Raw genomic sequence first — 102,087 nt, 5'->3', positions numbered from 1 at the left:
GCTAGCCCAGGGCCAGGGGATAAAGGAGGACTCCACCCCTTGTTGGGAGAAGCAGCAATGCACATTAAAAGTCATGGAAGTCAGGGAATTCATGGCCATAAAACCTTCCACTAGGCTCTAGATCAGGCCCTGGGGACCCAGCAGCCCCCTCTGAAGGCTCACTCTAGTGACTCCACAAACAAAAGGTCAGTAAATACCATGAAAAACACCAACCAGGGAAGGCAAGGCGGAAGGGGAGGGCCGCCAAAAGACACTGGAAGGGAGGCCCTAGCATCTGCACACGCCTATGAGAGAATTTCCCATGATGTCCAAGAATGACCTCTGTCCTTGAGTGACCCTCAGTAGCAAGGCTGCCCACGGGGAGACAGGTGGTGTGAGAGGAAGGGGTCTGGGGTCAGCACTCTGGCTGCTGGGACAGCAACTCTGTTTTGGGGTTGAGTGGAAGTGGCCCTGGGGCCAGGACCTCTGTTTCTTACTCGCTGCAGACGGCGCACACGAGTCTTTTGGGTCAGTTTCTTCCCCTGTCAAGTGCACCAAAACCGCCTCTCCTGCCCACTGCAGGGCGAGGAAGCACAGGTGCAGGAAACAGACCAGAAACTGCAGAGGGGCAAGTCCTTCCGGGCAGCGCGGCCCACGGGCCGGACACTCCTGCGCTGGCTGCCCGGGCGGGCGGCACCGTGGCGACAGGAGAGCTGCGTGGCCGGTGCATGTCCCGTGAAGCGCCCCTCGGCTCGGCCCCTCCGCACCGACCCACTCCGCCGCTCCTCCCGGGCTTCCCTCCGCCCCATCGTCCCTTCCCGCGTCCTCACCTCCTCCACTCGTCACTCTTCCCCTCCGCGCCCCTCTCTGGCTCTCGCCTTCCTCGTCCCCTTCCTCTCCCCTCCCGTCCTCCGCCACTCCTCTTCCTCCCCTTCCTCCCCGTCCGACCTCCTCCAGGCTCCCCCGCCCTCAGCCCCGCCTCTGCCCCATCACTCGGATCTTCTCCCCGCTCCTCCCTTCCTCATCTCCACTCCGCTCCCTCCCTCATCTCCACTCCGTCTCCGGTCCCGCTCCTCGGTCGGCCCGCACCTCGCCTCGGCCCTCCCACCTGCCTTCTCCGGGCCCCCAGGTCCCGCTTCCCTTCACCCACGTGCTCGCCCCGCCTCCCTGGCCCCGCCCCGCGTAGGCCCCGCCCCCTCGGGTCACGGGGTCGACGGACGCGCAGCGGCCGCAGCGGCCCCGCCAGTCACGTGATCACGTGACGCGCTCCAACATGGCGACGCCGTGGGGCCGCGGCGTCGCTTCCTGACGGGGCGGCGCGCACGGACGCGGCCGGTGCCGGCCAGGACGCCGGGCCAGCAACCTCGCTGGTCTGCTCGCTCGCGCCGCCCGCCCGCGGGGCTGCCAGCCCCCTTCGGGCCGGGGCCATGCAGGAGAGCCAGACCAAGAGCATGTTCGTGTCCCGGGCCCTGGAGAAGATCCTAGCCGACAAGGAGGTGAAGCGGCCCCAGCACTCCCAGCTGCGCAGGGCCTGCCAGGTGGCGCTCGGTGGGTGAGCCGCCCCGGCCCGGCCCCGCGCCGGCCGTTACCAGCCCGGCCTCCCGGCCTCCGCTTCCCCCACCCCCACCCCAAATCCCACCCTCCCGGCCTCCTCCCCTGGTGCCCCCCGGGGGAACGGATGCCCGGGCAGCGCGGGACTGGCCCAAGGTCACCTAGCAAGTTGGTGACAGCTAGGGCTGGTTCTTCAGCCTCCATGCTCAGGGCTTTTGCCACGACTCTTGGCGTTCTGTTTCCTGGTTCCTGCCCTCACCACCTCCAAGTCCTCAGAAGCAGTTGTCCTTGCCCTAAGTTTTTCCTTTACCTGGGCTCTGCTGTTTGGGATTCCCCCACGAGAGCAGAACAGGTGGGAAGAGCGTCCCAGTTGGGAAGCCCCTGAGACTTGCTTTGGAAGTGCCCAGTTGGAGAATGTTTTCCCCTTATTTGGGATTCCGCTTACCTCTTTCCCTCAGGAAGGTGTGTGGATGGTGATGTGTCACAGTAGTGTGCAAGACATCTGCTTATTCTGGGCAGTCTCCTAAAACATAGGGTCTACAGAGCAAAGACACTTGTCCAAAATTCACTGTTGTATTCCTTGCACCTGCAACAGTGTCTGACACACAGTAGGTGCTCAATAAATATTTGCTGGTTGAATGGACCTGCAGACTATGGAAAGGGAAAAAGAAATCTAATTTATAATTAGTTAAAAGATCTATAGTTGACACTAGCATTGGTCTCCCTTTTATTTATCAAATGCCCACTGTGTGCCAGGCACTGTGGCAGGCACTTAGGATTCAATGGGGAACAAGACAAAGTCCTTGCTCTTGTGGAGTTATACTCTTAACAGAACAGTCAAAATAAGTTAATAAGATAAATGAGACATTCTTAAATACTAATAAGTACTACAGTGAAAGTAAAAGAGCAAGAAGTGTTTTAAAAGGGTCTGAGGATTGCTTTAGATAGGATGGTCATGAAAGTAATTTTTTTCAGAAGACATGACATTTGAGCTGAATATTGAAAGGCAAGAAGAATCCACTATGTGAAGTGAAAATTTCAGGAGAAAGAGTTCTGGGTGCAGAGGATCAATACTTTTGATCAGAGCTGCCTTCAAATGAATTCACCACCCTAATGCCTTTGGTTTAGAATCTGTAAAGAGGCTTGTTTTTCCTAACAAATTGAGTAAATGGAAAGGTTGATTTTCTGTCAGAGTCTGAGATTGCCATCATGTTTCTTCTTTCATTTGGTGCAAGGTAAAGAACACAGTTCTCTAGGGCCTGGAGATTGGCTTGTGAACTTTGCAACAACTCTGGGAAGAAGGTCCCTAGCTTTCATCAGAAGGATCTAAGACTCCCTCAAGGATCAAAACCGATTGATGTGGAGGTCATTGTTGCTTAGATAATCCGAATAGAGTTGCTGGTCTCATGAAATTCATGATCAGTGGAAGGAATTTACTAAGACTTTTAAAGCTTTTCTGTTTCCAGCTGGGCACAGTGGCACATGTCTGTGATCCCAGCAGCTCGGGAGACTGAGGCAAAAGGAACTCAGTTTTGAGGCCAGCCTGAGCAAGACCCTGTCTCCAATAAAAAGGGCTGGGGATATAGCTCAGTGGTAAAGTGTCCCTGACCTCAATCCCAGTACTTGGGGTGGTGGTGGGGCTTTACTGTTCCAATAACTAAGGCTAACTGTTGGATATTATTTTATCAGGTATCAAGAATGTAGGATGAGCATGACAGAGCATGTGTTTCTTAGGTGGAGGTCTGGTATTTATGATTCCACAATGAATTTGCGTGGACTCTATCCTTTCAACATCACTTTAAGAGTGATGTGAACATTTCAAAATAGTTACTTGGCAGAAAAAATTTCATTTCTCCTTTAGATATCTTCTTAACATAAAATTTCCACAAAATTGTATGCCACATTTCGGAACCTACTTACAAAATTGTCTTGCAGACCTTAAAGGGCCATAACATTGAGAGTTTATTAGATATTTTTGGATCGTAGTTTTTTTGTTCAGAAATTTAGATTTTCTTCACAAAAATGGTAGATGCATGTTTTAAGTACTAAATTATAGGAAATGGCCTAGATGGAAGTAATCTGGCTACAGGTTATAGGACTAGCAAATTGGAGTGGAGGCTTGTCCTTAACCGCTAATGATCACAAGCCAGCACTCTACTGGGGAAGAGGAACGTCACAGGGAATCTGTACATAGTGTTGATTTAAGGTGGTCATTTAACAGAGTAATCACATGTCACTGCTGTTGACAGAAATGACTGCCGTAGGGACTGGGGATGTGGCTCAGTGTAGAGTGCTTGCCTGGCATGCAGTGTGAGGCTGTGGGTTTAATTCCCAGCATTGGAAAAAAAAGAGGAAGGGGAGAGAGAAAAAAAAATGACTGCCTTAGAAACAATGGAAAATATCAGAGTACCTGGTGATATTTCACTTGATTTCTTTTCCTTTATATATATATATGTGTGTGTGTGTGGGGGGGTATAATGTATATAAATTTTAAAAACATCGATGAACCTTCATTTATTTATATGCGGTACTGAGAATTGAACCCAGTGCCTCACACTTGTAGGCAAGTGCTCTACCACTGAGCCACAGCCCCAGTCCTCACTTGATTTCTTGAGGCCCAGTCTTGTGTCCAGTAGTCCCATTTAAGAGAAGAAATTTGGAAAAATAGCTAAAGTAAGCCAATTTGTAAAACATGTTGTGATGTGGTCAGTATTTTGGACTTATTTGTATATTGTCTTAATTTTGATTAGAGGAACTGAAGGTGACCACTTGGGGTTGAAAGGCTCGGATGATAGAGAGTATTTCACAGGAAACGTTTTTTCTGTTAGATTTCACAGAAAACTGTTCCTCAGAATCAGGGAGGGGATCAGGGCGGCAGGGGCCAGATCCTGGGATGTTAGAGGATAGGAGCTTGGCCTCTGGGACTCAGGTTAATCCCCTGCCTTCCACTTGCGTGTTTAGGATCCTGGGCAGGTTGCCTAATCTCAGACCTTCCTCACAGGGTTACTGTAAAGATTAAGTTCATTAATATACAAAGAACTTGGTGTGAATTAGACACTTAGTAGAGGCTGCTACGATGATTATTTTAAGCTGTGACAAAACACAGAAAGTACAAGTGCTCTGACTTGGTGTTCTTAACTTCAGTTGTTCTTTTGGAATGACCCATTCCTGTGTTTGGTTTGTAGATGTGGTAAATAAGAAGGTAATTACATGACCAAAGGGCCATGTTTCCTGTAGTGTGAACTTGTTGAGCTCAGTGGGCACAGGAGCTGTTCCTTGTAAAAGCACTGATAATCAGGATGAAACAGGTCTGCAGCAATCTCAGGGATTCATCTGGTCTAAATACCAAGTGTACAGATAGGTACTGTCCAGGTAGGGGACATGGCTTTCTACCTTTATCAGAAGAGATCAGGAGAACCTGGGAAAGTGTTCATCGCCCCCTGGGCATTGATGTGCCTCACCTTGATATATCTTAATGGTCTTCAAACTTTGAGCCTTCTTTTGGGGATGATAATTACATTCTTAAAATCTCCCTTTTATAAATGTCTTATTTAAGACCCCTTTTTTTCCCCCTGTGATGTCTCTTTAAATTATATGTCTGCTCTTAATATGGAATTTGGAAGCTTGACCAAAAAAAATCTTAAGTGTTTTTAAATTCAATATAGAAAAATTTGTCCACTGTTTAACTGAATTGGGCCAGGAGCGGTGGCACATGCCTGTAATCCTAGCACATTGGGAGGCTGAGACAGGAGGAATGCTAGTTCCAGGCCAGCCTCAGCAACTAAGTGAGACCTTGTCTTCAAAGCAGGGCCAGGAGTGGTGGTGGTGCCTGTCTGTAATCCCAGTAGGTCCGCGGAGGCTGAGGCAGGAGGATCGTGAGTTCAAAGCCAGCCTCAGCAATAGTGAGGTGCTAAGGAACTGCATGAGACCCAGATGAATCACTGAGATTCCTGCAGACCTGTTTCATCCTGATTATCACTGCTTTTACAAAAAAGAGCTGGGGATGGAGCTCAGGAGTTGAATGCCTCTGAATTCAGTCTGTAGCACCCACCCCCGTTGCCCCCCAAAAAAATTAAAAGCAGGGTCAGGAGGGTGGGGGTTGGGACTGCAGCTCCTTGATGTAGCACCACTGGGTTCAATCCCCATTACTGCAGGAAAATAAAATTTAGTTGAATCATGCTAACAATCCACTTTTCGTGTGTGTGTGGTTAGAGATATAGTAGATATAGAGTCTTGTTACGTAATTAACGTGCCTGAAGTGTTAAGGGCACGAGTAGTACAGATGTGTATATTTCATATGTTCATGTGGAATCAGGTGACTTTCTAATGGCAGTTGTGTATCTGTGACCTAGTTCCAGGCACAGTGCCACTTGCTTTAGTTAAGTTCTTCTTATCATTATCCCCATCGAGTCCCTGAGAAGTGAAGTGAGTGGGCTGGGGTGACAGCGGAGTCCCTGACCCTCCCCTTCCTAGCTCTCAGGTAGGAAACGCTCAGTGAGCCTTCGACAGCAGCCATTAGGCTGCCGTGTGGCTTCAGCTAGAGACCATGTTTTCTGAAGCTGGATTTTGAGATATATTTGAAAGCCTCTTCTCAAAAAGATCACAGCTTTTTGCTGCATATGTCCTCGGTTTACTTTAATTTGGGAACTGAGAAGAAAGAAATGAGGCTGCAGAACTGGCTTCACAGAGCTGCATTCCACTTGAGTTTTCTGATTTTGGCAGGTCAGCAGCGGCAGGCAGCTTCCTCTCCTTCACTGGGATTCTGTCTGTCTGGGGTGCGTCCCACAGCGGGAACCCAGGCTCCGGTGTAACTTGCCCACATTGCGTGGCCAGGTGGGGAGCCTGCCTGAGGTCCCGTCTGAGGCCTGCTGCTCTGTTGACATTCGGGGTTTAGAGATGGGGTCCCGTTGGCTTCCCTTGAGCTGTCTTGGTGGCCTTGCGATTTCAAGGGCAGCCTGGCGCAGGCTGAGGCTGGAGCGGGAGGTGAGGAAATGGTGAGCGCAGGCAGCTCTTTCCAGGTTCATCTGTGTTGTGATAGGAAGGGACACATTTGTTTAAAGGTAAAAAAGACTTTAGCTTGTGGCGCTGGGGCTCCGTAGCCTGTGTGAGGTACTGCGTCCGATCCTTAGCACCACATAAAATCAGTGAAGGCTGCAGTCCACCTAAGCCACACACACACACACACACACACACACACACTGGCTAGCTGTCACTGAGAAGAGCTGGTTATGGAGCGTGTCATGCACCTGCGTTGTGTAGTGAGGTGCTTCCAAATTCAGCATGGAGGGCTGGGGCTGAGGCTCAGCGTAGAGCGCTTGCCTAGCACATGCGAGGCCCTGGGTTCGATCCTCAGCACCACATAAAAATAAATAAATAAATAAAATAAAGGTGTTGTGTCCATCTACAACTAAAAAATAAATAATAAAAAAAATTTCAGCGTCTAGGGCTGGGTGTAGGGCATCAGGTGCCTGCACCCCCAGGCCCTGCGTTCCGTCCCAGAACCACACACGTCATTTACACATCCACTCTATGTGACAGATCGCTTTCTTCTCCATATATTACTTTTGTTGTTGTTCTATTTTGTTGTTCAAAATAACTAATTCCTATTTCTGGAGCACGCACATACGCGCATGCGCGCGCGCACACACACACACACACACACACACACACACACATCCCTCTTAAAATGAGGAAGAACCTTAAGTGTAAAATTTAAAAATTATAAAAAATGTCTGTAAATTGACATAAAAAAATAAGGTTTTAAATTTAAATACTGTTCATAATAAAGCGTTTAATTTTAGCGAGTTCTGGTGTTTTGATGAGACATTTGTCTACAAGTGCTGACCTCATAAAAGTTTTGAGAAGTAACAGGGCTGATGACCCTGGTGTGAAAAGCTTTGTGATGATTCTTTGGGAGATGTCATCTGTCTAGAAGCAGCACCTAAAAAATGGCTCGTCGTTGATATTGAAAAGTATGTATTGATGGGTTGCTGGGGAATTTATTGGGAATCGAGTTTGGAGCCTCACCCTTGGTGGGTCTGTAACTGGGCTGCGAACTTAGCCTCTCTGAGCCTCAGTTCCTTGAGACCGTAAAGCGGGGCTGTCTGTGTCACGGGATCGTCACGAACGGGTACAGAGAAGGACTGGCAGACCTGCACCTCAGTGGCCCTGAGTTACATTTAGAGGCCTTGGTGACTTTCCTTACAGGGGAAGGTGTGGAGGGCGCGGCCTCTCTGCCTCCGTGTAGGAGTTGGCTTATGGCTTTTTGGGGCCCTCGTGCAGCTGGGGGTTGGATGAAGGAATGGAGAGCCGTGCCTGCACCTGTCAGTCTCGGGGGAGACTCTGAAGCAGAGCTGGGGAGAACAGCAAGCCCTTCTGTGTGGAAGAGAGTGAGCTTGTGAAAACGTGCACTCGATCACAAGGACACGGAGCCTTCTGTGTGAATAGCTCAGAGCTGTGTGTGTTCTCACCCTGTCCGGCTCGCGGGCTGCCAGGAAATTCCTTACTTTTTCAGTGAAGTTACCTTGGAAAATAGGTTTATGTTTGCTGATTCATTCCTGTAATCTTCCTGAAAGAGGCTTGCTTTGGTTTACTGTCTTGGTTGTAAATAAGCTTTTTAGCTTGATATTTTAATAGGTTTACAGTTTTGTGGGGGGAGCAGCCTTCTTTTGCTGGGACATGAGTTTCCCCTCAGTCCTGGGAGCGGTTGGCTGCTGCTGCTTGTTGATACGTAGTCCTTGTCCCTGACTGCACAGGCCCACACTCACCCTGAAGGTTGGAGTGTCACTCCTGGTGCCGTGTAGCGGGGCACAGAACCGACAGCCCTGTTCTGATGGAGTTGCCATCTGCTGGGGGAGTCGGGTGTTGTTGAAGTGCCCGTAGCTCTGCGTCACCTCTGCACTTGACAGGTCCTGGGAGAGAAACCTGGTCCTGCAAGGGCCTTGGAAAGGAGGTTGTGAGATGACTGATGAGGAAGACGGGAATAGGTTGGAGGAGAGGTATTTCAGCCCAGGGAACATCCTGAGCAGGAGCCCTGTGGCAGGAGGACTAAAAGAGGCCACCGTGTGGTCAGAGGGACATGGGGGAGCACCAGGAGGTCCCCGGGGAGAGGTACGCTGAGCCCTTCCATGCAGAGCCCTTGAGGTCATCGTGGGGAGTTTGAATTTTGGGGTCAGAAGCAGCGGGTGGTGCTGACGGGTTTGAAACGGGGAAGGTGACAGGGTGGCTGGGTTTGTGTTTTGAAAAGATCACTTAGGCCGCCGTGTCTGGAGCTGAATCTCAGAGGCAGCCACTGGTGGTCTCTCATGGTACCAACAGAAAGAGCAAGCTGAGCGGGTTCGCAGTCGGGTTGGGGGAAAGCTGGGGAACCTAGTGACGGACTGCGGGAGAGCCGACAGGAGCGTCAGGCCGCCCACTGTGGGACGCGTGTTCTGGAGGTGGGGGAGGCGAGAGAGCCATATGGGCCTGGCCAGGTGAGGAGGCCATCTGGGTTGGAGTTTGGAGCTGCCTGTGAGGGTCCAGGTGGGCGTGTGGGGCCAGAAGTCGCCAGATCCCTGAGCCTGATGTGCACGGAGGCCTGGGCTGGGATGGAGGAGGGCTGGTGGCGGTAGAGGGCCCCAGGCCCTGGCTGGCGGAGGCGGCTGAGCACAGAGCAGAGAGCAGAGTGCGGAGGAGTGTGGAGGCGCACAGAGCCAGCGAGGTCCCACACTGCAGGCTCAAGTCACACGTGTAGGTCACTGGTGGCTGTCGCTCAAGCTATTTGGTGGCGTGAGGCAGGTGAAAGGCAGACCCTGGTGGGCTGGGGTGCGCATGGGAGGTGAGGAGGGGGTGCAGGCAGCCTCATCCCACTCAGCAGCCCATGGGGGAGAGGTGAGGCTCAGGGGTCTCTGTTTTGTCTGTCTTGTTTTGAAAGGTAGAAGACACTTGGACTGGTTTAAATGTCACTTGAAAGGAGCCCGTTGAGGGAGAGAGGTTAAATAATGCAGGAAAGAGGAAGGATTGACTTGTGTCTTTAACAGGTATGAGTGGGACTTGGGACCCGGCAGAGGTGGGGGCTTGTGGATTCGGGCTGAAGGCAGATGGAGGTTAGCTGGCACGCAGTAGGGCACGGTGATAAGTGCTCTGGAGAAAGATGAGAAACTAGCAGTGAAATGAAAAGAGAGGTGTCCAGGAGACAGAGCGCCGGGAGGGGGGGGTGGCGGTTTGCAGAGGTCAGGAAGGCCTCTGAAGGGTGACACCGAGCCGAACTGAAGGGGGTCAGGCCTGGGGATCTTGGGGAGGGAGGGTGCCCCAGTGAACCTTGAGGCCAGAGGAAGGGGAGCCAGGGCCGGCCGGGGCTGCTGACAGGGCTGGACTCGGTGGTGAGAGGGGAGTGTGGGGTGTCGGCAGGCAGTGATACATTCTCATTTCCCTTTGGGGGAATCCCTCCGGCTGCTGTGGGGTGGCCTGAGGCAGGGAAGAGGGGGACAGCGAGACACTTGAGGCTGTTGTCATGGTCCAGGTGGGTGGGCCGTGGTGGTGGCCTAATGGTGAGCGCTGTCAGATTGTGCGTAGTCCAGAGAGCAGGGAGTTCCAAGATGGGGGACTGTGGAGGTGGAGGGTGGACGCAGCTCTCGGAGCAGGGGAGAGCAGAGGGTGCTCCAGAGTAGGCGACTTCTAGGTCTGTGAACAGGAAGTTGAGGGAGTCCCCTGGAGGCAGCCTCTGACTTCTGAGGGACACAGGAGGCCGTGCCATGGACTGTGAGGAAGGAGCCGCGGAGGTGACAGGAGGGGGGGCTGTGAGGAGGGAAACATCCCTAGTTGGTACCCACAGTTGGCAGTGACAGCCACAGGAGTGGCCAGGCTGCTTGCCACCTCTGCTCGGGTGGAGACAGGTCACAGGAGGGTAGCAGTACATTCAGAGTTGGGATTTTGCCAGAAGTCAAGACCAAAGGTCAGAGAGGCCCGGCTATTGATCCTGTCATCCTGACAGCAGTCCTGCCGATGGCCGCCCTGGCAAGCGCAGGGAGAGGAGAGGCGTGCTGGCCGGGGCGAGGTTTCACACCAAAGAAACGCCCGGCTGTGAGCATGTGAGAGGGTCTGTGTGAAGGAAGGGAGGTTAGAGGACAGGAGGGAGCGGGAGACCAGCTCAGCTGCACATGGGGACCGGACTCAGGCTGTGGCCGGCCCCATAGGCTGGCTTGGGGTGGAGGAGGGAGAGTCGAAGGACCCCTCCGCTCTGCAGAGCAGGGAGAGGTGTGGCTGTCAGATGTTTGAAGGGACACTCTGTGGTGTTGGGGGCACTGGCCCTTCCGGATGGTTGGGCAGGGTCGAGTGGGAGGATGGTGATGTCTTGGTTGGGAGTGGAAGGGACAGAGTGAGCTGTTGAGGAGTGTGTGTGGGGTTCCTGCAGGTGATGGTGACGCTCGGGATGGTTTCTTGAGAAGCCTGTGGCTTTCCAGCTGCAGCCGTCCGGCCCCACCCAGCCGGCTCCCTCTCCTCCCTGCAGCCTGCTCCTTTATTGCTGCTGACTGCCGGGGTGGCAGCTGGGAGAGCAGCTCCTGCTAAGATGTGCAGCCGTGAAGTGCGGCAGGTGGCCCGCCAGCTGCTCCTCTCCCCTCCTGCAGGGTGGGGCTCTGCCTGCTGGCCTGGGGTGCCTGGCCGCTGGTGCCTTAACCTCTCTGTGCTCACTTTCCTCATCTGTGCCATGGTGGGGGTGTGACTGAGGATGGGCTAAGCCCTGGGCCAGTCACAAGTGATGGCGGTTCCTCTCGTTTTCCTTCTTCCCTCAGCTGGCTCCGTGATGGCCTAGAGGTTTTGCCCTCGCTGACTCCTGTCTGGAGGCCACCGGTGGGTGGCAGCCCGGCCCTGCTCGTTGTTCTGACAAGGCTTCTCTCGGGCTGTGTGCAGATCCTCCTATGGTCTCTGCACCACGTGGGCTGCTGTTTGCCATTCCATCGTCTTTAGAGTAGGAAGTTGAGGTTCAGCAAAGTTTAACTGTCCTGTTCAGCCAGGAGGCGTCCCCGCCAGGCCTGGAGCCCAGCTGTCCTGCTGCGCCTGTCCCCGCTTCCCCCCTTACCAGGCCGCACACCCCCCCCCTCGGGCTCGTCTCCTCCCTCCTTTTAGCGGGAAAGCATCGTGTTACCAGCCTGCTAGTGGGGCCGTATGACACCAGTGCTACTCTTTGATCGTTCCCAGCCTGTCAACATGGTTCCCGCATTGGCTTCAGACTGGCGCTTCTCTGCCTGCACAGCTCACCCTGGGCCAGCCCTCGTTCCTGCTGGCTGGGCGATTAGCAGGTGCTCCTTGATGGCTTCCTGCTCCTGTCCTGGCCCTCTCCTCTCCACACAGCAGCAGCCAGAGTGAGCTGTTCAGGGTAGGTGGGGTCAGCGCTCCCTCGAGGCCCTCTGGGGCTCCTCCCTTGCTTTATACAAAGGTGCTGGAACACCCAGACCTCTGCTGTGTCCGTGGAGAGGATTTTAGAGATTTTTTTTCTTCAAATAATTTAAAAGTGCAACAATTCAAATTCTTTGTGAATAGTTAAGGTAAAGTAAGAAAACAACAGAAAATCTGCAGCTGTGGTTTCCTGACTCCCTGGTAGCTCCTGGGAGAGGGCTGTTCTCAGCAGTCGCCCTGTCCTGCCACTCTGCTAGTTGTCCTTGCTCATTCCCACTCAGAAGCCAGGTGAAGCTGGGATGTAGCCCCTGGGTGGGGGGGCCCTTCCCTAGCATGTGGGAGACCAGCGATTCCATCCCCAGCACAGCAACTGTTTAAAAAAGAAAACGGCTACCCAGGGTACACCTTTGCGTGGTCATCCACAGCAGGCCAGAAAGGAGGATCAGGAGATTCCAAACCGAGGTGTCTGCAACTGGCCACCTTCCCTGCCGGCAGCTCTCATGGAGAGTGAAGAGCACTGGCACTTTGAGCTGCAGGTAGTTGTGGTGCTCATGGTTTGCACAAGTGGTAGCAAAGCCACAGACTTATATGGCTCTGCATTGTGGTTTACAAGTTAATTCTGTGTGCTTTTTCGGGAGTCAGAGACACAAGAGGTTCTGAACAAAGAATCTGAGTCTGGTTTTCTAGGCTCAAGTCCCAGCTCCACCTGGTAACCCCTCGGTCCTGTGTCTGTTTGGCCTTGGACTCTGGTCCTCTTGCTCCTTGGTTGCTCTTTGCCTGAGTGACATCTGGCTTGGTTGAACTTGATGCTTTGTCTTCAAAAGCCACTGTTATCCCCTGCAGTGCCTTTTGTGTATCTGTGAAGCACCTCTGCCAGGCTCTTCCCTGTCCCTTAAAACAAAGGTGATAAACTAGTAGGCTCAGGGCCAGGGCAGCCTGCAGACTGCTCTTGCTTGAGCCATAATATTTTTTAAAATAGGTGAAGTTGTTTTTAATTGCAAGTTAAGTTTTCACCTAAAATCTGTATTTTAACCATTGGAAGAATCAGAATGATGGGCCCCTCCTGACTGAGGGTCTCTGGGGGTGCCAGTACCAGTCTGCTGGGGCTGAGGAGCGGCTGCACCCCAGCCCTGTTGGTCCAGGGACCCGCTTGCTGCAGTTCTCCTTGGTGTCTCCTTCCTGGCCCTCATAGTCCTTTGAGCGAGTGACCTCTGCATGTGGTTTTCTTTTTTTTTTTTTTTTATATTTATTTTTCAGTTTTTGGCAGACACAACATCTTTGTTTGTATGTGGTGCTGAGGATCAAACCCGGGCTGCACGCATGCCATGTGAGCACGCTACCGCTTGAGCCACATCCCCAGCCCTGCATGTGGTTTTCTTACTCTTGGAGCCTTACTCAGGTAGCCATCCTGTGATGGCGTCATCGGGGTGGGTCGGCAGCAGTGGTCTTCCCAACAGAGGTGGTCTTAGAGCCCAAGAAAAGGAAGCTTGTCACCTCCAGAACTGTGTCCTGAGGCTGTTAGGGTAACTGACGACCATATCCAGACCACAGGCTCTCAGGAGTCTGTGCAAGAGGCCGAGTGCCAGCCTTGGGTGTCCCTTCTCCCCTCACCTGTGTGCAGGCACGTGGAGCCAGTGGCACCACACGTGGAGACAGTCGACTGAGTGGACACCGGGGCGTTGCTCCAGAGGCACCGAGCCTTACTCTCCTGGAAACGAGACGGTCTCATCTGTGTTCCTCAATCATGACATTTTATTTCCTTAACTTTGTGTAGTTCTTGTAACCTCCATGATAAAGATTTTTAAGATTTATTTTAACTCATTAGAATAATATGGTTTAGCACAACACTGAACTGCACGTTTTAAAATGGTTAAAACGGTACATTTTAGGTTATGTATATTTTACCACAATTGTTTTTAAAAGTGTATATGCTTATCATAGAAAATGTGAAAAAAGAAGGAAAAACCACCATCTACTACTTAGGTGACTTTCAGTGTTTTGTTATTTTTTTTTCTTGGGTCTGTTGCTATAGTACATGATACTGTGTCAGCTGTCACTAATGTATGTTATGTTGAGTGGGGAAGTTGGTTGGCAGGGACTACAGAGCCAAAATACCTGGATTCAAATTATGGTTCCCCCCTTCTTAAATTTTTATTTTTTATTTTTTTAGTTGTAGATGGACACAGTATCTTTATTTATTTTTATGTGGTGCTGGGGGTCAAAGCCAGTGCCTCACACATGCCAGGCAAGTGCTCTACCACTGAGCTACATCCCCAGTCCTCCCTGCCTTTTTTTGAGACAGGGTCTTGCTAATTTGCCCAGGCTGGCCTTGAACTTGCAGTTCTCCTTCCTCAGCCTGCAAGTTGCTGGGTTACAGGTGTATGCCACCGCACTGGCTTCCAGATCTTAATGTAACAGAGGGCAAGTTACCCACTTGTCTTCTGCCTTGTTTTCCTCATCGAAACCATTGGTTCTCATCAGAGGGAATTTTGCTCAGGGGACACTTGGCATGCTGGAGGCGTGTTTGGCATTGAAGACTGCAGGGAGGTGGGAGTTACTGGCATCCAGTGGGTGGAGGCCAGGGAAGCTGCTCAGCAACCTGCCATGCACAGGACGCCTTGTAGTAAAGAACTAGATGTCCCCAAAGGTCAGCAACGCCTAGGCTGAGAAACCCGCCATAGTAAGGTGGAGCCTCACAGGCTTGTTGTGAGCGTTAAGTGAGTTCAGCAAGTAGAGCAGGAAGCCCGGCGCCGACTGCCTGCCACGGGAGCCTTTGCTGTTCTCCTGTCCTCACGTCAGAACTTGAGTGTGTAAAGCCTCCTAGACGGGCTGGGGATGTGGCTCAAGCGGTAGCGCGCTCGCCTGGCATGCGTGTGGCCCGGGTTCGATCCTCAGCACCACATACCAACAAAGATGTTGTGTCCGCCGAAAACTAAAAAAAAAATAAATAAATATTAAAAAAAGCCTCCTAGACATCCTCTTTTTTTTTAAATTTATTTCTTAGTTGTACACAATACCTTTATTTTGTTTATTTATTTTTATGTGGTGCTGAGGATCAAACCCAGGGCCTCGCACGTGCTAGGCGAGTGCTCTACCTCTGAGCCCCAGCCCCTAGACATCCTTCTTAATGGTTCTAAATACCACGTGGTGAAGCTGTCTTCTCCGTAAACGCTGCATGGCCCTAACGTGCTTTTCCTTCTTCCCCACCAGATGAAATCAAAGCAGAAATAGAGAAGCAGAGGTAAGCAGCGCACTTCTCCTGGCTGGACCTGCAGCACCGGGGGTGGTAGCAGTGTGGCCATCCATTTCTAATCACAGGGACAGCGTGCTGCTAGCAGGGTCCTGGGCACCCGGCAGAGCTTTGTGCGTCTGAACCAGCACTAGGTCAACAGGTGACACCTGAGTACTTGGGTATGTGGAGGAAAGGTCAAGATAATGCCATCAGACCTTGTCCTGAGAGAAGAGCAGAGCCATTGTCTCTTGTTTGGTTGGCTTAAGCATAAGGACAGCTGGCCCTGTAAGTGGCCGCTCCTGATCTTCATGGTAATGAAGCCAGTTAGTCACATTTTAGAAATGTAGGTTTGGCGTAGCTGCCGCCAGGCTTCAGTCTGGGTGCCCTGGATGCAGCTCGCTGTCAGAGATCTCTCTGTCTGCATGTGGCACTGGATTTTTTTTCCCTAAAGTCGCACGTGTTCAGCATTTAATTGGCTGGCCCCAAGATACAGCTAGCCGGACTTTTTAATTAAAAGGAAGCAAGTGGAGTGGGAAGTCCGAGTGAGGCGCAGGGACAGTGGGCTGCCCGTTCTCACCTCTCCGCCCCGCTCTCTCCCTAGGCTTGGCACCGCAGCACCGCCGAAGGCGAGCTTCATCGAAGCCGACAAGTACTTCCTGCCCTTCGAGCTGGCTTGCCAGTCCAAGTCCCCCCGGGTGGTCAGCACGTCCCTTGACTGCTTGCAGGTACCACGTTTCAACTTGATGGTCTAAAGGGTCCCCTCCACCCACAGGTGTTCCTTACCTGGAGCTGTGCGAGTGACGGCCCTGGTACTGGGGAGGCCTTGGGGGGGGAAGGGGGAGAGGAGCAGTGCAGCTTATTCTCTGAGTCGCAGGAAGGAGGGGAGGAGTGCGTGCGTGGAATGCCTGGCACAGGGAACCTATTCTTTATTTGTATTTTTATTTTAGTTGTAGATGGACACAATACTTTTATCTACCTATTTATTTTTATGTGGTGCTGAGGATTGAACCCAGTGCCTCACACATGCGAGGCAAGCTCTCTGCCACTGAGCCACACCCCAGCCCAGGAAACCTCTTCTTGATGACGTTTGTTCATAATATTGGGTAGAAACAGTTCGTAATATTGGTAGAAATAAGCGAATGCTGAACCTTTCCTCCTATGTCAGCTTCCTGCCATTCTTGAGGGAGTTGGTTAGTATATGACTTTGTTGTTGGTGTGTTTCTGTTCATATGCACCTCATTTAAAATGCGTGGTTGATTCCTTGGTGTCTCATTCACTGCCAGCAGCACTGCAGCACACACTTGAACAAAGCTTATCTAACTCTGATTTCTGTGCCAGGCACATCACTGCCTTCTTGCTCTTAAACCTGAGAAGGCTCTCCAGCACACACTCAGGGACCATCTTAAAGAGCAGAGAGGACAGGAGTGTGAAAGATGTGGCACCATGTACCCAGAGATTGGGAGAACTGAAACAAGAAGGCCAGGTGTCGCCCTCTTCACGCAGCTGGAAGGCGAGCACCCAGCCAGTCCAGGTCTCCCTGCGCTGCGCATGACCACGGAGACACAAGTACTGACTTGGGGCTTCCAAATGTAGGGAGTAGGTGCATCTGAGATACAGAATCTGTGAATAGTGAGCACTGGCTGTATGTAGAGCTGCAGGGAACCTCATTACCCGCCACCCGTTACTGACGAAGAAGCAGGAGTAATGAAGTCAGAGCGACATGTCCAGGGAGGTGCAGGAGGTGAAAGACAGAAGCAGAACTGTGGCTCATTTCTTTTCCTTGGTCCACATTCTTGTATTTTTTGAAGACTTAGTCCTGAAGTTTCTGATTACCTTAAAGAATATTTATTCTGGACCTCAGTGGGCAACACACAACAATGAAAACCATTTTATTGAAGTCTTTCAAATATACTAAAGGGATTCACAGTTTACCAGTATTTTCTAGAACAAAAAGGGTGACTAGATTTTACATGACGATCACTTAGCGAGCTGCGTTACGTGGCACGTGCAGCTTCATGCAGAGCTGGAGAAGGAGCACCTTCACTGATTGGTTATGTCTGCTGGGGCAGGACTGCAAAGTGGCAGTGGGCATGCCACAGTCTTGGCACCCCTCGTCTAATATTTACTCTATTAATCTCCTTTCTTTGATATATATATTTGAGAATTGACAACAGTTTTTTCACAGAAGCAGCTTTTCCAAATGAAAAAACATTTTTCTCATTCAAGATAATTCTGTACAGATTGTCCTATGTGGAACATTTAATGAGCCAAGGATTCTTAAATGGCAGGCCAAGTCCTGCTTCTATCCTAAAATAGTTGATGCCGTGAATGTTTCTGAGGAAATGTAGCATAGCTTTAATTTTAGTTGTTTCCCTGTGATAAGGTCTGGTTCGGGCTGGTGCTGACGGTCAGCAGCACCGAGGGCTGAGGTGATGGTTACAGCACATTGAGCTCCTGTCCTGCGCCAGGCCCTAAGCGCGTCAAACTCTTTACTATTGTAATCTCCACAACAGCCCTCTGAGGTGTCCTCATTTTAGAATCAAGGGAACCAAGGCTTAGAGAACAAAGTTACCAACTCAGTCCAAGTTCCCATAGCCAGGGAGTGATGAGATTAGGTGGGTATCTAGGACTTTCTAACCCCACAGAACCCCCATGTATGGTGTTTGGGGTTTTTGGGGGGTGGGGGGACAGTGCTGGGGATTGAACCTAGAGGTACTCTACCATTGAGCTATGGCCCCAGCCCTTTTTTTAATGTTTTGAGACAAAGTCCAAGTTTGAGGCTAGCCTCTAATTTGTGATCCTCCTATTTCAGCCTCCCAAGTTGCTGGGATTACAGCACCTGGCCACATTTGTGTTCTGAACCAGGGGTTGTTAACTGCATTCCATAAGCCAAATCTGGTCTGCTGCCTGCTTTTGTAAATAAGATTTTATTGAAACACAGCTATCTTAGTTTGGGTACTGTAACATAATACCATAGACTGAGTGACTTAAACATCAGACATTTAATTTTCAGAGTTGTAGAGGCTGAGTGGTCCAAGATCAAGGTCTTAACTGATTTTGGTTCTTGTTGAGGACTCTCAGTGTTTCCTCGTGTTCTAGAGAGCGTGCATGCATGCTAGCTCTCTGGTCTCTTCTTAGGGAACACTGATCCCATCAAGAGGACCTTACCCTAGTGACTTATCTAGTTATCTCCCAAAGGCCTCACACCATCCCCTTGGGATTAGGACTTCATCCTGTGGGATGGGGATGGGGCCTACGTTCAGTCCATAGCAGCAGCTGTGTTCCTTCATTCATGCGTTACCTGTTGTTGCTCTCCACTACTGGAGCCCAGGTGAATGGTTGAAGGGACCTCGTGACCCACAGTCCAACAGTTAGCATGTGGTCTTTTTGTGCACCGGCAGGAGTATATGGTACTGGCAGCGGAACGCAGGGCTTTGCCCATGCTAGGCAAGTGCTGTACCACTGGGCTACCCCCCCAGCCCTAGAATATAGTCCTTTACAGAAAAAGACTGCTGACCCTTGCTATTAACTATCACCCTTTGGTTCTGGCCTTTGTAATAACAGGAATGGTTTGGTTTTGGAGCTTGGTGTGTATGTGTGTGTGGTGATTTCAAATGGACATGCTGATGTCCTGCCTGCCTTCAGCCGCTGCTGGTCTTGAGGCTGATGGTGTATGGTTCTCTATGTGAAATGCAGTTCTCTGGAATTTAATGGGCATACTGGGATTTCTTTGGTATATAAGATGCAAAATGTGTCATCCTTTTATGGTACTAGAAGGTGACCAGGTGCACTCTGGACTCTGAATGAAAAGTGCACTTCCCCTTGGCAGCTGTCTTGCTCAGCCTGTTGGACTGGAATTTCCCAGCGACGGGAAGAAACCTCTGTCTTAGAAATGGAAGGCTGGCGTCGAGGGCTGAAGACTGGTTTTGGCAGAGTTGACATCAGTTGCAGACACATCCGTGCTGTGTCTGGTCATTTGTTTAGTGTGGACAAGTGCTGAGGGCAGGTGCTTTGGGACCTGGTTTGCTGTGCGAATGGGTAGTCACGTGCTCTTTCCCACTGGGAGAGGCCTGGGGACTTCCCCCACCGCTGGCTTCTGTCAAGCCCTAAGAAGTGCCTGTCCCTGTCCTTCAGCACCTGGTCTGCTACACATTCCCCATGACCAGGGCTGGGTAAGGAGGGTAGTCCTGCCTAAGCTGACATTTTTCTGGTTATATGTGTCTTCAATTTAAAATTATGTACGTATATTATTACTGTTTATACGTTATTAAACATTCAAAAACAGAACTTTTAAAAGGACAAGATAAATATCAGTTACAAATAGAATAATTTTTTTTCCTACACCAGTGATGGTTGTAGGGGACCGTTGGTTTGAGCTGTCCTATTCATTCCCCAAAGGTTATCTTTTAGCTCTTATTGCTAGAATACTTTGGATTTTTAAATGCCCACTTAAAATGAATTCTTAGTTATATTGGTTGAATGTAACATCAATCTCTAAAAGTTTTTAGAACTTTACAGATAAGGCTGAAGTTCCTCGGGCCACCAGCCTTAAAACCAGTTGCTTATGTAGATGTGTGATTTTCTTTCATCTTTTTTCCTTTTTCTGTAAATACTGTCACCTTTACAAATTTCGCTACAGCTTGCTTTTTACATTCCGCAGTGTTCCCTCCATGCCAGCACCTGCCTCTGTGAACCCCTTACACATGAGCCTCAGTGGCCCCACTGTTCCAAACTGACACTTGCTGATACCCATTGTATCAGCAAAAACGCAAAGACTAAGGCAAGAACATCGACCGTATGTCTGCAAATCACCCAGAGCCCTGCAAGTCCCAGTCAGTTCAGGATTTGGTGTGAGCCTCCCCGTCGTGCCCTGCCAAGAATATAAACTATGAGAAACGGAGTCACGTCTGTATTACTTGCCAGTGCCTGGGACAGTGTCTGGCACAGAAAAGGATTAGATAGCAGAGCCAGAAAGACTCCCAGAATGCAGGCTCTCTGCTTTCTTGTGGTCCTGTCTCACTGTACAGGCAAGGGGTAAAATCATACTGAAAACCCTTTTCAGGTTGGAAGGTATTGCCCTTTGAGGAATCTGAGCGGGGCGAACCTGTCTAGTCCTTTTTTGTACTTTAATTAAGTATCCAGTACTACATCTCCATTTTTGCTTTGCAGCATCTGTATTTGGTTATAGGGAACTACTTTTTTTGCGGGGGGGGGGGGGGGGAGGGGGTAGGGAGGTTGTACCAGGATTGAACTCAGGGGCACTCAACCACTGAGCCACATCCCCAGCCTTATTTTGCATTTTATTTAGAGACAGGGTCTCACTGAGTTGCTTAGCACATCGCTTTTGCTGAAGCTGGCTTTGAACTCGCGATCCTCCTGCCTTAGCCTCCTGAGTAGCTGGGATTACAGGTGTGCGCCACTGCACCTGGCAGGAATCTACTTTTCTTTTCTATTTTTGGTGTTTAGGATGGAACCCAGGGCCTGGTGCTTCCTAAGCTTGCAGACTACCATGAGCCACATACATCCTCAGCCCCTGGGAACCTGCTGTTCAACATTCACTTCTCAGGAGTCTGTACATCATCCTTATATCACAGTGCTCACAACAAACTTGTTAGGAGGAAGAGCAGGCAGCTCAGAGACAGAATTCACGGACTCAGTTGGTAGAGTGCTCGCTTCTGCCTGCACAAGGCCCTGGCTTCAGTCCCCAGCACCAAAACAAAACAAAAGAAAACAAAAGAGACAGTACTCGACTCCCAAGCAGCCAGCCCTGCGTCTTAAGAAGCCTGCAGGTGAGCAGTGAGGTGGGGGCGACGGCTCTGCACCCCCAGGTAGGCCCAGGGTTGTTCCTGAGCGGCAGAGTGTGCAGACTGCTCCTTGATCACACAGTACAGCGCTGCTGTGTTTCGACTCGACCACTCTGAGTTTGGGTTTCTGCTTATTGAATGGCGGTGCTTTGTAGTTGGTGGTAGGAAAGAGCCATTGAGAAGTGACATCAGGCCTCTGCAGGGTGGCCCATTTTCCTCCCGTGGCAGTGGTGGCCCTATAGATGGCCTCAGTAGCTTGGGTCTACTTTGTGCAGGCAGAGGCAGGAGTGTGGCCAGCGACAGCCTGGAAGGATAAAGAACAGAGCAGGGGCTGGGGATGTGGCTCAAGCTGTAGCGCGCTCGCCTGGCATGTGTGCGGCCCGGGTTTGATCCTCAGCACCACATACAAACAAAGATGTTGTGTCCGCTGAAAAACTAAGAAATACATTTAAAAAATTCTCCCTCTCTCTCTCTCTTAAAAAAAAAAAAAAAAAACAGAGCAGCATTTTTAGGACCTCGCTGGAAGCATCGAGCACTTGAGAAGTCCCCTGTCCTTATTTGGCCAGCCATCAGAATGACCTTCGTAGCTGGAAGATCCTGGGCTCTGCCCCAGAATTTCTAGTTGGTTAGGTCTGGCTGGGGTCCAGGAGTCTGTTTTTAATGAGCTCCCTCAGTGGTCCTGAATTTCACCTGGGCTTGTAAATCGTCCTGACCTCTGGGGTTCCCTCAGCCCTCAGGTTCCCCAGGCGGAAATCCAGGCTGTGGGTCAGGTGGTCCCTCCAGCCATGTGAGTGACACATCTTGTTGATAATGTAGGTACAGAATATTGCCACTGTTCTTACTTTAATTTTTGGAATAGAGACTATACTGACATGATTCAATAGTCCCAGGAAATGAAAAGAAGTACCTTAGTCTTATCCCGGCCTCAGCTACTAGTTCTTTCTTTAAGCAAAACATGTCATCCTTAGTTTCTCAGAAATCTTAACATTTAAATTAAAAAATACATAATATGTTTAACAGCTTTATTGAGATACAATTAGCATAGGATTAACCCATTTAAGGTGTACAAGTCAGTGACTTTTAGTGTATCTACAGAGGTGTGCAGTCATCACCACAGTGTAACAGACTTTTTTTTCAAACATTTTTTTCAGGTGTAGTTGGACACAATCAATGCCTTTATTTTATTTACTTGTTTTTATGTGGTGCTGAGGATCGAACCCAGTACCTTACATGTGTGAGGTGGGTGCTCTACCAATAAGCCCCAGCCCTAGACTTTTTTTTTTTAAACCTCAAAAACCTCAGACTTACTAGCATTACTCCCACGTCCCTCTGGCCACCATCTGACCTGAGCTCTAGGTCGCTCTAATCCACTGCCTTTGGTAAGTGTGCTTTTTAATCCCTCAGTATTTTGCACAGATGATTGTGTGCCGAGGAGTATTCTGGCCTTGCTGCTGGCATTGAACAGTGTGTCACTGTCCCTGGATCTGCTGTCCAGACGGGGATGAAGGCCGCATGGCAGTGGTCTTGCCTGCCTGCTCGGACAGAGGCGTCTGTAGGAACCAGCAGGACGGGCAGTGCTCACTGCCTTTCTTTTGCTGTCGAGGGCAGCCTCAGCCCTGGCCAGGCAGAACTGTCTAATCTCTGTTCTTTCTGTGTTTAGAAACTCATCGCCTACGGGCACATCACTGGCAATGCCCCTGACAGTGGAGCCCCCGGGAAGCGGCTGATCGACAGGATTGTGGAAACCATTTGCAATTGTTTTCAGGGCCCTCAGACAGATGAAGGGGTTCAGTTACAAATAATTAAGGTATTTCCTATTACCCTACCTGGATTTTCAATTAGAGAGTTAGTCCCCTTTGGGAATTTGGGTTTCTAATTTACCATGTGTTAGTTGTCTCAGGTGGTGCTGAGCTGGAACAGAAAAATTTAAGCATAACTTAGATCTTTTGTCAAGTGTCAGCATTTCTTAGCATGGACTGAGACAAGGAGAGTAGAACCAGGTGTGTTTCCAAAGTAAACGTTCTGCTGATATAATTGTAAATTGCTTGTGAATTAAATGGGTTTGAAATCCTCTAGTCTTTCCCCATGAAATTCTGAGTTCCAAGACTGCCACTTGTCAGCAGATCTTCATCAAGACTCATGTCACCTACTAGTCTTCCCCTGGTTCCCCCTTCTGCTTCTCTGTTCTGTGTCTGCTGCCAGGAGTGGCTTGGCATGGGATGGTGCCAACTGCTTCTCAGGAAATGGGCACAGGATGGGCGTGGCCAGCCTTCCAGGGCTTAGGTCCCGGATGCTGTGGCTTTGTGACAAGTATCTGTGTCAGCCACAATTTTCTTAAAGTCCTCTTGAAACCCATCGGGAATGGGGAGGCCAGCTGTCTACTGAGACGTATGATTTGGGATTGGTGTGGGTGAGATCAAGTGTCTGTAATCTTTACTCTGGGTTTTCCAGTTGTTCAGTCAACATTAACATTCAGAGTTTGGCTTTTTAGAAAGTAAACCAGTAGAAGCCTACTTCAGAAAATTTGGATTTTATGGAGTTAGTAATTGTTTTTAAACTCTTCACAATAATAGAAAGTTGGCTCTTGGCAATAATCATCCAATAGTTTGCAGAGCCATCTTAAAACTAAAAAACAAAACAAGCCAAGCAAATAAGAAAAACCAAAGCCAACAGCATGGTACTGGTACCAAAACAGGTGGGTAGACCAATGGTACAGAATAGAGGACACAGAGACCAATCCACAAAATTACAACTACCTTATATTAGACAAAGGTGCCAAAAGCATGCAATGGAGAAAGGAGAGCATCTTCAACAAATGGTGCTGAAAGAACTGGAAATCCATGTGCAACAAAATGAATCTGAATCCCTTTCTCTCACCATGCACAAAAGTTAAATCAAAATGGATCAAGGAGCTAGGAATCAAACCAGAAACTCTGCATCTAATAGAAGAAAAAGTTGGCCCTAATCTCCATCTCGTGGGGTCGGGCTCCAAATTCCTTAATAGGACACCCATAGCACAAGAGTTAAAATCAAGAATCAACAAATGGGACGTATTCAAAACTAAAAAGTTTTTTTCTCAGCAAGAGAAACAATAAGAGAGGTAAATAGGGAGCCTACATCCTGGGAACAAATCTTTACTCCTCACACTTCAGATACAGCCCTAATCTCCAGAGTATACAAAGAACTCAAAAAATTAAACAGCAAGAAAACAAATAACCCAATCAACAAATGGGCCAAGGATCTGAACAGACACTTCTCAGAGGAGGACATACAGTCAACAAATACACGAAAAAATGCTCACCACTCTAGCAATCAGAGAAATGCAAATCAAAACCACTCTAAGATACCATCTCACTCCAGTAAGAATGGCAGCCATTATGAAGTCAAACAATAACAAGTGCTGGCGAGGATGTGGGGAAAAGGGTACACTTGTACATTGCTAGTGGGACTGCAAATTGGTTCAGTCAATTTGGAAAGCAGTATGGAGATTCCTTGGAAAGCTGGGAATGGAACCACCATTTGACCCAGCTATTCCCCTTCTTGGACTATACCCAAAAGACCTTAAAAGAGCATACAACAGGGACACAGCTACATCAATGTTCATAGCAACACAATTCACAATAACTAGACTGTGGAACCAACCCAGATGCCCTTCAATAGATGAATGGATAAAAAAATGTGGCATTTATACACAATGGAATATTACTCAGCACTAAAAAATAACAAAATCATGGCATTTGCAGGGAAATGGATGGCATTAGAGCAGGTTATGCTAAGTGAAGCTAGCCAATCCCTGAAAAACAAATGCAGAATGTCTTCTTTGATATAAGGGGGGTGACTCAAAACAGCAGGGAGGAAGAGCATGAGAAGAAGATTACCATTAAATAGGGACGAGAGGTGCGTGGGAATGGGAGAGAGAAGGGGAATTGCACGGAAGATGGTAGGAGACCCTCATTATTATGCAAAATTACATATAAGATGGTGTGAGGGGGAAGAAAAAAAAGAGAAATGTAATCTTTAGGTTTTCCAGTTGTTCAGTCAACTGGGTAGAAAGAGGGGATGGGAGGGGAGGGGAGGGGAGGGGGGGATAGGAAGGATACTAGAATACAGTGGACACTAGTATGGCCCTATGTATAAACGTGGCTGTATGACCAATGTGATCCTGCAATCTGTACACGTGGAAAAATAAGATTACGTACCCCAGTTAAATCAAATGTATGATATATCAAGATCATTGTAACGTTTTGAGCAACTAATAAAAAAATTAAAAAAGAAAAAAAAAAAACGAAAAACCAAAGCCAACTCTTCTAGAAAAGTCTGGCTGGGGGTTGGGGAAGGCACAGGGAGGTGGGTATTCATGAAGTTGATGGTTGGGGTCTACATTTCAGGCTCTTTTGACCGCGGTGACTTCCCCACACATTGAAATCCATGAGGGCACCATCCTGCAGACAGTGAGGACATGTTACAACATCTATTTGGCCAGCAAAAATCTCATCAATCAAACCACTGCCAAGGCCACGCTCACCCAGATGCTGAATGTCATCTTCACCCGCATGGAAAACCAAGTGGTGAGTGGTACTGCCAGCTGCTAGGGCAGGGCATTGTCATGTGTGAGCTCTTCATGTGAACCTCAGGGCCCTGGAGGTCACTAGCACTTGAAAGTTCTTCCCTCCTTCCCACGAGTTCTCTGTACTGCATTTTTGTTCTCATTTTAAAATCAGAGAGACTCTAGTGCAAGTCTTGAAGTTTGAATTCAGAATTTGCTTTGAGTTTGTCACAGTCAGAGTTGGCTTTGAATTTATTTCCTTTAAAATTTTATCCTGGCCAGGTATGGTGGCATACACCTATAATCCTTGGGAGGCTGAGGCAGGAGGATTGTGAGTTCAAAGTCAGCCTCAGCAACTTAGCGAGGTCCTGTCTATAAATAAAAATATAAAAAAGGGCTGGGGGTGTGGCTAAGTGGTTGAGTGCCTCTGGGATCAATCCCTGGTACCAAATAAGTAAATACATAATCCTGCTGGTTGGAAACTGTTTAAGCCATAGGCTAATATAATTGTTTCTTGCCAATATGCTCTGACCATACAGGTTGATTTCTTTTCTGTTGCCTTCTAGTTGCAGGAAGCCAGAGAATTGGAAAAACCAATTCAGTCAAAACCCCAGTCCCCTGTGATTCAAGCTGCAGCAGTATCCCCAAAGTTCAGCCGTTTAAAGCAGAGCCAGGCACAAAGCAAACCAACAACTCCTGAAAAAACAGACCTGCCCAACGGCGAGCAGGCCAGAGGTGGGCCTGGCAGAGAGAATGGAGACGTACCCAGAGAAAGAGGCCCATCACTCTCAGGTATGGCTGAGCCACACGGAGAGAGGGCATCATCCAGTGGCTGGGGACAAGTAAAGGAGGTTCTGCTAACGTAGAGGAAGCCCCTGCGGCAGCTCGTCTGTTTCTGGGCCTTCCCGTCTTTGCTCTCAGGAGCGCAGGCGTGAGGTTCCATGCTACTGCCCCTTGGAGCTGTGCGTCAGTCCTAAGTGGTTCCTGGAATGTGTCTGGCTGCATCTTTACGCCAGCCTCAGGACAGTGGGCTCAGCTTGGGGCACTGTTTCCACTGGGCGCTCGTCGGGTGATCCGCCCTGAGAGGGTGGGGGCCTCACCCACCCTGCCTCACTTCCTTGCCCAGAGCTTGGTGGTTCTGAGCCACTCGGACCTGTGTGGAGCAGCAGGAGCCCTGGGAGGGTGGGTGGGCCTGCAGGCAGGCGGGGAGAGCTGGACAGCTGGGTGGGTAAGCCCAAAGGCAGGCGGGGAGAGTGGACGGCAGAGGCAGTTGTGTTTTTCCTTCCTCTGTTCACCAGATGCATCGCTTGTTTTTGTTGCTTTTTATAAACACAAGATTATCCCGCACCTAGTTGTAGTCTTAAAGTAAATGAAATAGTAAGCCTGAAATCTTGGATTTAGTTGTCCTGAGATTACTTTTGAATGTTTGTGTCTTCATCCTGGGTTTGTAGGAACCAGACCTAAAGGTCTTATTTTTTCTTAGTGTTTACCTAGTGCTTTGTCAAATAGTTCTTCACTCAGGCTGGTCGTTGTCCACAGTGTCTGACCTTCTCTGTGACTGACCTCTTTTCCTTCTTGGGTCACATGGCTAGTAATGATGTCTGCTGGTAGTGTCTTCCCCTCTAGAGTGTGCATATTTTGGAGGGGGGTACCAGGGATTGAACCCAGGGGCGCTCGACCACTGAGCCACATCCCCAGCCCTATTTTGTATTTTATTTAGAGACAGCGTCTCACTGAGTTGCTTAGGGCCGTGTTAATTTGCTGAGGCTGGCTTTGAACTTGCGATCCTCCTGCCTTCAGCCTCCTGAGCCTCTGAGATTACAGGTGTGCGCCACTGCTCCCGGCTAGAGTGTGTATATTTGAGCAGCTTTTGTTCCTTTCTGAAAGTTTTCTATTCCAGTGCCTCGGCTAGAATGTGTATATTTGAGCAGCTTTTGTTCCTTTCTAAAAGTTTTCTAGAGTGCTTGGAATGCGCTGGAATAGAATATGTGTCTGCTGGCATGTTGTTCTGTATCCGTTTACTCAAGGAAGGGCAGAAGAGAAGTTGCTACAGGAGCTGTGTGTGCTGAACACTCACTCTTGCTCCCATATATCCTAAGGGAGGCGCTGAGGAACCCCAGCCAGGTCACTGTTTTTGCCTTGATAACTGTCAGGGTGAGGACCAGGGTTTACTGTAATCCTTATCGAACTGTGGTTAATCTACAAATATTAATACTTAAATACACTGTGGTAAGCACAGCCGTGCAGTTCTGTGCTGTGTGAAAGTGCTTCCTCCCTGGCTCATTTTACAGCAGCCAAAGTGATCTCAAAAGCATGAATTAGATCACAGACCCCCGCCCGCTCAGCGCCCCTCATCGCATCCCCTTCAGAGTGAGGCCCTCGCCCGCCTGCCCCACCGTGTGCCAAGTTCCGTGCGATTGGCCCTCGCTTCTCTGTCCCCTTCTTACATCCTCTTTGCTGCCCAGTGCCTGGGTGCTTTTCTGGTTCCAGAAGGTTCTGCACTTCTCCTGCCAGTACCTTTTGCTTAATGTCCCCTCCTCAGTCCCTCCCCTCTGTTCCTCCAGGCCTCTTGGTTCAGGCTGCAGGAGGCTTCCTCATCACCACTGCGGCTCCCTGTCCTCTCTGTCGCCTCGTCCCTTACTGAAGTGCTGTGGTCACTTGTAGGATGCCGTGTTCAGCACTGTATCACCCACACCTTGGCAGGCCTGGCGCACATTCAGTATGTAGCTTTTAATAATGGCGAAAAAAATGTGAATTCTAGAATTAAGTTTCAGGTTGCTGAATAGGGCAACTTGAAGTTCTAACAAAGATAATGATTTGTAGGTTAATAGATGCTGTCAATCAGTTTTTATTTCGGTAAACATCTGTAACATAAAGCTTATTATTGACTACTGTATGTGTTAGTTGATGGTTCTAAATTTGTCATTGCTGGACATTTGTTGGCATACTTGAGGGCTTTTCCCAGGGGCTTGAGAGTCAGACCACAAACCTGTGAAGAGTGGTCGGAACAGAGGTGCACAGTGTTTTTTAGAAGCGCTTCCAGTTCTCAGGATTTGGCTGTAAAGGAAGAACAAGTCCTTTGGAGACTAGTTGAGCAGCCCTAGAAGCCCAGGAGGAAGGACAGCCATGGCAGATGGTGGGGGTGTTGCCCCGGGGAGCTGGTGTCCAGGGGTCCTCTCTGATAGAGACAGTGCCTCTCTGATAGAGACAGTCACATACAGCCCTCCTGCAGCCAGTCCCCCCTGGCCACTCACTGCCAGGCCCTGTGCTTGCGGACCCAGCACCCGCCACTCTCTCCTGTTGATGAACCAGGACTTCCCACGGCCTTTCCGGGGTCGTTTGCTTCCCCGGGTACCTTGCGTAGGTGGAGCGAAGACACCAATAGACCTGAGCAGTGTCCCCTTTAGCAGTTAATTTTTTATCCTACATTATTAAATCAGTAGTTGATTTGTCCATTTCAACTGCCCATCCAAGAAGTGGGTCAGATTGCTCTTTGTAAATTCACAAAATGATTTTTGAGTTCAAGACTCCTGCCTGCCCGTGTGAACTCGGGGGCCTGGCCATCTGGACTCCCCTAGGTAGCCATGCCGTTTACCTCTTCACCACCCTCCTGGTTCCCCAGCTGCTCTTGTCCGTCCTTTAGAAAGCAGCTTTCTTGGGATGGAATCCACACGCCATCCACTCACCCTTGACAGTGTGCGAGTCAGTGCTGCTGGCCGAGCCACAGGCAGGCAGCAGTGGCCACAGTCAGTCTCAGGACGTTTTCATCACTCCCCGAAGAAACCCTGTGTCCCTCAGCACTTCCTCTTCCACTTGTCACTCCCAGAATTGGACAGTAGCGCCATACAGACAGTGTGCAGACTTGCCTGTGTGTTTCTGAATTTCTTAGCTCCCCTTTTATTACATCTCATTCTTTAGAGGAAGAACCACCCACTCTTAAGTACTAGAAACAGAGAAGACTTATCTTCCCTCAGCCAATGCACAGGCCCTGATCAGGCAGCCTCTGTGGGATCATGACTCTTGTTAGTAACTGTGTGACCCTTGGGCCTCAGTTTTCCCATCTTAAAATGGGGATGCAGCTAATATTTACAAGTTTGTGAGATTAAATAAGGGTAGGGCCTGGCACTTAGGACTATGTGAGTCTTTTATTCTTTTTTTCTTCTCTTTCCTTGAGAAGAAGTCTCCCTTTGTTGCCTAGGCTAGTCTCAATTCCTGGACTCAAGTGATCCTCCTGCCTCAGCTTCCCAAGTGGTGGGAATACAGTCATCTGCCACCATGTCCAGTTTATGATTATCTTTTAAATAAATTTCATCTTAGCCAGGTGCTATGAAGTACACCTGTAATCCCAGAGGCTTGGGAGGCGAGGCAGGAGGATTACAATTTCAAAGCCAGCCTCAGCAACTAAATGGCGCCTATGCAACTTAGTGAGACCCTGGGGATGTGGCTCAGTGATTAAGTGCCCCTAGATTCAATCCCTAATACCAAAATAAATAAATACATAAATTCATTTCAGCTTTAAAAATGAGTTGGTTTAAAGAAAAATAGTAAATATTTCAGATGGTAACCAGGTGTGAGAAGGTGGTGGAGATGATGCGGTAGGATAAAATGAGCCTGGCTCCTTTGCATGCTCATACGAGATCTTTTGCTGTAGGAATTTTACGTTTTGTTGGCCAAAAGAGGAAGAAGTCTCAGGCTGACGCTCGACTAAAGTAGCCAAGCGCACCCCACATCTTTGCACTGGTGCCGACAGTCGCCTCACAGGAGTCGGCCGCGTTGGCGTCCCCTCACTGTAGTGGACCTGCACCGGCGGTCAGCAGCCGTTCTCCTGTCACAGAACCATACTGCTGTGGTGGAGGTGGCAGAGGACAGCTTCGCTGCCAGCGTGTTTCCTTCATTATTCTTTCATTTACTAAGTGCTTGGACATTGGACCCGGCCGAGTCCCAGTTTCTAGGAAGCAGGCATGTCACACTTGATGTCCCCATATGTTCACAGCTGCCCTTGAGTCTCCATCTTTCTTCCCCTCCCCATCTTCTCCTGGCACTGTAGCCCGTGATAAAACTGACCTTCCCCTCAGCTTGGCTGTCAGCACCGCGGATACGGTCTGTTCGGAGACAGTGATGTGCTCCACATGCTTGGGGCAGGGCCAGGCCACAAGCCCTCAGCTTGTTGACCAAGGTGGGAGTGCCACCTGGCCGTCCGCCTGCTCCCTGCCCAGCTGAACAGAGCAGGGAGTGGGAAAGCCTCCTCTCAGATGCTTTCTGGCTTAGTCCTGTTCTTAACATGCGACCTCTGTCGTTATGGTTCAGCATGTTGCCATTTTTTCTGGCAGGGGGAAGGAAGAGGGAAGGACTAGAGGATTCCTTCAGCCGAATCGTCCCCTTTCCTAAAGAGAGGCCTGCTTGGAAGCCAGGATCGTTCCCAAGAACTTACGCTATCTCCTCAGTGGCCAGGACTTGGTCATGTGACCATCCTTTCCTGAAAGGAAGGCTGGGAAATATAGTCACATTTCTTTCCAAAATAAGATGAGGACCTGTTGGTTAGGAAGGGTGTGCTTAGGTAACTGGAGTGCCGGCCGCGGGGGTGCCCCTGCTGGCTAGAGAGGGAATGGCACCCAGGTGTCTCCTACCAGAACCTGTTCAAGGTGACCGTCCTGTTTTGCTTGGACACAGTGTGTGAAACACATGGTGCCTAATCAGCAGTGTCAAGGTGGTGACTTCCCCAGGGAACCAGCAGAACTAGTGTTTTTTAAGTGTACTCTCTGCACCGTTCAAGTATTTGAATTGATTTGGTTGTCAAACACTGTCATAGCATGCTTAAAACTTAAACACATGGACTTCTTAGTGTTAATACAGCATCCAGAAGGGCCCCTCCCGAGCCTGCAAGCCAGATGTGCCCACCAGCCACCACTTAATGGCCCCCGTCTCACTTGCTAGCACCTCTCATAAAAGGTATCGGTGTTTTTGATGCTGCATGGAAGCAAGGTGCCATGTAGAAGCTGCTTTGAGAAGGAGAATACAGATTAAAAAACAGCCTTTATTAAATCATAGTATCAGAGGATGTTGGAACTGGAAAGGAACTTAGTCATGTGTTTACCAAATCATGGTGTAGGGTGAGATGGTTTTAGGTGGTTCACAGGTGAACAGTTTTTAATAGTTACATGTTTATTTAAACCTGCATTTGGAAAACGTGATTGTACATCAAACTGTTACTTTGTGGATTTTTTTTGCATAAGGTGCGTTAATTTGAAGAGCACTGTTATATGGACCTCAGTGGTGCTTGATGCCGGGCGCAGTGGCACATGGTTGTAATCTGAGTAGCTCAGGAGGCTGAGGCAGGAGGATCGAAAGTTCAAAGCCAGCCTCAGCAAAAGCTAAGCAACTCTGTTGCTGTCTCTAAATAAGATACAAAATAGGTCTGGAGATGTGGCTCAGTGGTCAAGTGCCTCTAAGTTCAATCCTCTGTACCCTCACATCCAAAAAAAATCTTAAGTGGTGTGAGTGAATGTGGCAAGAACACGGGGTGGCATGAGAGGGACTGAAGTTCAGGGAACGCTAGTCCAATCTTAGTGTGGCTGTGGCCGGGGGTGGGGGTGGGGTTCCCCTGTTTCTTTTCAGTTCTTAGTGCCCCCTAAGAAAGGCGTGTGACATCGGCACCCCCGCGGTGCGCTGGGCCACTGAGCGTTAATTCTCTTCTGTTGGAGAGAAGACCCTGGCACCGCCCTCCGGGGCCTGGTGGACCAGCACAACTCTCTGAAATGGTAGCTGGACTGAAAGTCCTCCTCCAGGCCGATTGTAAAAGGTTGTTTGGGTTTTGTCTGTTCAAGGTGGTGGCCTTTTTCGTCAGTGAGATATTTTGTAAATCAGTAATATTCACTTTTTTCTTTTTGGTGGTGCTGGGGTTTCAGCCAAGGGCCTCGTACATGGCAGGCCAGCGCTGTACCCTGAGCCACATCCCTGCCCTAGTTACGTGGACTTCTAAAAGCCTAGACAAAGTGGTTTGCTTCATAAACTGTTTCCCAAGACTAATTTTCAAAAAAAAAAAGCTCTTGACCACTTTATATTACATTGTGTGCATGTATGAATGTTTAACAGGAGACCCCACTCGTTATGTTCAACTACAATGGACCAATTAAAAAATATGGGGGTGAAAAGAGGTGCCAAACTTCTTCCACTTAAATAGTTAACATTGTACAGAATGATTTTTTTACAATTTAGCAAATCCTCAACTCTTGTCTTGAAAATGCTACATTCTGGGCTTACGTATGTGGACGGCCCAGCAGCAGAAGGTGTGTGACTTACCAAGACTGTCCGGAGCCGAGGTGAAGGCTCTGTTTGGGGGGTGGTAGGGAGGCCCTGGGCCGACAGCTGGGACTCAGGAAGGAAGAGCGTATGGGCAGGGGTCTCAGCATTCGGGGAAGTGAAACTTAGAAGCAGAGCAGATGCTGCTGAGGATTTTGGAACTGGAGGGGATGTGTGCCTCGCCGTGGTGGGATCAGGCCCTCGGCAGAACTCACTAGCGCCCTTTGCCTGGTGACTTTAGAGGAACATTGCTGTAATCTCCTTTCTCCCTTCCTTTTTTTTTCTCTGGAAACACCCTCGCCTGTGCCTGTGTGTTTGGGCATGTGTAGGGACTGACGATGGAGCCCAGGAGGTGGTAAAGGACATCTTAGAAGATGTAGTCACCTCTGCTGTGAAAGGTAAGAACCAAGGAGCACCCGCCCTTCCTAGCACCTCATTCCTCCTGGAGGTCTGTGGGCCAGTGCTTCAGGGTGGTGGTTGCTCTTCCCTGTCCAGAAAACTCGCGAAGCTCTGGGAATGCTAGCCGCCCGCCCGCCCGCCCTCCTGCCTCTCACATGGGGTTCTCCGTGGCTTGCTCTCCGTGGAGTAGCTTGGTTCTGCTCACACTTGCACAGGATTCAGAGAACGCCATCTGATCGTGCTAGAGTCCCTACTCCCCTGGACACGCGAGCAGCACTCCCTGTGCCTACTAAGCCAGGTGCCCAGGCTCTTCTGGCCGGGGGTTGTGAGCCCACAATCCCTGTCCTTTGCTGCTAAATTTTCTCAGATAGAATCGATGTGTCCAGGGCACAGCCCACATGTCAGTGGGTACCGAGTGTGCCATGTTGTTAGGTTCCCTTCAGCATTCTCTGTCTCGGGTCCAGTTTCAGTGGTGTTACCTGTGCATAATTCAGAATGACAGGTTTTTGTTTTGTTTTTTGCCCCAAATCTCAGGTTTACTGGTATGTGTTGACTTGATTGCAATGACAATAAACCACTAGTTGGGTAAGAAATAAAAACATTTTAGTGAGTTGCAATCAGCATTTTTTTAGGTGAAAGGAAAAAAAAAATAGAGTAGAGATGGTGTGAGTACACCCCGGGTAGTGATGCTGAGTATTGTTTCATGTACTGTGTTTTGGTTATTTATGTGCATACATCTGCATTGGGACTCAGTTTTAAAAATTAGTGTCCTGTTTTTACTTATTTATTTAGCAGTGCTGGGCGCAGTGGCACATGCAACCCAGGGCCCCATACATGCTAAGCAAGTGCTGTACCCCAGAGCCACACCCCATGCTTTGGTCATGATATGGAATCCACTTGTCTAAGCCCTATCCTTTTATTAAATTAGGGTGCCACAAAGCTATTTATAGATTCCATATTCATTTAACTCCTTGTGGAAATATCTTTAAAATAGCACAGTTTTATTTCATACTCTTAAGTGTGTTTCTGGGTCTGCACAGGAAGTCATCATGAATCAGGATTTGTTCTCATTCGTTGCTATATCCCCCAACCCATGCCACAGCCCATCTCACCCAATAGGCACACGATAAATATTTGTTGAATGAATATATGCTTGGAAAACAGTTACTGAAGACTTGCTCATTAAGTTCTTTAGTGTTTCTCATATGTATAAAAAGCCAAATGATTCATTCCTCTTAGTTTCATTGTTCTGCTATTCACCAGATATACTTTCCTTGAGTAAATGATGAAATCTTTTTAAAATTCTTTCTGATTTCATATGGCTGCCAGGAAGTTTAGGCCTGTGTTTTTCTCTGTAAGGCTTTCTTCTCTGATTCCTGTATTAACAGTCTTTTAAAAAAATCTTTGCTTTTGGGGCTGGGGTTGTGGCTCAGTGGGGGAGCACTTGTCTGGCATGTGTGAGGCACTGGGTTTGATTCTCAGCACCACATAAAAATCAATGAAGGTCCACCAATGACTGATGAAATATTTTTTAAAAAATCGTTGCTTTTTATGTTTAGCTCTTTCTAGTCTTTTTCAGAAGTGGGCAGGGTGGGCACAATTTCAGAGGCTCCACCGGTGGGTTGTGATGCTGAGCCAGTGCATCACGCGTTGCTGTGGCCCTGGCGGTGAGGCTGTGGAGGACAGACTGGCACACCTCCCGGGCCCGGTGCCCTGCCATCATAGCTAGCAGGAGAGGCACAGGTCAAACGCAGCATCTGAGGGAGTGTGTATCTGGTGCAGGCAGCCTTTTGGGGTACCAGCTGATTGGCAATGACTTTTGCACTTGTCTTTTAAGAAGCAGCAGAAAAGCATGGTCTGACAGACCCCGACAGGGTCCTGGGTGAACTGGAGTGCCAGGAATGTGCCATCCCCCCTGCAGTTGATGAAAACTCACAGACCAATGGCATAGCAGATGACAGACAGTCCTTGTCGTCAGCGGATAACCTGGTAGGTTGGCTGTCAACCTGTTCAGAGGTTCCCGTTTTGTCCGTTTGTTTGTTCATTAGTTATTTAAAAGGGCAACTATTGCCCCTGAGCTCAAGCCATCTTCCTGCCTCTGTCTGCTGCAGACTGAGACTGTAGGTACACGCTCCCCTGCCCAGTTTGCATGTCCATTTTCAGTGTTTTTTTTTTTTTTTTTTGTGAAAGAAGCAAGCAGCTGGGCGCCATGGTGCACACCTATGATCCCAGTGACCCTGGAGGCTGAGGCAGGAGGCTTGCAAGTTCAAAGCCAGCCTCAGCAACCTAGTGAGACTTTGTCTCAAAACAGAAAGAACAAGGAAAGGCTGGGGATGTAGCTCAGTGGTAGAGCACCCCTGGTTTAATCAATCCCCAGTACCCCTGCCATGCACGCACGCACGCACGCGCGCGTGTGCGCGCACACACACACACACGTATGTAAAATAAGCAAGCTCTACTCAGTTATTAGTCTGATACTCTTCTTATTTGCAGGTTCAGTTCTTGTGATGTGTTAATGTTTGTTGTCTATGACATTGTTCTTAAACTTTTTTACTCACACTTTTAAGACCTTAAATTTCCTGCCATTTTTCTTTCTTTCTTTTTTTAAAAATATTTATTTTTAAGTTTTAGGTGGACATAATATCTTGTTTTAATTTTCGTTTTTAATCTTTATTTTATTTATTTATTTTTTGTCTGTGGTGCCGCGGATGGAGCCCAGTGCCTCGTGCATGCCGGGCGAGCGCGCTGCCACTGAGCCCCAGCCCACAATATCTTTATTTTACATTTATGTGGTGCCGCGGATGGAGCCCAGTGCCTCGTGCGTGCCGGGCGAGCGCGCTGCCACTGAGCCCCAGCCCCGCCCTCCTGCCATTTCTCTTCTTTCTCAAAATAATACACATTTGTTGTAGGAAAAAGAAAGAAAATACAGAAAAGAATCTAGTTCCTTCTGTTTTTTCCTCTCTGTGTTAGAAGGACTGGGCAAGTCAGTATCCTTCTAGACTTTTCTCCCTCTTGCATTTTATTTTCCTGCTTAAAGAGAATGATATAGTATACATGCTATTTTTAAAGCATTTTTTATTTTTTAGTTACAGGTGGACACAATACCTTTATTTCATTTTTATGTGGTGCTGAGCATTGAGCCCAGTGCCTCACACGTGCTAGGCAAGCGCTGTACCTCTGAGCCACAGCCCAGCCCTGTGCTATTTTTTGATCTGCTTTTGTTTCCTTTTTTGATGCTGGAATCAAACCCAGTGCCTCCTTCTTGCTAGGCTTGTCCTCGACCACAAAATGCTCTCTGGTAACTTGCTAAAAACTCAAAGTATGTTTTGAAGGTCCTTTCAGGCCCATAGATGTGTCTACCACATGACCATTACTTTTAAATAGCTTCATTTTCCCCTTAAAAATCGTGTATGTAAACATCCAGAACAGGAAGTGATGTGCTATGAGCTTTTCTGTTCTTTGCACCATTGTTTCTCAGTTGTTTTCGTAATTGCACCCTTCCTGCCCCTAGGAACCTTCTTAGATATTTCTCCTAATCATTATCCCCCACTATGAAATTTTGATGCAGTCAGTAAGTTGGATGCCTGTGTGTACTGTACATTTTAACCCTCCCCCCAAGACCTATCTTTCCCCTTGGAGTGTATCATTTCCCATGAATGCCCTCAAGGACACACATAAATCCCACACAGGACCTCGTGTCTGATACACTAGCTTGACTTGCTTTGTAAAGAATAAATGAAAGAAAGTTAGAAACCTCTTTGTGTGTATGTGGTATTCAGGATGAAACCCAGGGCTTCACGCATGCTTGGCAAATGCTCTACCACTGACCACATCCCCAGCTCAAGAGATAGGAACTAAGGCTTTTGATACTTACCACCAAATTAGTCTTCTGGGAAGATACTATTCAAATCCCTACTTATCCATACCCATTTTCTCATTCTTTTATTAAAACCGAGCTATAACATTTGTTCACTTCTTTACTGATTTGATAGGAGAAAAATCCTGCCTTGATATTGGTAGTAAAGTTGTTTAGGTTCATTTGTCATTTGCATTTCTTGGTAAATTTGCATATTTGTGTTTTGATTTGTTTTGGTTTTGAATGCTTTGCATTTGAGAGGAGTGTTTGCATATTTCCTTAAAGAAATTTGAAGAGCTTTTATATGTGAAGGATACTAATCCTTATTATGTGTGTCTACTTTTAATTTGTAAATGTAGCTTACTCTTTTTGATAGTTTGTTAAAATGCCATATGAGTTTTCTTTTTATCTTGCAACACTATTAGAAAACTTTTCTCACCCAAGCTAATATAATTGACTGTATTTTAGATTTTTTGATAAACTTTTGATCACTTCTTTTTAACCATCCATGTCAACTTTCCGAAGGATAAGAAACAAGGTTTAGAGCTGCTCCGATGACTCCCCCAGCACCTATTTTGCCATATTTTAACCTCCCCTAATACCCCTTCACCTCCCTTTTGACTAATATAGGAGTTTAAATTTTCATGCGACAGTTTCATTCTCCCTTTCTTTTCTTGATTCCACCTTAGGAGGCAGATGTGCAAGGGCACCACGTGGCCGCCAGGTTCTCTCACATCCTGCAGAAGGATGCCTTCTTGGTGTTTCGCTCCCTGTGCAAGCTGTCCATGAAGCCCCTTGGGGAAGGCCCCCCAGACCCCAAGTAAGTGCACAGCAGTTGTCCATGTCGGTGCCTGGGGTCCAGGATCGCAGGCTCTGTGCCTGTCCTTCCTGGCTTCCCACAAGTCCATGGCTCCGCACGCAGCTCCTCAGGCCCTGCCGCCCTGCCCTGCCCTCCTTTCCTGTTGAATCATCTGTCTCCACTAACCAAGATTTTGCCTAGTTTTTTTTTTCTTGGTTTTTATCTTTAAAACAATCAGTATATTGGGGCTGGGGTTGTGGCTCAGAAGTAGAGTGCTCGCTTGGCATGTATGGGGCACTGGGTTCGATCCTCAGCACCACATGAAAATAAAGGTACTGCGTCCACCTACAACTAAAAAATAAATATTAAAAAAACCCAATCAGTATATAGAAGATATACCTTCTTTTTAACTTACTAATAGATTGTGGGGGAGCGGGTACTGGAAATTGAACCTAGGAGTGCTTTGCCACTGAGCTAAGTCCCCAGTCCCCTTTTTTTTTTTTTTTTGAGACAGGGTCTTACCAAGGTGCTAAGGCTGGTTTTGAACAGAATCTTCCTGCCTCAGCCTCCTGAATTGCCATTATTACAGATCACAGGTGTGTACCACACCTGGCCTAATTTAATCTTCTGATGGGGATATGGAGGAACAGAGTGCTTGTAGAATATGTGCCCTGCCCTGTTTGGAAACTTGTGTTTCATGGATAAAGATTTAAGCACCAGATTCAACCCAGGGAAGCCAAATGATTCTCTGTAGTGAATACACAAGCCTCAGGGCGTGCCTGCTGTGAGGTGAAGGGTGCAGAGGCTGGCCAGAGAGAGCTCCTCCATAGGAGTGGCGGACTAGGCTCAATTCCCAGGACCCCCAGGAACTATCAATTCCCAGGATCTATCAGCAAGTAAAAAAAGAAGGTACATCTTCTATATACCAACTATTTTTAAGTTACAAACCAAGAATCAGCCTGCAGGATTGATTAAGTGAAATGAGATGGATGTTGCCCTGAGCACAGGCCCTTGCACTTTATAGTCACAGTTATTAGTGCCGTTATTAGTACTGCTCATTAAGAATCCTCAGCTCTCTTATTATGAGTGCTGCTGGCTGGGTGCTGTGGCACACGCCTGTAATCCCAGCAGCTGGGGAGGCTGAGGCAGGAGGATTGCAAATTCAAAGCCAGCCTCAGTAAAAGTGAGGCTTTAAGCAACTCAGTGATACCCTGTCCCTAAATAAAATACAAAATAGGGCTAGGGATGTGGCTCAGTGGTCAAGTGCCCGGAGTTCAATCCCTGGTACCAAAACAAAACGAAAGAATGCTTTTAGGGGCTGGGGCTCGGTGGTAGAGCGCTGGCCTACCATGTGTCAGGCACTGGGTTCGGTCCCCAGCACATAAAAATAAATAAATAAAGGTATTGGGTCCATTATAACTTTAAAAAAAAAAATTAAAATAGAATGCTGCTGGTATGGTGACAAATGTTAGGAACATTTCTTACCATAACATTCTTACCAGATTTTTCCATTTCTTACCATCCCTGATCTCAGGGGAGGGGTGGAAGGAGGCTTGTGAGGCTGGTGGAGAGAACAGCATCCTCCTGGGTGAAGAGAGTGGAGGGTGTCGAGGTCTCTACCTCTCACAGATGATGCGAGGTACTGACTGCGTGCAGCTCGTCAGCTGCAGAGCTGGCTCTCCAGACGCACTGGTCACTCACTTTGCTCCTGTTCCTCTGCCTGTTCTCTGTTAGGAGACAAAAGAATAGGAATTGGCCACTTTTGTTCCCAAAGGGCCTGCAGGTGCCAGGAGCCCCCACCTCTGCCCTGTGCCCTGTGCCCTCTGCCCTCTGCCCTCCCTCTCCTGACGTTCAGGTGCGGTGGCTAACTTAACCCGCAGCCTCACAAGGTCCTGCACACAGTGGAGGAGCAGGCAGGGCCTCCCAGGAGACACCTGGAACAGTTCCTCTTCTAGAGCTGTCATTGTTTTCCACTCTCTTTGCCAGATCCCACGAGCTGCGGTCCAAGGTGGTTTCCCTGCAGCTGCTCTTGTCCGTGTTGCAGAACGCCGGTCCCGTCTTCAGGACACACGAGATGTTCATCAATGCGATCAAGCAGTATCTCTGTGTGGCCTTGTCCAAAAACGGCGTCTCTTCAGTGCCTGATGTCTTTGAGCTCTCTCTCGCCATTTTTCTTACTCTTCTTTCAAACTTTAAAATGCACTTGAAAATGCAGATAGAGGTACGGACTCCAAGTTCATTTTTTCTTACTTGATGACATTTGTGCCAGATGAGAAACCCACCAGCACTAAAGTTATACAGTCTATGTGCTGGCACTCGGGAGAGGAATTTTTGAATCAGTGAGAGAATATCTTTCACTCATAACAGTTCTGCCCCCAACTCTTGTGCACCATCCATTTTGATCAGAGGTTTAAGGTGTGTGGCTTGTGTGCTGGGCTCAGTCCCTCCATCTGTTTGTTCTGTGGATCATTTGAAATAATTTGAATGAGTTGCCAAATTGAGAAATCATATTTTACACAAAAATCCACATTTCTGGTTTCTCTCAAAAAATCAGGAACACAGATGGTCCTGGGTTTGCATGTGGCAGTTCTGGGCGGGAGCCTAGCATTGTCCGCTTCCCAACAGGGCCTGGCCCTGTGAGCTGCCCCCCTGGTCAGGCCAGGGTTCCCAGGCTCTTGAGCAGGAAGTGTGTGCCTCTTGTCTCTGTGCAGGCCACCTTCCGTACAGGATCAGGGTGTTTGACTCCTAACCCAAACTGTTAATTAGCATCCTCCTTTGTCTCCATGTTGTTTAGGTTTTTTTCAAAGAGATTTTCCTGAACATTCTAGAAACGTCCACAAGTTCTTTTGAGCACAGGTGGATGGTCATTCAGACCCTGACGAGGATCTGTGCAGGTACGCTCCCGGAGGCTTCTTCCTTTAGAGCACTCAGAGCCACTTCCAAAGCCAGACCAAGACCGTGACCCGCTCTGCGGAGCTTTAAGAGGTGCTGGGAGGGTCCTTCCCTAAAAGGCCACTTTGGCCTGATGAGAGCCCACTTGCTCCTCTTTTAAAGAATGACTGGCTCAGTCCATTTTCTTTTTCTTTTTTCTTTTTTTTTTTAAATGAGGTAACTTTTTTTTATAGCTTTATTTTATTCATTTATTTTTATGTGGTGTGGAGGATTGAACCCAGGCCCTCTCACGGGTTAGGCAGGTGCTCTACCGCTGAGCCCCAGCCCCAGCTCAGGCCATTTTCCCAAGACTTTCTGGTATTGACACTACAAGTCCTGTGTCCCAGAAACCCCCTAATCCCGGCACACTGGGACACCTGGCCATCGTACCTGCAAGTTGTTGTGTGGCCAACCGTGACTGGGTGTGAGGTAAATTTGGAATGCCTTACGCCACGCAGTTAGGTATGGGACTTCAAACTAAGCATCGCACTTGTCGGCCATCTAACCTAACTGCGCTCCATAGTGACTCTAGGGGCATGGGTAGGGCAGTTATAGGTAGGGCAGTTATTAGCCCCTTCCTTTTTTGTTTCTGCCCTGCTGGGGGTCGAATCCAAGGTCTCCGTGTTCTAGGCAGGTACTGAACCACTTCCTGAGCCCCATTAGCCCTGCTTTTTTTGTGGGAGACTGAACCCGGGGGCATTTTACCACTGAGCCACATCTTCTGCCCTTTTTGTTTTTTATTTTGAGACAGGACTTGCTAAATTGCTTAGGGCCTTGTTAAATTGTTGAAGCAGGCCTCCTTCCTCAGCCTCCCGAGTCACTGGGATTACAGGCATGTGCCATCATGCCTGGCGTAGCTCCTTTTCTGAAGAGGAAATTCAACCTTGGATTGCTGGGACCAACTGCTGAGGTTTTGGTTAGCGTAGAGGCAGGCCTGAAACCACCCCGTCCCAGTACTTCTGCTGTGTCTTTCCTGAATAAGGCTTAGCCACCTGATCAGTTCTCGGAAAATTTTTTGGCAAAGAAGTCTTGTTTAAACAATAAGAAAGTGTAACTGCTATTTGTCTTTGATCAGAATTCTGATACTCGTATGTTATTTTCCAAGATGCCCAGTGTGTTGTGGATATTTATGTCAACTATGACTGTGACCTAAATGCTGCTAACATTTTCGAGCGTCTAGTGAATGATTTATCCAAAATTGCTCAGGGAAGAAGTGGCCATGAATTGGGAATGACCCCTCTGCAGGTAAGATACATTCTCTCATTTCACGCAACACTTACTGAGCACCACCACACCAGGCACTGGCGGGGAGTGAGGGGACGGGGAGATGGGGGGACATGGCGTGAACAGCACGGAGCTCACATGAGCACGCACGCAGCTCCTGCTGTCGTGGGGTTACTGCGAGGAAGGCAGTCAGCCAGAGGGGACAAGCTCTGCAGAGAGCAATAAGCAGGACCATCGAGAAGAAGCACTGGACATGGGGGTTGGAATAAGTGAAGGGGTCATCAAGTGGTGTCCCTGAGAAGGTGACACTGACCTGAGACCCCCAATCACCTTCCAGCAGTAGTGTGGAGAGCAGGACCCCAGCCTGTGTATGGGAGAGGAGACTGCCTGTTGGTAGGAAGTTGCCATATTATTGAAGTGCCATCGAGGAAAGGGGTCCTTAGAGCCCCTGATCGTGGGTTCACGGGGTCTTTGCACCCTGGAATGGGGCACAGGATTCTGGCTTTTTTCTTGAATAAGGTCATAATTTTTATCAGACTGACAGATCTGTGCTGCCTCTAATGTGGTTATGAATCTAAAATGTGCCTTTTTTTAAAAAAAGATAATCTATAACCTGTAATTTTTTATTTAAAAAATACTACTTATTTTTAAAAATCAGTGTTTTCGGGGGGTGGGGCTGGGGTTGTGGCTCAGTGGTAGAGTGCTCACCTAGCATGTGCGAGCCCTGAGTTCGATCCTTAGCACCACATATAAATAAATGAATTAAATAAAGATATTGTATCCATCTAAGAAATAAATATTTTTTTAAAAAATCGGTGTTTTCATTGTAGTGTGAACCTTAAAGGAGAACACATCTACAAGTTTTTAGGGGATAAATTCTGTTCAAAATAACTCCCTTGCTGCATAATTCCAGGTTTTTTTCTCTCTTTTCAGGGTTATGGTTTAAAACCCTGTTACTTAAAGTTTTCAGGTTTGTCTTTTAATTCCACAAGCAATGAATGAGAATTTTCTTATTTTTTTTCAAATATGTTTTAGTTGTAGATGGACACAATACCTCAATTTATTTATTTTCATATGGTGCTAAGGGTTGAATCCTGTGCCTCACATGTGTTAGGTGAGCGCTCTACCACTGAGCCCCAGCTCTAGCCCTGAGAACTTTCTTTTCTTTTTTAAAGATTTTTTTCTTTTAGTTGTTGATAGACCTTTATTATTTATTTATATGCGGTGCTGAGAATCAAACCCAGTGCCTCACACGTGCCAAGCAAGTGCACTACTGCTGAGCCCCAGCCCCAGCCACTCCCACCCCCCAGAACTCTCTCTTAAACTTTGTTGACCTTAGGACAGCGCGCAGCTGGTGTTGTACTGGGATGTTCGCAATGAACACCTGGGGAGAGGCCAGGTGCTGATGTGACTTAACATGTATTGTACCCTGTTGCCTTTCCCTGGGTTTCATCCTTCAGTACTGATACCGCTGATTCTCTGAGGTGTGAGCCCCTGGACGCCTGTTCTTGGCTTGCCTGCACCTCTGTGCTGTGTCACTTTTGTTCTGTAGGAGCTGAGTCTGAGGAAAAAAGGCCTGGAGTGCCTTGTGTCCATTCTCAAGTGCATGGTGGAGTGGAGCAAGGACCTGTACGTGAATCCCAACCACCAGGCCAGCCTCGGTGAGAGCCCCCGCCTGCCTCCTCCTGCAGGGTCGGGTCGGTGGTCCTGGAACCAGGCACACACTCTGCAGCTCACACCCGTGGTGTTTTAAAGGTTTTGCTGTTTCATGGGACTGGAGTGTTGGAGGAGCAGTGTGACGCTTTTGTTCCTCTTGGCTGGTAGCTTCCCTTCCCTCAGTGATTCCAGGTCCTTTATGACAGGCCAGGTTCTCCTGTGAGTGTGTCTGTCTCTGTGACTTTCTATTCTATTCTGTTGACTTGTTCGTTCTTGCACGGACGCCACGCTTTCTAAATTGTCCGAGCTGTGTCAGTCTGGATGCCTGGGGGAGCGGGGCCTGTCCTGCTCTCTATTGACTGTTCACATCCTCTTACTTTTTTGTGTGAAGTTTTGAATTTGTTCTTCAGGTTCCATGAAAAACGTTTCTGATGGTCTAAGGTCCGTGCTGTGATCCTAGAGCAGAGATTGTTCGACGTGGGCTGGGGGACCCTGCCCAGTACTTGTGGGGCCATGGCTGTACCCCACCTGCTCACCTGGTGTCCTCTGTTTCTACGTCACTGCAGGTCAGGAGAGGCTCACAGATCAGGAAATGGGGGATGGCAAAGGCCTGGACATGGCCAGAAGGAGCAGTGTGACGTCCATGGAGTCCACGGTGTCCTCTGGGACCCAGACAACTGTTCAGGATGACCCAGAGCAGTTCGAGGTCATCAAGCAACAGAAGGAAATTATCGAACATGGCATCGAGCTGTGAGTGTGGCTGCCGCTCTGGCAACCCCCTTTAGCCTTGTCACCACCACCTGAATCACACCAGGCTTCCTGGTGACCTCACTCCCGCTAAGTCCCCTGAGCCACACCCTGGGCTCTTGGTCCTCAGACACCTCCATCTGTTTCGCCACCGAGCCCTCCTTGGAATGCTGGGCTCTTGACCCCTCAGATGAGGCAGAGTTCCCCCTCAGAGAGGCCTCGGACCACACCTTCTAAACAAGCCCTGAGGCCCCCTTTGTGTCTTTCAGACTCGCCACTTTGCACTGACACAAACCTCACTCTTTAGTGCAAGGCCAGGTAAAAAGTTAGTTTACATTAGCAAACTTTGCCTTCCTTTAATAGGAAACATAAAGCAACAGTATCTAGATTATATATTTCTTTTTTTTTTTTAGACAGAGAGAGAGAGAGAATTTTTTAATCTTTATTTTTTAGTTTTTGGTGGGCGCAACATCTTTGTATGTGGTGCTGAGGATCGAACCCGGGCTGCACGCATGCCAGGCGAGCGTGCTACCACTTGAGCCACATCCCCAGCCCCTAGATTATATATTTCTTAAGGAAAGGAAAATCAAAAATAAAAGAAGAACAAAGAAAAGGAAATCCCAAAGTGGATAGTCTGCGTTATCGCGGTGAATCTCAGGGAGGGATCCAGCCTCCTTCTGTCTGTCTGCTTTACCACCCGAGGCACATGATTGTCATCTTCAGGGTTGCCTCATGGATAAGGGTGACTGCTGGAGCACTAGCCTTCACACATACATTCCAGAGAGGAAGAAGGGAGGAAGGGCCAAAGGAGCGGCCTTGGTCAGCTTCATTTAAGGAGACTTCCCAGAAGTACTGACACCATTTCTACTTCTATCTGGCTTGAACTTCCATGTTCCATGTCTAGGGAGCCAGGGAGATGCAGGTTTTCTTCCACTGAACAGCTAGAGTCCTGTTACTGGTGAAGAAGGGGAGAATGGTGGTGGGGTGACAGCCATCAGACTCTGTTGTCGCTCAGTCAGAAGCGAAGTTGGAGTTTGGAAAAGCTACTGGGCCGCACAGGACCTTGCTAACTTATATATGATGACTTGTTCACGGTGATGTGTGTAATTACTCCAGGTACCAGCTCTGTCTGTGCTCTGGGTTTTGAAATAAGCCTCCTGTGTCCCATCTCTTCTTGAAACAGCTTCAACAAGAAACCCAAGAGGGGCATCCAGTTTCTCCAGGAGCAGGGCATGCTGGGAACGACGGTGGAAGACATCGCCCAGTTCCTGCATCAGGAGGAGCGCCTGGATTCTGTGAGTCTGGGGCTGTGCGCTTGCAGGAGTTTCTGCTTTGTGCTTCTGCGCCCTCCTAGCCGGAACCTCAGGACGAGCTGACGCTGCCTGTGGTCCGCTGGGCCCACCTTCCACCAGTGTCGCACATGTTCCTCGTCACAGCCGTGAGAGGAAACGAGCCGCCCAGCAGGCGGTGGCTTATTTGGTGGAACTGTCAGAAATGTCCCTTAGCTGGCCCCATCTGCCCCTGCCCCTCTCGTGAGGCAGCCCAGTGAGGGCTCCCCGCACTGTTGAGTCTCTTGCCCGTCCTCCTCGTCCTCCCTCCACGGCAGCAGCCCGGGTCTGGAAGCAGGAGGCAGTTCAGCCTGTTGTGGACATTCAGGCCCTGGTCCCGGGGGCAGTGTCCTCTGCTGTGGGTTCTTATTTGAAGTGAGCGAGTGTGTTCTGCGTGTTTCAGACCCAGGTGGGCGATTTTCTGGGAGACGGCACGAGGTTCAACAAGGAGGTGATGTACGCCTACGTGGACCAGCTGGACTTCTGTGAGAAGGAGTTCGTCTCTGCCCTGCGGACGTTCCTGGAAGGTTTCCGCCTCCCTGGGGAAGCCCAGAAGATTGACCGGCTGATGGAGAAGTTTGCTGCTAGATACATAGAGTGCAACCAGGGGTGAGCCCCCCTCCAGCCTGGCGCCTCAGCTTTTTGCCTCAGGACACGAGTCTTGATCTGCTTGGGGTGTGGGTTTAATCTTTCTAAGTCTGTGCCAAGCAACTAAGGTTTCTGTTCACTGCGGACCTGGCTTTGTGCTCAGGGATTGTCTCACAGCAGCCTTGTTCGTGTCCCCATTCTGTTGACAAGGAGATTGGGGAACAGGGGGGTTAAGTATCTCACCTGAGATGACACAGCTAAAGCCCAGGCTATTAACTACTTCACTGTTTTTTGTTTGGTTTGGTTTGGTTTGGTTTGGGTACCAGGGATTGGTACCAGGGGCATTGTACCACTGAGCCACACCTTTATATTTTTATTTTGAGACAGGGTCTCACTAAATTGTTGAGGTTGGCCTCGAACTTGTGGTCATCCTGCCTCCTGAACTGGCCACCCTAGTTTAAAAAGTATAATTTTGTGAGTTGAGAGGAGGTAATTGGGTGCTTCTTTTCTAATCAAGAATAGCTCCCTGATTTAATGTATGGACTAGATCTGAAGGTTTTGGGTTTGTTTGGTTGCTTACTGATCAACTAGCTATAGAAATAGCTGAGTAACTTCAACCCCCACAAGTATGTGATTGCATCTTGAGTTCTGTTTGGTGCATGGCTGTCTTGCATGCCCTGCACCTGGTCAGTGGCAAGCCTGGGTGGCCTCCTGTTTTATAGATGAGCTACCTGTCAAAAACTAACCAGCTAGTGAGCAGCCGGGCTGAGCCTGGGTGTGTCCTAACTCAGAGGTGCGTGCTCTTCCCACCACTCCTGGAGTGGACGTCTGAACACACTGGCTTACGTGAGGATGATGAGGAATTATTCAGTGGGAACATTCTGATAATAATTTTGCCTCTCAATTCCATTTTCACGTTAATTGGTCCCCTCCTCTGAGTGTGTGGCCACCTGTCCTCAGGAGATGACCTGAGCAGCGAAGGTGGCATCTGGTTCACTTTACTGTGAAGGCCTAATTGTATGGACCTGGAAGCCTTGCTCTGTTATCCCTGCTCCAAGTGTGTGCCCTAGTTGTGTCTCATTGTGCATCCTTGACACCCCTCCTTTTCCTATTGGGGCAGTTAGGACAGACCAGTTTTGCTGGCCACATGTTATAGGAGGCTACACATCAGCTTCTTTGTGTCTTTCTCTTATTGTGTAAGGCAAAAAAAGCATGGCCCGGGGTGTTCTGCAAAGGTGGTTTTTTGTTTTGTTTTGTTTTTGTTTTTTAATTTGCGCCAGGCATGGTGGCCCTGTAATCCCAGTGGCTGAGGAGGCTGAGGCAGGAAGATTGAGAGTTCACAGCCAGCCTCAGCAACTTAGCCAGGCCTAAGCAACTTAGTGAGACCCTGTCTCAGAACAAAAAATAAAAAGGCCTGGGAGGGGCTGGGGTCATAGCTCAGTGGTAGAGCACTCGCCTCGCATGTGTGAGGCACTGGGTTCGATCTTCTCAACACCACGTAAAAATAAATAAGTACAAGCATTGTGTGCATCTACAACAAAATTTAAAAAGCAGGGGTCTCGAAACATTCTCAGAGACCTCCCAGGTTCAATCCCCAGAACCAAAAACAATAATAATAATAATAATAATAAAATAACATTGAAGCAACTTCAAAGAAGCCTAGACTCTAACTAAGACATATCCTTAGTTAGCTGTTTCCATGCTGGGTGATGGTGAAAGCATGGCTACTGTCACACACTAGGCTCCAGGTGGAGCACGGGCCGCCTCCAGTGAGCACTGTGCCTTCCAGAAGCATCTGTGCCACTGTCCTTTACATGAGGCTCTTTCCTTGCAGGCAGACTCTGTTTGCTAGTGCCGACACGGCGTACGTCCTGGCCTACTCCATCATCATGCTCACGACAGACTTGCACAGCCCTCAGGTATTCGCTCCAGGGCCCGGGTTCTGTGGCAGATAAGGAGGAGGTTTGGGCTAACGAATTTTGGGGGGAGGGACTTTGTATTATTTGGGGGCAACTGAATATTTTTTAAATGGTCTTTATATTCTTTAAAATTTCAGGTAAAAAATAAAATGACAAAAGAACAGTATATTAAAATGAATCGGGGTATTAATGATAGTAAAGATCTACCAGAAGAATATCTCTCCAGCATCTACGAAGAGATAGAAGGCAAGAAAATTGCAATGAAAGAAACAAAAGAGCACACCATGGCGACCAAATCCACCAAGCAGAGTAAGGTCCAATGGCAACAGGGCCCCTACGCTAGCTCTGCGGGGTGTCAGGGTTGTGGTTAATTAGGTTGGTGGTGAATTAATTTGCATATTAAGTATCTGAGTAGGAAGTGTGATTAATTATTATAATTATGATTATGTTGGTTCTTTCATAATATCACTATCTCACTAAGTTTTGATTAGGAACAAAAGGGAATTTAAAATAAGTAATCAGGGAACTTAATTACCTTCCAAAAACATATTCCTTAAAACTTAGCTTTAATTTCAGTGGTGATTGTGCCATACTTGATTAGAATTTGATTAATCAGGGACCTGTGAAGCTGTCAGTTTTTCTGAGTGGCAGTGGAGTTCAGGGTGGGGAGTGCAGGGTGGAGAGTGCAGGCCTTGGACCTGTGCTGCTGGATCAAGTCCTAGTAATGGCTGGCTGGTGTCTGTGTAGGAGGGATTCTTGAACTCCATAGACATTCAGCAGAGAATGGGGTCTTTGGTTAATTAGTGGTGTCTATGTGACCTTGAGCAAGTCTCCCAACTTCTCTGGCTTGTTTTTTCCCAACTGTAAAGTGGTGATAATATCCATAAGGCCCATGAGACGGAGCGATTGCTGTGCACCTTTTAAGTGGCTCCTGGCATGGGCAGTCCCCAGCCAGCTGCCGCTCACGCTCAGGCTTCTTCACAGATGTGGCCAGTGAGAAGCAGCGGCGGCTGCTCTATAACTTGGAGATGGAGCAGATGGCTAAAACGGCCAAAGCGCTGATGGAGGCCGTGAGCCACGCCAAAGCCCCCTTCACCAGCGCCACACACTTGGACCACGTCCGGCCCATGTTCAAAGTGAGTGTTCTGAGGGGTTAGGCGAGTCTGGCTAGACCCAGTGCTGGACTTGTCCAGCTGGAAGGTGACCTGCAGGACCCCAGTGTTAAGGAGATGGCAGGAGGAAAGGCCCAGTTGGGGTGCTTCTTGTCTGAGCAGGAACTAACGCAACTCTCTGGCGTTGTCCTTTGGTGATGCTGGGAAAGCTCCAGCACCACACTGGACTCTGCCATCAGACCATCTGGCTTTGAGTTCTGGCTTTGTCACTTTGTCACTGTATTGCCTTGGCCAGTTGACTCCCCCTCCCCGTTCATCATCTGTAAAATGGGGACATATAGGATTGCTGTGAGGGCAGCCAGGGAGGGGGTTGAGTGAATTAATGAATAGTTATTTGGGCTGTAGAGGAAAGGACAGTGTTATGGGGACATCTCACCTCAGTGGCCTCAGTTTATCAGATGAGTTTAGGTGAAAGAAAGAGACAGTAGATGAAATCTGTATGTTAAATATATCTTTAAAAGATACATGTTCTGCCTACATAGCACATAATTTTTTATAAGTTTTTATAAAAACTGTTACTGTCCTGTTAGGTAATTAATTCTGGACTTCCATGACCTTATTTCTAAGGAATTCATTTGAAAGTTGGAGAAAAAAGTAAAGTCTAGATAATTTGAAGTGGGAGCCTTTCAGTAAACTCAGTTTATAGTCCATATGTCTCTTGCAGGTTTTATTTTGCACCATTGGTAATGGCTGGCTGGTGTCTGCGTGAGGAGGGATTCTTGAACTCCATAGACATTCAGCAGGGAATGGGGTCTTTGGTTAATTAGTGGTGTCTGCCATATACCCAGGAGGGGCAGTGGTGCTCATCCTTCCTTTTGAATCGAGTGTTCAGTAACTAGCAAGCCTGTAGTGATAGGAGGGACTGCCTTACCTTGGGAGGGGGATAGATTGAAATCTAAATAGCAGTGAACCTGATTCCCCAGATCTCCCCCTAACCTACAACATGTCCTGCAAGAACACTTCCCACGCTGACATTCTGGCTATTATTGACACCTGCCTTCTCTGGTAGCTGGTGTGGACGCCGCTGCTGGCAGCCTACAGCATTGGACTGCAGAACTGTGACGACACTGAAGTGGCCTCCCTGTGTTTGGAAGGCATCCGCTGTGCCATCCGAATTGCCTGCATCTTTGGGATGCAGGTGAGTGGAGTGTGTGTGCGCTCTGTTCCTGTAAGTCAGCAAAAGCCAGACACTGTCGGAAACTTCTCGGTGAGCCAGCATCTTAGCACACTCTGGCTTCTTCCCGTCACTCTGTGTTGACCACAACCCCATCAGGGGAGGATGCTGGAGATTTAGATCAAAGCCTTTTTTTTTTTTTCCTTCAGTGCTGAGGATTGAACTCGGGCACTCTGCCACTGAGTCGCATCCCCAGCCCTATTTTAAATTGTATTTAGAGACAGGGTCTCACTGAGTTGCTTAGCACCCTGCTTTTACTGAGGCTGGATTTGAACTCACGATCCTCCTGCCTCAGCCTCCCAAGCTATTGGGATTACAGGGTGTGCCACCACACCCAGCCTAGATCAAAACTTTTTTTAACCATGAATAGGACCCAGGCTACTTGATGCCTGACTTACTGCCTTGGTTCTTAAAATACGTTTATTCTGAGGGGTGTAGCTAAATGGTAGAATGCATTGCCAGTATGCATTTGACCTTGGGTTCAGGCCCCAACACCTCCTGCAAAATTGCTTTTTCCTCTTAAAATCCATTTTTATTATAATTTCCCATTTTTTTTCTCTGGCAAAACATAGTTGAATGCAAAGTGAATGTCCGTAAATCTTTTTGGAATCTTAAAAAGTTCAGTGAAGAGATGAAATACAATTCTAAAGCTGTTATGGAAGTTGTCATAGAAGGTTGTCAGTCCTTTGCATTACTTTCTAAGTCAGTAATAGTTTTACCCATTTGTTTGAAACAAACAAATAAAACCCAGTCTTCTATTCCTCTTCATTTTACAGTTAGGTTTTTTATTGTGCCAGGCTTTGAAGTCAGTCATGGTTTCAAACCCAGCTCTGGTGCTTCTCTGGCCCTGTGCCTGGCCCAGCTAACTTGTAAGACATTGCTCATATCCTTACTTGTACACTTGAGAAAATGAACTGCCTCACAGGATTGTTGTAGATACTAGAATTTATATATTGGCTCTTGGCCTTCAACAAATCTTGGAACACAGGACAGGTCAATGTGCTTGAGGTCAGGTGGATTGAGCTAGTTCTCAGGCATGTGGCAGTGCCCGGGGAGCCTCAGGGGTGTCCAGTAGCAGGACACCAGCACGGATGGTGTGCTGATGTGCAGAAGGCCTGCTGTGTGCCTGTGGACATTCCTTCAGCCCAGCCCCGAAGACGGGAAGGTGGCTGCACTGGGCTGGACTCGGGTTCTCCTGGGTTTCTTGCAGCTGGAACGAGATGCCTACGTTCAGGCCCTGGCTCGCTTCTCCCTGCTGACGGCCAGCTCCAGCATCACAGAGATGAAGCAAAAAAACATCGACACCATAAAGACACTTATTACAGTGGCTCACACGGACGGCAACTACCTCGGGAACTCTTGGCACGAGGTGGGTCTTTTGCCTTTCCCAGGGTTGCTTCCTCCGGGTGTGTTCCATTTTTTCCTGAGAGCAAGCCTAACTTCCTCGTGAATCTGAAAGATGGCCAGGAAGATGGTTAACAATGCCCTCTTACACTTAACGCAGGGAAGAATGAGCAACTAGGGTGCAATGCCAAGAAGTGGTGAGTGCTCAGGAGACCTTTACATAGGACCAGGGGGTGGTGATGGGAGCGGGGTCAGGAGAGCCAGGAAGCTCTCTCCCGGGCTGATTTGGGAATCCACGGGTAGGCACTCCATGTAAGGAATGGCAGGAGCAAAGGCCCTGGGTGGGACCAGCGGTGGCAAGGTAAAGAGTCCTGTGCAGGCCAGGGAGGCTGGTGTGTTGTGGATGGCGGGGCAGCGGATGGCGTGGGGGCGGGGCAGACTACGTGGACGGGTGGAATCCTCTGCTCCACTCAGATTGTTTCCTCTGTTAAATCCGTGCCAAGTTATATAAACTTCAGTATGGCGGAATCCTAGCATACCAACTTGGCTGCATTGGTCTCTTGTTTTTAATAATTAGAAAGAAGTAGCGTACTGGTGGTCCGTCTTCTCAGGACACTTGCCGCAGCTTGGCCAGTCCTTTTGCCCTCTAGGGGAAACACCCTCAGCCCTCAATTTGCTCTTACGTGGAAGGCGCTGGGTTCAGAGAATGCCTGGATGGCTGGCGTAGGTAGCAGCGCCCTTCCAGCCTGCGCCCTGCATGGTGGGAGCTCATGTCTTCACTGCCCTTTCCTCAGATCTTGAAATGCATCAGCCAGCTGGAGCTCGCTCAGCTGATAGGAACCGGGGTGAAGACCCGCTACCTGTCTGGGACTGGGCGCGAAAGAGAAGGGAGCCTGAAAGGCCACGTGTTGGCAGGAGAAGAGTTCATGGGCCTCGGCCTCGGTAAGACAGCAAGCCCCACGGCTGGCCGCCACAGACTTGCAAGCTAACCGGCATGAAGCCCTTCTTGTCTCGTCAGGACTGTCCTGTAAACCGTCTCTTCCTTATGCGCCCGCTGACAGCATGTCTGTGAACGCAGGTGGACATGCTGCCTCAGCTCCTGATTGTGCTTGGTTGTTGAGTAAAGTGTCTATTTTACCAAAATCCGCAGGGTGCATTACTGTTCTTTTTATTCCTGTAACATCCCGGGAGGAAGCCTTCGTGCTTTCTGAAGCCCACGCCAGTTTCTGGTGTGAGAGGCCACACCTGTGGGTCTCTAGAACTTGGAGAGTAGATCCCGCATCTCATCAAGTTCCTGGGGGCTTTGTTAAACAGGGTGCTAGCTCAAGTGGAGTTATTTCTGGCTCCACAGTGGGTTGAGAGATTCTTCTGTCAGTGATGTACAGAATAACAGATGGTCAAGTTCTGAGCACTCAGCTTCTATGTATATATGAGAGAGTGTGTGTATAACTTTTTTTCTTTTTTTTGGTGCTGGGGTTTGAACCCAGGGCCTTGTGCATGCGAGGCAGGCACTCTATCAACTGAGCTATATCCCCTGCCCCTCTGTTTATATTTTAACTCGGTTAATCCTCTTAACAACCCAGTGGCATTGGAAGTCTTATCCTCCCTGTTTTGTGATTGAGAAAACTGAAGCCCAGGGTGAGTGACTTGAGCAAGGTCACACGGCAGGGAAGTAGCAGAGGCAGGGTTCAAGCCTCGCCATCCAAATGCAGGGAAGAGGCTGCTAGAGCCTGTGTGTGTGTGGCTGATAAGAAGATGAGAGTAATTTGTCTTCACTGTACCTTCACCCTCTCCCAGTCCTGGGGATTGAACCCACACATGCTAGGTGAGCACACCACCAGCCCCTCTCCACTTATTTTGAGACAGGTGCTTGCTAAACTGCTTAGGCTGGCCCTGAACTTGCAATCCTGCCTCGGGCTGCAGAGCACAGGGGTTGGAGCAGCACAAGTCAGCAGATAAAAGCCTGGGCTCTCGGGAAGCGAGGGTGTGACAGACCTACTCTCAGGGTGCTTGTGAGGGTGGCTGCACTGACACTAGAGCACTCCAGGCATCCAGCAGATGGGAGCCATTGCGGGTTCCGGAGCTCTGCGCGAGTGTTGAATCTATTTGGTTTTCTTAAACATGGGCCTTCAATACTATAAAAAGGTAAAATACTGTAGAGACTGGGAGGTGGCTGGTACCAAACAAGAGAGCTTGTAAATAAGGGCGTGTTTTAAATACCAAAACATGTGTGATTGTATTCTGTCATCAGTGGGTTTTTGTTTTTGCCTGTGGAACCTTCTCATTTCTGCCCCTTGTCTCTGCATGTTGATGCAAAGGATACTTTGTTGTAAATCCGTGCCTCTTTGAAGTTTGCTAATTTTGTGCATCGTGTTCCAGGCAACTTGGTGAGTGGTGGCGTGGATAAAAGACAGATGGCCAGCTTCCAGGAGTCTGTGGGTGAGACCAGCTCACAGAGTGTGGTTGTCGCCGTGGACAGGTAATGATTCTCTTCTCTAGTAAGGCTGGACTACCCCGTGATTTGAATGGGGTCCTCTGTGTAGTGACTGGGTATGATGACTCCTAATTTGTTGGCTATGCTGTTGGCTCTAGAAAGACAAAAGATGGCGGGGCTGGGGTTGTAGCTCAGAGGTAGAGCACTTGCCTGACATGTGTGAGGCACTGGGTTCCATCCCAGGAACCACATGAAAATAAACAAATAAAGGTATTGTGTCCATCCTACACCTACAAAAATATTTTTAAAAAAGATGGTACACATGACCCAACAATCAGTAACTGTCACCTTGCTTCAAATTTTGACCTTGAATTGCATTGTGCCTTTTTAAAAAATTATAATTTTAACATTGTAACATCACAAATGAGCTTTTGCTCATACTGATGTTTAAATTACCATGTTTTCTTAGTGGAAGTTACTTTTTAAAAATCTCAGAAGAGTTTGGGATTGAAAGCATACTCATGAGTGAAAATTGGCCCAAGTTTGAGTTTCCATGAATTCTTCCTCAAAGCCTTTCCACTATTTGTTTACTTGAAACTTGGCCTAACAATCCAGGAGAGATATAGGTATTCTTATTTGAAGATACTTGTGATGTTCAAGTGCTTAATAAAATAGGGATTTCCTTAAAATCAACAAACTCCTAAAAATTACATTGAATGAATATCAAAGGAACCACTGCTTATCCTGTTTAATGACCTCTACCAGGACATTAAATATAGTTAGTTCTGGGGTGTTAGCAGTACAGATTTTTAAAATAATTTGGATTATTCTTGGAATAATCTTTTACTGTTATAAACTTTTGTCTGCTTAATCACCTTGTTCCAGTTGCTTCTTTGCTTTTTTTTCAACAAAGATATTGTCTGTGGCATAATTTTGACAGTTTTCCCCCAATCCTATTTCAATTTAGACTTACAGAACAACAACAAAAAAAAAAATCAATTTTTATGAGTCAGGGTCTCACTGCGTTGCCCAGGCTGGCCTTGGGCTCAGTCAGCCTCCTCCCTCAACCTCTACGTAGCTGGACTACAGGCTCGTGGCCCTGCACCTGATGGATGAAGTGGGTTTTCCCATTATCTTTATTTGTTTCTCTGCCTTAGCCACACAGTAGACAGTAGAGATCTTGCTCAGTACCTTTTTCTGCTGTACCTTTTTTTTTTTTTTTAAATCCATAGCTCCCATGCCATTGGATGTGGTCGTTTTAAAATGTACAGGTTAGAGAGTTTTGTAGTGTGCTCAGAGTCCTGTGGCCATTACCCCTGTCTAGTTCCCTACCAGTTACCACCCACCCCACAGATAAGCCTCATGCTCATTCGCGTTTGCTCCCCACTTCCTGTTCCCCCTCCTCATTTTCTCATTTTTTCATCTTCTCATGCCTCTGGCCACTGCTCTATTTTATATAGATTTTCCTGTTCTAAATATTTGAATTGTCTGGTTTTTTTGCTTCATTCATTTCTTCGTACGGTCTTAAGTTATTCTCTAGTTTCCTTTCCACGTGAAGGACTTCCTTGAGTATTTCTCACAGGGTAAGTCTGCCGGTGAGGAATTGTCACAGTGTTTTTTGAGCCCCCCCCCCACCTCGGAATGTCTTCCTTCTTCATTTTTGAAGGGTAGTCTTGCTGGATATAGGATTCTTGGTTGATGATCTCTCTTTCAGCCCTTGAACCATTACATCCCATGCTTTGTGGCCTCTGTGGTCTCCTGTAGAAATGAGCTGTTCATCTTCTCAAGGGAGCCTTGTCTGCGATGATCTGCGGCCCTGCTGCTTTCAGGATTCTCTTGCCGTTTCTGGCTCTCAGAGGTTTGATTTTGATATTCTGGATGTGACTTTCTTTGGGCTTATCCTCATTGAAATTTGTTTAGTTTCTGAGAGGTATAGATTGTTATTTTTCATCAAATGTGGGAAGTTTTCAGCCATTATTTCTTCACATGTTCTTTTAGTTCCTCTCTTCTGGAACTTCCATTATGTGCATGTTGGTATGCCTGATGGTGACCTGTAGGACTCTGAAGCTGTTTGGTTTTTAAATTCTTTATTTCTGCTCCTGACATCAGATGGTCTCATTTGACTCGTCCTCCAGTTTACTAATTTTTTTTCTTCTTCCAGCTGAAAACTGTTGCTTAGCCTCTGTAGTGAATTTTTCATTATAGCTTTATTATTTTCAACTCCAGAATGTTTAATTAACATTTTTCCTGACTCTTTGTTACTATTCTCTATTTGGTGAGAGATTATCCTTACATCTTTCTTTAATTGGACATAATATCCTTACTTCTTTAGACATAGTCAAAATAACTAACCTAAAAAATCTTTCTAGGCCTGGCACAGTGGTGCATGCCTTTAATCCCAGTGGCTTGGGAGGCTGAGGCAGGAGAATCACAAGTTCAAAGCCAGCCTCAGCAACTGTCTCAAAATTTCAAAAGGGCTGGATGGCTCAGTGGTAGAGCAACCCTGGGTTCAGTTCCTGGTACCAAAAATAAAAACACTTTGTCTAGAAAATCTTACGTCTGGGCTTCCTCAGGGACACTTTCTGAGAGCTGATCCTCTCCCTATGAACCAGCGTCCTTTCTTGTTTCTTTGCATGTCCTATTTTTTTGTTGTTGAAAATTGGACATTTATAGTAACATGATGGCGACTTTGGGGCTCAGCTCCCAGCCCAGGGGCTTTGTTGTCATCAGTGCAATTTGTTTAGTGACTTTCCTGAACTGACTGTGTAAAGTCTGTGTTCTTTTCCATGTGTGGCCTCTGAAGTCTCCACTGGGTTGGCTTTAATGCTCAGATTCCCTTCGCTGCCTTGGGCCTTGGTTACGTCTCCCAGCCTTTGCGTGCTGAGGACTCTGGACATGTTGGGGGCGCTCCTCAAATGCTCTGCCTTTGCTTTCGCCTCTGGTTCACGCAGACTCAAGGCCACCTGCAGATGAGAGCCCCTTCTTATCATAGTCTCCTGGGTGGGCCAAGCCCTGCACCCATGCTGGCAGTCTGCATTCCCAGCAGCCCGTGGGAGCTTTTCCCAGCCTCCTGTGGCCATCCCACCCCTGCTTTTCCTTGCAAGTCTTTGGCCAGGTGCTTGTTGTCCCAACTGTTCTGCTGCCTCCTGGCAGAGAGCTGGCTGCCCTGAGTGAGGACCAGGTCGGGTCAGATGATGGGAGCTCTTTGAGAATGTGTTTTGAGAACCGTGTTCTGCTCCTTCCAGTGGCTGTGCAGGATGCTTTGGTTGTAGGCTTCCTGTTGAGCTGAGATAGTGAGGGTAGGAATGGAGGGGGCTGAGCCACCACAGCACTCACCATTCAGATCAAGATTCAACCATTTTCTTAAAAAGCAAAAATAAAAACACCCCGCAGATTTTTGTTAGCTTGCAGTTAATTTTAAAAGTTTCACTGTGGAAAAGTTAATTTTGATAATTTTGGCCAACATTCTTATTGTTCTTACTGAAGAGCAGCTTTGGGGAGGTTCTCACTCCACTAGTCCCCACTGCCACCAGGTCACCTCCCTGCCCTGTGGAGGTGTCTCTTCCTCTTGTACTCGGGGTAGACTTTTCTGCTCTCTCACTGACCAGTTCTTTTTGATTCCTCATCACTGATCTTTGGTGAGGGGCCAGACTTGAAGCCTTTTCTCTCTGCCTGCTCTAAGTATTTGAGAAACTTCCAGATCTAATATTTATTTCTTTGTCTCCCTAGAATTTTTACTGGCTCTACCAGACTGGATGGAAATGCAATAGGTATGTACGTGACTCGCCTGTGACACTGCAGAAGCCTCGTGTGTGACCATCCCACTGTTACTAATGAGGCTTTGCGTGTGTTGTTGGCTCTGGCCTGCAGTTGACTTTGTCCGCTGGCTGTGTGCGGTGTCCATGGATGAACTGGCTTCCCCCCACCACCCTCGCATGTTCAGCCTGCAGAAGATCGTGGAGATATCCTACTACAACATGAATCGGATCCGACTGCAGTGGTCCCGGATATGGCATGTGATTGGAGATCACTTCAATAAGGTAACTTTTATCCCACATCTGGGATGGAGGCAGGCAGCATTAAGTTGCTAGACAAATATCTCCATACTCGAAATCTTTGTGAAATCCTGGAATCCCTCCTTACTGATCTGAGAGTTATGTTCCATATAGTTTCACCTTCAAATGTCACAACTTGTTGTATTCTGACTCCTGTCGCCACTACTCTTTTGAAACTTTTGTTGGAAAAAATTAACATTGGTTTTTAAATCAGAAACACACAAAAGACCAATTGATAACTCTTCTAAAACTCACAGTTGCTGGGAGTAAGCCAGAATGAACTTTCTCTCCACTACAGGTTTCATTATGTACATACAGAAACTTAAAATTCAAATATATACTTTTCCAAAATAAAAAAATTGGAGGGGGAAACAGTCAAAAGGATCTTAGTGTGTTGGTGTGCATGATGTCATTTGCTTCCTAATGGAGCTATAATTGCTTAATAATACTGTTTTCTTACCAAAGCACATTTCATGATCTTGACATTTTTTCAGGCCTAGAAATGCAGAGTCATAACAGATGCTTGGAAATAGTTTTAATAAAAAACAATTCAAGGGCTGGTGCTGGGGCCCAGTGGCAGAGTGGTTGCCTAGCATGGGTGAGGCACTGGGTTCTATCCTTAGCACCACATACAAAAATAAGCCAATAAAATAAAGACATGCTGTCCATCTACAACTACAAAAAAATTTTTAAAAAGCAATTCAAAACAGAATGTTAAAAAAAAGTAGGCTGCCACTGGGGTATAGCTAGAACAATCACTGGGTACTGGTAAATGATTTGTAGCATCTGCCAATTTTCATGGTATGAATGTCTCCCTGTGGCCCATTTGAAGCTGGCAGCGTAATGCCAGTAAACATGGAATAGGGAAGAGTGGGGCACCATTCGCTCTCAGGCGGTTGCTCGCCTGCTCCAGCGTCCATTATGGCCATTTTATCTTTACAGCAGCTCTTGGCAGGCTGTGTTTCCTTACTGGCTCACATCAAGACCCCTCTGTGTAACAGAAGAACTCAAGTGTCTCCTGGGGCAGTGGACTCTACCTATGTGGGTTGGCCCACATTTTATGATACAGTAGCTGATGGGAAAGGGTCAGGCCATGCAGTGGGTCAGGTTCTTGGAGATGGCATTGTCACTCTCTGGAGGTGGCCCTGAGCAATGACTTCAGTCAAAGGGAACATGTGCCTCTAAGGTAGTAGCCCCTCAGCACCAGCTTTCTCACTGAGGGTGCACAGGCTCCTGCTGGGCCGTGGAGGAGCCGTGAGCTTGCTGGAGAAAGACAGTGGGAATCCTTACCATTGCTGTGCCTCGTCCAGGCCGCTGGCAGCTGAGCAGCACAAACACTGCTCGTCCATTCCACAAGATGTTTCGGCTGACAGCTGCCCTCTCAGGAACGACTGTCCAGAAGAGCGTTGATGAACACTCTCCCAGCTCCTCCGAGTCTTTTCATTGGGACTCTGTTGGGAAGGAACATCATTTTGAGCAAGTTACTCTTCCCACCTCTCAGGACTCATGTGTGCAGTTCTCAGTTACCCGAGGGCCACTTACAGGCAGACTTGAGACTTAGGCTGGCAGGTAGTAATTAGATACTTCATGGTTGTCAGCTTCATTATAAATGTCTGTTCCATCTGATCAGTGCTGGTAAACAAGTCATGGAAAACTCAGTCCCTCACTGAGAGACTCTCAGTTTTTCTACTTTCTGGAAAGATGTTCTGCTTCCTGCTATGAACTAGGCCATATAACATTCTCGTGGGTCTGAAGAAATATGGGTGGTGGAACACAGCTCTAACCTAACTCTCAGTACAGCTGTAACTTAGCAAGGTGAGGCTCTTCGTCAGAAGTAGACAGCAGCAGGTGCTGCAGCCTGGGCCAAGCGAAGCTGCACAGTGAGCGTGGCCTGTGCCAAGGCATCTGTTTTACATAAATTTTTAGGAGGAGAATATTCTTATATATAGTCTCTAATTACATGAGCATTATAAAAATGTGGTCCCTTTTAAAAGAAGTTATAACTGAAAATACTTTTGACCACCCACACATACAGCAGGCCCTTCCTGAAGCAGATTATTCTCATCAAGTCAGGAACTATCTTTCCCCAGACAGACATTGTTATGCACATACATGTCTGTGTGCTGATGGGAGCATAGAGAGCATTGTCTTGGTCTCTTTACTCTAAATGCACAGTTCGGCAGTGTTCAGGAGGTTCACGTTGTGCAGCAGATCTTCAGGACTCCACATCTTGTGAGACTGAAACTGTCCCCATTACACACAAACTCCCCATTCTCCCCTCCCCTTACCCCCTGGCGGCCACCAGGCTGTCCTCAGGATTCCAGGTGTCTCGTCTTAAGTGAAATCAGACAGCATTTGTCTTTTGTGACTGGCTTATTTCCCTCTGCATAACGCCCTTCAGGTTCATCTACATTATAACGTCGTAATTTCCTTCCTTTGGGGGCTGGGGATGTAGCTCAGTGGCAGAGTGCTTGGCTAGCATGTTCAAGACCCTGGGTTTGATCCCTAGGACTGCAAAAGAAAAGAATTTCCTTCCTTTTTAAGGCTGAGTTTACTGTCTTAACCACCAGACAGTAGTCTGCATGTATGCACATACCATTAAGTAGCTGTTTTCATATTGTTGTTTCCAGTTTTTCTGAGTATAAATGATATGCTGCACTGGGCCTGGTGGTACAGGCCTATAATCTCAGCCACTCTAGAGGCTGAAAGAAGATCTCAGGTTCAAGCAAGCCTAGACAACCTTGTGAGACCCTGTCTCAAAATTAAAAAATACAAAGGGCTGGGGATTTAGCTCAGTGGTAGAGTGCCCCTGAGTTCTCTTACCAGCATGGGGGAAAACAACGATATTGCTCTATGACTTTGGTTAAAAAATAAAACATTTCCAGGGGCTTGGAATGTCGTTCAGCAGTTGCCTAGCATGCATGAGGCCCTGGATTTTATCAGGCACCACAAAACAAAAACAGCCTTGTTCAGATCAGACCACATATTAGCAAAATTTCTCACGCAGGTCTGCAGGATGCCCCCAGATCCCTTGACAGTGGAACTGGTGGGAAACACTGCCCTGCTATGCTTTTAGGGATTTTTCTCAAGGGGAAAGTCTGAAATACCCGAACTGACTATATGCCCATAACTCTAGTCCCTAAAGGGAGGTGAATCATAAATAAGTATAATTCTTAGGAAATTGAAAAGCTTCAGTGTTTCTGTAGGATTTTCCAGGGCTGATGGTGTATTCACTTGTAGTCTTTTTCTTTAAGTGGCAGATACTGGGAAAGTATTACAAGTCTTTGTAAGCCTGGTATGTGGTGCACACCTGTAATCCCAGCTACTTGGGAGGCTGAAGCAGGAGGATCGTAAGTTCAAGGCCAGCCTCAGCAACTTAGTGAGACCATCTACAAATAAAAAGGAATAGAGATGTAGCCCAGTGGCAGAGCATCCCTGGTTCAATCCCAAGTACTGGAGTATGGGACAGGGAGCTTTCTACAGACTCTAAAGTCTTTTGACCCCCTCATATATTTTTGCGTAAAATTAAATAGTACCTGGAGAGTTGTAAACTAGATACAGAGTTTCACTTTGCAAGATGAAATCTAGAGATTGTTTATACCGAATGTGTGCTCCTGAACTAGACCTTTAGAAATGGTTAAGGTAAAGGCCTGGTGGGGTGTGGCTTATCAAGGTTCAGTCTCTAGCAGGGGGTTTGTATTTTATTTAGAGAGACAGGGTCTCACTGAGTTGTTTAGCGCCTTACTTTTTGCTGAGGCTAGCTTTGAACTTGGGATCCTCCTGCCTCAGTCTCCCAAGTCACTGGGATTACAGGCATAAGCTACTGTGCCCGTCAGCACTTTAATTCAAAGTGTAATTCTGGGTCTGGGGCTGTGGCTCAGTGGAAGAGCACTCACCTAGCATGTGTGAGGCCCTGGGTTCGATTCTCAGCACCACAGATAAATAGATAAAATAAAGGTATTGTGTCTATCTACAACTAAAAAAAAAAAAAAGTTTTATTTAAAAGAAAGTGTGATGCTGGCCTTTCTTTTCATCATTGTACTTAGATAAAATAGGATAGATTGTGGCCAAGAAATTGCATTTTCTTTCTCCGTGGGTATCTTTCCCCAGAGTGCTTGTTTTGCGGGTAGGGTATCCATCTTTGACATTTGGAGCCACAGCCACTGTGACACTGTCCCTCTTTCACTGCACTTCCTGTTCCTGCTCAGGTTGGCTGCAACCCCAATGAAGACGTGGCCATCTTTGCTGTTGATTCGCTACGGCAACTCTCCATGAAGTTTCTGGAGAAGGGTGAATTAGCCAACTTCCGTTTCCAGAAAGATTTTCTGAGGCCCTTTGAGCATATTATGAAGAAGAACAGGTAATGTTTATTGCTAAGGAAAACCCTTTGTTACATTCCCCATTGGAGTCCAAAAATCCCTCCCTCGTTGACTGAACAGATTGTGGTTCATACCACTTGTCACCAAGGTCTATGAGTATCCCCTCCCAGAAAGACAGGTGACACTTATACAACTGGTAGAAATACGTCACCTGCTCTTATGGGGCCAATGCTGAGAGAATTTAGAGAAAGCCACTGTGGAAGCAGTTCAGGAATTAGGTGACCCGGTGTTTTGCCCCAGGGAGACGATAAGAGAGGGCAGGTGTGTTCCCCCCCCAGCAGTCATTTACATGTGTTGTTGGCCCGCCCTCTGCTGGGTACCATGAAGTGCAGAGAACACAGCAGTGAAAATTCTCAGTTTGGGGGGCTTTGAATTGATGAAAGTTGCAGCTACGCAGTGAGTACACAGGAGTTCCATGTACTATCCTGTCTATTTTCCTGCATGTTTGAAGTTTTCCATAATAAAATCAAAAACCAAATTTCTGTTTACGTCCCAGGGGAATAAGCAAACCTGGATAGCAAGCCAGTGGAGACGGGTGCTGTGACCAACGTTAGATGGTGGCGAGGAAATCGGGGTGCAGCCCTCCTTGCGGGGCAGTCAGCTCTGCTCTGTTTGGCAAGGTGGCCCTTAGACAAGACCTATGGGAAGAGAGGAGCAAGCCCAGAGCGGCTCTGTGCCCTCTTGGCAAGAGGGTGGGGCAGGGCGCTGAGCTAGGGCGGTCGCCCCACGGCAGGCCAGCTGGCCAGCGCACCCAGGGCTTGGTGAACATGGCAAGAAGTCGTAGAAGATGAAGTCCCTCCCAGGGCAGCAGGGTGCCTGCATCATGTAACAACTGACCGCCTTTGCAAGCACTTTGGCTTGCTCTGGGTGAGAGGCGGAAGCTGAGGGAGGATTCTAAGGAGCAATATAAAGTGGTGTGACACGTTTTAAAAGCCCCCCCTGTGTTTATCCATGAAGATGAGAAGCAAAAGAGGGAGTTAGGAGGCCACCGCAGACTTCTAGGTTTGCACAGGGCGGTGATGGTGTTGGACTGACTCTGAGCATTTTGAAGGGGAACCGCCAGCATGGGCTGATGGGTTGGCTGCACAGTATGGGAGGAAAAGTCATCAAGGGTGACTCGGGGCATGACCCTTTGAGTAGCCCTCCTCCAAAAATCATGCTGTGTGTCTGCAAAGACAAGGAAGCTGACAAGCTGGGAGGCTTGAGGCCAGATGGGACTGTGGGGTCGTGACTCAGCAGAAGTCTCCTTGGCGTGTCCTTCTCATGGGGTCTGTGTTCTTGTCTTATTTCTCATTTTAAGAGACTCCAAGTCAAGCCCATTCCAGAATCTGATGTCACCCCTGGTTTGGGCCAAGTGCACAAAATAATATGCTTCTCTGCATGGAAACACGGACAGTTCTGGGGAGACTGGAGACCTCCATGGCTAAGCAGTGTGCTCTAGCCTACTGGCTCCAGAACCCCTGTGCCCTGACGTACGTCCTTGTCCTTTTCCTGCCCACCCAGCATTTTCAGAGGGACAGAATGAGCTAGAATCTCACGTTGCAGCCAGCTACTGTCACTCAGACTGCATCTTGCTGTAGCATTTGCAAAAGCACTTTGATAAAGTGCATCAGAAACCTTAGCGTCTTGTGCCATTTGACACAGCAGTCCCACACCTCCATAGCTCTCTCGAGGACTTAGTTGGAGATACAGTAAAACACTGTGAATCACACAGAATAGTTCTTTAAAGAACAAAACACCTAACTGTTCAAATATTAAAGCCACAGCCAGGTATATTGCTTGACTGAAAAATGTTGGGGAAATTCTTAGTTTATTGTACTTTATCTGCATTTTAAAAAACTTATTGTCGAGGCTGGGGTTGTAGCTCAGTGGTAGAGCGCTCACCTCGCACATGCAGGGCCCTGGGCTCGATCCTTAACACCACATAAAAATAAATTAATAAAATAAAGGTATTATGTCCAACTACAACTAAAAAATAAATATTTAAAAATTTATTGTTGTCATATATCACTTTTAACAAGTGGGCAAAATCTGCTATAACATATATGTAGTTTAAGGGCTGGGGACATAGCTTATGCAAAGTCCTGGGTTTAGTTCCAGCACCACACAAAAATAAAATAGAATAAATATATAGAGCTCTTGCCAAAGAGTTGCATCACTCCACAATTTTGATAACCACAAATTCAGTTTTATTTACGTATTGCAGTTCCCAAGGTAGGTAGCCAGTGCTTTGTTATCTGCAGGTGGCATGTTTGCTTGGTGAGCTTTCAGCACTTTCCTGACTCTGCTCTGACTTCATCCGGGCCTTCTCTGAATGGCTTTTCCCGTGATGAGTTAACACGGTCCACCACACAGACAGGAGTGCTGTTCCTGGAAAGTTGACTCGATGCCCAGTCCATCCTAGGGACTTTCAGGCTGGTGCTGTAGGAGTAGGTCTCTGCAGAGCTCCTTCTTGCTGTGGGTGGGATGGCAGAGCCCCCCTGAATGTACATGTACATGCCAATCTGCGGCGTGTCTTCAGGCCACACTGTGTTTAACTTGCCACTGTTTGAGAACATGGGCCATTTTTCAATGTTCAGGTGTTGTTTGGTAATAATTTAAAATATTGCATCTTAAATTATGTATGTGTGCTCCAATCCATGTTTATATGTTGATGATATCTCTGCCCAAAAAATCTTAGAGAATAGAGACCAAGAATTTAGTAACGGTTCTCTCTGGGTGGCAGAACTCTAAGTACATTAGCTTTAATGCTTTGGACCAGAAAACCCAACCAATAGTGGCTTCAGCCACAGGCTGTACACTGTTGACTCACAAAGTCAGGAGGGCAGTCCCAGCTCTGGTTCCTAAGCCCTGGTGGCCTTTGCAAACCGGGCTTAGTTCAGCCATCCACAGGGTCGGCTTTTCGTCAAGTGTGTCCTGGTGGCAGGACAGCAGCACTGGTGCTGACATCTTGCTGGATTCAGGATAGAGCAAGAGGAAAGGGGCAGAGCCTAAAGGAGTGTGATCACCATCTGCTTCCAGATGTGCTTTTACCCATGCTGCCTGTGAGCGACGAGCTGTGCCCAGTTCTCTTCCCACAGCCCCTCCTTTAGCACAGATGACATGGCGGTCCCATTCCTCCCTCAGGTCTCCGACCATCCGGGACATGGTGATCCGCTGTGTCGCCCAGATGGTGAATTCCCAGGCAGCCAACATCCGCTCAGGCTGGAAGAACATCTTTGCCGTGTTCCACCAGGCAGCCTCCGACCACGACGGGAACATCGTGGAGCTGGCTTTCCAGACTACAGGCCACATCGTCAGTGAGTGCTTCTGTTTCCTCCTCAGATGTCCACTGCAGGTCCCCACGGTGTGCTGTCTGCTACCTGCAGGGGCTTCCCGGCTGTGCCTCTGGGTGGTGCATGGGAGCTGGGCCGTGTTCTGGGTGCTTCACGGCAGCCCTGCAAGGAAACTCAGGCCTCGTTGCTGGCAGATCCCATCTTTAGGAATCTGCCACCTCACCAAAGTGTTCGAGTAACCCCAAAACTAGTGCTCATGGTGCTTTTGTGGCCGTCTCCAAAGGCATTCATACACAGAGCAGCAGAGGACATCGCCCCCACGGTGCGTGTTCCCGCTGAGGAGGAGCAAGGCCTTCTGTTTTCAGCGGTCACGCAGGAGCCAGGGTCCTTTCTGCAGTCTGTTGAGTGCGAGTTTCCCAGATTCTCCTGCTTTCTGTTGGCGATTTCACTGTTTACATTGGCCCCTGAGAACAGTGCTGGGTGCCAACTCGTGTTCTGAGCACAGAGGGGCTGCAGTGTGTCCCCGAGAGAGTTAGATGAGCTCCCTTCAGGCCTGCGGTGCCACTGGCTGTGAGTTTAGTTACTGCATCAACAGCATCTATTCAGGAAGGTGTCTTTAAAGAGAAACACCTGCGAAAAAGCTGTGTAGTGATTGGTTGATGAAAATACAACCAGAGACCTGGAGGAACCCATATTTCTCCTGGGGACAGAGGTTAGTACTTCCTAATTCAGTGTTCATGACAGCTGTAAAGAACACAGCTACTGTGACCAACAGGGACCAACTGTATCGTGTTTCCCCCTCTTTACCAAAGAGGGAACTAGGGCACAGAAAACTAAAGAGAACTGCTTTCCCAAGTCACACACCTGGAAGGGATGGAGCCAGGGCTCCCACCCAGCAATCAGCCCGGAGTGAGGGTGAGTGCAGGGTCACAGTGTCACTCACTGTGGACTGCCCGGGAGGCCCTGGCCTGCCTTTGATCACGTTACCAAAGTTCACTTGGAAATCGTTTGGCCCTGTTGTCAGCTTTGTGCACTGCATTCTTGAATAATTTAGGAAGAAAAGTTGTCTTCTAGGATACTGACATGCTTTTCTTAGATTTCTACATAGGTGAGTCTCTGATTGTGTGTGTGTGTGTGTGTTTTAATTTCCATTTCTAAATCTTGTGCTTCTTTTAAAAAACAAAAAAACAATTGTGCCTTGTGTCTCCCCAGCAACCATTTTCCAACACCATTTCCCGGCAGCCATCGACTCCTTCCAGGACGCCGTGAAGTGCTTGTCGGAGTTCGCCTGCAACGCCGCCTTCCCCGACACCAGCATGGAGGCCATCCGGCTCATCCGCTCCTGCGGGAAATACGTCTCTGAGAGGCCGCGAGTGCGTCCCCTCCTAGCTTCTGGGTGGGGTGCAGGTCGGGGCAAACCCCATTCTCCTGGCAGAGCGCTTCCTGGACAGCTTTAGAAGGCGTGTTGGCCCTAGGCTAGGTGTTGTTTCAAACGCTGCCATTGCATGGTTATGCCTTTCAATATAGTTTGTATGTGAAAGTATTTTATTCATACCAAAGTTTTACGTAGCATTGCAAGTTATAGAAGATAATAATACTTTGAGTTTTATATTTCGTAACAGCTTTGAAGCTCACCTTTCTTTTGAAAGAAAACAAGCCTCCTGCCTTTAGGGCTGGGGCGGGGGTTCAGTGGCAGAGCACCTGCTTAGCATGTCCAAGGCCCTGGTTTCCATTTCCAGCATCGAGGACAACAACAAAAATCACCTTGCACTTTCACCTGAAAATGTCTGGGGCTTTTCTGTCCTCTCTCAGCTTTCTGAATGGTTTGGCTTAAGCAACAGCCTAAAGCAAGGAGACTGGGTGGAAAACACACCTGAACTCCGCTGGCCTGTGCAGAGCTCCCCTAAGAATTCTGTACAGAACTGTCCACCCTGTCCACCCTGTCCAGTCCTGACAGCCGCTTAGTAAGATGTGATTACAGTGAGAGGCAGTGGTGACTGAGTGCTTGGTACCTGTCGGGCACCATTCTGGATGCATCCTGTGGGTTGATTCATTTAGTCCCTGTCTCAAAAAGTGCTGGGATGTGGCTCAGTGGTAGAGCACCCCTGTGTAAGGTCCCCAGCATTATGGTCTGGGGACTTGGATGCTCTTCTACATATTACTTTGCCAGTGTTCCCATTATACAGGTGATTAAATTGGGACCAGAGAACAGAAGCAAGACGTTGTCGTAAAGACCAAGGGTGGCACCTGCCGCAGTGGTGGTGCACACCTGTGGTCCCAGCAACCCAGAGGCTGAGGCAGGAGTTCAGCCTCAGCAAATTAGCAAGACCCTGTCTCAAAATAAAAAATAAAAGGATTAGTTCTGTAGCTCAGTGGTAGAGCATATTTACCTAGCATGCGAGAGGCCCTGGATTCAATGCCCAGTACTAGAGGGGAAAAAAAGAAAAAGAAGAGGGATGAAAGAAATTCCAATACCATTTTAAGAACAGGTACAGAGCAGAGTAATTGAATCCCAGAGACAGGGAAAAGGAAGGGTTTGCATCTAGAATGTGGAAAGACTGCAGGCTCTGGTGGCAGAATCTTGGGCATATTTCTTAAGCTTTTGGAACCCCTGTTGAGTCAACTGTGAAGTGGGGACATTATTTTTATCTGCCTGTTGGGGATTGTTGAGAATTGTTAATCCACGAAAAGCCCTTGAGCAGTTTCTGGCCCATAACAAGCACTTAGTAAATAGTAGCTACTGCTGCTATTATTTTATTTATTTGTTTGTTTTTTCCCGGTACCACGGGTTGAACCCAAGGGCGCTTTACCACTGAGCCACATCCCCAGTCCTTTTTTTGTATTTTATTTAGAGACAGGGTCTCACTGAGTTGCTTAGGGCCTTACTAAGTTGCTAAGGCTGGCTTTGAACTCATGGTCCTTCTGCCTTAGCCTCCCAAGCTGCTGGGATTATAGGGGTACTTCCAACCCTGCTGCTATTATTTTAAAACTCTGTGCAGAAGACCTACAGTATTGCATCATCCTGGATATTTTACTGATACTATTTGATCTTTAGTGATCTTCCTGTGAAACACCTTCCGTCCCCAGGGGTCTTGGGGTCTGCCCCCTTGACTTGTTCTAAAACTCACAGAGATCCATAGGTTCATTGGGAAAACTTCTCCTTCAGACAGGTGACTGTCACTGTCTCTGGGATTCCCCATGGTACCCTGCTGAGTGGGAAATTCTAGGAGAGGAAAATGTGTGGACCCTCAGTTTTGGTGCAGTCCCCTTTGGTTCCTTCTTCCTGTTTGCTTCACATCTAAGATGTGACTGTCACTGTAGGTGCTACAAGAATATACAAGTGACGACATGAATGTTGCTCCTGGTGACAGAGTCTGGGTCCGAGGCTGGTTCCCCATCTTATTTGAGCTCTCCTGCATCATCAATAGGTGCAAGTTGGATGTGCGGACAAGGTGAGCAGGTCCCCAGCGTGGGCGTGAGGTGCACCTGGCCCACCCTCCTGACCCTGTTTCCTCCTGCTCTCCCCTTGCCATCCTCTGCCTGGCTTGCTTCCCCAGGGGGCTCACGGTCATGTTTGAGATCATGAAGAGCTATGGCCACACCTTTGAAAAGCACTGGTGGCAGGACCTGTTCAGAATCGTGTTTCGGATTTTTGACAACATGAAGCTGCCTGAGCAGCAGTCAGAGGTAGGTGACAGCGACGCACTGTGGGCCTGGGGACTGAGGGTTGGAGGGCTGTCCCCTTCACGGGGTTGCATCGTCCTCTGCCTTTGAAGTACTGGGCTTCTCAAGGGGTTCTAAAAACAGAAGCCTCCCCTCCTGGCCCTCCTGGCCCTCCTGGACAGCGTCAGCTAGACACAAGAGACTCCCCACCTGGGAGGGAATCACACAGTGACCTGTGGACACTGTCTGCCAGCTCAGCAGCTCCTAGCGGGTTGTCTTAATTGTTTTGTTCCTTCACAGACTTCTGGGCCACCAGTAGAGAGGGGGTATATTGGGCCCCTCTATTTGTCATGAATTTAAAGATGGAGAAGATATAAGGCTCTCTGAACCATTCTTTCAAGAACACCTTCTCTCCCTCGCCCCAATATGAAAGTAGTATGTGCATAACATGGAATATTGGGTATATGAAAGAATTAATGCTTCTGCCATCCAGACACTAGAATTAATGTTTTGGCAAATTTGCTCCATCTTCTACATGGTCTAAAATATGGTTGAAATCATAGTACAGAGTTTTCTAATCTCACCCCCCCTCCTTTTTTTTGGTATCAGAGATTGAACTCAGGGATGCTTAACTGGGGAGCCACATCCCCAGCCCTTTTTATTTTTTATTTTAAGACAGGATCTTGCTAAGTTGCTTAGGACCTCGACAAGTTGCTGAGACTGGCCTTAAACTTGTGATCTCTTGCCTCTGCCTCCTGGGTCAGTGGGACTACAGGCATGCACCACCACTGCCCAGCTGATCTTCTTTAGTTTTAAAATATAAAGTTTTTCCCCATTATAAAACAAATAATATTCATTACAGAAAATAGAAAAAATAAACACCCGCAGTCCCATTTCTGTGGGCAACCCTTATTAACTCCTCCAGATGCTGTGTTTGTGTGAGACAGACACCTTTTTTCTTTTTACAAAAGCAATTTCCCAACACACCCGTGTACTCTTCTTTCTTAATACATGAGAGTTTTCCTGCAACTGTAACTTTTTTTTCCTTTTGACAGTACTAGGAATTGAACCCTGGGCCCACAGTCTCACGCTGGAAAAGCACACTGAGCTACATTCCCAGCCCTCTGTGTTGTGGCTACAAAATATTCCAAGTTATAAATATTCCATGGCTTTTAGGTTGTTTCTAGTTTTTCTTTTAGATAGCACTGAAATGAACTTTTTATGGCAGTGCCAGGGATTAATCCAGGGCCTCAGAGCCATACCCCCAGCCCTTTTTATTTTGAGATAGGGTCTTGCTAAGTAACTGAAGCTGGCCTCAAACTTTAGATCCTCCTGCCTCATCCTTCAGAGTCTCTGGGATATAAGTGCATGCCTCCACGCCCAGCCCCTAAAAGAGAACGTGTTTTGCAGCGATGCTCGTATTTGTGTTCTTTAGTTCTTTTTCCTTAGGACAGGTAGCCTCACTGCCAGGTTTGGGCATGAATGTACTGAGCCTTTCGATATGTTCTTCTAAACTGACCTCCCAATAAATCTAGCTGATTGCACTTGTCCAGCAAAGTCGAGCACTCCTGTTTCTCCACACTCACTCCAGCTTCTCATTTGTTCCATTATGGTTAACTGATAGGCCAAGACATCACACTGAAGAGTTTTCTTAGTTGTTAGCAAGCTTCATATTCCTCCTTGTATCATTGAGTGTTTATTTCTCCTTCTTTTATGAGTCTGCCCACTGGTTGGTTTCTAAGGAAGTCGTAATATGCTTCTATAAACTGCAACTGACGTTGCTCACTTTTTCTTATTTCCTTTTTACTTGGAAAAAAATTTAGTTTTTAAATAACCAATTCTCCCAGCTTTTCCTTTCTGGCTCCCACTTTTGGAATCACACTTAGAGGCCCTTTCCTTTTGCCATGACTTCATAAATATCCCTGTATATTTTTCTGGTAAATTCATGGCATCATTTTTAATATTTAGATATTTGGTGTCAGATATAAGTGTTTAGTATAATCTCTTGTTCACTTTTTACTGATCATTAAAACTACCATTTTGAATGACTGTTTAATATTCTTTCATGTGGTCTACTTAGTTTAATGCCCACATTGCAAGGTGTCAGGTGTACCATGTTTTCAGTCTCGGGATGCCATTGCAGTAAACACCTTTCTTCATAGACTTTTACCCGCAAATCTTCACCACTTCTTCTTGTTTCTTTTTGGTGGCACCAAGGATTGCACCCAGGGCCTTGCACATTCGAGGCAAGTGCTATTATTTCTTTAGGATGGATTCCTGGAAGCAGTGTCACTAAGTGAATGGGTGTGGACACTTTTAAGACTACTGATAAGTATTGCTAAACTGCTTTCCAGTGTAGTTTTGCCAGTGGGATACAAGAAAACCATTCTTGTTGCTGAGAGAGTGGCTTTAAGAATTATCTTTTTTATTGTTCTTCCAGAAATCTGAGTGGATGACAACAACCTGCAATCATGCACTTTATGCTATTTGTGACGTATTTACCCAGTTCTATGAAGCTTTGAATGAAGTGCTTCTTTCTGATGTATTTGCACAATTGCAGTGGTGTGTTAAACAAGGTATTCTTTAAATCTTTAGGTATCGTTTTACATAGTCCTTATGAGAGGTTACTTTTTTTCAGTATATAAAAGCGTGGGTGTAATGCCAAGGAATCCAGTGAACAATTTAATTTGGTGAAAATGTATGTTTTTAAATTTAATTAGAACATAAAACAGTCCTCTCAAACAGTTTGTAAAGCACTTAAAATGTGATGTAGTTATTGCATTTTTAAAAATGTACCTTTAGCTAGGGGTGGGGGTCATGCATACCTGTAATCCCAATGGCTTGGGAGATTGGGGCAAGTGGACCATGAGTTCAAAGCCAGCCTCAGCAACTTTTCGAGACCCTAAGCAGCTCAACGAGACCCTATCTCAAAAATAAGGGGCTGGGGTTGTAGCTTTGTGGTTGAGCGCTTGCCTTGCATGTGTGAGGCACTGAATTTGATCCTCAGCACCACATAAAATAATTAAATAAAATAGATATTTTTAAAAATAAAAAGTAAGGGCTGGAGATATAGCTCAGTTGGTAGAGTATTTGCCTTGCATGCTCAAGGCCCTGGGTTCAATCCCCAGCACCACAAAAATAAATAAATAAATAAATAAAAATTAAAAGGTCTGGGGATATGTTTAGTGGTTAAGCATCCCTAGGTTCAAACCCTGGTACCAAAAAAAAAAAAAAAAAAAGGCAAATTTACGTATTAGTAAATTTAAAATTTAAATTTACGTATTTAGTCTCTCCACTTTTTATGTTTGAAATTTTCTGTATTAAAATAACTTTTTAAAATGCACATTTGTTGCACCTACACATTCTGGAAAGAAGTGCTTTGAAACAGATAGTTATTGAAGGAAAATGAAATATCTTGTATAATATGATGATTATTTTGATTTTCTATTTGTAATTTTACTAATTTGCTTGAGGACTGGTGAAGAAATATACATTAAAGAAGCTTTTTAACTTTGGAGTCAAAATCAACAGCCTGCATCAGTAAACTTTTTTTTTTTTTTTTTTTTTTGGTCTGAGTAGTTATGTGTTTTAATGTGTATCATAAAAAGGGGTCATTTAGCACTGAAGACCTGAATTCTATAGATAATTTTGGTATAGGGCAAGGCTAAATTTAGAAGGCTTTCAAAAAGTGACTCAAATTTTAAATATGTGACAAAAAACAGTGGAGAGTGTGTGTGTGTGTGTGTGTGTGTGTGTGTGTGTGTGTTAGGGCCTTGCCAAGTTGCTGAGGCTGGCCTTGAATTTGCAGTCTTCCTCCCTCAGCCCACCTAGGCATGCGCCACTACACCCAGTTTAATGGATACTATTTAGATGACAAAAATTGGAAATGTAGTGTGTAAGTGACTGAGTTTTCAGAAACACTGGTCGACTATGTTCCATCTTATGGTGAAGGGTGTGTTACTGGGGATTGAACCCAAAGGTACTTTACCATTGAATAATTCCCCCAGCCCATTTTTATTTTGATACAGGATCTCACTAAGTTGCTGAGGCTACCCTCAAACTTGTTATTTTCCTGCCTCGGACCCCTGAGTCTCTGGGATACAGGTGTGTGCTACTGCACCTGGCTGTTCCATTTTCTTTTACTATTTTCCATATGTGAGTCAGTTAAAGTGACAAGATTGCTTTCTTCTATTCCTAGCAATAAAACTATGATAAGTCAAGCTGGGCACAATGGTTACTCCTGTAATCCCAGCTACTTGGGAGTCTCAGGCAGGAGAATTGTGAGTTTGAAGCCAACCCTGACAACCTAGTAAGATCCTGTCTCAACATAAAATTCAAAAAGGGATGGGGATATTGCTCAAAGATAGAGAACTTGGTTAGCATACATGAGGCCCTGGGTTCAAACCCCAGTATCACACAAATAAAAAAAAAAAACTATGATAAATCATTTTACCTCCCCCCCCACACCAATTCCTCAGTATTGGGGATTCAAACCAGGGCCCTCTACCACTGGGCTACATACATTCCCAGCCCTTTTTTATTTTGAGACAGGGTGTTGCTAAGTTACTTAGGGCTTCAGCCTCCCAAGTTACTGGGTTTATAGGTGTGTACCATCATGCCCGGCTTAAATCATTTTATCTCTTCGTAGCATAATTAAGCTATAAAACTTTTAATGCTCTCTATAGCATTGTTTCATTAATTAAAATCCTACAGACCCTCCAGCTGCAGTCTCTTACTTCACTATAAAAAGCATCTGGGACCTGGTTGGCATCCAAACTGCAGTTCAACTGTATTGACAGATAATGTTTATTTTGTAGATAATGAACAGTTGGCTCGATCAGGTACGAATTGCTTAGAAAACTTAGTAATTTCCAATGGGGAAAAATTCAGTCCTGACGTCTGGGATGAAACATGCACCTGTATGTTGGATATTTTCAAAACCACCATCCCACATGTGTAAGTGTTGATGCAGTTGCTGCACTTTATTTCACATACTCAGTTGGTGTCGTAAAGCTCCTCGTTGCCTTTGAGGTTGACCATTTTCCATCTCTTCCATTCCCTTCAGTTTGCTGACATGGAAACCTGCAGGAATGGAGGAAGACACATCAGAAAAACATTTGGTAGGATTTTGTTGTTGTTGGTATCTTTTCCTTCTTCTTATTTCTTAAAAAAATAGGAAAGTAGTGCTCACCCTGGCAACACATATACTAAAAGTTGGAATGATACAGTGAAGATTAGTATGGCCCCATGCAAGGGTTATATGCAAATTCATAAAGTGTTCCGTATTTCATAAATGAAGAAGAGGAAAGTGTTTTAAAAAATAAGTTTTCTAACCCAACAAAGAGTACAGGTTAGGGCTGAGGTTGCGCTTACTGGTAGAGCACTTGCCTAGTATATAGAAGGCCCAACACTGAAAAAAGCACAACTTACATTTGTGGTTTTATCTTTGGGTGTCTGTGCACTATGCACACCTAATAGACCCACACACAATTGCAAAGGATCACTAGGCACACAACATTAATAACATTGGGAGCATTTTTCTATGTTCTTCAAGAATAGTCTTTTCAATGGCTGCATGTTGTCATAATTCCTTGATTTTCCGTAAAAAGATGGACTCTGGGTAAGTTCTTATGTTTCACTGTTACAGATAGCAACTTGGGGCTGGATTGTGGCTCAGTGGTAGAGTGCTCACCTAGCACGTGCGAGGCCCTGGGTTCGATCCTGAGCACCTTGTAAAAAAATAAAATAAAATAAAGGTATTGTGTCCATCTATAACTGCAAAATAAATATTTAAATAAGTAAATAAATGAGTAAATAGCTCCTTGGTGTGACTAGCCTTGCTTATTGCCCTTCTAAAGTAATAGTGCTTTTCTTGCCACCAAAGAAAATAGTAGTTCTTGCTTTTTGTGTGAGACCACAAAGACAGGATATTTTGCTTTACTGGGCAGTTGTGGGGGGTAAAAATAACGGGGCTGGGGTTGTGACACAGTGGTAGAGCGCTTGCCTTGATTGTGTGAGGCACTGGATTCGATTCTCAGCACTGCATATAAATAAAGAATAATGGTCCATCAACAACTAAAATAGATAATTAAATTTTTTTTTAAAAAATTGACTTATTAACTTTTATTCCCAGATAACTGTAAAACCATAGATTTTAAAAGGCATTTAGGATGCAATGACTTAAAAGTGAAGCATACTATTTTAACATTTTCTGTTTTTTAAATTCTTTTCTGCTGTCAAAACACAACACAGAACAAAACCTAGCTAGTGTTCACTAAATTTTGAATTTGAGCATATTGGAAAATTGTCCCACTCGTTGTTACGTCACAGTGTGTAGCGAAGTGTCCTGAATTAGAACAGGAAAACGTGAAACTTCAGTGGCAGGGGGCACAGTTGAGTCCCCACTCCCGGCAGCCTTGAGGAGTCTGGGTGAAACACGCAGCATAATTCATTTGTCCAGAAGGCACTGAAATTCAGGCCAGGCCTCCAGTGTCAGAAACTCACATCTGCCCAGGTAGGAAGAGAAGTGAACCCGGTGCTTTTCTCTGGTTTACCTGTAGGACGTGGACCTGGACCGCCAGTCTTTAAGCAGCATAGACAAAAATGCCTCAGAGCGAGGCCAGAGCCAGCTCTCCAACCCGACTGACGACAGCTGGAAGGGCAGACCATACGCAAGTAAGGCCCTTCCCATGTTGGTTTGTTTTCATTTGTTCTTTATTTTAAGCAGCTAACACGTTTGTGTGATTCAGAAATTTAAACAGGGTAAACCTCTTTCCCCGTTGGGCCTTCACCTTGGAAAACCATTTAAAAGGCACCATGTTGGGATGGCAGTACTGTCACTTAGGAACTGCTTCATAGCAGTCCCCTCCGGGGTCCAATGGTGGATGGCCTGTCTCATGGTCAGCTCCAGATGAAGTGGTGAGTTTTTGGGTGGAGCCAGGTGGGCCTGTCTTTTCACAGGACAGCCATTGTCAATGCAGCAAGATGCCTGCACGTGTTGGGGGGCGGGACTGAGACTCAAGCCCCACCTCCTGTGCAGGGAATGGGCATTTGTATACACACACACACACACACACACACACACACACACATAAATAAAGTTAAAACATTTTTCTCTTAAGCTAGGCACAGTGGCACTCACCTGTAATCCCAGCAATTTGGGAGGCTAAGGCAGGAGGATCACAGGTTCAAAGCCAGCCTCACAATTTAATGAGATCCTCAGCAACTTCGTGAGACCCCATTTCAAAAGAAAAAAGGGTTGAGGATGTAGCTCAGAGGTAAAGCGCCCCTGAGTTCAATAGCCAATACCAAAAAAAAAAAAAAATACCCACTTTTTTTTGTGTTGTTATTTTCTTTTACACTATTAGAGATTGAACTAGGGCCTTGTACATGCTAGGCAAGCACTGTACCACTGAGCTACATCCCCAGCCTCTCAGAAGTTAAAACATTCTGCAAGGAGAATTGTTATGTTTAAGTAATTTCAAAATCACTGTCAAAAACTTGAAGACAGCTTAGCCATCTTGTTTTCTTTCACGTAAACTTTTAACTTTTCCCATATTCTGATTCTATAACAGTAAGTCAGAAGGAACCGCTGCTTTTACTGTAGTCAAGTCAGCCAACACTTGGGAAGGTCTCTACATAGGATACCCTTGATCCCCAGGCAATCGAGAACGCAAAGATGGGTGGTCAGAGTCTAGTCAGTAGGCAGAGACTGCACTGCTGATTTGAACAGGGGAGATTCAGAATGGAGAATTATTGACTAGTCAAGGTTGCTAATCACTCCAGGTGGTGAAAGTTGTGAAGTATACAGAAGTAGAAAGTGCAGCCACGCACACCGTAATCCCAGCAGCTCAGGGGGATCGTGAGTTCAAAGCCAGCCTCAGCAGCAGCAAGGCCCTAAGCAACTCAGTGAGACCCTGTCTCTAAATAAAAACAAAATAGGGCTGGGGGTGTGGCTCAGCGGTCAAGGGCCCATGAGTTCAAACCCTGGAAACCACCTCCCCCCACCAAAAAAATAAATAGAAAGTGCAGAAAAAGCTGCTCCTGCTTCTAGTTGGACAGAAAGTGATCCAGAAAGTAAAAACTCAGAAGAGCTGTCCCCATACCTGTGCAGAGCTGAGGTTTTGTCCTCAAAAGAGGCGAGTCACTGCAGGGACCTGAAACCATGTGATCAGGGCACAATCCAGAGCTGCTCGTAGGGTGGCCCCGGGTGATAGAAACTTGCTGGAGGACACACAGCCTGCAGAGCTAATTCCCTCCTCTTCTTCAGGTCTTTGCTCAGGGACCACGTCTTAGAGGGAGATTTGAAGCTATTGAAACTTCTGCTTATTTAAACTTGCAGCCTGGCCCTGCTGCTTCCTACCGCCTCTCCCTCACAGTATTATTTGATGCTCTTTTTCACCTTAAATCTTACCTGTCAGTCAGAGCTGGGGGTTTGTCCACTTCATTCATTGCTGGCCACCGCCTCAAGCATTGTGCCAGGCACATGGTGGGACTGCCGCTCTGACTGCTCGTGTGGTTTGGGCTGGGTCTTTATCACTCTTCACCATCTGATGTAGATCAGAAGCTGTTTGCCAGTCTCCTCATCAAGTGTGTGGTCCAGCTGGAACTGATTCAGACCATTGACAACATTGTGTTCTACCCTGCCACCAGCAAGAAGGAGGACGCCGAGCACATGGTCGCTGCCCAGGTAACACCACGGCCCTGGGCACACTGTCCCTCGGGTTGCTCAGGGGCAGTGGCGTGCTGGAGCAGCCTGGCTGGCTATCCATCAGCCCTCCCACCCCCATACCCCTCATCTCTTTCCAGGCCTACCTTCAAAAATATCCTATTGGTCGCTTGAAATTGGCCACGATGGAACTTATTGACACCACAGATACCAGCAAACACTTCTTTTTTCATGCCCCTAAAGCCTATTTACCAGCATACCTCTGCCTAGTTGCCACCCCTACTTAGGGGCTTACAGGAAAGTGTTACTTGTCATTATTCTGTACCTTTGGTATACAGTTTCACCATAAATAATTGAGAGGGAAGATTTGTACATAAAGATCCCAGTTTTTCCTTCAGAAAGTGTGTTTCTGTTTTGTATATGCAGCTTTCTCTGTAGAAGGGACTCTTGAAACAGGAGGAGAGTCCAGAAGTTGGACAGTAACCCCATGCCATGGGACATTATACCTTAACGTCCTCAGGGGCAGTAGACCCTGTGACTGGGGAGGTGGGCAGGGTGGAGACGGTGGGCAACCCAAGTTCCTAGACCAGGCAGAGCAGCAGCCACCTCCCGGTCTGCCCTGTTGCCACAGAGGAGGGGGCAGCTGCTGTACCACAGGCCCTCCACACCCAGGTCGGCCCTTTTTTAGGTGTGCAATCCCATGTTTTTTGCGTATTTACAAGCTGTACAGACGTTGCCACTGTCTGATTTGAGGATATTTTGATCTCTGTAAGGAGAGATGCTGTGCACACCAGCAGTCCTGGCCAGTCCCTCTCCTTCCAGCCCCTGCTTGGCTGCTTTCTGTCTCAATGGATTTGCCTCTTCTGGACTTTCGGAACCATACAATCTGCGTCTGGCTTCCTACTTGGCAGAGTGTTTCTGGGCTCATTCACGTTACACAGTGTCCACGTATCAGCACCTCATTCTTTTATGTCTGGCTGGGCAGCCAACCCTCCGTGTCTGTGCCACCTTTTGCTCATCGACTCATCAGTTAATAGACCTCTGGGTGGATTCCACTGTGGTTGTTGCAAATGGTACCGTCACGAGCACTGTGCACAAGTTCTCGTAGGACACGTGTTCTTAGGTATATCCTGAGTGCAGGTGTCTGGCCATGTTCTTTGCCTTTTTGAGAAATTGCCAGTTTGCTGTGCCGGCAACCACACCGTTTACATCACCGCCAGCAGTGTGTGAGGGTCTGTTTTTCCACATCCTCTCGGTGGTGGTTGTCGCCCTTTTAAAGTTATGACCAGGGGCTGGGGGTGTGGCTCAAGCGGTAGCACGCTCGCCTGGCATGCGTGCGGCCCGGGTTCGATCCTCAGCACCACATACCAACAAAGATGTTGTGTCCGCCGAGAACTAAAAAATAAATATTAAAAATTCTCTCTCTCTCTCTCTCTCTCTCTCTCTCTCTTTTAAAAAAAAAAAAAAATTATGACCAGAGCCGTCCTGGTGCATGTAGAATGGTGTCTCATTGTGGATGATTGGCATTGCCCTAATGACTAATGATGTCGGGCAACTTATGTGGTTACTGGTCATCTCTGTATCTTTGAATGTCTACTCAAATCCTTTGCTCATTTTTAAACTTACCTCCTGTTGATTTTAAGCTTTTATATATGTTAACATAATAGTCCCTTGTCAGGTGTGTGATTTGCAACTACTTTCTCCCATTTCATGTGTTGTCTTTTCAATTTCTGGTGTCCTTTGAAGCACAAAAGTCTTTCACCTTATCTATTTTTCTTTAGTCCCTTGTGCTTTGGTGTCAGTTCTAAGAAAGCATTGCCTAATCAGAGTCACACTTGAGGCTGTGTTCTACACTTTTACAACTTTGGCTCTTTTAGATCTCTGATGCGTTTAGCTCATCCTTGCTAATCATGGCAGGGATCCAGCTTTCTTCATCTGTGACGTTCAGTTGTCTCAACACCATTTATTGAAATGTCTGTTCTTTCCCCAGTGAATTTTCTTGGCACTTGGGTTAGAAACCACTTGATCTATAAACTGTAAGGTTTTGCTCCTGGCCTCTCCATCTGTTCTGTGGGTGCACCTCTGTCTGTATGCCAGTACCGTACTGTCCTGATTGCTGTTGCTTCCAAGTGAGTTTGCAGGTTGGGGAATATGAGCTCTCATGTGGTGGTGGTCTTTTTCAAGATTGTTTGGGCTATGCTGGGTCACTTGCACTTTCATATGAATTTTAGAATCAGCTTGTCAGTGTCTGAAATGGAATCATCTGGGATCTTGATAAGGATTACATTGAACTTAACAGATCAATTTGGGAAGTATTACACAGTCCATTTTTGTGACTCCTGGCTTATAAGAAAGATGGGTTTGTTTCTAGAAATATCAAGAAATTATAAAAAAAAAAACACCCTAATTATGTCTCAGATTTTAGGCAACATGTTCAATAAAATTTTTGAGCATTTCATCCACGTTTTATAGTTTTTTTCTTTCACAGTTGAAAAATACAGTCATCGAGCTTACTGGTTATATATCATCTGACTGAAGGTCAGGATGTCCCTTGGATTTGCTTACCAGTTTCTATCTTTTGGTTACTGTGCTTTGAAACGCAAGCCTTTTTGTATATTTATTACACTTTGATTTTCTTATTTTTCACTTTCTTCATGCAATGAAAAAATACACTGTAGTGAAATATCTATACAGACACAACACTGCTGGTCATTCAATAAAGGCAGTACTGACAAAACCAAAAAATTGGCGAGCCAGTCACCCATCCATCACTCAGTAGCACAGGACATGCCTTCGCCTACCTGTGAGCAAGCTCAGATGGAAATGGTTGGGGCATTGAGGACTAGAGGGCATCTTGCAAGAAGATCACCTTTGGACAGTCCGACTGCCTTTGTCCACTCTCACTGTGTCCAGAACCACTGCATGACTTCACTGAGTTCTTCTGTCATCTCTCTTCAGCAAGACACACTGGATGCAGATATCCACATCGCCACGGAGGATCAGGGCATGTACAAGTATATGTCTTCCCAGCACCTCTTCAAGCTCTTGGACTGCTTGCAGGAGTCCCATTCATTCTCAAAGGCCTTCAACTCCAACTATGAGCAGCGGACTGTCTTGTGGCGAGCAGGTGAGGCCACGCTGGTTACCAAACTAAAACATTAACGCCTTCCAGATACTTCTGGTATTTTAAATGTAGCTCAAATAATTTAGATATTTTTATGTTTGATATTGGGTAGATTTCATCCCAGTACCAAAACACTGCCTGGCACATGATAGATTCTCAGGAAGTATTTGATGGAAAAACAAAATGAAAGTTGGAGAATTTAATTGCTCTTGGTGGTCATAAATTTTACATTAAAAGTTAATTATGACATGGGCTGGGGCTGTAGCTCAGTGGCAGAGCACTTGCCTAGCATGCATTAGGTACTGGGTTTGATCCTCAGCACCACATAAAAATAAACAAATAAAATAAAGGCATTCTGTCCATCTACAACAACAAAAAAAATTTTTTTAAATAGTTATGATATGAAAAGTGTGGTGTCTTAAGAAACAATATTCATACAGTTTTCTGAGGCTTTAGAGTTTCTCTCTAAATCTTGCCTCCAAAAATAAACGCATAAATCCCAGGGTAAAATATATATATATATATATAATTTGTTGATAGACCTTTATTTTATTTATATATTTATATGTGGTGCTGAGAATCGAACTCAGTACCTCACACATGCCAGGCAAGTGCACTACCACCAAGCCCCAGCCCCTAAATATATATATTAAACCCACTGCCCCACCCCCCCCATGAGATTCTCATTTTTTTGAATAGTCTCATTATTTGCACAAAAGTGACACTTTTTTTTGTAATATTACCATTACTTAAAATTTCCCCAAATGCCTATTTTAATCCACAATTAAGGAGTGTCATTCTAAAATATCCAGGTGTTTTATGTCTTAGTCTGTAATGAGGTTTTGCTTTTAAGACTGGTGTGCACATGTCTCTTTGGCAGATTGGTACTACTTTGTTTAGAAAACTGTTTTGGGGGGTTTTTTAAACATTTTTGTCTTTTAGTTGTGGGTAGACACAATGCCTTTATTTTACATTTATGTGGTGCTGAGGATCGAACCCAGTGCCTCACACATGCTATGCGAGCACTCTTTCTCTGAGCCACAGCCCCTGCCCTAGAAAACTCTTCTTATATGTGCTTTAGTGGGGCGGGGGCAGGGGCGTGGATCTTGCAACTTAGAAAAACGCTAGAGTTCTTCCAAGCTATTACACTTGAAGAAGTAGCCAATGGTTTTACCATCAAACAAGCAAGGCAGGGTATTCCTACAGAGGACGACTTCTGGAGAGTCGTGACTGCTTTCATCCAAGATCACACGTGAGCTACACTGAGGCCGTGGTATTTCCTAAAGGGAATAGCTGACCGGCGCTCACAGGATTCTCAGCATTGCCTTTTGTTTGCACTGCTTATATGACTGTCTGATCTCTAGGTTTTAAGGGCAAGTCAAAACCTAACCTTCTCAAACAAGAAACCAGCAGCCTGGCCTGTTGTCTGAGGATCCTGTTTCGGATGTATGTCGATGAGAACCGAAGGGATTCCTGGGGTGAAATACAGCAGCGACTTTTAACGTAAGAAGATTGGTTTCCCATTGCATTTGTATCTGTCATGTACAGAACACATGACACAGCACTGTGAATTGAAGAGCAGGGGAAAGATACCTATAGGCTGGTGTTCCCACACTCTGTCCTTCTGTTGGTGTCCTGAAGAGAGGTCAGGGCCTCCCCTGTTTCACTCACAGACCTCCCTCAGGCACAGAATCATGAGCAACAAGAAGCTCTGCAGCCTGAGTCTGCAGGCGGGAATGAGTTCCCGACTCTGGCTGGAGCCCTTTAGCCTTGGCCAGGTCAGTGCCCTCTTGGGACTAGGTCCTCTTTAGAGTTGTTGTCAGCCCACATCCCATCATTCCTCCTTTCCAAGAAAAATGAGTCACATGGATACCAGGAGATGCCTAGTCGTTCAATGTAGATATGCACCTGTGGGGAGACAGTGGCACCCCAGAGAAAAAAGCCCAGACAGAAAAGTACAGTTTTGCAACCCACTTCCTGTCCATCAGCAAAATGATGATGTCTGCGCCTCTTTGAACCCAAGGCCTTGTGCATGCAAAGCACACTCCACTGCCAGACACCCCCTGGCTCGCAGCCTCATTTTGCCTCTTTAAGATTTAAAAATGATGACGTGAAGCACTGGAACCGCAGGGTCGGTGATGCCCACAGTCCCATGCACAGTGACATGATCTTTCTGAAAAGCAGCGGGATTATATACCAAGAGCCCTAAAATGTTTACTCTCCTTGATTCAGTAGTTCTATTATTATATAATCTCTTTATTTTAGAAATATGAACCAGGATTCCCACAGAGAATACTTACTGTAGGTGTAATTTAGGAAAAAAATTTAAACAATGGAATGAATAACTAAATTACAGTATAACCTCTGATGGGATACTTATAGCCAGTAAAAGTGAAATTTCTCAGGACTAGGGAAGGAGCTCAGTGGTAGAGCACTTGCCCAGCATGCATGAGGCCCTAGGTTCGATCCCTAGCACAAGACCCAAGGGAAAAACAAACAAACAGAAGTATGCCAAAATATTGTCATGTAACCCTTAGAATGACAGAACTTTTTTTCTGTTTTATAATTTTTTGCTCCTGTCTAACTTTATGCATTTCCCAATTGTCTTACAATGAGAGTACCAACTAATAAGCTATTGCTGAAAAAAGAATTAATTAAAGAAAACACTATTGGTTCATTTCTTAAATCAAATCCAAAAGAGAATTACCTGTATAGGCTCATAAAAGTTTCCCTAAAGGAGATAAAGGGTCTTAATTTTCATTAAAAAAAAAAAAAGAGGGGGTCTGTTCTCGTGGACACAAAACACTGGTCAAACTAACTAATAAAGTGGATTCAAGCCATGACGGGGTTTTCTACCTCTAACATGCTAAAAAACAAACAAACAAACAAACAAAAAAAACAACTATATGTGCTTTGAGAGGAAAGACAATCATGTAATAAACTAAGAATAATCAGTTCTTGTGCTTATTGTGCTACAAGCATTGCCGGATCCCAGCCCTTGCCGGGTGCCAGCCAGAGCTGAGCTGTTTCTTGACAGGTATCTGTTCATCCCTGCAGCAACCCCTTAGGTTTGGTACAGTCACTTTCTCCCAGTTTGCAGCTGAAGAAACTAGGACTCAGTGATTTGCCCCTGAGGGCACAGCCAGAGTGGGTGCTCAGGGAACACTCATTGCAGGCACTGGGGGGTCCTCCCAGCCGAGAGATGCTAACCAGGTGTGCGGCTCTCCTTTCTCACTCCAGTGTGTGCAGCGAAGCGCTGGCCTATTTCATCACGGTGAATTCTGAAAGCCATCGGGAGGCCTGGACAAGCCTCCTGTTGTTACTTCTAACCAAGACCCTCAAAATAAATGACGAAAAGGTACAGTGAACAAGGGAACTCTGTAGCTCCTCTAGGATGGGAAGTTTGGGAGGCTTTGGGGTTTTTGTTTGTTTGTTTTGTGTGGTACTGGGGATTGAACCTAGGGCCACTTTACTACTGAGCCTCATCCACAGCCCTTTTTGTTTTGAGAAGGGTCTCACTGAGTTGCTGCTGCTGGCCTCAAACTTGCCATCCTCCTGCCTCAGTCTCCCAAGCGTCTGGGGTTATGGGTGTGCACCACTGTACCTGGCTGGGTGGCTTTTCATTCCGAATTGAAGTTGCTGTTTTCTGAATTCTCCCAGTAATGGCTACATAACCAACACCATTCTAGATGCACTGAGGGGAAATTAACTCATTACAAACCATTGATGCCTTCAGACAGAAGGGCTTTTTCTCTGGAAGAACCCCAGTTTAGAAAGGCTAAGGTTCAAGTCACATGTGTGGTTGTTGGGAACAGCACAGTGATTCTCAGTGCAGGAAGAGGGTTCAGATTGTGAGATCTTGGTTTAAACCTAGGAACCTGCTTTACAAAACGACAGGGCTGTTGACTTTTGGTAGCAAAACTATCCTAATATAATTAAAAGAAGTTAATTATAAGTGAGACATGGTGGTGCAACCTGTAATCCCAGCAGTTTGGGAGGTTGAGATAGGAGGATCACAGGTTTGAGACCAGCTGGGGCAATTTAGTGAGGCTCTGTCTCAAATTAAAATAAAAAGCCAGGCATGGTGGGGCAGCCTGTAATCCCAGTGGCTCAGGAGGCTGAGGCAGGAGGATTATGGCTTCAAGGCAGCCTCAGCAACTTACTGAGGCCCTAAGCAACTCAGTGAGACCTGTCTCCAAATAAAATACGAAAAAGGGCTGGGGTGTGAGTGGTTGAGTGCCCCTGGGTTCAATTCCTGGTACCAAAAAAGGATACCCAATGGTTGAAATTTAATAATGCACTCAGTGGTAGAGCAGAGCTTCCCTGGATCCAATCCCCAGTTCCACAAACTAATGATAACAGTGATCATTACATTAGTGTTATTAGAGGACTTTTACATCTTTGGTGCAAAAAAAGAAAAAGGCCCTATGTCTAATTTCCTCTCTTCTCTCCCACCTCAAGTTCAAAGCACATGCTTCAATGTACTATCCCTACTTGTGTGAGATCATGCAGTTTGACCTGATCCCTGAGCTCCGGGCAGTTCTGCGAAAGTTCTTCCTACGGATAGGTGTCGTGTATAAAATATGGATCCCGGAAGAGCCATCGCAGGTAGCACCGACACTGTCACCAGTGTGGTAGCCCTGACCCCTGCAGGCCACTGCTGCAGCTCTGCAGAACATCCGTCAAGCCACCTCTGACTGGCACAGCTTGTGAAGAGTCACACAGAAACAAGGAGCTGCCGTCTTGGGTCTCAGATGGCCTGGATAAGGATGGCCTCTCTGCTGGCCCTATCGAAGTCCCCAACTAAGGCTTGTGGCATTTCATTAAGTTGTTGTATACCCAGGTAGCACAGTTGGTGGGGATTCTGTTTCGTGGGTCATTCCATTTTACTGATCAAACTGTCAAATCTGTCACTGCAAATGCCATTATTTCCTAGCCAAGTCCCATGACTGGCTGTCAATGTTTTGTCAGAGGAAGTCACTCTCCTTGAAAATACTGAACATAGCTGTATAGGTTCGTGACTATTAGAGAGTATGTTAATAAAATTTCTTGTAATGGCTAACAGCCACCTAAAATACGCTGGGTTCTTTGTTGTCGTTTGAGTGTGTCAGATAAGTCTGAGTGCTCTTGTCAGTGCCAGTCAGCTATCGTTAGCTTAGTCTGGGGAAAGGTAGGAGAGGAGGGTTGTTTTTATGTTTTGTTTTGTGTCTGAGTGATTTTTTAAAGTATTTTACAAAGAGATATTATTGAAGATTTGATTGAAGGCAGAGTTTATTTAGAATTAAGAGCTTGCAAGGTTAAAAAAAATGTCGTGCCTCGTGGCTCTCTGTTTTAGTAACGTGGGGAGAAAAAGTCTTTAGGGAAAAAGTGAACAATTTAATGAAATGGTTGACCTTCCTTGGTGTAAGTATTTGTGGATGGGTGTTTAGTTAAAGTTTCCAGAATACATTGTCCATCTCACACACACATGAAGTAGTAATTGACCCAGAGTTCATTTATCTTTGAGTAAACCTTTTATTTTTACCTCAGGAGAGTGAGTGTACTGATGGTTCGTGTTGCTGCCTTGCACGGTCCTCATCAGAGGGACCTTGAGACAGAGGGACAATAGCAGTGCATGAGAAGGGTTGCTGCCATGAGCTTCCTCAGCTGACATCTCGGTGGGACCAGAGCAGCTGGGGCCAGCACAGGTGAACTGGGACAGTGGCAGCAGGCGGCAGGCGCCTGGTGCCAGCTGCTCTTGCATGCCTCTGCGAGGAGAGCTTCCGGCTCCTCTGTGCAGCATGGCGAGGGGGTCGAGCAGCTCCGTGGCAGGGGCAGCGCTGCGAGGTGAGAAGAGAACTCTGCTCACTCTCAGCCTGGGCAGCTCGGAGTGCAGAAGGGTCTCCAGCGTGGCCAGGGACATTCAGGCTTCCACCTGCACTCTAGTCCTGAAAATCGGGGTGTGTCGATGTCAACTCTGGTGCCTTAGAAGTTAGTTGTTTGGGAATCTTATCTGTAAACTCAGATAGCTTTTCTTTCTAGAGAAGGATTTCTGGTGCTTTTGCTTATTACTGAGAGACCGATTTCTTAAGTTTCTTGTTGTTTTTAGCAGCCTTGAGAAATGTCCTGACTTTGGCCGGCAGCACTCTTACCTACTTTTTTCTTTCCCAAAAAGTGTTTTGATTTCTCTACCAAAGAACAAAAGCAGGCTTAGGTTTTCACCTTATTTTCGTCCGTAGGTAGGAGGAGCTGAGCAGTGGAGCAGGGAGGGACTGTGGGAGGTTTGCCTGTGCGGGGAGGCGTGAGCAGCGTGGCTGACTGGTCCTGGGATCTGCTGCACCTTGATGCTGCACTTGGAAACCTGCGCCAGGCCGTGTTGCTCGTCACAACCTCCGCAAGTCACTTGTCCCCACTGACGTTTGTGCTGAGGTGTAGGGGGAACCTTTGTGTTTGCTCGTCACTGTGTCCTGCCCACAGCTCCACCCTGACAGGTGGCTTTCCTTTCCTTCTGAGGCTCTCAGGTGGCATTTTGTTTGTCAGAATTTCTCCAGGTCCTCCTGCCTTCTCTTTTAACTTTTGCCTCTCACAGGTTAGGAAATATGTCATTGTGTTTTATGACTTGCTGAAACGTTTAGGCTTACATTTCTTTTAATTTAAAAGATTTGGGGGCTGGGGATACAGCTCACTTGTTAGAGTGCTTGCCTTGCGTGCACAAGGCCCTGGGTTCAATCCCCAGCACCACAAGAAAAAAAATTAATTTTCAGAACGAATCCTTTAAATTGTACCAGCAATGGACCTTTCAAAGACTAGATGTAAAACCATTCAGGGTAATTTTTCTTGTCACTGGACAATGACAAACAGAGGACATCCCTTACCTCCAGTAACAAGCCATTCAGCCTAAGTTCCTTTCTGTGAATAAGTCTGTCCTCTCGTGGTGAATGTGGCTTGGGCCACGCAAACACTAGTGAAAAGGGCGTGTGCAGTCAGCAGCATCGGCCAGGATGCTATTTAGTATTTAAAAAGTCATGGAGGAGAGCAAAGCATTTCCAAGGCCTTATTTCTTTCTCAGAATGCTTTATTAAGTGTTGGTTATTTGTGCTGGGTCTCTAGAGAAAAGTTTTTGTTATAATACCGCTGCTTGAGCAATTTTGTTTTTCTTCATTGTCTGTTAGGGAAATCACCAGCTTTGGCATCTTAACGACAAACGGTGGATGGTAAATTTTATTTCTAATATGCACCTTTAGTGTCAAGTATACCTTTTCCTTGTACTCTTCATGTACAACCAAAGAACATACATTATAAAAATTGTATAATATTATCTGGAAACAACATTTTCCTCTGACAGGTAACTTTTGTACAAAATGCAAAAACAAACAAATAAAAAAAAACAAACCTTTTTTGTTATTCTGTGGTGATTATGGCTCTACGTTTAGTCTTTATAGTTATTTCAGTGATCTGCTAATAAATGCAAGTATGGCCCTCGAATCCAGACGTTTGTTGTTACGATGCAAACGGGTATTGGTTTCAATAGAAGCTGGTTCCTTCTGAATTCTGTTTTAGTACCTTTGTTAAGGTAGACACAGCTTGAACTCACACGAAACCCTGGAGTTCTGCTACCAACAGCTTTGCAGTTTGGAAAACAAAGAAACCAAAACTGAATTATTTTAAAAGAATGAATATATCTGGAAATCCTTGCTCTCAAAAAAAATGACACTCATCAAAGGTGTAGTTTTCTCAGTATTCTAATTTTTTTAAAAAATTATCTGCATATTTACATCAAATATTTCTTTATGTGCAAAATGTATGTTTTACCTCCTTAAAATGCCTAAAAGTTAGTTAATAGCTACTTTGGTTAATCTATACACAATGATTAAGTGCATTTAATATTGGTAATTTAATGAAAAGCATTCCTTGCCCAGTGGATGTATACATTTTTGAAAGAATAAAGCAGAATTATATAATATGAAATGCTATGTAAAGTTTTCTATGTAAAAATATTATGTATAATACTGTTAAAATATCCCATGCTTTGATCAGGTGGTAAATCAATAAAGTTTTAAAAAGTAAACCTGTTTTTAATGTAGTGATTAAAAATATACACCAAACCACAGTTTCGGATTAGCCTGAGTATGACCTCATGCGAGATACAAGCTTGTAGTTTTCAGGTGGAGGTAAAATTTGGCCTGTGTGTTTAACAAATGTAATTATTAATGGGAGAATATTAATTGTGGGTCTTAATTTTCATTTTTAAAAAAAGGTAGAAAACCCCGTCATGGCTTGAATCCATTTTCTTAGTTTGTTTGACCAGTGTTTGGTGTCCACGAGAACAGACCCCCCCACTGGCACGAAGGTAGATGACAGCAGCCTGGCACGGGAGCCAGCAGGGCCCTGATGAGCAATTCTGTGGTTCACACAGATAAGGACAGTAAAACCAAGGCTCAGATTGTCTGCCTTAGAATTCAGAACTCATTCTTCCCAAAATATTCTGAATATATATATATATATATATAAAAATATATATGTAAATCATTATTGCACTTAAAATATTCCACTGTTGCCAGGTGCGATGGCCCACGCATGTAATCCCAGTGGCTCAGAAGGCTGAGGCAAGGGGATCGCAAGTTCAAAGTCAGACTCAGCAATTTAGCAAGGCCCAAAGCAGTATAGTGAGAACCAGTCTCTAAATAAAAAATAAAAAACAGATGGGGGTGTGGGTGGTGGTTGAGTGCCCCTGGGTTCAATCCCTAGTACCAAAAAAAGAAAAAATCCACTGTTGCAACTGATTGTCATCTTTATTAATTCCTTGAAGGAAAACTGCTCATCTCTGCTGACTGTTCTCCAGGTACGTTGGTGAAGAACAAAAGTCCTCCCTCCTGGGAGGGTCAGCAGAGAGTCCCTGTCTTCAAGCAGGCATTGCCAGGGTTTTGTCTAGAGCAGTGTTCTTCAACCTGCTGCCAACAACAGTGGTTTTTAATCTAGTGGGTAGAGGCCACAGATGCTACTAAACAACCCTCAAGCAAGGAATTTCTACAGCCCAAATGTCAGGGTGCAGAGGCTGAGAAACCCCGAACTAAACAGACTAAACCCTTACAGAAGGCTGCGCTCAGCTTGGCAGCAGAGGTGGGCCCAGAGTCAGTCGGTGGCAGGTACTTCCTGCTTTCTTTGACTTACCTATTAAAAAAAAAAAACTGCTTAGCCATCTTATGAAGGAGACTATCCCAGGATTTCTGGAGAAGAAAGGGCCAGCCCCGCCTTCTTTAGGAAACTGCCAATTTAGCATTTTGAAAGGTGATTTCAGTATTAGACGGCATTTGTATCCTGGCAACAAACTAGAATATGTTTCAGACAGAATTTTATTTCTTTAGAAGACCAGGATGGTTCATTGAATTTGACAAATGTGTAGTCTGCCTGCTTTTGAATTTCAGAAGTTTGCGGAGAGCTGGGGGTGTAGCTCCGTGATGGGACACATGCTCACAGCATGCACAAGGATGGGGTTCATCCTCATCAAGCCCCCCCCCACACACACGAAAAATAAAGAGGGTAGGAGGGAAAGGAAAAGGACGAAAGAAAAGAAACGGAATCTAAATTGTTCCTGGAATGTCCACAGCAAAAGGAGGAGGAGAAGGAATGTGAAGGATTCTGCCAAAAGTGATTTTAGTATTGTAAAAAGTGCCTGTCTCCTGACGCAAGCTGCCGTTATCTAGTGCTCAACTGAAGATTGAGCCCTTGAAGATATTTTTTATATGAGTCAATTTCCATCTCCTAGAAACTGCCAGTCCTTGCTTAAAGCTTTTGCAATCTTCCCTTCATAAACCTACTTCAAGTTTGCTTAAAGAATTTATCTTGATTAAGAAATACACATGAAGCCAGGCGCGATGGCACATGCCTGTAATCCCAGCGGCTCGGGACAAATGGGACGTGGCAATGTCCTGGGACATTTTTGGTTGTCGCAACTGAGATGGAAATGACTACTGGTGTCTAGTGAGTAGAGGCCACAGATGCTACGCAAGTCCAAAGCCAGCTTCAGCAATGGCAACTCAGTGAGACCCTGTCTCTAAATAAAATACACAACAGGGCTGGGGCTGTGTCTCAGTGGTGCCCCTGAGTTCAATCCCTGGTGCAAAAAAAAGACACACGAGGGGATGGGGATGGGGCTCAGTGGTAGAGCACGAGAGGCACTGGGTTGAATCCTTAGCACCACATAAAAATAAATAAATAATGGCATGCTGTCCATCAACAACAGTTTTTTTTTTTTTTTTTTTTTTTTTTTTTTTTTTTTAGATACACATGAGTAATCCCAGTGGCTTAGGAGGCTGAGGCAGGGAGAATCACAAGTTCAAAGCCAGCCTCAGCAACTTAGCAAGACCCTGTCTCAAAATAAAAAGGGCTGGGGATGTAGCTCAGTGGTAGAGTGCCCTTGGGTTCAATCCTTGACACCAAAAAAAAAAAAAAAAAGAGAGAGAAAGAAAATACCAGGAGGTTAGATTTATAGCTGAGTGGTAGAGCACTTCCTAGCAAATACGAGGCCCTGGGTTCGATTCCCAGCACTACAAAAAAAGAAAAGGATAGAAAGCAATATCCATGTGTTCTAGTAAACATTTTAGCTGAGTGATTTTGAGCTTAAATAATTGCATGTTGATTTTCTCCTGCTGTTTTGGGTTTTTTGTTGTTCTTGTTAGGGGGCACTAGGGATTGAACCTGGGCACTTGACCACTGAGCCGCATCCCCAGCCCTATTTTGTGTTTTATTTAGAGACAGGATCTCACTGAGTTGGTTAGGGCCTCCTTAAGTTGCTGAGGCTGGTTTGGAACTCTCGATCCTACTGCCTCACCCTCCCCAGCTAATGGGATTACAGGTGTGTACCACCAGGCCTGGCTCCTGCTGTGGGCTTTAAGAAGCAGGTAAAAATAGCACCATTCCAGAGGAGAAGCCAGTGGACAGATCATGGACCCTGGAAGGAAGAACTCTGGACAAAAGGAATTGGTGCTGATTTTCTGCCTTTGTTGGGAATTAACCGTTTCATTCCACGTATGTTACTCTTCTTCTTCCTTTTTTTCCCATTATGCATTACTGGGTCTCCCACACCTAGGCAGGTGTCCTACCACTGAACTGCACACCAAGCCTCTAATGCCACCTTTTAAAAGTTAACATTTGGCGATGGTTCACTGTACTCCAGGCACCCAATTAAATGCTTTGCGTACAATGTCTTTAAACTTGACAGGAATCCCAAGTAGTAGGCAGCAGTTACACCCCTATTTTGTAGATGAGGAATCTGACCCAGCGTGGCCTACTGAGAATGGGTATGTGGATTGTACATCTGGGAAGTGGCAGAGTGGGGACCCTGACCCAGGCTCTGTCTCTACAGCATGGACTCTTCACCATCACACCAACCACACTGCCTGCTGTCACAGGCTAATCTTGGGAAAACCAAGTAGGGCATCCAGCAGAACGCAGTCCTGGTCCCTAAGGAGCTGATGTTCCAAAGCTGCTGTGTGTAGGTTGAATTGCTCGGGCATCCAAACACCCGAGTCGGAAACCATCTTGACCAGACCTCTGACCTGCTTACCCAGCCCTGGTTACCTGCTTCCTTCTGAGAGAGTCCCCCAAGGCTCCTGGCCTCCAGAGGCTGCTGGTGAGGCACCATTCTGAATCTCCACAGCCCTGGGCTCCTAATGGGGTTCCATTTCTCCTTACCCAGATAAAGAAAGAAAGAAATCATTCCGCCCCTTCGATCCTCAGCACCACATACAAACAAAGAATAAATAAATATTAAAATTCTCTCTCTCTCTCTCTCTCTCTCTCTTTAAAAAAAAAGGTGGGGGGGGCCAGGGGTTAGCTCAGTAAATTCAATCTGCAGCACCACAAAAACAAAAACAATTTAAAAAACAATGAAATGGAACCAAAAGAAAACTTGTTCTCCCCAAACACAACCAAGTGTGCCCACACCTTTCAGAATCCAAATGAAATGTGAAATAAGATCATTCTCCTCAGGAGTACATCATAGACAATGTGTCTTTTCATGGTGTTTTTCCATACATTAGACAGATAATTTCACCATGGTTTGGAAAAAAAGAAAACAATGAATTAATACTTAGTTTCCTGTTCCATGAAGTGGTTCAACTATTTCCAACCTAGTCCTTTAGCTGCTGTAACAAGTACAGGTGTCCATGTGGTGGTGATTCCCACAGGAGCACTCAGGTATCCACCATGCACTATGCTGAGTGGCCTCTCTCGGGTCCCTGCCTGCATGGTTCTTATAGTGGCTGCAAAAGGAAATGGGGACCCCACCCCCAGAACTGTATCCAAAGACAAGATCATCTTGGCATAGCTTAACAGATGCCAGCCAGCGTCCTTTGTGATTGGATCTCAGAGATGGAAAACAATAGATGCCAGATTCATTATCCACAGGACTAGAGGAAAATATTCCAGGAAAGCAGTTTAGTATGATTAAGATGATTGTGGTTTGGGGACATAGCTCAGTGGGAGAGGATTTGCTTAGCCTTTACAAGGCCCTGAGTTCAATCTCCCAACACACCACACACACACACACACACACACACACACATACACACATACACACAAACAAACACACACAATTGCTTGTAGAAAATATATCTTTCACCAATGTCTTAAAAATGTATCTCAATGGACTGCACCTATTTATACACATTTCATTCAACACCCAACAAATATTTATTGAAGTTACTTTTTGTGTTAGATGCTGGGGGACAGCTATAAATAAGATTTATAAGCCCCTTTCTTGAATAGTCCTTAGGTGGGTTGGGGGAGGAGACAATAAATAAAGGGACAATTAATTTCACAGAGTAATAAGTACCATGAAGAAAATACAATGATGTAATGTAGCCATCCTGCTTACCTGCTAGATAAGTATAGGATGTCCTATCTAATGTGAATTTCAGATAAATAATAAATAATAAAATACCAAATACATCCATAACCTCTTCACTCAAGCTAAGCAACATTTTACATTTTTATTCAGATATTGGATTTATGTTTTTGTAACCAGGGTACCAATATACCTTTGTGTTCTTGTACTATTTATTTTATCAAATATGACCAAATGGGTGCCTTTCAGTCTCTGGAGTAGCTGTTAGACCAGGACGCAAGAAAAGACCACTGACTCCAATTAAAATCAAATTAAAGCAAGCTTATTATTTCGACCGGCCGGGCTGCCTCTCCCACCCAAAACCGCGGGAACAAGACAGCACCCCAGCTTTCCTGCAGCCCAGATTTATAGCCCAGAAAGTTATACAAAAGGGGGTTACAGATAACTCTGAGGAGCATAACACTAATGGTAGTTTACATTTTTGCTGGCCCCGACATCAGAATTTATGAAGGTCATTAGAGCCTCAGAGAGGGTCAGTATCTGGCCAGGGAAGGCCAAGATTTGTGAGGCATCACTAGTTTTAGAGAGGGCTGCTGTCTGGTCAGAGAGCCAGGCATGGGTGAGTTCAAGGCATGGCCAGGCATTCCAAGCAAGTTCAGAATTTGCAATAATTTATAGTAAAGCCGAAATTATCTTTTCATGGCTTTGTGGCGAGATGGCTCCCAATTTTAAGAAAAGATCAGGTTGGGTCTATCATTCCCCCCTTTTCTTATGTGTCCCTTTCAAATCTTTGATAGGGTAGGGGAAGAGCACTGAGGGAATTTTAATCCCTCAGGTAACAGTTTCCAACTTTTTAGAACACACTCAAAACCGGTCTCCCTGATTTGACCTGACTTAATTAATTATTTACATTGACAGTCTATTTATTTTGGGCTCCATTGTTGTAAGAAGAGGGGCTTCACTCGTTTTGGCTTCTTCTGAGCTAAGAGGGGGTGACATGAGGGGGCACAGCGTGAGGGATGTGAGTTTCCTTTTAGAAGTCAGTTTGGTTTGGAGTCTGATTGGGGAAGAACAGGTTGTAAAGTCATCTGGGGATGGGTGCTTCTATGAGAGAAACAAAAACCATGAGTACTGAATAAATGTTGCAGCAGCTGTGTATAGAAGTTCCCTCACCAGGAGGTGTGAGGGCTGAGAAGTTAGTATTTATATATATTTACCAGGAGAAGCTGTCTCCATAATAGGCCAGAGCGGGACAAGGCCTTTATAGAGAAATGTAAATCTTTAACAAATTTAAAGTTATCAGGAATGTAAACACAACTTTAAACTTTTAGTGTTACAGATGTCCTTTTCCGTAAGATACAGTTTAATAGTATCATCTGATCATGTAAAATCCTTTTACTAGTATGACCTCTGTGTCTAATAGAGAAACCTTTAATTCTGTTACTCATGGCTGGATAATCATACTAGCAAACACCAAGCCTACCTGTGTAGGTTAGAAATAGCTGTAGGCCTTAAACTAAAAACTTCTGTCTCTGGCAGCTCTTCTTGATAGTCTATTTTTATAGTTATCAGGCATTTCTGTCTGAGAATCCTTCTTTGTAACCTCCAGTCTTACTTATTTTGGGAGGCTAACATAAGTTGTATACCTTAAAATAATAATATTATTATTATTATTATTATTATTTAAAATGTCCAGGAATGGCTCTGTTTTGGTTTTAATGTCTTTGCTAAGTGTTTAAGATGACGCAGTCAGACTGACTTTTGTTTCTATCTATTGTTAACAGTCAGCTGAGTTTTTATGGGAGTCATTCCTGGGGAAACTTGAGAGCAGCTTCTCAGTTCTGCTAGTGCCATTTGCGCTAGGATGGATCCAGGTCTTGCTTGACCATGTGGCTTCCCTCAGAAGCATCAGGGATGTCTCCCTTCTCTGATGACCCTCCTCTTCATACCAAATGCACTGATTGGCTTTCTGCTCTCCAGTGGTCTCATTAATCTCCCTGATCAGGAGGTTATGTGGCCCAGAGTTGCAAAGCTCTTTAGAGAAGTCCCCTATTCCCTGGATTCAGACTGACTCAGAGGGCAAAAGCCAAATATTGGTTTTCTTGGCCCTTTTCATTTAACTTTAATTTTAAATCTTAATCTTAAACATCCAGCAAATAAATTTTAACAGCCTTATATTAAGAGTACTGGGCTTTAATGTCTATAACTTTACAATTATTTATCTTTTTTATTAATCGGGGCCTGTATTATCCTATCTGTCTTGTAGGTGATGGCTTATTATCTTAAATAACCCAAGTTGTATTTTTTTTTTTTTTTAGAGAGAGAGAGAGAGGGAGAATTTTTTTTTTTAAGAATTTTTAATATTTATTTTTTAGTTCTCGGCGGACACAACATCTTTGTTGGTATGTGGTGCTGAGGATCGAACCTGGGCCGCACGCATGCCAGGTGAGCTCGCTACCGCTTGAGCCACATCCCCAGCCTGAGGGAGAATTTTTTAATATTTATTTTTTAGTTATTGGCGGACACAACATCTTTGTATGTGGTGCTGAGGATCGAACCCGGGCCACACACATGCCAGGCGAGCGCGCAACCGCTTGAGCCATATCCCCAGCCCCATCAGGTTGTGTTCTTAAACAACACCTCTGCAAAACACTAACAGGGAATCTTTAGATCATTTATAAGGAAATTACAAAATAAAATTAACAAGAGTAAAAACATATTTAGTTTGTGTAATAGCTACCTTGAAATTTGGCTGAGTTACACATTAAATCCCCTGTTTGAGATCCTAGTAATCTTGACAGAAAAAAACAACTTTTGAACATAACTTTAAATGAACTAAAATCTGGCCTACTGCTTTTGTAGTCATTCTCACATGTGGTAAGATGGGACACAGAGCCTTATCTGAGGTAAGGCAGGGCTCTTCATAAATCTTAAGTGTTCTAGTTCTAAAGCTGATCTTTATTTTTTAAATATCATTTTACAAAGTTTACATAAATTGTTTGAGGTCACATGAACATTAGCTAACACTATATGATATCACATTTAAAACATGAATTAAAGAAAGGCTGAAAATTTTTAACCTTTTGTGTAAAGGTAGCAAAATACTTTGTGCTTTACAATATTAACCTTTACATAGATTAGGCTCTCATCAACTTAAAAATACATTTAAATTGTTCCCCAATGGAAAAAGTAATATAAAACTTTACATATCTTATTGATAACAGGTAAATAAATCCCCAATATATTTTTTTTTAATTTTTAATATTTATTTATTTATTTTTTTTTAGTTTTCAGCAGACACAACATCTTTGTTGGTATGTGGTGCTGAGGATCGAACCCCGGCCGCACGCATGCCAGGCGAGCGCGCTACCACTTGAGCCACATCCCCAGCCCCCCCAATATATTTTTTTAAGCTTAAAATTACCATACAACTTTAGAACACCAGCTTGATATAATGCTTTTTAAAGTTCTACCTTATAGATTTGTATACCTGGAAGATATGAGCACATTAATAGCATCATAATTACATTGATGTTTCTATATTAACCAAGTTTAGCTTTTAAAGAAATAACAGTATAATGCTCTAAAATAACAGTTCTTATTTAACCAGTTGTTTAATTTTTATGGTTGCTTGCTCTAGAAAAAAAATAAAACTTAATAAACACAATGTTATGGGTAAACTTATGTTTTAAGAAATTTTTGTCTTTTTAACATATGACTGATTGTAAAAACAAACTTATACAGACCTTTGTAAATCAATCAGATATCTAACAAAAGTACTCATGAATGAGTAATCCCATATCAAATTTACTTTACTTATTTTATCAAAATATTAGACAAGTGTATTGAACAGTGTTAGCCATTTTTTCTTGTTGAAGGAAAAGTCCTAGAACCAAGGCATATTAGACATTTTATAGACATTAATATTTTATTAGCTTTTTTGAACACCTAGAAAAACTTTTAAGCTTAAATTTAAAGACATTTATTTTTATCTGTTTATCCAATTTAAATTGAACCATTTAAATCAAGTGAATTAAGGATCTTTGGGGGCTGGGGGATGTGGCTCAAGCGGTAGCGCGCTCATCTCGCATGCGTGCGACCCGGGTTCGATCCTCAGCACCACATACCAACAAAGATGTTGTGTCCGCCGAGAACTAAAAAATAAATATTAAAAAATTCTCTCTCTCTCTCTCTCTCTCTCTCTCTCTCTCACTCTCTCTTTAAAAAAAAAAAAAAAAAAAAAAAAAAAGGATCTTTGGATCCATTTTTTAAAAATTTGTTTTTATGAGCGCTCCCTATATATATATTAATTTGTATATCATATATATGATATATGGACATATGTACATATAGACATACAATACATAACACAAGTGTGCACACATAACACAATAGTAAAGGCCTTGTAGCTTTTCGCAGGTGAAATCTGTATTGCAATGTTTCAAAAACTCCACAGTTGGTGGAGAACTGATCAGAGAAACATTAACCTAGGTCTGTAGGGTCAAAATCATGAGCTCAAAAAAATACAGAATCTAAGAAAAAGCAAGAGTCCTAGAAAAAATGACTGACCAGTAATTAGTAAAAACCATACAATTTGCTTTTTTTTGTTTGTTTGTTTGTTTTTAGGCCTCAGATCAGTCTCCTACTGAGCTTGCAGACTTGCAGGCTTCTTTCATTTGCCTTTCAACATAAGTCCTGGCTGAGGTCTGGAAGGAGCAGGGAAAAACTGCTATTCTGAGCAGACACCTCATGCCTAAGGCATTTTAACCATAAGTCATAATTTTCAGGTTTGGATGTTGAAAATTATGATACAAATTTAAGATACAATTCACAAAATTTTATATCTTTACATCTTGTTTGGTCAACAGATACCATACTACCATACTATGATTTACTATCCTTGTCCAAATTAATGCACTGGTACACACAGTGACATCTTCCCAGCTACCCAATTCAAAATTGGTGGAAAAAACTGAATGATTGGGAAGTTACTTGCCAACTTGGAAGTAGAGTTCTTTAGTTATCCATCCGAAGTATTTAAGTTCTCTGGCATGAATTATCTGAAATCATAAACTAAACAATTACCTAAACCCAACCTTTAACTGCAAGATTATGCAATGCTTCAAAAACCCATTCAGATACCAGATTGTTACAATAAAACATCATCTTTTAGACACACATTCAGCCTAGATCATTCCCAAGAAACAATTTATAATATCAACACATTATTGCACATGTCTTAAAGGGCCAGAAACAAAGACACAGGACAGACAGACAGAAAGGAGCTCCAGACTATGGCTGACAGACAGAAACCTTTAAAACAGAGCAGATAAGAGAAAAATCTCCTACACCAGTGGCACCATAGATGTCTCCACAAGGGGACCAGATGTTTTCACAGAGCAGCAACCTGAAATGTAAAATCAAGGGTCTCGGTGGCGACTTTACTGCATTTAGTGTCCCCTTTTTCTTTTTTTCTTTCTTTTTTTAAGTAGACAGAGGTGGCATAATCCTTACAGTGCAGGGAAGGAAGGCGGGAATTTCCCGAAGCAACAGGACTTCGGCAGCTGCTGGGAGTCCTTCAGTCCCTCCTTCTACTTACAGGATTAGCTCCTCTGGTTGGTTCCACCCCAGGCACGCTCCATATCTCCTAACATTTCAGTGGTCAGCTCTCAAAAAGTTCCCCGGGGCTCCTTTAGAGTTCCCTCTGAGGTGTCAAAATTTGTAACTGAAAGTTCCGTTCCTGACCTTGAAAACAATAATTGCCAATTTAATAATGAGGACAGGGTTTTGATAAAAAGAAAAAGGGAGGTTTATTGCTTTGCTAACAAAGGAGAAACACAGGGGACTCTGCCCCAAAAGTTGTGACTCTCTTGATCTGGAGGGACAAGGGGTTTTAAAGGAGTTTCACTTGTTAACCTGGGAGATACTCAGTTCTTAGATCCCCGGCAGGCATTGCCCTCTGCAGTGGGTGTGCTCCAGCAGCCAGCTAGGGGCTTCTCTCATCCTGCTTAACAAAGGGGGGTAAAGTTCATCACAGTTCCTTAAAACACAGTCCAAAGGGGGTCAGGTTTACTTGCTTTATTACCCATTTTCATATCCAATATCCTTAAGTTTTTACCACAGAAATCACACAACAAAACGCACAAAAACAAACAAACAAAAAACATATAGAACACAGAACAAAACACAAGAAAACAGAAACCGGCGCCAAAACAGAAAAAATGAGGAGCATTGCAATGTCTTGCTAAAGCTCCCCGGGTAGGAGCGCGTGCGTGCCCGGCGGTACCTCTCTACCCTTCCAGAGGAATTCCCTACAGAGTAGAACAGAGGACAGAATGATTTCTCGCTACTGTCCTGGACAGGAGTATATGTGAGCCTCGCCAGGCCACCTCTCTGTCTTCAGAAGAGATCTCAGATTTTATAAAGGCGCCACTTACCTATGGAGGCCTCCTCCACCCGGTGCTTGCTGATAGTTTTAGCGCGGCAGTTCACTGCAGTGCTCCGGGGACTGAGGCTCACTCCAAGGCCTTGGAACATCTCAAGGTGCGCACCCCCTAGAGTGGCTCTCCAGCTTGGAGGCCTGGAGCAAAGGCCAGATTAGAATTTCCAGCAGTCTGGTCGGGCAGGGTCATGTCACTGGGGAACTCCAAATGTTAGACCAGGGCACAAGAACAGACCACACTGACTCCAATTAAAATCAAATTAAAGCAAGCTTATTATTTCGACTGGCTGGGCTGCCTCTCCCACCCAAAACCGTGGGAACAAGACAGCACCCCAGCTTTCCTGTAGCCCATCTTTATAGCCCAGAAAGTTTCACGAAGGGGGGTTACAGATAACAGAACTCTGAGGAGCATAACACTAATAGTAGTTTACATTTTTGCTGGCCCCGACATCAGAATTTATGAAGGTCATTAGAGCCTCAGAGAGGGTCAGTATCTGGCCAGGGAAGGCCAAGATTTGTGAGGCATCACTAGTTTTAGAGAGGGCTGCTGTCTGGTCAGAGAGCCAGGCATGGGTGAGTTCAAGGCATGGCCAGGCATTCCAAGCAGGTTCAGAATTTGCAGTAGTTTATAGTAAAGCCAAAATTAGCTTTTCATGGTTTGTGGTGAGATGGCTCCCAATTTTAAGAAAAGATCAGGTTGGGTCTATCAGTAGTAAGCTATTAATTCCAAAGGATGGGCTCTGAGTGGAGGCAGCTGGGTCTGCTAGGGGAGGAAGGAGAGGTAGGCAAACTGAGGACTGGCCCCTGGCCCCCCCACCCCCATGCGCACTCTCGGTGTTATCACTGGATCCTCCTGGGCTCCATCTCTAAAACCCAACCTAAGATTATTTCCTATGCACCATTACTCACCCTAATCCTGGCCATCCTATTGCTCTCCCGGATGCCTCCAACAGCCTCCTTGCTGGCCTCTCTGCTTCAAGCCTTTCCCCCATGCAGTTCATTCTCCTACACAGCAATGTCAGGCCTTTAAAAATATAAATGTGGTCCTTGTTCTGTAATGGATGCACTTAAGACCTGGTCTTATCAGACCTACATCACCTGGTCCCTGCTGGCTTCTCTCACTCCATTAAGGCCCTCCCAGCCTAGGTCATTCTGCCTCAGAGCCTCTGTTCTCCTCCTCCTGGAAGTTCAAGTTTGCCAGGCTGACCTTGGAGCCCGTCTCCTTGTTGAAAGTCAGGTCAATTTCTTTTGTTGGGGGAGAGGGGCTTCTCTTATCATCCCATTTACCTTTCAAGTCAC

General features: G+C 46.2%; 1 protein-coding gene and 1 non-coding gene across 4 annotated transcripts; both read left to right on the top strand.

Moving 5' to 3' along the window:
• Window positions 1-1,281: 1,281 nt before the first annotated feature.
• Window positions 1,282-89,534, top strand: Arfgef2 (ARF guanine nucleotide exchange factor 2). Of its 3 annotated transcripts, none has more exons than XM_026390929.2 (39): window positions 1,282-1,527; window positions 15,115-15,145; window positions 15,738-15,861; window positions 22,601-22,747; window positions 25,329-25,508; window positions 26,053-26,278; window positions 33,115-33,183; window positions 35,025-35,173; window positions 37,730-37,860; window positions 39,826-40,060; window positions 40,634-40,733; window positions 41,876-42,015; window positions 43,547-43,655; window positions 44,217-44,400; window positions 45,581-45,692; window positions 46,129-46,334; window positions 48,148-48,232; window positions 48,370-48,541; window positions 49,217-49,368; window positions 50,414-50,542; window positions 51,789-51,947; window positions 52,717-52,864; window positions 54,302-54,401; window positions 58,086-58,126; window positions 58,227-58,396; window positions 62,620-62,771; window positions 65,917-66,089; window positions 67,278-67,438; window positions 69,387-69,517; window positions 69,623-69,752; window positions 72,169-72,304; window positions 74,546-74,684; window positions 74,794-74,848; window positions 76,289-76,403; window positions 78,287-78,417; window positions 81,355-81,523; window positions 82,885-83,023; window positions 84,761-84,878; window positions 85,982-89,534. In XM_026390929.2, exons 1-39 carry the CDS (start codon window positions 1,407-1,409, stop codon window positions 86,156-86,158), a joined length of 5,346 nt encoding a protein of 1,781 aa, XP_026246714.1. In that variant the 5' UTR covers window positions 1,282-1,406; the 3' UTR covers window positions 86,159-89,534. The 3 variants fall into 3 exon arrangements, with proteins under 3 accessions (XP_026246714.1, XP_026246715.1, XP_026246712.1); XM_026390930.2 differs by having other exon boundaries at window positions 35,022-35,173; window positions 67,308-67,438; XM_026390927.2 differs by having other exon boundaries at window positions 35,022-35,173.
• Window positions 74,912-75,018, top strand: LOC113184349 (U6 spliceosomal RNA). The gene has a single exon (XR_003300985.1). It is a non-coding gene; the product is annotated as a U6 spliceosomal RNA (small nuclear RNA).
• Window positions 89,535-102,087: the final 12,553 nt, after the last annotated feature.

Source organism: Urocitellus parryii, chromosome 6 (genome assembly GCF_045843805.1).
Source record: "Urocitellus parryii isolate mUroPar1 chromosome 6, mUroPar1.hap1, whole genome shotgun sequence".
Classification (NCBI taxonomy): domain Eukaryota; kingdom Metazoa; phylum Chordata; class Mammalia; order Rodentia; family Sciuridae; genus Urocitellus; species Urocitellus parryii.
This window is presented reverse-complemented; position numbering and strand designations above follow the sequence as displayed.

What these genes read in the sequence shown, in the direction of transcription:
- Arfgef2 (XM_026390927.2), top strand. Translation starts at nt 1,407, where the DNA reads ATGCAGGAGAGCCAGACCAAGAGCATGTTCGTGTCCCGGGCCCTGGAG. An exon ending in TCGGGAACTCTTGGCACGAG is followed by an intron (nt 51,948 to 52,716) that starts GTGGGTCTTTTG and finishes CCCTTTCCTCAG; the next exon opens with ATCTTGAAATGCATCAGCCA. An exon ending in GAAGGGCAGACCATACGCAA is followed by an intron (nt 76,404 to 78,286) that starts GTAAGGCCCTTC and finishes CATCTGATGTAG; the next exon opens with ATCAGAAGCTGTTTGCCAGT.